Source organism: Dysidea avara, chromosome 10, assembly GCF_963678975.1.
Source record: "Dysidea avara chromosome 10, odDysAvar1.4, whole genome shotgun sequence".
NCBI lineage: Eukaryota > Metazoa > Porifera > Demospongiae > Dictyoceratida > Dysideidae > Dysidea > Dysidea avara.
This window is the reverse complement of record NC_089281.1, coordinates 3,419,025-3,563,203: the sequence shown is the minus strand read 5'-3', so window position 1 is coordinate 3,563,203 and position 144,179 is coordinate 3,419,025. Positions and strand designations below refer to the sequence as shown.

General features: G+C 37.5%; 7 protein-coding genes, 1 long non-coding RNA gene, 1 other non-coding gene and 1 pseudogene across 13 annotated transcripts in view; 5 read left to right on the top strand and 5 right to left on the bottom strand.

Moving 5' to 3' along the window:
* Positions 1 to 7,010: 7,010 nt before the first annotated feature.
* On the top strand, positions 7,011 to 9,614 carry LOC136269320 (probable serine/threonine-protein kinase roco4). The gene is made up of 3 exons (XM_066064871.1): positions 7,011 to 8,114; positions 8,167 to 8,238; positions 8,353 to 9,614. The coding sequence occupies exons 1-3, from the start codon at positions 7,017 to 7,019 to the stop codon at positions 9,340 to 9,342; spliced, it is 2,160 nt and encodes a 719-aa protein (XP_065920943.1). The 5' UTR covers positions 7,011 to 7,016; the 3' UTR covers positions 9,343 to 9,614.
* A 17,997-nt stretch (positions 9,615 to 27,611) lies between these two features.
* Positions 27,612 to 36,462, bottom strand: LOC136269331 (DDB1- and CUL4-associated factor 17-like). 2 transcript variants are annotated; one of them, XM_066064883.1, is made up of 14 exons: positions 36,313 to 36,462; positions 34,751 to 34,818; positions 34,346 to 34,384; positions 34,196 to 34,292; positions 33,280 to 33,416; positions 32,645 to 32,810; positions 31,807 to 31,914; positions 31,649 to 31,754; positions 31,334 to 31,476; positions 31,172 to 31,275; positions 30,413 to 30,506; positions 28,931 to 28,993; positions 28,397 to 28,555; positions 27,612 to 27,806 (listed from the first exon to the last, which is right to left on the bottom strand). In XM_066064883.1, exons 1-14 carry the CDS (start codon positions 36,439 to 36,441, stop codon positions 27,690 to 27,692), a joined length of 1,530 nt encoding a protein of 509 aa, XP_065920955.1. In that variant the 5' UTR covers positions 36,442 to 36,462; the 3' UTR covers positions 27,612 to 27,689. The 2 variants fall into 2 exon arrangements, with proteins under 2 accessions (XP_065920955.1, XP_065920956.1); XM_066064884.1 differs by having other exon boundaries at positions 34,751 to 34,814; positions 36,313 to 36,454.
* LOC136269317 (NACHT, LRR and PYD domains-containing protein 3-like) lies at positions 36,453 to 44,814 on the top strand. Its single transcript, XM_066064863.1, has 2 exons — positions 36,453 to 36,534; positions 41,357 to 44,814. Exon 2 carries the CDS (start codon positions 41,372 to 41,374, stop codon positions 44,723 to 44,725), a length of 3,354 nt encoding a protein of 1,117 aa, XP_065920935.1. The 5' UTR covers positions 36,453 to 36,534; positions 41,357 to 41,371; the 3' UTR covers positions 44,726 to 44,814.
* Positions 44,815 to 46,639: 1,825 nt separating this feature from the next.
* LOC136269329 (uncharacterized) lies at positions 46,640 to 61,622 on the top strand. 2 transcript variants are annotated; one of them, XM_066064880.1, is made up of 8 exons: positions 46,640 to 47,466; positions 47,520 to 47,618; positions 51,138 to 51,314; positions 54,704 to 54,826; positions 55,156 to 55,266; positions 56,249 to 56,395; positions 57,258 to 57,401; positions 61,197 to 61,620. In XM_066064880.1, the coding sequence occupies exons 1-8, from the start codon at positions 46,783 to 46,785 to the stop codon at positions 61,293 to 61,295; spliced, it is 1,584 nt and encodes a 527-aa protein (XP_065920952.1). In that variant the 5' UTR covers positions 46,640 to 46,782; the 3' UTR covers positions 61,296 to 61,620. The 2 variants fall into 2 exon arrangements, with proteins under 2 accessions (XP_065920952.1, XP_065920953.1); XM_066064881.1 differs by lacking the exon at positions 47,520 to 47,618 and having other exon boundaries at positions 61,197 to 61,622.
* A 3,987-nt stretch (positions 61,623 to 65,609) lies between these two features.
* Positions 65,610 to 70,032, top strand: LOC136269335 (ras-related protein Rab-12-like). Of its 2 annotated transcripts, none has more exons than XM_066064891.1 (7): positions 65,610 to 65,733; positions 66,439 to 66,603; positions 66,668 to 66,790; positions 67,977 to 68,087; positions 68,393 to 68,539; positions 69,317 to 69,460; positions 69,644 to 70,030. In XM_066064891.1, exons 1-7 carry the CDS (start codon positions 65,641 to 65,643, stop codon positions 69,749 to 69,751), a joined length of 891 nt encoding a protein of 296 aa, XP_065920963.1. In that variant the 5' UTR covers positions 65,610 to 65,640; the 3' UTR covers positions 69,752 to 70,030. The 2 variants fall into 2 exon arrangements, with proteins under 2 accessions (XP_065920963.1, XP_065920962.1); XM_066064890.1 differs by having other exon boundaries at positions 65,613 to 65,745; positions 69,644 to 70,032.
* An 11,901-nt stretch (positions 70,033 to 81,933) lies between these two features.
* Positions 81,934 to 102,386, bottom strand: LOC136269318 (uncharacterized). 2 transcript variants are annotated; one of them, XM_066064865.1, is made up of 4 exons: positions 101,898 to 102,386; positions 93,807 to 94,525; positions 83,536 to 83,669; positions 82,178 to 82,279 (listed from the first exon to the last, which is right to left on the bottom strand). In XM_066064865.1, exons 1-4 carry the CDS (start codon positions 102,232 to 102,234, stop codon positions 82,210 to 82,212), a joined length of 1,260 nt encoding a protein of 419 aa, XP_065920937.1. In that variant the 5' UTR covers positions 102,235 to 102,386; the 3' UTR covers positions 82,178 to 82,209. The 2 variants fall into 2 exon arrangements, with proteins under 2 accessions (XP_065920936.1, XP_065920937.1); XM_066064864.1 differs by having other exon boundaries at positions 81,934 to 83,669.
* Positions 102,387 to 102,721: 335 nt separating this feature from the next.
* Positions 102,722 to 104,828, top strand: LOC136269345 (uncharacterized). The gene is made up of 3 exons (XR_010707292.1): positions 102,722 to 102,943; positions 103,594 to 103,672; positions 104,458 to 104,828. It is a non-coding gene; the product is annotated as an uncharacterized lncRNA (long non-coding RNA).
* A 3,671-nt stretch (positions 104,829 to 108,499) lies between these two features.
* Positions 108,500 to 111,185, bottom strand: LOC136268789 (CTP synthase 2-like; annotated as a pseudogene).
* Positions 111,186 to 119,467: 8,282 nt separating this feature from the next.
* On the bottom strand, positions 119,468 to 119,540 carry Trnai-gau (transfer RNA isoleucine (anticodon GAU)). Its single transcript has one exon. It is a non-coding gene; the product is annotated as a tRNA-Ile (tRNA).
* A 23,137-nt stretch (positions 119,541 to 142,677) lies between these two features.
* LOC136268934 (uncharacterized) overlaps positions 142,678 to 144,179 on the bottom strand; it is a 4,454-nt gene continuing 2,952 nt past the window's right edge. The window contains exon 2 of the mRNA XM_066064409.1: positions 142,678 to 144,179. This exon is cut by the window's right edge and continues 2,240 nt beyond it. Within this exon, the coding sequence (XP_065920481.1) occupies positions 142,842 to 144,179 (1,338 nt within the window). The 3' untranslated portion in view covers positions 142,678 to 142,841.

Sequence of the window (144,179 nt, the reverse complement as noted above, 5' to 3'; positions counted from 1 at the left end):
GTGTAGTTAATGATTCTTAGATAATTCCTGAATGTTAACCACCTCATATGATTCTTGCCCCTTCCCCAACTTAGCTAGAGTACTGTTCTATTAAATCATAAAATAATATTAAATGCTAGTGAGCATCAGTAGATCAGAAACTCTGAGGTTTTAAACAGTAAGTTTCATTAAATTGTAAAATTAAAACCTTGTCAGCGTCTGGGTGCACCCCCAGACCCCTGGCCCACATCTGAGTCCTGCTACTATTAGGAACCTCCTTCTAAAAACCCTAGGTCCACCCCTGACAATATTCAATCATGTTTTGATTTCTAGCAGATTGGATGTGTTTTCCGAGTCTTAAGGACATTTTAGTTTGTGTAAAACAACAGAACATATCTGGTTATATACAACACTGAATATGATATCCAGAATAGTACATAGCTTGAATGAATTGCTTCACTAGCCCGTAAACCCTGAAGGGGTCAGTCAGCAAAAAACATGGACAGATGGATCACATTAACCATTTCTTTTGTCTTATATAGAGGCCAGAAGATATAATAAAGTAATTGCCGGGTCATGATGGTAGCTGGCTATATGTGTTGTACAAAAGCTGCATGAATAATTAGCATTCCTAGCCATTGTAGCTAAGCTACCCTATTAAAACAACCTCACACAGTACTGAACATTTTTTCTAATGAAAATTTTGTAGCTACAACCTGTGAAATGTTAAATATTAGCTCAGCTGATCATGACATAGATAATATATACTATGTACCTAGCATATTATCTATGATCATGATCATGCATGATAGCTAAGATCATCCAAACAAGTGCCGGTTTTACTGACTGAAGCTACATTGCAGACAAGCTTATAATTTAAAGTATGGCACCATATATTAGGGTTTCCAACTCAAAATAAGAAGGTGCTTCCTTTTGTGGTTTCAGGTGATTTTCACACAGACTGATCTTTAAGATAAAGCAAACAAGTGCTACTTTATTATTGGATTGCTTGTAGCATTGGGTATCAGCATAAGCTTAACACACAAAAACATACACGTGACCAAAAATATTATAATAGTTGAATTGGGCAGCTTATTAGAAAATCATTGTATTTTAGGATGACCGAAGTCACAATTAGTATAATATTTTTCTTGCCTTATAATGAATACTTCTACTTCTTGTAGTGCTTTTAACATCCTGTATAGCTGTGATGGGATTGTTGGCCATGTGACCACTTTTTGGGTATTTGCAGTTAAAACTGCACTGATATTGAAAGTAATAGATAGTTTACTAATATTTAGCACTTGTTTGTTTTATCTTAAGGTCATGATCAGCCTGCATGCATGAAAATCATCAGAAATAATGCAAAAGGCTGAGGCATCATCTTACTTTGCAGTGGAAATCCTATATGAAGGGATTTTTGGTCACATGACCACTTTTTGGATATTTACATATGTTAAAATTGAATGCTGCAAACATTCCAATAACAAACTAGCGCTTGTTTTGCTTTATCTTAAAGGTAAATCTGTGTGAATTCTCCAGAAACAAGAAAATGAAGCACCTTCCAATTTTAAGTGGAAACCCTACATATATTATGCATTTTTTTACACACTGTTAATAATGTATGGTTTATAGTCCGAGATTTTCCCATGATCAAGACACACGGTAGTGTGTCGTGCGGCCCAAGAAGCCGGCGCGTAACACCCGTGAGTATATTGACAGGAAGAAAGAAAACGCAATTTTCGCACCTCCGTAGCTCTGTGCTTCCTTGATGAAACAAGACGAGTTTTGCTGTGGACATGCCCCCCAACTGCAGCACTCTACATTCCAAATTGGAGCGAAATCGCTTCGCGCGTTCCCGAGATATGCGACTTCAAAAATTGGCTGAGTTTCTTCGTTTTCTTTTTCTTCTTCTTCTTCTTCTTCTTCTTATTTTTCTTTTTCTTGTCGCACACTTACAAAAACTGCTATAAAACTCGAACGCGTTATCCGATTGCCTTGAAATTTGGCACACAGAAGGGGGATATAAAGGCGCATCTCGGTACCAACTTTGGCTGGAATACCATAAACAGACAAAGAGTTATGAGCAATTACGCACGAAAAATAACACCAATATGTTGTCACGCCTACAGGGTAAACCGCGTATGGGAAGAAGCTGAAAATCGGTGGGTGAATAGGTTAACTATTGAACCTCGAACCTTTTGTGGTTTGAAAGAAATCGAGCTAAAAACCAGGAAGATACAGCGAAAAAATCAACAGTGTGTAACAATTACGCAATCGAGATTAGCTAATTTTTAATTTTTTTTTATTTTATTATTATTATTATTATTATGCTTGCCACGCCTACCAGGTAAACCGCTTGGGGTAATGCTTTCAAAATCGCTGTACAGATGGAGTTATCATCTTAGAAAGGCTCTTCAATGGTGTAGAAGAATCAGACTTAAAGCCACGGAGTTATAACACGAAATCCAACTTGGTGTAGCAAGTGCGAGATCGAGATACTCTAATAGAGCAGTCATCCTAATAGAGCAGTCACCCTGAACAGAATTCAAGAGATCAGTTAGAAATAAGTAACCTGTATAGAGATCAGCTACAAACAAATCACCCTGTAGAGAGTTCAGCTACAAACAATTCACCCTGTTAAAACATCAGTTAGAAGAAGATTTCTTGTAGAGAGTTCAGATACAAACAAATCACCCTGTTGAAAGATCAGCTAGAAGATGTCACCTTGTAGATACTTCAGTTACAAAGAAACCACCATGTAGAGAATTCAGCTACAAACTAGTGACCCTGTAGATACATCAGCTAGAAGAAGTTACCTTGTAGAGAGTTCAGCTACAAAGAAACCATTCTGTAAGAGCTCAGCTGCAAACAAATCACCTATACAGAATTCAGCTACAAACAAATCACCCTGTAGAGAGATCAGCTAGAAGAAGTTACCTTGTAGATAGTTCAGCTACAAACAAATCATCCTGTAGAGAGATCAGCTAGAAGAAGTTACCTTGTAGATAGTTCAGCTACAAACAATTCACCCTGTACAGAGCTCAGTTAAAAGAGGTTTCCTTGTAAAAAGTTCAGCTACAAACAAATCACCCTGTAGAGAGATAAGTAAGAAGAAGTTACCTTGTAGATCGTTCTGCTACAAACAATTCACCCTGTTAAGAGATCAGCTAGAAGAAGTTACCTTGTAGAGAGTTCAGCTACAAAGAAACCATCATGTAGAGAATTCAGCCGCAAACAAATCATGTATAGAGAGTTCAGCTACAAACAAATCTCCCTGTAGAGAGATCAGCTAGAAGAAGTTTCCTTGTAGAGAGTTCTGCTACAAACAAATCACCCTGTAGAAAGATCAGCTAGAAGAAATCCCCTCGTAGAGAGTTCAGCTTCAAAGAAACAATCATGTGAGAGTTCAGGTACAAACAAATTGTCCTGTAGAGAGATCAGCTAGAAGAAGTTACCTTGTAGAGAGTTCAGCTACAAAGAAACCATCATGTAGATAGTTCAGGTACAAACAAATCACCCTGTAGAAAGATCAGCTATAGAAGAAATCACCTTGTAGAGAGTTCAGCTACAAAGAATCTATCGTGTAGAGAGTTTAACTACAAACAAATCACCCTGTAGAAAGATCAGCTATAGAAGAAATCACCTTGTAGAGAGTTCAGCTACAAAGAAACCATCATGTAGAGAGTTCAGCTACAAACAAATCGGCCTGTAGAGAGATCAGCTAGAAGAAATTACCTTGTAGAGAGTTCAGCTACAAAGAAACAATCATGTAGAGAGTTCAGCTGCAAACAAATCACCTGTAGAGAGTTCAGCTAGAAACAAGTCACCTTGTAGAGAGTTCAGCTAGAAGAAGTAACATTGTAGAGCTACAAAGAAGCTACCATGTAGAGTTCAGCTGCAAACAAATCACCCTGTAGAGAACTCAGCTACAAACAAATCGCCCTGTAGAAAGATTAGCTAGAAGAAGTTACCTTATAGGGAGTTCAGCTATGAACAGATCACCCTGTAGAGAGTTCAGCTACAAACAAATCACCCTGTAGAGAGTTAAGTTACAAAGAAACCACCATGTAGAGAGTTCAGCTGCAAAAAAAATCAATCACTCTGTAGAGAGTTCAGCTAGAAGAAGTCACCTTGTAGAGAGTTAAGCTGCAAATAAATCACCCTGTAGAGAATTCAGCTACAAACAAATCACCCTGTAGAAAGATCAGCTAGAAGAAGTTACCTTGTAGAGAGTTCAGCTACAAAGAAACCACCATGTAGAGAGTTCAGCTGCAAACAAATCACCTGTAGAGAGTTCAGCTAGAAACAAGTCACCCTGTAGAGAGATCAGCTAAAAACAAGTCACCCTGTAGAGAGTTCAGCTAGAAGAAGTCACATTGTGGAGAGTTCAGCTACAAAGAAACTACCACGTAGAGAATCCAGCTGCAAACAAATCATCCTGTAGAGAGTTCAGCTAGAAGAAGTCACATTGTAGAGAGTTCAGCTACAAAGAAACTACCACGTAGAGAATCCAGCTGCAAACAAATCATCCTGTAGAGAGTTCAGCTAGAAGAAGTCACCTTTTAGAGAGTTCAGCTACAAAGCAACCACCATGTAAAGAGTTCAGCTGCAAAAAACTCAATTACCTTGTAGAAAGATCGGCTAGAAGAAGTTACCTTGTAGAGAGTTCAGCTACAAAGAAACCACCATGTAGAGAGTTCAGCTGCAAACAAATCACCTGTAGAGAGTTCAGCTAGAAACAAGTCACCCTGTAGAGAGTTCAGCTAGAAGAAGTCACATTGTAGAGAGTTCAGCTACAATGAAACTCCCATGTAGAGAGTTCAGCTGCAAACAAATCACCCTGTAGAGAACTCAGCTACAAACAAATATGCAGTGAAAAAGATCAGCTAGAAGAAGTTACCTTGTAGAGAGTTCAGCTACAATGAAACCACCATGTAGAGAGTTCAGCTACAAACAAATCACCTGTAGAGAGTTCAGCTAGAAACAAGTCACCCTGTAGAGAGATCAGCTAGAAACAAGTCACCTTGTAGAGAGTTCAGCTAGAAGAAGTCACATTGTAGAGAGTTCAGCTACAAAGAAACCACCATTTAGAGAGTTCAGCTGCAAACAAATCACCCAGTAGAAAGTTCAGCTATGAACAGATCACCCTGTTGAGAGTTCAGTTAGAAACAAGGAATCCTGTAGAGAGATCACCTAGAAGTATCGCCTTGTAGAGTTCAGCTACAAATAAATCACCTGTAGAGAGTTCAGCTACAAACAAATCACCCTGTAGAGAGATCAGCTAGAAGAAGTTACCTTGTAGGGATTTCAGCTACAAACAAATCACCCTGTAGAGAGTTCAGCTACAAAGAAACTATTCTGTAAAGAGCTCAGCTGCAAACAAATCACTTGTACAGAATTCAGCTACAAACAAATCGCCCTGTAGAGAGATCAGCTAGAAGAAATTACCTTGTAGATAGTTCAGCTACAAACAAATCACCCTGTAGAAAGATCAGTTAGAAGAAGTTACCTTGGAGAAAGTTCAGCTACAAAGAAACCATTTTGTAAAGAGCTCAGCTGCAAACAAATCACCTGTACAGAATTCAACTACGAACAAATCACCCTGTAGAGATCAGCTATAAGAAGTTACCTTGTAGATAGTTCAGCTACAAACAAACCTCCCTGTAGAGAGATCAGCTAGAAGAAATTACCTTGTAGAGAGTTCAGCTACAAAGAAACCACCATGTAGAGAGTTCAGCTGCAAAGAAATCACCCTGTAGAAAATTCTGCCAGAAACAAATTGCCCTGTAGAAAGATCAGTTAGAAGAAGTTACCTTTTAGAGAGTTCAGCTACAAAGAAACCATTCTGTAAAGAGCTCAGCTGCAAACAAATCACCTATACAAAATTCAGCTACAAACACATCACCCTGTAGAGAGATCAGCTAGAAGAAGTTACCTTGTAGATCGTTCAGCTACAAACAATTCACCCTGTAGAGAGAGCAATTAGAAGAAGTCACCTTGTAGAGTGTTCAGTTACAAAGAAACCACCATGGAGATTTCTGTAATCAATATATGTGACCGGATTTGCGAAAAGGGGTCTTCCACACACATCCAATTCCGTAAATGTTGGAGACCATAACTCAGTGTTCAAGTAACATATTAACCTGAACATTTCACCATGTATTCAGCTATAGTGGTGCTCACCACTGCCCAAATATCAAGGCAATAGCTCTTTCCAATCTGAAGTTATCAATTGTCAAAGTTGGCAAATTGGACCCCTTTTCGCAAATCCGGTCACATATGTCATACAGTATATATAATTTGTACATTTACTGATAAAATATTTAAAGTACATCTACTTCATCTTTTCTTCTTCCTGTAGTAAAGAAAAAAACATAGGTTAAAAAAGTCCCAAAGCTGGCCATAGGCCGGCTTTGGGGTATACAAATACAAAAAGAAATGAAATCTAATCCAAAACAGCCAAGCTGTAAAAAAAGTGTGCGGCCCTCAGAAAGGCTATGGTGAAAAAAGATGTGAAATCCAAGGTGGCGGCCAAGAAATGGCTGTGATGGTAGGTTAGTGGTAAAAATTTTAATAACGACAATTCAGGTGAATTTTTGTGAAGCGGCACAAAAATTCACCTGAATTGTCATTATTAAAATTTTTACCACTAACCTACCATCACAGCCATTTCTTGGCCGCCACCTTGGATTTCACATCTTTTTTCACCATAGCCTTTCTGAGGGCCGCACACTTTTTTTACAGCTTGGCTGTTTTGGATTAGATTGGTTTTGCCCGTGCAATGAAACCGTCTATGCCAGACTGAACAAAATTCATTGGGGGCCGCTCCATGAGAATGTAATATTTTACAGGTTGTGTAACTTTCATGGACAAAATGTTCAATATCTAGAATAGCTGAGCTCAAATGAAACCTCGAACGAATCTAGATCTTGTGCTGAAGTGATTATAGTACGCTCGTACACGTGCGTACACTTAACTCCGAGTACATGTACTTGTGCGTTAAAACAGCCACGCCTTTCACAGTTTCAGTAATAATGGATTCCTGTGACGCTTTTCAAAGCTTAGTTCTAGACAGAGTTACCAGAGCAGGTTGCAGGGAATTAGGGCGTGGGACTTTCGGAATGGTTCATACAGTCAAATATTGTCAAATGATGTGTGCTGCCAAAGAGTTTCACGCCATTCCGGTTAAAGGGGTGAAAATGCGAGGAGCAGTAAAATCGTTTGCTACGATGTGTCACCAGTGGAGTGAATTGCGCCATCCAAGCATTGTGCAGTTTCTAGGTGTTTATTATCCCTCTGCAGCAGCAGGCAGTCAACTGCAACTACCAGCAGTTGTCATGGAGATGATGGTGGATAGCTTGACCTTACTGGTGAAAAGATATGATAAAATTCCTATCTGTATAAAGTTTTCAATTGTCCATGGTGTTTCCCTCGGTTTGTGCTACCTTCACAATCATGACCCTCCCATTGTCCATCACAACCTCACCCCCAATAACATCCTATTGACAGCACATTATGTAGCAAAGATTACTGATCTTGGGGTATACAAGATGATAAAGGCTGAAGGTAGAGAGATTACTGAAGTTCCAGGAATGGCTGATTTTATGCCTCCTGAAATTTTAGCCAATAGTTTAGAGTGCTCTCCTTCTGTGGATGTATTTTCATTTGCTGGAATTATTCTTCACACATTCAACCAACAGTGGCCTCGTCCTTGTGAACAAGTTCAGTTTGACAGTGCAAAGAAGGAAAAAGTAATCTTATCTGAAGTAGAGCGTCGCCAACACTACCTGGATGAGATGCAACAAGATGGTGAAGTATTGAAGACACTGGTGGAGGAGTGCTTGGATGATGAGCCTGCTGTGAGGCCAACAATTACAGCAGTTTGTGAGAGAATCCAAGTGAGCAAGAATGTTTATGTGAAGGAGTTCTCTCAAAACAATGTCATCACTCTACACCAACAAAAAGAAGAAATGAAAAAGAACAATATACAAAAAGAACAACAAGTATCCAAGGATGATGAACGAAATGACCAACTAAAGCATGAAGTAGATCAGTTGAAATTTGAAAACGATACACTAAAAGCTGATATTGATCTTTTAAAGTCTGAAAATCAACACTTGAAGCAACAAATGGTGAGTATATGTACTTGCACTTAGTTAGTTATATGTTGTGTCTGCACCTTAGTCCTCCACTGCAAGTAAACAAACACAAGGAACTAGCAGAGTAACATTAACTATTGCATCAAAATTGAGAACTGTGAGTGACTGTGTTAGTACTGTAAAACACATGTACGTACTGTACTGTATTGTAAGGTGGAAATACCTACATAAATTGCCTTCATATAGTATACATCATTATCCACTTATATAGGAGGCACCTCCATTAATTCCAGCACTTGCCAGTGGCCGATATCGCATAAAATGGACTCAGCTTGCCAATCTTCCTGCTCCAATGTTTGATGCCTATGTCACAACTCATGACAAGAAAATGTTTGTTGCTGGTGGAACAAGCCCTGTTGCTGATACTCAGCATGAAGTATATGTCTATGATATAACCACAAACCAATGGGATCAGTTACCTTCCTCAGGTCACTGCTTTGGTGTTCCACACATCATTGATGGAAAATTGGCTATTATTGGAGGACGCCTGTCTGCTACCAAGCAAAGAACCAATAAAGTATCTACATTCAATGAAACTAGTCAAACTTGGATATCTTATTATCCTGACCTACTGTCAGTTAGGAATAGACCAGGAGTGGTCACTCATCTAGAGCATGTTATTGTTGCTGGGGGAGTAAAAGGGAATGACACTCCAGAAGCACAAGATGATATTGAAATTCTTAACTGGGTAGAAAATTCTCATTGGAGAAAGATCTCTGTTAATCTTCCTGAACCAATGTGGGCCTTCTCACCCATCATTGCTGATAATCATTTAGTTATAGTTGGCTATGATGCTAATATGCGACGTTATAGAAATGCACACAGAATGCCAATTAATGTTATTACAAGATCAGGTGACCATCAAAAAGCCAGTGACACACCCACAAAGTGGATTACAATGACTACTGCCACACACTGGCATACAGCCTTAGTCCCTGGCTCATCTCCACCAGTGATGGTTGGTGGACGTAATCAGAATGGTGCAATGCTAACAGCTGACATTAAGATGTATGATTATTCTAGCAAATCATGGAAAAATGTTGCCTCATTGTCATCTGCTAGATCTTCAGTAGCAGTAGCAGCAGTCAATAACAATGCCATTGTAGTTATTGGAGGATGTATTGCAGGAGGAAATGTGGCCAATGCTAAGTCATCTAGTCTGACTGCAGTTGAACTGGGACAAGCTCAATTAATGCATTAGCAGCTAAATGTATACAATGATGGCAGCTTTCTGTGTGACTCCACCATCAAACCTACACTAACGTTTACCATAAATAAAGTAACCATTGTTTTATAACATTCTATATAGCCCCTGCCTTATAACATACCCAACATCATTTAAATAAACACTGCCAGCGGATTCTTTTCTCAGTTTATTAGCATGATAAGTAAACCATAATTGACAATTGTATTACTTGTAGTTTGTGTTTTGCTTGCCTTTTGCTGTGAGTTGCATGACATACGAAGCAGACAATGCACATATACATAAGACCAACAGTCAAGGGCTGCTCCAGGTGACAGGTTTCCAATTTTTCTGTTGCATTGAATGTAAGGGGTCTGGGGGCATGTTCTGAGATTGCACCTGGTAACATTTATATAGCACATACAGAATCATGAGCAGGCTAAAGAGTTAAGAGGTGGAGCTATGTGAAGTCTGAAGTATACAATATACATGGATGCCATTACCTTGGTACAGGTAAACTAAGTAGCTAACTTTTTTAAATAACTTTTTTTTAGCTCTAATAGAGTATTTCAATCTGAACCTTTGACACTATGTATATAAAATCAGACAAAACAATTTCATAATTATTTTCAACAATGTTTTAGATAAGCTTAACTGGTAAGTATATTTGATTCTTGTAAAATAATCATCCATTACATATGCTTTACAATATTACTACAGTTAACCATGCAATATATCTATAAGATTAAGTAGGTAACTAGGTCTAGCAACCACAGGTATAACTTCAATAATTTGCAATGCCTGAGGATAAATTGTTCCAAAGCTCACATTGGGAAGAAACTATATATATATGTGACAGATCTGCGAAAAGGAGTCTTATAGCCTTTCCGAATTTCCAAGTTTGACAAGTCACAACTCATCATGTGTTTACCCCATTATCATAAAATTACATCCAAGAATAGTGCCATGTAAGGAGGGTAAGGTTACCAACTTTTAGGCTGGTACCATATTCACAAATCATATTATGGATTGCCAAGTACATGCAATTGGAAAGGATATAGATCCTTTTTACAGATCCGGTCACAAATACATATATAAAAGATATACAAAGTTAGAAAAGATGTTATAGTGCGAGGCAAATTAAGCCTCGCACTATGGCATCCTTTCCTAAATATTTTGGTATATATTTTGAATACCATGATATTTGTAGTATAATATATTAATACAACATCTCATTTCCACCTGGAAGCAGTAAGGGCAGTTTCTAATTTTATTAGTGCTGGTTAGTTATTCCTTGTGATTAGGAGTAAGCACATGTGTTGCAGCCTGCAATCTTCTTGAAAATTGTTCCAACAATCCATAGCAACCATTTCATTTCTCCTTTTCATGTCCACATGTTCAGACTCTTTCAATTGTTTCTGTGATTGTCACTTCAGGGATGGATCCAGGGGGCACCAGTGCCCCGCCCCCACCCCCCAGAATTTTTTATAGTGTTGCTCATTAAACATAGCTTCTAGGCACCTTGGACATAATTCAAACATTTTTGATGCAGTTTTTGACTATGCATAATATATAATAAATCTCTCTCTAGCAAATTGTTACCCATATAGGCATAGCACAAGGAGAACTAGGTGGGTTAGAGCACCCTCTACATTTAGAAATCGAGATACTCTAATAGAACAGTCATTTACTCTAATAAAACAGCCAAGAGGACATGAGTATGAAACACTGTTTGTCATTTTAAACAACTAAACCACCTGTTCTAAATTGAGTTATTGACTCTATCCACACCCTATATAGTGACTATTCTCTGAAGATGAAAAATCAGCTGTACACCACATTCCAGGATTATCTACATGTTTAAATATTTTGTGATGCTTGTGCAGGGACCTTATGCTCATTCTGTTTTGTAGCTTGGTAATATTTAAATATTCAATCAAACTTTTCATCAACTTAATTTCAGCCAAAATTAGCACCAAAATCATTCTCACTGCCAATTTTTTCAAAATATTACTATAGTAGCTTGATGAGGACTCATCAGAAGAACCTTGAGGGTTAAGGACTTGCAATATCCATGACAATCTCACCATGTGAATTATTTGCACATGCATTATTAGGGTATAGATCCTCTGCCAGCTCAGTAGCATTCATGCTTCCAGCATTGAATTTTCACATTTACAAATTTTAGGCCTATATACTACAATTCTGGTTTCAGTTTAACTCAGTAGCTATATTGTTAACATTCAGCCAATATTACCAATACTTCCAGTGTTGAACTATCAACTGCAAATTTCAGTCCTCGTTTCAGCCACCAAATTGAATCTCAGAACGTTAAAATTTCAAAATTTCCTTGGGAGGGGCATGCCTTCAGGCTCCTAATGATTTTACTCTACCAGATACAACATGTTACATTTCCATGAAAATTGCCATGAAATCCCCATTAAAAATCCCCATGATTTTTTCCCTATGAAATAAAATCTAACATTTCACCCCATGAAATCTCTGTAGTGCTATGAAATTCTGATGATAACACTTAATTAGGCAATCCACAGCCCATGAAAAATCCATGGTAGCTATACCTCCATGAACTGATTTTCATGGTAGCTGCATTCTATGGGTATATCATTTGGCATTTCATGGTCAAAGCATTCATGGTATACTCTTTCTGGTAGTGTTGAAAATGTAGCTATATGGAGCATATATATAGATATACTGCTATGTCCATGCATATGACATTGTATGGCTGTCTACACATATATGCACTAGTCTACATATGGCGCACTACACATACAGTAACAGTATAACTATTTGAGCTTCACACTGAGGATGTATGTAACAGATCTTATATTTTTTCCTTTACATATGCGTAGCTGATCAGCAGAGTTATCAATCAGGGAATCCTCATCAACAGGAAGGTTATTTCCCAGTAGCTCAGTATCCTCTGCAACCACAACATTCCACAACTGTGGTTGTACAGGAAGCTCCGTCACTGCAGCATACTACCATAATTGAACAACGAAGAAAGGAGGTCAGCCATTATCTTCACTGCATCATCTCTATCTTCTGTTTTCCGTGGATCCTAATTTGGTGTTGCTTATGCTGTATCTATGGATGTCAGCTAATCATTTCTAGAAGTTTATGCACTGTTCAGAATTACTATACATGGTATACAATGTCCTATGTACTTATATAATAAAGATGGTATATTTACTGAAGTTAGACTACGTATATGTGTAAAGTACATATGTATGAAGGCTAAATATACTATAGGTGCAAATTTTTAGGATGAAACTTTTGCACTTTTATTTCACAAAATTATAAACGACCAAAGGTGATACCAAAACACATATTATTGATACCAAACCTTGTGTCAGATGATTGTCATCAATATTATAGTATATAGTACAAGTCAAATTGGCACAGGAAACAGTCAGATTGTGGAAGGTATCACTCTATGTACCTATAAGCTATTAAATGACATCCGTACAGTGTAGAATATTGCAATACACTTTTCTATATGTTCTACTTTATCAGTTAGATACTGGAGAGCATAACTTATGAAGAATGTATCCAGTACAATTAGTATATACCATGTGCCTGAATTACTGTGCAGCAATCAATGCAAATTATAATGCACGGGTGTGTTACGTTATCCAAATTATTACAAAAGTGATCAAGGAATAGAGAGTTAATTACAAAAGTGCATAAGAAATCGAAATTTTGATCACAGAAGGAAAAATGAGAGTCATGCAATTATTTCCGGTGGGAAATTGAGTGAAGTGTCCTCTTCTTGATGAATGTTAACTGTGTATACAGTAGCAGGTGGGTATTTCAAAAAAGTTATTTACATCATAATACTATTACCATGAAAATTAATCTTTTTTCAATTTATTCAACATAGAAACATAAGAGAAAATCAATATTAAACAAATAGCTATCCTACTCCAGCATGCTGTAGATAACGTAGTGCATAAGTAGCTAGCTATACAACTGTGTACATTACCAGTTAGGCTTGTCATCCCAAATTTTTCACCTATTATGGCTCCTCAGCATTTCTATTATGATTGCATTATGCTTCTAGGTTAGCAACATTTCTTACAAATATCTTAATCAGTGAATGCTCTATTAGAGTATTTCACTACAAAGTGATTGTTCTATTAGAGAGTATTGATCTGAGGAGCTATGTACAATGTATTTGAGTGCTCTAATTCAGTTTGCAGCTTCCACTGACTGCTATATTGATCTATTTGATGGAATTAAGCTCCATAGTTTGAAACATCCATCTAATATGCTAGCATTATGCTGGCATAGCACTAAAGCCTATTATGTTTTTCATTATGCTGGCATATTTGACACAGGCCTATTACTAGTACCATACACAAGTACCATACACAAGTACTGAAACCTCCATAACTAAACACTTGCTTAGCTAGCTACTTGATAGATTTCATTCCAGTGTACCTCATAAACTTACCTTAACTACCTTTGTAAATTTATGAGTATTAAATTCCTCCTGGAATTCAGCTATTGTGTATATGGCTTTATGTTGTCATTATAGTATGGCTTATTACACACCAGCTCATTGATACAGTTACCTACCTCAATTCCTAGTTGATGTACACGGCTCTCTTACGTATTTGGACTCTGACACCATCATACTACTTCACTATTAAAGATTTTTATCTATATGTGTACATGCATGTTTACTCTATAAATATTTGCAATAGTTATTCTGCTCTATTCATAGCCTAATGGTGATGTTGCATGAGTCACAGTACAAGTGCTGAAGGTCTGTAGGACACCTGGTCCTACAGCCATGTTACATAAAGTGTGTTTAAAAAGGTAGAGAAAGGAGAAAAAATTCATGATTGAACCTGGGCAGCCTCGAACCTGCAGCCACCCGATTAACACTCGAACGTTTACAGTTCCACAAGATCTGGAACCCACCAAAAGTTAGTACACTCAAGAACATCAACTGCAACCCAACATCATTTTTACTTTAACAGAATCATAAGACTTTATAATCACTTGCCAGTTATAGACCTATCATTATCTACCAATACTATCAAGCATCGCATAATTAACTAGCTAGTTCTGGACTCACTTACTCACAACTTTAATTCTGACAGATATCACTTCTTATGCCCATGTTAGCTACTGCTGTTCTGGAGAACCAATATCCACCAACTTTAATAAACTGTGACTATTTGCAGTGGTATAGCTAAGCTAAGGCCACTCCAAATAATTTCTCTGTTTCTCTTCCACCGCCCTCATCTAGTTACTGTCAGCTCTAAATATTCCATTATTTTATATTCTTCCATTATTTTCCGGTTATTGTTGCATACTGGCAGGCTCACTTGAAACCACGTCAGCTCACATGTCAGCAGTGCTATCAAGTCGGCACAAACTTCTGCTACTTAAAAAGGAAGGAATAAGCTTAAGTATGCTTTTATGGTTGTGCCAGGCAAATAATGGCTTTAAAAGCTGCCAATCTTATAATGAATAATGGAAATGGACCGCCCGCCCGCATGCAAAAATGCTCGAGTCCAGGACGTGAAACAGAGAATTTATTTGGAGTGGCCTAATCATGGCAACCAATTATAAGTAAGGCCATACCTATTTGATTTTATGTTGCGCGGACAAAATTATTTTAAATTTGGGTAAGTAAATCAGTTTGAAAATGAAAATGATAAAAATTTTAAACACAAGCATACAAAATTCAAATAATGAATGTAGCTATAATAGTACATACACAGTTAAAAATCTAGGTTTCATACTCTTCTACTAGCATCAGATATCTCCAAAAGAGCTTTCCCATCATATTCTACAATTTTAGAACATTGGACGACCTTCAATGGTCCCTTTTGGACTATATCACGAGGGTGATGATGTGTTGTCTTTAATTAAGTACATGTGATCCGCACACGTGATTTTCAAAATAATTTCATTTGAAGAAAAATGCAGTCGGTCGAGCCCGTGCAACATAAGATCAAATAGGTATGGCCTAAGTATGCAATTGTAATAATAATAATTATTATTATTATTACTGTGTAAACCTCATGCAGAGTATACAACACAGATAATCATACAAATGAGTGCTATAACAGATAGTGTGCTAGTTTATCTTTAAATTCATCTAAATTGTTGATCATCACCAGTGAGTCAGGGAGATTATTCCACATCTTGGTAGTTGAGGGTAGGTAGGAGTGTGCAAAGGTTTCAGTTCTGATGGAAGGGATGGTATAGCGGCAGGAGTGACCTCGTGTGACTGAATCCAATGGTGTCAAGCTTATGGTGGTTTCAACAAGAGTCTTCTCAATTTTGTAAAACAATAATAGTTTTAGGTAAGCTTGCCTGTTTGCTAGTGTGGGCCAGGATAAATGGTTTAACATACTTGTAACACTACTGTATCGGGAGTAGTCATTCATCACAAATCGTGCCATATTGCGCTGTATCCTCTCTATTTGATATATCTGAGTTTGTTGAAATGGACACCAAACTGGGGCAGCATATTCAAGAATTGGTCTAATAAAAGATTTATATGTATGTACGTATGTCTTCTCTTGGCTGTGGGTACATGTTACCCACAGGCTGTTACAAGATTGATTAACCTGCATTAAAAAGGATTTTAAAATTAAAAATAATAAATAATCAAACGTAAGTAGGGATCGTGGTGAATATTTCGCGCGGCGCCCAAAATTCCGACTTTAAAAATCATCCTACAGACATTGTATGCAGCGAAAACCACCTTTACGGAATAGTACTAGTCCATATACAGAGTTGAGGTAGTTACTTCAGAAAAATAACTAGTTACTAGTTACACGTTGCTTTTATCCCATGTAACTTAGTTACAGTTACAGTTACTTTTCAAAAAGTAACTAAGTACTGTAGTTACTAGTTACTTTTGTAGTATAAATTATTACTTGTTTTTAGCTTTTGTAACATGAATTGTGCTCAGATATGCACCATTAAGGAATGCAATACATATGTGCACTTGAAATAACAGTTCTGTAGCTATTTCAGGTCAGTTTTAATTATAGCTATGTCTGTTACTCAAGCTGAATCATAGAGAACAGTACACAGAATCTGCCTACTTAATGTGTCTGTAGCATACATGGCACAAAAATTCAAGTGCTCTTGCTTTTAAAGCATAATTAGTTATATTTATAATGTAACTATTGTAATTAGTTACTATTGTAACTTAGTTACTTTTCAGACAATTACTCCTAGTTACAAGTTACTAGTTACAAAGCAAGTTACTAGTTATATTACTAGTTACTTTAAAAGTAATCCGTTACGTAACTTAGTTACAAAAGTAACTATTACCTCCAACTCTGTCCATATAATACATAAAACAGCATTAAATTTTAGTATCACTGCCTCACTGACTGACCACAGTCACAAGTCTAGAGCCCAAACGAAGCAGCGCACGGTCACCGTTTTACGCTACAACAACAAACTCACTGGTGGGATGTGCCTTTTGGGCTTCCGACGAGTGTACACCCTGTGCGCCTTGTCTTTTCTTTTATCTTCAATCAGGCTGCTTGTCTCCTTCGTCCAACGAAACCATATTGAGGCGTTAATTTTCCATATCAACACTTTCTTTAAGCAGCATAATAGACACCACAAAATTATTTAAGGTGCTTAGAGTACGCTACTGTACGGAGGTACCGGTACTCCACGATATAGCTCACAAGATCATGCCCATTCTTTATTCTACGTATATCGATCTATCTATCAATCGAGACCACGCCCCTTTTATGCTAGCTGTATTTGTGACCACACACCTTCAAGTTGATAGGCTGATTTGAGATACTCTAGTCTAATAATCGATCGAAACCATGATGAACACACCCTTTTGGGCAAGCACACATCTTTTGCAGGCTGACTCGAGATACTCTAATACAGCAGTCACCCTAATAGAACAGTCACACGTTTATAGCTAGCTGTATGCTTTAACAAAAGACTAAACAAACAAGTATATTAAAAATGATGAATTTAAAAATGAAGTAGGGATCTAAGCGATAAAAAGTAGTGAAACAAGAGATGAACAATGGTAGTTATTACAGCATAGCTCAGTGGGAAATCCCTACTTTGGCATGATATAACAATTATTTTGTGTTCAATGCCAAAGTAGGGATTTCCCACTGAGCTATAACTACCATTGTTCATCTCTTGTTTCACTACTTTTTATCGCTTGGATCCCTACTTCATTTTTAAATTCATATATACAATTTAGGCAGCTGCAAACTTATGTCGACTCTTATAAGTATTCATTTTATGCAAGTGTCATTAGGCTTTGGAACAACTCACCAGTGAGCCTTGAAATTAAGGCTGCACCGATTCCACTTTCTACCAATTCTTCAAATACCAATTACTCAGCTGGGAAGTATCTGCAAGTACAAGTACCGATACCAAGTACCTTAAAGTAGCTACCTCATAGTGCACACATTTATTATATAGTGCATTTCATGGTATTCTTGTACACATTTTCAGTATGGTTAATGTTTATAATGAAGTAGCCAATCAATGTTCACAAAGAAAAAAAGTCACTGAAATGCAAACTAGTGGATATTTCAGTATTATTCTGGAGAAGTGTAGATAATATCACAACGGTGCTTACAAAAACACTAATACTGAAACAGTCACTTCTACCTCATTGCTCTATTAGAGTTATTGACTGTTCTATTAGAGTATATCGATCTTTTTCTCAGTAAAGCGTTTTCACACGTAGGTTTCAGCATAGATCAGTAAGTTAGCTATTAGTGTTATACTTGATGCTTTTAGGCGTCCACTGTACATGTGCTAGTAAAATAAGCAAGTACAAACGAACATTATTTATTTTCGCACGTGATAAGAATCCCCTAAGAATCGGTATCTGCAACAATATAATGGCCGATTTCGATACTTCATGAAAACAGCAGTATCGGCCCTATACCGATACTAGCATCGGCGTAGCCCTACTTGAAGTAAATTGAACATTTAAACTACCTTAATTACTTTTTTTAAAGGCCCCTATTTGGTGATTATTAGTTTCTCATCCACCGCCCGCATCCTTCTTAGGCTACCGCATGGTAAACCATTATTTACTCTGTGCATCCTCAGAAGAACACGTGATACCAAGCCGTCACAATTTGTATTGAAACACGATGGCGTTTAAAAACTAACGCTGATACATCGCCAGGAGAACTGTTGTTTGATTCTATTTCCGACTGTTTTTCAGCAGTCAAGTGAAATCCTGCTATGATGAAGTTGCTAGAACACGATTGCAACTAAAAACCCTTGTAAAAACCAATGTTAATTTGTGGGAGGAAGAACGAAAATTTGGTCAAGGTCTGTACATTTGAGTGTAGCTATTAATATTATCAAGAGTTAATAATAGTAGGGAGGGAGAGTGTCTAACGCTCAATAGGCCTGTATAAAATGAGCGCGTAGAGCACCCCGTTTATTATCGTATACCTTTGTAATTTCCTATAGTGTTGATGACCGCAATAAACACGTTATGTTACATTTTGTATGGCCTTGCAAAATCGATAGTTGGTGAGAAAGCAGTGATGCGAAGATGGCTACTCCAGTGAGTGATGGAAGAACCAGAGAGAAATCGTTCATAACTTTCATCTGCATGGCGCTTTTTCTTAAGTTGGGATTCTTCAGGCTGTGTTTCATCAGTGCCGCTTCTTTTCCTTGCCATTGCTTTCGTCTGACACTTCTTCTTGGTTACTTCCGGCTCATCACTCCTCGACTGACGCTTCTTCTTGGGCCTTACCTCGGGACGTGGCTGAACGGAAGATTCATGATGCAATTCTACCTGTGCTTTCGAGCGTGCTTCATCTCCGCTTTTCCTCATTGATCTTCTCTGACGCTTCTTCTTGCTAGGCTGAACTGTTTCTGCTTCAATTTCGGCCTAGTACCGAGGGCTGTTCATCACAAATCGACATGTTTGATTACACACGTTGCTTCGCACGTTGTTCACGAGACAGATTCATGAACAGCTAGTAGTATCGATATCGTCCTTCTGCGGCGTGCCTCATTTCACATCTCCCTTCATGCAATCAACACGTCTGGCCAAGAAGCCAGATTGTCTTACGCGCTCATTTTATTCAGGCCTATTGAGCGTTAGACACTCTCCCTCCCTACTGTTATTAACTCTTGATATTATAATAGCCTAATGGTAATGCCCTCCCGCCCGCATCAGGGTAGGTACGGGACCCGGGGACCAAGGACCCGTGGACCCACGGAAATCCAACTCTGCTTGGAATTTTATACGCCTCACAGTATTCTATACTTGTACTAGGTACCTTTACGAGTAGTCTTGCATGGCCAATTCACTTTTCTCCCCTCGCGGCGTCTCGCATGACGTTTACAGCAATTAGAAATTATAAGCACCTCTAAAAAGTGTCTGAAGCTGACTGCATTTATAGGCCACTGCCTGCTACACAGTAAAAGCATACTAGTCTATTATGCCCATTGCTGCCTAGCTATACTAGAGTAGTTTAGGAACATTGTGCAAATGGCTTACGCATCATGACGTATGAAGAGCTGGTTTGATTATTATTATTACTGAGCAGTCAGCCCTGCTGGTGTGCTCAGATTTGCCCAAATACATGCAACACAATTACAATAATGATTGTAGTCCGGTTAGCTTGGCTTAGCTGGTAATTGTTCGCCTGTTGCACAATGAGCATGCTAGTCTATTATGTCACCTAGCTACTAAAGTTTAGAAACATTGTGCAAACAAATACTCTGGGAAAATAGCGAGTGGCCTGTAAGTAATGCAGTCAGCTTCAGACACTTTTTCAGAGGCGTTTATAATTTCTAATTGGTGTAAACATCGTGCGAGACACCGCGACGGAGAAAAAAGTGGATTGGCTATGCAAGGCTTGCAGAGGTACCTAGTACAAGTATAGAATACTGTGAAGTGTAAAAAGCTCCAAGAAGAGTTGGATCCGTGGGTCCCCGGGTCCACTGTTTTTACTTACCCCCCGCATCATAATATTCAGAAAGACTGAATGAGAAACTTAGTCTCGCGTAGCCAGGCCCTTTTTCTTTCTTTTGTGTGGGGGCGGGGAAAGAAAAGGGTATGGTGAACATAGTATAGCATCGTCGTTGGGCTATCCCGAGATTGTGGGGATTCTACTGCGCAGTTTCCGGATTGTTGATTGGCACGAATGACGTGTTTGCTAATATTTGCATCCTGTTACCATAGCTACTACTGAAATATCTATGGTAACAGGACGCAAATGCAGCAGATTACGTCATTTGCACCAAACAACAATCCGGAAGCTGCGCAGTAGAATCCCCACAATCTCGGGATAGCCCAACGACGATGCTATACTATGTTCACCAGACCCTTTTCTTTCCCGCCCCCACACAAAAGAAAGAAAAGGGTCTGGCTACGCAAGACTATGAGAAACTAGCTAATAATCACCAAATAGGGTAATATTAGGGAGATATTTACAAGCTATACAACCACAAAGATAATAATAAGTGTTTTATATTATTACCTTAATTACTTAATCAGCTATCTTTTTTTTATGTACATACTCAATATTGAGTTTGTACAGTAACAATTGACTAACAATTAATAATTGATAAGTAATTTTTATAGTAACAGTAATCAATGACTGGAATTCATTACCCCAATCTATTGTTGATTCTCTCTCTGTCAATGATTTTAAAACACTGCTGGTCAGACACTACAGTAATTGCTTATTTGATTTTGTATAGTAATTAGAATAGCTAAGTACATAATTTGTTTATGGATGTACAGGCATAAGCCTTTATCCTTAAAATACAAATAAGTCGATTTCGCATTAGTGGACTAGGAACAAATTCACAAAAATATATAAATAAATAAATAAAACTGATTCACGTGCTTGAAAGTAGCCAGTGAGATCAGTAGCCTTTAGTTTTAAACTAGTGCATCCGCCTCTGGGGCAGACAGCGTGAAGTTTCATTGGTTATTTCTAAGCAGGTGATAGTGCATTTGCCGGACTGATTTACGTGCCAACCGGAAATCGACTGTAAGCACCATCCCCACGAGATTACAAAAACACGTTGAAATCACGTGATTATATTAATTTACTACCAAAGCAGTGTGCACATGAGGTCGGTGCGTTGATAGCTTCGATGAATGACGGTGAGCAGCCAGACATGCCAACTCTCACGCATTAGGCGTGAGTCTCACTCTTTGGCTTGCGCACACCTTTGCCTTTCCAAATGATCCAGTAGTACCATGCCCCACCCTTAAATTAATACCATTAGCTTCCGTATATGTGCATGACCAAAGTTGGGTTTCCACATTATTTGAGTTTTATACATTTGAAGGTAGATTGTTACAAATAATCATTTTTTCATCAACGATTGTTATATCTACCAATATCAGTAGTTAGGTCAGAATTTTTAAACTAAAACCTTACCTATTATTAATTTGTACATATTGGATTCTGTCCCTTAACAATATGTGATAATAAGGGCCGGCTATAACTCAATGTAAGACTATAATCTTTCTAAGTTTTAAATGGATAGCACCAGTTATACTGCACATGAAATATGACGTATTACTATGCAGTAATATTGTGGCAAGCTTAAAAATGCCATATCTCTGTATTATCTCATGACCTGTATATGGTATCCTTTAAAGATTACTTTAGATATTCACACCTACAAATTTAGCCTGCTACCATAATATGAAATCTGTCTATTGCATACATGTGTGTAAAAGCGTAATACATGCATACACAGAATTATTATCATGCTTTCGTCGTTGCAGATAAGCAATCAGCAGGCTCACTCGTTGATGAAGCTCCTCCTGACTACCAGGAGCTTTATCCTAAAGATGTTATTACTTCAGCTCATTATGTGTCTGGTGGAGCTACACTGCTGTTGCACAATCAGTAAGTGAGCTATAGTTCTCTGCTTGCTATATTGACCATTGGACAACACTATGCATGGATAGACACCATAAATGATTAGCTAATGCATACTACAATGATTAAAGCAACAGGTGTCATTGCATGCCTCTTACTACAATAATGATGTCAGTATAATTTAAGGAGTCATATGGTAATTTTCAGCTTTTATGCTAATGTTAACTAACCAGTACAAGTGATAAAAGTGTACAGTATTAATGTTGATGTCAAACTAAAGGACACTTTTTGTTAATGACTGAATTGCAGTGCCACCTGTCACCAGCAATGAAAAATGAACCCCTTCGGTTTCTCCTCAAATTCTGGGTGAGCTGTAGCTTTGATTGCCCTATTAGAGTATCTCAATTGTTTTATGCAGCAGAAGGTGATTGAACCCAACATTGACCAAACCCAAATTTTAAACTGGACCATTAATAGGTTCTATCTAATCTATAGTCAGAGTGTTGATTTTTCATTGCTAACACTCTTAATATGATGCTGCTGCAGTTGGTAGCAGTTCACAGAAGCCTTGTGAACCATAATTTACTGGTCAACTCTCATTTATCTGATTTTAAACCTAACATGTGATTAATTAATAGTACACCCCCAGCCTTCTCTATGTATACTATAGTGCTATAGAGTACTTACTGATCAGTGATTTAGCACACAGTAGTTGGTGTTTCATAGCACAGTGTTCATATTTCATTAGCTATTCCCTTAGCTACTATTTACTCATTTCAGTATTGGTGGAAAACTTACAGTTTTTTGTACACGCAGACTGAAAATAACTGGCTATTGAACCTTACATTGAGACCAACAATATTTGACATTTGTATATGCGAATTGCAGCAATAACTTTGATACTCTCAAATTATATACTTTTCAAAAAGCAGTGGTTCCAACTTTCCTTGCCACATGTATTTGGATATAATGTGCAAGAACCCACATGCTCATTTGAATCAATAGAACACTTACCTGTACACTCTTGGTAAAACGTGTACCCTGAAGATGAGGTGCAAATAGTTGTTTGTCTAAGCAAGAGATCAGAATCTAGCTATAGTGTCATTGTGTTACTCGAAGTTCTTTTTAGGCTTGAACCAATTATGCTTTGAAAATTGCCTATTATGCTTTTGAGAAAAATCCAGCCTATTATGCTCTCAAAATCAAAATTATGCTCCAGAGTTGACTGTTTTATTAGAGTGTATCTGCATTTCCTGACTGTTGTATTAGAGTAAGTAACCGCTCTATTAGAGTATCTCAATTTTATTTCCATAAAATGTTAATAGTCAGTCAAAAAATAGATATTATGTACTCTTGTTCTTGTTAATATGCATCTTGTTCCATTGCAGAAATATCTAGGGCTCCCAGAGGCATGCTTGGAGCTTGCCATAATAAATTATACCTTTGTTAATTTTGAACCCTAGCTGATACCCATCCCACCACCCTTCACCCATATGTGAGCACCCAGCAATACTCATATCTAAATGGTAGGAAGTTTTAGAAGCTGCTTCTTGTACCCCAGATGCTCTGAAAAGCCGTAAAAGGTGCCAGCTTTAGTTATACTCACATATATAGTTATTGCAGTTACTCACAGTTATATATACCCACTTCTAAGGTTGATAAGCTATAATATATTTTCAATTACAGTGTACCACATATTATGTACAATTTTCAAAGGGCATAATTTTTGCGGATTTTGCAGTTGCTTAGCTGTCTGCAAAATTGCATCACACATCTCCCAATCTATGTATTTACAAGCATTAGGTCACAACTTTTAGCCAGCAAATTATTTAATTTGCTCATGTGATTGTTTCATCTGATTGTGTAGGCATACTCACAACGTAATGATCCACAAAAACCATTTGCAAGTTCCTTCAGATATGTAGCAATCAGTTTGAATATTATCAGTTCCACTGATGCCATAATTGTAATAATTAGTGTTGTACTAGAAGTTGTGGTTTAATTTGTTTTTATTATTACAATGGACAGTCTGGTACATAACACTGTCCGTATCTCAGAAATGTCTGTAACTAAGAATTGCATGCTAATATGCTAAAAGTAATTGACTTAAATACAAGTAATGTTGTTATTGCCATCAGTTATTACTATGCAGTTTAGTGGGTAGAGGGGGAAGTCACTACAGAGCATTCATGGGCTGTAAAAATGCATTATCACCTAGCAACCAAGTTGTAGTTATTATTAGTAGAATAAACAAGCCACCAAACAGGTAAACAGCAACCTTTAGGCTCCCTCCTTTGTGCTTTCATCTAAACCAAACTTCATTATGGTCAATAAACTACAAGCCACATTGCTAATTTGGGCTGTCTGGACAATGGAGGTACCTGGATAATAGAGGTCCAGATAAGGGAGGTTCCAGTGTATGTAATAGTAGACATGTGCATGTTCTTAATATTAGCTGAAGGATGCTGTGTAAGGGTATAAACTGTCACATAATTGTAATGTTAAACACCATATACCTACGCTTGATGCAGAATAATTACACTTATACATCTCCAGCAGTGTGAACTGCTATTATCACTCATTTCTGCCATCTACTATATAGCTATTAGGATTTGAAACTTTAGCTTACCTGCCCTACAAATATAAATGATTTCCAGACTAAATTACACATGCACTTGCACACACTCATAAATAAAAATCATGAAATTGCATGTACTCATGATAAATCTCTCTTACACACATGCGTACATAAAGAATATGCATAATAGTAATATTCAGCTACTGTAACTGACCATATCCATATGTTTGCATGCAGCCATGTAACCAATGAAGTTAACATTGCTGGTGTACTACAGGTATAGTATAGGGCTCTCTAGTATGCATCATCAAAACATTTCACTATTTGATGCTACTGGGCCTTAATGTAGGGTTTTACTGAACACAATTATTGTCCACGTATAGGCTACAGTTGTGCATAACAGCATGCATTCATCATTATTGTTATGCTACCTATACTGATTTAACAAAGGTTTTTTCAGAGTTGTTATACTTGAATCTGCATGTACACACAATTATAATGCTGATTTTCTGTGGAACCATGTCTCCTGACCCCCGAAGTTATGCTTTACGCAATACAAACTGTTAACATCATTCTTAAATTAGCACTCATGTCCACCTAAAAGATATGTCTCTTATAGTTATCACTCAGATGTAAATAAATTGAGTGTGCATGCATTAACACTATAGCTAAAGAGCATTCTCTCTAACCCATGCAGCAGTGGGTGTACTGTTTCTCTTCCCCTTAAAACTATCCCAAAGGTGGTGGCAGAATACAGTACATGTACATATGATACAGGTATGAAGCACACAGCTAGCATGAAGTATGTATAAGTATGTGAACTCTGGAGGGTTTGGGGTGTAGCCAGAGCACCTTTTTGAGTGATGGTCAGCAAAAAAGTGGTCTGGCCTCACGAAACTATTGGAGCCTAGCAATATCATAATTTTAGGTATAGCTGCCTTACATGTGTTGCTACTGGTGGCTTTCTTATAGTCACTATCCCACTACTGCAAATAAAGCCTGTGCGGCAGAGTCAGAAATTGATAGCTATTAAAACACTTTGTGTCTACGTATATTATACCTCTGTTTGGTTACCACCTAGCTATCTGTATAAAATGATTTCAAAGCTGTTTTAGAAATTCTCAGGAGTATTAATGTCCAGATTAACCCCAACATGTCATTGACTGGACAAAATCAACCTAGGCCAGGGCCCATCTTGCAGCGTACTATGGAAGTAAATACGATTTAGGAAACCTTACCTTCTCTTATTATTAAACCTGACATGTCACCACAGGAAAGAGCAATCGAGTCAGCCTCACTAAAAAACACTTGTTTAAGTCTGGTCACACAAATCAAGACTGGTCACTGGTTACACAAATCAAGGATGGTCACACAAATCAAGGCTGGTTACACAAATCAAACTTGGTAACAATCGTATTTATGTGAATACTTGGAGAAGTTATTAATTAAAATGATCTTTATTATCTTCAAACTCTTTGGTCCATTCAATGGACACCTCACATTCACAACAACCATGACATCAGGACCACCAGTCTTCTTGAATTCTTGATACTTACTTAAACCAACTTAATCAGCATCTTCTGTATCTGCAAGCTTAGTGGTCCAATCAATGGACACCTCACATCCAAAACAACTGCGACATCAATATCACCAGTCTTAAGCTGATGGCCACTTAAACCAACTCAATCAACATTCATAAAGTAATCGGGGTTACTAGCTAGCTATCTAGCTAGGTATAGTATTTGTAATTGCCTTTTATTCTAGCTTTTCTTTTTTACCTGAACCCACCAGCCACTGATTGCTGCTTGCTCAATAAATAAAGCTCCAATATTGTAAAAGTATTGGAGCTGTTTAAATAACGGCTTACAACAATCAGTCACATAACCCTATAATTACCTCGGGTATATTTACAACTGACCACACCTAGCACTAGTCTATGTAGTCTCGTGATCAACTCAAAGCTTTGATGAGCATTGGTGAGTATTATAGCTGGTCTACCGTATGATGATAACATAGCTATATATCATGTGTGAATATCTGTCTAGCATAAATAAACCATGTGTGAATTTTTGTTTGGGGCCGGAATATTGATGGTAAAACTTTTAGTCTGCTGATCAGAGATGCATACGAGTAGGAGGTGGATCGTTAGCGGCGAAACGTGTTTTTTTTGGTTCCATCTGGTAAATCTGGTGCTAATTTTGTGCTGGAATTAGCTAAACTATATCAAGCTTTCGGCGATGATCCATCCATTCATTCTATTGCATGCATTCAGTAGTACTGCTTGTTCTGTTCTTCAGGTCCTGCTACTTAGAAGCCACATGTTAAAAGTAAATCCAAGGAACACTCTGTTTGGAACGCCGCCTTACTCTCTTGCAGCAGGGTGACATAGCCAGCTCACTACAGGAAAGAAAATGTATTCAGGATCATCTTCCTATGCCAATGTGCCTATCCAGTGGCAGATCCAAGGGGGCACATGTCCCCCCCCTTTCAATACAATTGCATACAAGATCGGGATACTCTAATAGAGCAGTCACTTTATGTAGCTTAACTATGAAGCTATAAATAAGGATTTTATTTACTTTATAGTAAATACATTTGGTAAAGGGCAGCCATTATTGCTGTGACTTTTTTTTTTTGCTCTTCAACTTTTCAGCAAAGTGTACCCCCCCTCCCCATTTCCAAACTCTGGATCCGCCCCAGAAAACATACCTTGTTTTTTTGTTCTTGACTATACACTACCTTATTCAACATAGACATCTTCTATACAAGAATTCAAAAGTATAAAAACAACACAAAGTATTTGAACACACAAGTGTGTATGTAGGTGATTACTGATTGAATTTCATAGAAACACAAATGCATAAAATTTCATGTGAGAATTTAAAAACAGTGAAAAAAAATATGACAAAAAATACAGACTATGTTTCGTCTACTGATGGTCTACTCAATCTGTACAAGTAACAGTTACTAACATTATCCGTCTTGACTTCATGTACAATCACATCCAATTCATAGTATACAGTGTTGGCAGCATTCTGTAAGTGTGTGTGAATAGTGTACAAGTCATAGAGCTACAGTGCCCCCATAATTGTCTATGTATGTATCACACTTCTAGTAGGGAATTGTGACTACATATCAACAGAATAGTCGATTAGTGATTTTTCCAAAGCTGGCAGACAGTTTCCAAACAATGTTATCAAATATTACATACTTACGACATTTTTGTGAGCTCACAGCATTGAAGACTTATGTACATGGTTTGTTTTCAAGGCACACTTACTGTATGTCCCACATATGTAGGATGCTCAATAGTACAATGAACTCTGATAGAGAAGATGAAACTTTTCATATACAGTGTGATCTACTGAGAAAATCTACGTCCCTTGAAAGTGTGTGAATAGGGCTGTACTTTTATACCTGACTACTCATAGTCAAGAATGTATGCCATTTTAAACTAAACTAATCCTTAGTACACAAACTCTGATCTGGAAAAATAATACACCTTTATTTATAACCAAGTCACTTGGCCCATACAGTATAAAAGTGTACATACAGTAATTTGACTATGCAGTCACAATTCTATATTGTGATGGGTCTTATGGGGTTCACCAACTACAATACTCACTTCATTCCACTCGGGTAAGGGTATTATTTTAGTTGATGATCCTGTTTTGTCATCGATGAAGTGTAGCTGTGTCTCTACTGACTCGTTGTATCCAGGTTGTGTCACCACCGCATACAACAGTTCTAGCTCATTCTCATAATCTGTGTCCTGCACTATCACCTATTGTGTTGATAATAGAGATACAATTAATCCTAAACTCCAAGAGGAGGTTAATTACTATTAATTTATGCCCAATAGAGCAGTACCTTATATGCAAATATGCAAGACAATCATCTCACTATTTTTAGTTAGGAAAGTGGACATAAAGCCTGTAAAGACGCATGGGAACTATTAGAAATATAATTGTTCTTTTTAACCGCGCCTAATGTCATAATAAAATTATTAGACTTCTTTTTTAAGTTCGTGAAATTATGCTCCCTCCTCTAAACAAAATATAGAGTTGCTAGACCATAACCCCATTTAGATATAAGAAAAACATTTCAAATGAAGTGTATGAACTATTTAGCTATAAATATTTAATAATAGATGCCACACCTCCACATCAAAGTTGGCATATGAGGCTTTCTTGATTCTTCGTCCAGACGATGAGTATGTAATCTGGGAGACAAGTATACAAGAACATAATGTATGCACTGCACATCATACTGTGATAGCTACTGAAGTAACTAAAGTGAATACCTTTTTGATAAGCAGGTTTTCACTTACACATACCACTTTAGCGTGGGTGTTCAAAGGCACCGCTCGGTGTTTAACTCGCATATTGCCTGGGAAATATCATGGGAAAGCAGTTTGCCAATGACTTTGATACCCAGCCAGTTCAAAGAATTGATGCGCTTTGACTCATTATATTGAGCGACATAGAGCTTTGTATTGTGGGACTTGTTTTTGTAGAGGTTGCTAAGCTTAGTACATTTGCTAAGATAGAGTAGTTGGTTGTTACTAAAGGATAATGAAGGCACAAAATTATCGTTCAGGTGATTTTGGATGCGTATTTCTACCCACCACGTATCAGCCTTTGAACAGACCATGGAACAGCAAAGCTACTATTGCTACGTTGAAATAGGTTAGTAACTTACAGTCCTAAGTACTTAACTTATATAGTAACTTACTTACTGTCCCAATAGCGAAGTTAGTTGGCTTAACTTAGTATAAAAATGATAACAATATCAACTCCATCCCACAATCGCATGTTTTCTAACATTGCATGTTGAAGCATAGTAACGTATTAATGACGTTTTAACGTACGGACAACATTTTGATGGCTATTAGCCCACGCTATTAAAACTACGATCAATCTCAGATGCTACTGTATAAAACAAATGAGATGAGTTCTCGTTAGTTCTTTCACCTATTAGGTGAGTGCGCCCCAAGTGATATATATCACTTATACCATGGCTGCTTGGGATTTTGCTGATATATACACCCAAAGCCCGAGGGCCGCACAGCCATGGTATAACTATTACATGTCATATCATTGTATTGAATGCTTAGAAGACACACTTGACAATAGTGAGAAAATAAAGCATCAGAAAAAATGAATATAGAACAGAAGCAGACCCCTTCCTGCTCTCAGGCACCACAAAGCGTCACCCAAAAGGTGACAGGTTGACAAGAAACTAAGTGTTCAACAAATCAAGCAATATCACTTATGGTGGTGTACCAGGTTATCAGTAGTATTCTATATATTAGCTCACTCACAACATGATATTATCACCTATCATATGAAACATACACTGCGGCACTTTTATTTGTTCTACATTATTTCTTGCCTTTCATGGCTTTCTAAGCTGAGAGTTCATAAATCAAAAAAGCTGAACATTCATTTCTTATAAAGGTAATCATCAAAATGATTGTACAAGTAAACGAAGACAATCAACTCACACACACACACACGCACACACACACACACCACGCGCATACTCATGCATGCACACACACTACACATGCACACACACGCACACGTACACACACTACACATGCACACACACGCACACTAGAACATATAATACTACTCACTTGCTGTGAAGATATGGAGTGGGCAAAATTTCTTTCCCAAACTTTGATCATCTCCACAGTCCCTAACAAGCTGTCCCTAACTAACTGATAACAGCTACAAAGTACAATATGAATAGTATTTGAAAGACTCTAATAGAACAGTCAATAGTACATCAAACAGTAATGCAAAGTACGTTGGAACCTGTGTTAACGATCACCTAAATTTAAGTGGTCACCTGTCTAACCCATATAGTGACCAGCCAAGCCTTATTACAACAAACAGTTGGTAGCTTGTCAGTCAATAACCTGCTCCGTGATCAACAACTGCCTTTCAATGAATACACTATATAACATACCTGCAATCATTCACTAGACCAAATGGCATAAATGAAATACATCTGTGAAAAAATCTTGTTATCATATATCTTGGACTTCCATTGACTAGAAAGAGGTATGCGTACTCTACCTAGTCCAAAAAAACCCAGCTCATATAAGGAGAAAGTTTTATGCTCAGCAGTAGTAAATCAATAAAATAAAGAAAAGATTTGTATATACTATACACAGTGAAACCTGTAGAGACAAGTTACCCAGCTTTTACCTGGCTTTTTTATAAACCTTAAAAGACAAGTGGACAGCTATATTAGACAGCTTGATTACCATAGAATTTTTTTACTTGGGCAAATTAAAGTTCATGGTCAATGTGGAGGGGTGCCTTTTCTATACAGTTGGTAGTTGATAAGGCTAGTAGTTGAGGCAGGTTCCGCTGTGTTCTATTAATACCTGAGAGAGGGTCCTGAAATGTACAATATCTTCTGGTAGTCATCGTCATGAAAACCAACCGTGTCATCTTGAAGTGACACATAATCACTGGAAATTTCACCAATCTAAAAATAGCATCATAACATCATCACAGCTGTAGGGCATGTAGCCATGGAAACATACCAGGCGGCTAGTGGACAAGTCCTTGACATGGAATTGGTGTGGCTGCTGTGGTCTGGGGTTGTGGATGTAAACGAAAGGGACACCTCCAAAATTGATTCCAACATTAACACTGCTTCTGGATTGGAAGATTACTGGAGGCAATTCTAGATGTAAATATAGCACAGTATACTATTGTGTATTCTTGATACTACATACAAAGATAAATAAACTCTCCTACAGTATTCCAATACATTAACCAAAATAACACATAACAAACCTTTATGGGACCGGGATCCTACAACTATAACTTGCTTCATAATTATTCAATGTATGTACCTGTTAATTTTATAGTAATAGGTATACCAAATCCTGCTTGTCCAATGGTGCCCCAGTTACCGTTGACTTCTACTTGGTCTCCTATGTCACTGGACAACACTGAATACTACGGACGTCATACCCATCAAAATGCTCTACAAATATTATGTACAACTCACATTCTTTTTGATTTCTTCAAAGTTGTAGAAGCAGTACTTTTTTGAGGAGTGGATGATCATTAATATACCACCTTCGATGCTTCCATCAATTACATCTTTACCAAATATCTACAACAACAATTATAGTGATTAAACACCTGTCCAAAAGGCTCAACGTATGTGTTGGAATTACAAACTGGACCCATGGGCCACACTCATGGACTATAGGCTTGAAACAAACTCTAACAATAAACCATACAATATCTACCTCTAATGTAAGCTTCAAGAATTGTATTAACCCACATGTTTATTAGACAACTATCCCTCTATGGACTGCAAGGAGGCTAACAGTAAGCCTGTGAAGCAGGAGTCAGAAACCTGTAACTGAAACCTAACTACAACTAACTGTAACTGTAACATGTGTTTACTTTGTAACAGTTCAGTGGCAGTTCACATTGTGAGCTTATAATGCTAGCAAGTGTGGAGATGTTTGACATGGTGTGTTGCTACAGCAAGGTACATACAGTGAGAGTCTAAGCCAAACATGAAGAAATGTCTGCATTAATGAGTACCACCAAGATCTTATAAGCGCCCAAGTTTTTAAAAACATTTTTGAACTCTTGGTAAAAGGTAACACTTTAAGAACATCCCAGAGCTTTATAGTATTTATTCCTTATAATCAGCAATGGCAATTGATTTACAAGGAAACACAGTTTGTATGTACCAGCAACACAAACATTGTGCACTAACAAATAACTCTAATAGAGCAGTCTTTACAACAAAACATAAAAACTTTCTACTATAGATAATGAAATTAATACAGTAGAAAGTAAGCTTGTACAATATTGTTACAACAAACCTGTTTATCTATCACTAAACTTGCAGCGAGTCTTATTGGGTGAGTCTTGAATATGATGATGGCTAGTATAGGTTGGGAGTGGGTCAGAACACAAGGATTTTGCTGAGGCTGCAAATGAACTGATTTCACTTGTATAGAGTGAAGGTAATCCGCCCATGATAAATACCTGACCAGAAGGGAGACATAGAGTAACCAGAAAAAACACTAACAAGTGACTATAGACAAGAAAGAATGTTTGAAAATATATACCAAAATACTCTCATCTAAACCTGCAAGGAATGTATGCACAAATTCTGCGCTAAACAAAGCAATCCCCTCAAGAAAATATCATGTTTGTTGTTAAAACATATATCAGCTGTTAAGAAGCAGTACACAATCCCCTTCATTAGAGCAACGAACTTGTGGCTTGTCAAAATATCAACAGGAGCTACGACTAGCAGAATTTTGTTTGTCAAGAGTCAGTACATACCTAGAAATACCCTAGTACAAAATTCTTACAGAACACTTCAAGTAATCTGACACTGTTTATTGCACAAATTATGTTATTTTAACTACAATTGTAATACAAGTTTGGGGCATCAAATATACATATACGCTTCAGTGCACTGACATAAGGCTCACTGGCTGGTACATACCTATACTTTGTTATTGTGGAGAGAAATATCGACCTTAAGACATGGCCAGTGTCCGCTGACATCACTTTGAGGTAGCCATCATTAGTTAACGCTACAAGAATGTTTTCTTTCTCCTCAGGAGTAGGGTGTCTGCTTCGCTTTAGAGATAAAGAAACACACATACATGGGTATTTATCCATAGAAAACATAATAATGTGGAAAACTGAAAATTCAATATTTGGTTGGACCATCACCAAAGTTTGCAAAATATTGTAATACCAAGTCATAATATTATAGTAATATTACGAACTCTTGGTAGTATTATTGCACACTGGTCTCACTGTTCTGAAGGATGCAAATATCCATGTATGCATTCACCACAATATCATCACACACAACAGACACACACACACACACACACTACACACACACCAAAGCCTTTGGCTACCACTGGCGCGGTCACACCTACCCAGTGAACCAGCACTGGGACACCTGTATGCTACTCAGCGCAGGGGAAGGACTAGTAACCCCCACAGGAGGCTATACCATGTCCCACAGGTGAGGGTGTGAGCACCTGAAGTCCTACCTGGACCTTCACCTGCTATATGAGACATGGACAGTTGGCATTTGCTTCCCCAGTTAATACCAGGTACCCATTGATGTTACAGCTGGGTGGGCTGCTTCCCCAGTTGGCACCAAGCCACCAGGTCCCCATTTTAACAGCTGGGTAGACTGGAGCAATGTGAGTAAAGTAAAGTTTCTTGCTCAAGGAAACAACACCAAAGTGGCATAACCAGGAATTGAACCTGGAACCTTTTGATTCCAGGCCTACACTCCAGTCACTTGGCTATGCTGCCTCACCACACAACACAAACATGCACTACACACACACATACACACACACACACACACAACACACAGAAAGGTGATTTCTTACCACATGCATATGATACAACATGACTGCCACTATCTTATCAGCAGTAGTAGAAGGGCTAAGGGTGTACATGAGATGTGGAGCTCCATTGATACCATCTCTACAGTATTGAACCACTCAAACAACGACAATACAATGGAGCCATCTACCCACAGGTAATAACAGCTCTGATGATTATCAAAGTAGATTCTCCTGAAAATAAAAAAATATACTGTAACCTCCACTTAAAAACTTCACACTAAAATTCCCTCCGAATTAAACAAGTATTCTCTGAAGTAATAACAGAGAAATAGTTTCCAATAACCATGTCGCCAGCATTATTATCTTCAAAAAATGTTGGAAGATTGAAGTAGTTTTTTGTTGTGACAACCAATAAAGTACATGAAATCTGGGTACAAACTTATGTACTACTGAGTACATAACAGGCTGTACCTACATACCTGAATGAAAAATTCTATATACCATCTCAAACTTGAAATATGTAGCCCAAAAGTATATTGAATATCGCATGCGTCTCCAGCCACATATTGCAAAGTATCAATTCTTCCAAACACTGACCTGTCCATTCCAAAACAGGCTCCATGATTTGACAACTTCATCCATGTATACTCAAAGGTGCTGTCTGTCTATGGAAAGGTAAAAAAAAAACCAAGAATATATAATATGTCCCAATATGTGAACTCATTGGTTATGTACTATAATGTGGAAATTATATGTGACATTAGTATGTGTAGATAGCCCCACTGCCGTATAGGTGTAAGGACAAATATTTATGGATTTCGCTAGTGATGACTAACACCTTTGTGAAAATACAACCATGAAATGACGTGAATATGTGTGAGGTTACAGCATCGCTTTTGAGTAGTCAGTGACAAAATGTCTTGCAATTGCTCAAGTTGTTTTATACATTTTTGTAAACTTGCACACAGTATGCCTCTCCACAAATGGACCATCATAGATTTAGGGGAAGGGGAAAATGCTGGAAAGATTGACCTTATAATTAGGTACGTATACTTTCATGGGAGCTCAAACTATACAACCATAGCAATGCATAAAAAATTAACAGTCATATTATGCACCTATCAATATTATCCCCCACATACCCCTCCCAGGCACAGTGGGGGAAATGGTGGGGATTTGACTTTTCCTAAAAGTCCACCACAGCTAGTGGTCAAATCCCCACATAGCATGGCTACACTACACTTTAAGTAACAGGTTAGTTCTTGTGTAGCTTACAAGTTAAACAAACACCAAACTTTTGAATGTTTGATTGGTTTATTTAAGCGGAACTATTTACAGGACACATTGGACGCAACAAGCATCAATTGTTTGTCCCTCGGATCAACAGCTCTATTGGGAAAAGTAGTTTTTATATCGTGGAACAGTAATCTGGAACAATTTACCCCCTACATTAGTTGATGTTGATCATGCATCACTTTTAAAGCTGCTTTTAAGCAATTGTTTTGTTAATTTTTTTTTGTTTGTTCTGTTGCTCAACTTGTACTTGTGTAGTTTTATTGTTGCATGTTTTAGTAGGGCACTGCTGAAAAACAGTTCTTAAAGCTGATGCAGTTACCCACTACCATTAAATCGTTAAATGGTCAAATGTCCCACTAGTGGGGCAGAATTTCAGGCCAAAATCCCCCACTAATCCCAGGAGGGTGGTAGTGCGGCTCAATATTGATAGGTGTATTAATATTAAGAAGTACATGGCAGCCATAAACTAAAACAAAACATTATCATTGAATGTCAATCTCCAGCTTTTTTTACTTTCATGCCTAGTATAGACTATTTTCCCTTCTGAGAGAGAACTCTAAACAAAAAGGAAAAAAATGGTCTAGGCACAAGACCACAAATAAGGCACTTGTCAATGTCAAGCCCCACCCCCATATGCTGAATGGGGATTTAGTATGTCTTGAAGTTTTTGACGACAGCAGTTTGTTAATTGCGTTATAAGTTGAACAGATCCCCTATTCCCCTGCATTGCCCGTGACCCCGTGAGAAATGAGTCATGACAATAAGTATAACAACTCTACACAGTTACAGTACATTAACATACTACTACTAGCCGCCCGCCCAAATTTGGGACTGGCCCAAAGTTTTGGGTATCGTTCATTCACCTTAGTAATCAGGTTAGCTAGTATCGCAGAGGTTATTCTGTCCCGTTTATAACTGCTCGACTCGATTTCTCTTATTCGTAGCGCTGTTGTTAGCTTCACGTGTTTGAACGAAAATTCTTTAGAGATCATTATTTAGAATATCTACTTCCTCACGTGATCAATAGTAACTGGGGCGGATCATATCTCGGATCGCACTGCTAACCAGAAGTTAAAGACGTTTTGGTAAGGTGCTATCGGGTGTTATTGTATGTATGTTCTACCATTGGCACTAAAGAAATATTTGGTCCTGGTGCATAAATCTGCCAGCCCAGTGACATCGATAATACGGGGCCGACCAGGACTTATTAAACAATACAAACTACCTGACGTACTTTGTGCTACAAGCGAGCCCGTCCACGAGCCTGCAGCTGTTACGATTCGAGCTGTTCCCTTGGTCCCCCATTCATGATGTGACAGCCGGGCTCTCTCATGGTTATATTTCGTTTAATTCGTGCTGCTAGTGACTTGCTCGAACTCTGCAGTAAGTTCAGAAATAAGATGAGTAAGGAAAGGAGGACTAAGCCAAGTGCCATTATGCGCCGATCAATGTAATGCCCAACTACCACTGATATGGGCTGAGGGTGGGGAAATTGATTGCTAAATTTCCCCGACATAGTGGGACTTGTCTTCACTAAGGCCATTCCAAGTCATACCTTAGTTTCTGGTTACTACCTAGCCCAAAAAAGAGTGTGGGCGGGCGGATGATCAGGTACATGTACACCAGTAATGTATACTGCGATGACACACTGTTTGGTATTATTATTTACTCATTCATGCTGATTTTAGTTTATTAACCATTATTCTTACAGCATAAGTAATTATGCTTCTGCATAAATGCACTAAGAAAATTGTTGATGGCTAGCTACACTGCTTAAAAACAACTGAATACAGCAATGTATAGCTAAGCAGTCTCCTCATGTACAGTTACTTTTGCTATCCAAGTGAAACGTCTCATTAGCTATGTCAGCAAAGTAAGTTGGTTCAAATGATCCACAATGAAATATATGCACATCAGAAATTCTTCATTCATATCTGAAGTCTTAGCCCACTATGTGTTTCTAGCAATTCAGTAAACCTTAAGAAAAGTAATTATATATCTGTCAAAGTTTTGAGTCATTGATTGCTCCAGGCTAGTGTTTTTTAGTGATCACGTCCGAGTTGATGTTATAACTAAGGACTTGTCAATGTAGGACCATACAGTTATTTGTTTAGTCATAGTAATTTTGAAGTTTGATTTCAACAAAATTATATACATTACCAGCTTTCCAGTCAGTGTTCAGTGATAAGGAAGTTCCACTAGAAGAGTTACTAGACTAATCATTATAGATCGAGGACCACATTTGAATTCAGTTAGGAAAGTTAAAGCAGGCTGTGACCTGTTAGGCTAGTGGTTAATGCTAAGCTACTTTGGTTACTGGTAACAGAAATACCTATATAATCAAGTACAAAACTAGTCAGAAACATTTTAGTGGCTAGTGCGGTAGAGTTAAGGGTATAGTGTGAGCACCCTATTAGCTAGAATCCCTGACTGTTCTATTAGAGTATCTCGATCTTCTGCAGTGTTAAAAAATTAGTGTCCTTGGTTTCTACTGGGTCACGTGCACTTAAGCGCCTGTAACATTAATAATAGTCCTCATAAATTGGGTTCCAGGTTTACCATGTGGGCGGGTGACCAGAAACTAACGTTTGACTAGGTGTGGCCTAAAGAAATTCACTCGGATAGGAAAAGTGTGTGCTTTTAGTTTAGGAAGGAGTGTCTCTGGTGCTAGCTACTACGTTCATATAGAATCCACTTGAACTAACTCATCACTAGACCAATGCCACACGACCATACAAATCCCCTCCTAGCCCCAGTATTCCTGGGGTTTGCAGGTTGAGACTTGGTCGGGGTTTCCATCGCCAGTACTTCCCCAGTAGGTGGGGAATTGTAATTTTCAGTGATGCAAATCCCCACCTTCCCCTACCTCAGCCCGTATCAGTTGTAGTCAGAGATTACATTGATAGGTGCATTACTCCTAGCTAGTTATCTGTTTAGAATTCTTTTGAGCTGAGCAACACATTAACCACTCTAATAAAATATTTTCTTTTATTATTCTGCCTATTATGGTACTTAATGCTTCAGACATATATTATCATGCCAGCATGATTAGCATGATTAGCAGGGGCTTAGGTATAAGTCAAAGTAGAATGGTATTGTGACGGACTGTAGGTGGGCCATTTACGTATGTTCAGCCTGGCCCAATGGCATGGATGGTGCGGGAGGACTAGTTATGCAAGTGGTCTAGCCTGACCATTTCTAATGGCATAGATGTCTGCCATGCCGGACCATTTGTGCATCCAGGTGTGGTATGTACATGTGTGCATGAAAATGATTAGCATCTTTTTTATGCCAACACGTACAAATCCACAATTTTGTAAAAGTACAATATGATGGTAGTGTCATACAGTACAGTGCTACTGTATATTAGAAGGTTTGGGCTTTTCTGGCCAAAAATAAATCACTCAAACTCCAGCTTCACAATACCATCCTGGCACCTTGGCATTATTGGTTAGGTATAACCAAGCCCAAAGGTGCCTTCAGTATGGCTCTAAATGCTTCCAATAGATTGATACAAAATTTTATTCAACGGAATTTCCTACTGACTGACTAACTGTCTACCTGCCTGATGCCTTCAGACAAACATAACTTGACATGATACTGGCCAAGGCTACAGGTTTAACTTTTTTACTCATTGTTTGACATTTTGGCATACCTCAGTACGTACAATGTACACATCATGGACTTACCTTTGTCTTCCTATGTGTCCCATTTCCTTTTGCAAAGGTGTCGATTCACGGTATGCAATGGCTTCCCTTCATTTGTAAACGTGGGAGTTGTCCGTATTTTCTGTGGTGACTGGATTGATTGCAGAGGCGCTTCTCCTATTGCTCCTTGTGTGAAACGGTCTGAACCTAGCTGAAAGCGGAGCATAATGGCCACTTCACTTTCAAATGTATACCGGTTTCCATGAGTAACGTAACTTACTGTGAGGAGTACATGTATATGTTTGTCTTGTAAATGTTATAGTTAGCTCTATATCATGGTATGTGTTCGTATCGTGACATAGACCTTGGTGATATATGATATAGAGTTTTTCTATATTGTGGCAGCACTATAGCTATACTATTATCATGTGTGAGCTGCAAACAACACCATCAGTAGGCAAGAATGAGCTCTAACCCAGGTATCAGGAAAATCAAACTAACACCATCAGTGGATAGCTCTATTGGTTTCGACCCTAAAGCAACCTAAAATGCTCCTTATTCATTTAGAACAGTAAGCTCCCTCTGATGTCACGCGAAGCCATACAAGGGTCCCATTCACCATGACGATAGTGTTTTGGACACCATTTTGAGTTCTAAAACTGGGCGAGCATGATGGTTGCTATCATGTTACCCTAGTTATGGTACTGCAAATGGCGAATTTGGCAGAGAATTGTGATGTTACCATGGTTTAAGTACTGCAAATGGTGAACATTGGCGGAAAACTCCTTCACAACGGGTTATAAGTGCTACGAAATTAATTCAGTGAACAAGGTCTATAAGCTACTGCAAAAATATTATTTGTTTGAGCTAACTAACTTCCTGATGCCTTCATAGACAAGTTTAACTTAGTAACAACTAGCTTAATTTTTCACTGTAAGATATTGCTTTAACCCAATGGCTGTAAGTTGCCTCCTTACAACTTCCACTGTCCTGCATGTATTGCTGTGTTAGCATTTAGTATCTTATTACTGAGTAGCTTAACAGTAAAGCTGCCAGTCTTGTTGAAGACTGCCTCTTACATGACCCTCAGCTTTGGATACTGATGGATGCGGTTGTCTGGATTCCACATGCCTTTTGGCATACCACAGTACATATAATACGTACATGCATTGTGGACATACCTTTGTCCTCCTTTGTGTCCTATTTCTTTTCCCTTGCAATGCAAAGGAAGGGATTTCATGTGGAATGGCTATTTGCCTTTGAGTGAATGGCTTCATGTAGAATTGCTCTGTTGCCATGTCCTTATGGCTTCGAGTTTATGTGTAATTTCCTATCATGTAAGCATTAAATGGAAATTATCATTTCCTTATACCTCCAGCAGTCGGTTTGTTGTAGGCTAGCTTTATGTATGGTTCTCCATGTGTGGGGCTATGTAAGGGCAAAACATAGGCAAAACTACACTAATGATTAGCTTATTAAAATTAGTGTATGGGGTGCAGTTTGTCATGCAATTATGTATAGTCTCATACATCTGACACCATTCTTTTGTTTGATGTAGTGTTATGGAAGTTTACTACAGTGGTTTTGAGGTTGCTTGCACAATTGTATTACGTACGTGCAACAGATATAGTGAATGAAATTTACTCTTCGTGAAATTTAAATATGCTGCTTAAATTTCATTGGCTAGTTACTGTAGATGTGCGACATAGCCATGTATCAAGCAACTTCAAAACCTCTGTAATGGTGGATCATACTACAAAAAAAGAAGACTTAGCTGTCTAATGAAGCAGACAAAATACAGGAGACCAGCTGTGGTAGTGGGGGACCACCTGCAGTGCCACAAATGCATGGCCCAGGGGATCACTCATGACGCATCAAATGATTTAATGGTCTAGGAAAAGGGATAGGGGGCACTTGCAGCAACCATAACAAGTCAGGGGGGGGGGGGGGGGGGAGACAATCCACAATATTACATGTATCTGAATGCTTTGGTAAGGGTAGTTCTATATGGTTCTTGTGTCTGCTACTGTACAGCAGGAAACTGGGCGGTGGCAACCTGTATGTTTTGTCCTCATCAAAAAGGGTGGTTAGATTTCTGATTTTTATCAACATTTGATTCGTCAAAGCTTTATGATGTGTGGATTCATCACATTTTATCTTCTGTTAAAATTTCCTGTTGTACATCACTTGTGCACATTGTAAATATGTATGGTAGAAGATAATATGTGTGATGTATATTATGTGTGAAATGTTGTTTCAGTTTAGAGTGTGAACAATGGACATTTCACAAACAGAACAGGAAAGTGATGGAAATGGTGACAACCAGCCAACAATAACTCTTGATATTATACAGCGATGCTCGCCAGTTATCTGCCAGCACATGGACCCAGTTTCTCTTGCTCCATACATCCAGCAAGATTTTCTGTTAACTGCACATGAAATGCACCAGTTTGCCAGTCCAAACCAGAGCCCAGGATACAAAGCCATATACCTTATTCAACAATTGCAAACTAAACATCCCAGCAGTGCCCACAAATTCTACAATTGTTTATTGAAAGCAAAAGAGCACAGTGGTCATACACATATTGCAGAGGTTTTACGGGAAGCTGCTTTAAATAATGACCCTCACAGTATTCAACAGCTAGTAACAGAGTGTACTGGAATATCCCCATTTCAAATGCCAGCTACTAGTACACATGAACCAGTGGAACAACATACCCAGCCAGTGTCTCCTGTACAAATTCCTCCACCTAAAAAACCTTTTTTAGAAAAAGATTATGCCCACTACACTGGTATATCCACGTATCATGTGGCTGTCACTAGTAAACTTCACTCTGTAGAAGAATATCGTAAGTATTTGGTAATTCTTTATCAAAAAATATTTCCTGCTGCAGAAAAGCGCCCATACTTTTTACCAAACCATTTTGTAAATTTAGCTCTAGTAACTGAAGATGAGTGCCGTTTTGGAAAAGATACCTTTACTGACTATTCTATAAGGGGTTCTATTGATGATATATTACGCATGAAGCAAAGTATTCACTATCGTGAAATTTTCAAGTCTGAAGTGGATAAAGAAATAGATTTTGTAGTGATGGAAGGTAGGCCAGGTGTTGGGAAAACTACATTAGCACAGAAGCTCTGTCGTGAATGGGCAGAAGGCACAAATGAAATGTTTAAAAAGTACAAACTTGTAGTAATGGTTCAGTTAAGAGACTTTTCTACAAAAGATGTGCCCACATTAGATGACATTTTCTATCATGAGGGCCCAGAATTGAAAAGTGATGTTGTTAGTCAAATTGCAAAAACTAATGGTGAAAACGTGTTGTTGATTTTGGAAGGCTGGGATGAACTGCCTCTCCATTTACGTGAATTTGTTAAAGTAAAAAGAACTGGTGCATCAATATTCATCAAACTTGTTGAACGTATATCCTTAACACAAGCCACCATCCTTGTCACATCTCGTCATGTGGCCACTAAAGATTTTCATGGTAGATTACAGAATAGAGTTTCAAGATTTGTAGAGGTATTGGGTCTGACATCTTCTGATATTCGAGATTATGTGCGACAATACCTTCAAGATGAAGCCAAGTCAAGTGATTTGATAGGTCAGCTGCAAGATCGTCCCCATATAGAAAGCATGTGTTATATTCCGCTAAATTGCAGAATAGTTTGTGAATTGTTCGCTACACAAAAAGGGGAGCTCCCATCTACTATCACTGAAATTTATTCTCAGCTCATAAAATCCTTCTTGCAACGGTATTTTGATGTTGATGCTTTCATAAGCTATGACGATATCCCAAAGATGGCCAGGCCAACTTTTTATGCAGTTTGTAAACTAGCGTATGAAGGTATTGTTAATCACAAGCTAGTGTTTTCTCAGCACGAAATACAAGATATTGTTGGCACAGAGTTTTCTGAAACATTTGATGGTTTTGGTCTTTTCCAGGCAGTTTCATCTTTCCATGTTTATGGATCCACTAAATCATTTCATTTTAACCATCTAACTTTTCAGGAGTACCTTGCTGCTTATCATATCTCTGATATCATGGGCCAGAATGAACAGCTCAAATTAGTCACAGAACATGCAAATAGTGAGCACTTGAATAACGTTTGGAAGTTTTATGCTGGTGTAAGCAAACTTGACAACTTTCCCATAGCACAAGTATTGTGTAGTTTTGATATGAATGATCCTTTAGATAAAGCCAAGTTAGTTTGCCATTGTGCTTATGAGTCTCAAAATGCTGAAGTATGCAATTTAATAGCTGATAGAGTTGACAGTGCAACACCTCAGTTCTTCTCTGTAAGTGCTTATGACTGTTTAGCTTTAAGTTTTGTCATAGGCAATTCTACTGACAGGGAATGGTCGGTTGAATTGCGATCATGTGGAATGGAAAGCTCTCACTTACGAATGCTTGCTAAACATATTAAAGGACTACAGCAGGAGTCATTAGCTTTATGCCGCTTGGACTTATCAGGAAATCAAGTCGGCAGTAAAGGAATCAAATATTTCACTGAGTGCGTTCATGCAATTAGCTTTATACGAAGCTTATCGATCAGACAAGCATTTATTGATACTGAAGGCATTGAAGCATTGAGTAAGCTTGTTGAATCATGCCCTAATATTTTATCAATTAACCTTGATAACAACAAACTCACCAATGGTAGCTCAAGAAAGTTAATAGAAGTTTTGCAATCTACTGACACTACAGAATTTCTTTCAATTTCATCTAACAATCTTGGCATTGAGGATGCTAGTATTATTGGTAGTTTTCTAGAGAAGACCGAGTGTCTGAAAGAGTTAAAGTTGAATGATAACCACTTGGAAAGTAGCTGCATTCCTAACTTGTATCTAGGACTCTGTGACAACAAGTCTCTTCAGTGCTTGTACTTGGAGGAGAATGACATAAATGAATCTGGTTTTCTAATTTTACTTAAAACTTTGGCAACTTCAAATATCAAATCTCTGTACTTAAGAAAAAATCATATTTATCTACAGAATAAAAATATTCCACGTTTGAAGGAGGATTTATTAAAAATTCATTCACTTCACAAACTTGACTTGTCGTTCTGCAAAATGGGTGAGTCAGTGTGTTGTTTAATAGAAAGCTTGGGTGACAATAGATCATTAAAGATATTGAACTTTCAAGATAATGAACTGACTGACAACAACATTGTTCTTATCTGTAAATCGTTAGTCTCATCTACTGTCCAACGAATGATTGACATCAGACCCAACACAATCACTGACTTCTCTTGTGTTACTAAGCTAACAGACACAAGAAATGCTGATAACTGGATATGTTTTACCATCTCAAGTCACCGATTAATTGAACGTAACATCCTGCAGCTAAAAGAGGCAGTTAGTAAGAACCCTAATTTGGGTAAGGTTAAAGTTATTTATCTTAAACAATCCATTAGCACTGTGCCATATCCAGAAAATATTTTGGAAGATTTATCCCTGAATTACTGTTTTGTACGAATTACAAAGCTTAAAATGTTGAATTTGGAAAAAATAAAGCAAAGTGGACTTGATTTTGTGTCATGTAAAATTCAAGAGCTTCCTGACACTTTAAAGACTAGCAACATTGACTTTAAAGATGTTGTTGTTTTGATTGAATGCAAACTATAAACCCTAGCACATATTAGACGCACTAGCTGCCTATTCTGTTTATATGTTCTATTTTTTCACTGACCAACTACATTAATATTATACATGTACACATGTGTAACAATCTTAGCTCGGTAGCTATATGGACAGTTCAGTTGTGTATGTACTTTTGAATGTTTGAAATCCGTATAGACTAAATAAATTAGCACTGTTTACTGATATTTTTCGTGTCCCAATGATCCCATGCTAGGCCACCGGGGTGGATTGAAGTTGATCGCAGACCTGTCTATCTCAGCGGTATCTATTATAATAATGCAAGTACTAATATCATTATGCGGTATGAGTACGTATATTTTGCTATATACATTATGAGCAGCACAGTACCTTGAAAAATCACTACTAATTATGCTCACTGATCATGCCCAATGTCATTCTCATGATAATTGGCAATATAGCTATATATATAATAACCTGTTGGTGTCTGGAAACACAGTCATCATCTAAGGGAAACATCCCCAGACTCCAGCTGTTTATCAATTGGTTGTATGAGTAGCAACCTGCAGCTGATAACTTCTAGAATTTGTAACTGCGTGCCCTATTAGAAGTCCTTGATCTTTTACCCAAAAGTGTGTAGCAAGCCAATTTTATTGCTAATCATCATGATGAGCTAACTCTAGTTAGTGATTTGAATTTAGTTACTGGACTGGCAGTTTATGCATGAGGGCCAGCCCAAAAATTACCTACACACATGTACACATTAATTTTCAAGTTTGATACAAATGATTCCTGGGAATTTGATTCAATGATTCTGATAGGGAGACTATTCCAATCACAGATTGTACAGGAAAAGTAACTGAATTTATATGAATCTGTTGATGAGGAATGTGTCTGTGGGATGATTGCATTACAGTGGGCTAGGAGGCAGATCAAGGGGTTAGTAAGCATATGGAGCAGGGGGAAGCACACCAGAAGCTGATTATGAGGTGTTTTATATGTTTTAGGAGTAAACTTTTATGTAGAGTAGTTTTAATATCTTACTCCGACAAATGAATGTGTTACAATATGATACTCTCAATAGCACCTTGATGTATTATTTTGAAATACGTTAAGCAATAATTAACCAATAGATCAGAATTAGTATTAATCAGTAATACTAATCTGATTGGCTAAAATAGTGTGGTATGTTTCTATTGTAAGTAAATGTCTGATTTGACAAACAGTGTTACCATAGTGATAGATGCCCCTAGCAACAATATGGTTGCTAAGGTAAACATCACTTTGGGACCATAGCAATGGTTACTAAGTGCGATTGGTCTTTTGCAGTGGTTATTTTTAGAATTTCTGTTGCTTAGTAATAGCAAGAGTCCAAAATAAAGGATTCTTGGAATTCGAAGTCTTGGTAATAGTTGGTTTGGTTGTCGGATTAATTTGTAATATATAGGCCTAGGACAGATGGCTGTGGTATTCAGTTTGGGATTAATAGTTCTCGCATTGTAAACAGGAAGGAAATAGTGCTCGGCTTCACCTCTCACTATTTTACTTCTTCTTGTTTACAATGCTTACACTATTAATCCTGAATACCACAAGCATCCATCATATTACATATACAAATCTCTATTATGCTTTCTAAGTAGTCTGCAAAAGTTATAGGGACCAGTGCTTGGATCAGTGGCAGTCGTGAGTAGTTTAGTGACATAGTTCAGCTATATGCTTTAAAAGAATGGCATATACAAAGGGTCATGTGCATTTCATATTCCTAGCAGGCTAAATGCATGTGCTCATGGCCATGAGATGGTGCTGCAGGTGTAAGCTTTCATGCTCAACAACTGTAGAGGATTCTTCATGTTAATGGTGTTTATAAGCGGTGACTGTTCTATTAGAGTATTTGACTGACTTATAGTCGGGGAGAGGGGGATACCCCCATACCGTACCCACCCTTGGATCCGGACCCCATAGAACAAGATGTTTGTGCAGGCAGGAAGTTAGTATTTGTGTGGCTTCGATGACGCTCTGAGTTATCAGATCGGGAAGCACCTTCAAAAAGAAAGTCACGAATTTGAGGTTTGTTTACAAACAACATGAGCTCTATTGAAGATCGTGCCGCAAACCAAGTGTTTCGTGAATTACGTCAGGAAATCGTGAGTTTTATAGACTTGGGTACAATTATTCCACTGCTACATAAGAAGCGATGGTTGACTCTACAAAAACTTCAATACCTGGAGAATCCGCGAAATGGTCTCGAAGAAGCAGAAAGAAAGCAATATTTAGTGAATCATTCTATAATGGGCAAAGGTTTGTCTGCTCTACAGACGCTTTTAGATGTACTGGATGAAACATCAAAATTGTATGAACCACACGAAAAACTGTCAGTCAAACTCAAACAACATTATCAAATTGTCTTTGGTCAGATAAGCCATGAAACACTTAGTGTAGGATGTCCTAGCATATCAGACTCACCAACTGTGCTGACAGATCACATTACAGCAAGCGTGTCCAGCATGCCCGATATCGTACCTCAATTGTCCTCTTTTTTACCAAGTCAATCTGATATCACTGCTAATAGATCCCACACAGAAAGCACTTCTTCTGGTTGCCGTCACAGATCACATGGAACAACTCCTGTACCAGCTTATCACTACTATGTAAAAGTAATGGGCAAAAGTATATCTAGTGAATATCTCTCTTCTTCACTCAACAACACTACAACCGGCTTCAAGGGAGCAGATAGTTCTCTAGTAGAGACATTTGAACCAACTGAGGAAGTAAGCATTGTGCAAATACATAGCTTCCGATTATTTGTATATAAATGTTATAGAGTACTGGAGTGGGTCTACAATGTGGCTCCAAACCTGGTTATGTACCACAAAGAACCACTTATAAATTAAATAGCAGACAGAGCTTCAGCCACAATGAGGTATCCTGTGTATGTTAAGTTAATTTTTGTGAACCACAAATTTATTAGGGACTGTTACACACAATGCTTTTATAACAATGGCTGTGATACATGATTAACACTATAATTAAAACACTGTTATTTATTATCAGTGTCAAAACCTGATCATTACTACTGACCCACTGAGAAACAATACTAGTAGTGCCTGACCCTTTACATGAACATAAAAAGTTTGGGGACAAAGCCAGCATATATATACACGATTTGTGTTGTAGTAGAAGCCTTTCATCATTACCTCATTGATTGCATCATGCTTTAAAGAAGCCTTTAAGCATAATCCTTAGCCTTTGAAGAAGCCTTTTATTTTCAATATGAATGTGCTTGTACCGACCACATGATATAAATAAATGGAAAGTTTTCATTCCAGTTGGCCAGTTATTTTGCTATATGTTCCCCATAACCTTGCATTCATGTGAAGGGTCAGTACTAGAGCTAGCAGCAGTTGACCCTCGATTATAGCCCAGATTGTCTGCAAGACCAAAACGTAAATTGATACTTTAAGCCAAACACTAACCAACAATCATAAAAGGACATGGCTCCTCATAAGCCTACAACAAGCAATACATACACATCAGTAATGACAGTTTCTTGAGACAGCTTTTTAGCAGTCAATCGCTCCCACTGAATATGCTACAGCACCAAGGCAGTGACAAAGCAAGTGGGTAGGGATGCATTGCTCCATGGCATTTCAAGAAAAGTAGCAAAGAAAACTTTACTGGCAACAGTAGACGGTTAACCAATAAGTGGCAGTATTTGGATTAGATACATACAAGTACAAGGAATTATATTTGGGTAGGGATCACTGAAGTAAAAAGCAATGAAACAAGGGTGGTCATCTACGCCTGCCACTATACTAGTGGACATTTATTTCCTACTTCATTTGTGTGTAGAGTATAGCCATGAGTGAAGTAGGGATTAAATATCCACTGATATAGCTGCAGGTACCCTTGTTTCAGTGCTCTTTATTTCTGTAAATACAAAATAATTTTCCTTACACTTGTTTATTTTCTTTTTTGTAACAATTTATGACTGATGAACCAGCACATGCTGCATCAAAGGAAGGAATAGCGCTGACCAAACATATTATAAAAATCAATTGAGCAACTTAATGCATACCTCAACTATCAATTACTGGAAAGCAATAGTACTATTCCATTTCATTTTCAGCTTTGTGTTCATTACACACTACAAGAGCAGTATAAGAAGTGCCTCTGCAATCAATCCAGAAGAAGCGATTATAATTATGTGCACTCCAGCTATCGTCTATTCTGCTTTGTTTTCAGGTATGTCCTACCCATTATACAGCATTACAGACAGTACGAGAAGCACCTCTGCAATCAATCCAGGCATTACAGAAATTACAGGTGGTTCTTGTGATAGCCAGCTGTAGTGAAGTCACTACGCATTACTGCAAACCAACACCTACATGGTAGTGGAGAAAGAAATGGGACACAAATGAGGACAATGTGATACATACACTGTACCTGCTGTGGTTAGTGAAATGGCACATCTCAGGCTAAAGTGACATTGAATAGTGAAGAAATCAAGCCTGTAGTGTTAACCATAGTCAAGTTATGTTGGCTGAAGGCATCAGTCAGTCAGTCAGTAAGTAGAAAATTCAGTTACTTAAAATTCCATAGAAACTTGTTGAAGGGTTTGGAGTCACTCTGAAAGAATTTTGGGCTTGGTTGTGCTTAACCAATACTGTCAAGCTTGTTGTGAAGGAAAAGTAAGGCTCGATATTTTGGGGTAAGAAAGCCCAAACACAGTAAATTCAAAAGGATCAATTCAACCTCCATGGGTAAATTTATACAAACTTTTTTTGTTAAAATGACCATCTAAAAGTGGTTATAACTAGGGTTGGCTTTTGGACTAATTCAGTCAAAATAACTAGGGTAGGTCAATATAACTGTTCACTTAGGATGTTGAAATAACTTTTTTGGGTAATTTCAGTTTGTATAGTCAAGTCTACTATGGCACAGATTAGATGACCAGCTACATGGTTAAATTTACAGTACACTGGCCGTTGTAACATTTGTGTTACACCCCACAATCAAAAGTGAACATGGAGAACATAGGTTTTTATATACAATTTGAAAACTCTATAAGATCAGGTATGTTTAAAGTATTAAGATGCAACAACTATTGCAAATATGTGTCATAGATAGATTAATGTATGTTATTACTAATGATGACTGACTTGTTATTTTAATGTAAACAAACAAATAAACAAATAATTATTTTGTGACGTGAGTTAATTTTACCACAGATGGTTAAAATAACCATGATGGCAAGGTTATTTCAAACACTTGGCTAGAGGTTGAAGAGACTTTAGGACATCTGGGTAATATGACTATATCTTACAAAGTTAAAATAACCAAGTACATCCTTGGGTCATTACTACCAAAAAATCGGTCGTTTGAATTGCAGGTAAAACAACCCAAAAATTTGGGTCATTTGTACCCATTTGAATTTACAGTGTGCAAACCTCCATGATCCCTACTATACAGTACTACCATACTGTATGATGTCATAACAATCTCATCCAGTAATGTTTTATCTTCCTATGTGTGACATGTAGCTGTGCAAATGTCACCAATCCCTATCATTGAATGCTGTAGCTCCAATGGCAAGCCTACATCATAACACAATTAAATATATTTGAGTGTAGTACATAAGTACTTGCATAATGAATAACAAAATACTTATAATTATTAAAAACATACAGTAGCTTTTCTTTGATTGTTTGCTAAATAGCTAGTTACACACCAAAATTTAATCACTATTCAGCATTTTCATGGGAGCTGCATGGGATCCTGTCTGGCTACTACCATCATAATGCAGAAGTTTTGTACAGGCTGTATAGCATAGTTCAGCAGAGGCGTGGCCAGAACACAGAACCAGGTCAGGCATCAACAATTGTACAATATAACATAAAAATTGAAATACTCTAATAGAACAGTCACCCTATTATAGCTGTCAGAAAAATATTAATAAACTGTTGAAATCAGCCTCACATTCAGTTTGGGGACTAATGTTTAAGGTGACAGTTATTTAGTACTATATATAAATATCAAGACTGAAACACCGTAATAGAGCAGTCACCCTAATACAACAGTCAAATAAACTATTATTTGTACTGTGATAAATGGCTGAAATCACTCTCAGATTCAGTGTAGGTCTGATTTTCAAAAATTTCCAGGCATGCTCCTAGACCCTGCTATGTTGGCATGCTTTGCACACTGAGGTATACTACCTAAGTATACTGTTGTAAAAAGTCTGTCTACACCCCTGTATTTCAGTCTATTTTGAAAATAGGACATGCTCACTTTTGACCTCCTCCCTGCCCATTCTGGATCCACCCCTGATGCCCACATGGTAAATAAACTCACTGTAAATTTTAAAAGCATGTAATTGTGCATTAGGTATTCATAATTCACTGATACCATGCTATAATCAGTTATTGTGTTAAACTCTTAGCCACCAACCATGTATTCTACTAAGTCTCGTGTTGGAGTTACTGAAACTGAACAGCAGGTGGAAAGAAGAAGGGCAGCAGTCAATATCCTTTGTAGCGTAACTTCAGCTACTGACGATAGCAAATGTGCTAGCAATGTTTGCCTTAGTGAATATGATGTGGTATCAAGGTTACAGCTGGTATGTGCTTTATGTTATAGTATAGTTATGTATATCACTTTCACACCTCACTTCAAAGGGAAGAGAACATGTATAAATACCATATAGCACTGCTATCGGTGAAATGGAAGTAGTATATAAAAAATATAGCCCTCCTAGGGAGGGTATATATTTTTGATATACTACCACCATTTCTCGTTAATGCATTCCAGGAATTCTTAGAAATTAGCAGATTTCTTTGTTGAAACTATGTCTCTGCTTTAATATTGTGACACTGCACAGGATTTAGTTTTATAAAGTTTAGTACACTGAAAACATCATTATGAGCTCGGGTTTCCATTTTATATTGCTTTGATAATTGACACGTGGCAGATAGTACTGGGCTTGGTGCTTAAGCAATTTGGCCATTGGAATTGCATTCACTACATTAGTTTATTCATGGCTAGTAAAGTACGTACCTGCACTTCTGACATTATTATGAGGTTTTCTATGCTTAATTGCATACTCACAATTGAAGATTTTGCACTCTTGTGTTGATATGCTTTCGTTCAACCTTACATACGTTATCCACAATCAAAATCCACATGATCCCACAAACCTGCAGTTTCCCACACATGCAAGTGAGTCACTCAAGTGAACTACCCTGGTATATTAGTGGAAACATGAGCACTTGTGATTTGCCTGAAATATACACACGTGCACTCAGGCCTAGTGGTCCTTTTGCATGTGTATGTAATCACTTGTGCCAGTGTTTGAGACAGCCAAAAAGATACATACATGTTGTTATTTCCAAACATTTTCACATACAGTATATGCATGTATGCATATACAGAAAGTGAAACTGGAGCAGTTGAAAAAGGTAGGAAGCAGATGTAGACACAGGCGCAGACTTTACATAAAATACCCTAATACAGCAGTCAACTGTCTTGATCATTCTGCTTGTTTTAGTTTAGAATTCTACAAGCTGTAGATACTTCACACACAATTAACATGATATCCAGTGCAAAGTCTTATCGCTTACTCTGAATGTTAGATACCACAAATTAGCTGGACCAACTATGATACTTTACAATTTTGTTGCCACAATTTACTAAAGATGTTATTAGCATAAAAAAATCGTTTGTGCTCTTGATAGACTATCTAATAATAGAGCGGCCGGAATTTAGTAAAAAAGTTTCCACATGGCAGCCAAGTCTTTTGCGTAACCATATCCAGTGAAAGGCTACAAGAGTAATAGTTATGTGGTGAATGCTCCAATCATAATAACCGCAAAGTTTTGAAGTTAATCTAAATGGTCTTGGCTCACATAGACAGTACATGCTACCTATGCTGTTACATAGATCTAACTGGTGATATGCATTTTAACTACAACCACATATACTAACATTCAAGGTAAGTGTTTCATAATTGTGCATGAATTATGATAGATTGTAGCTGCTGTATTAGAATTCCAGAGTCCCAACATTCAGTGTGTCACAAGACAGCATATTATTATTTTGGGCCAAGTCTGTATCCATCCAAGGTGCCATCGGATGCAAAGTATTACTAAAACTTCATACAGAAGATATGGATGGATGCTAAGATTAGAGTTTACAAATTACAATAGAGAGTCAATTATCTGAACATCGATTTACCAAAAAGTCAATTATCCGGATGCCGCTTTAATAAGAGTATGTGAATGCTCTATTAGAGTAATTAAACAAAACTCTGTACTGCACTGAAATGAATGCTGCAGTCATATGAACACCACTCTCCAGTATCACTACTCCCCCATAATTATTATTTCAGATAATCGACTCTCCACTTAAAGGGACAGTGCGTCAGTATCAAAGCCGTTCAATTCCGCATTATTTCGCTGCCAGTGAAATCATTGCATAACCAGAATTATATGCACTTTTATGGCAAGTACACCAGGAATGGCAGGATCCATTCTTGTACAACACTATAGTTAGCCAGTTGTATATATTCCAATTCCAGCTGCACAGCACTGTAGCAGACAATAAACAGGCACCTCATGACAATCAGTCTGACCATTCACCTAGTTGTGATATATGAACATAGATTGTTGTGTAGCATTAATTTCATACAACTGTGTCTCGCTATGCCTTCACAGCAGTAGGAGTGGAAGATTTAAGCAACATTTACAAACTTTGCCCATTACTTTATTATTTACGAGAAGTAATGTTACACCATAAACTTAAACAGCTTCACCATGTAAACAATACCGACGTACTGTCCCTTTAACTTCATAGAAACAGTAAGTGTCTTATACAGAATGGTTGTACTGTATGGTAGTGTTAGTCAGTAGTAGAAAACTCCATAATATAAAAAATAATCTGTAGAAATTAATCAGAAGTGTTTTGGATTCACCCTGAATGCATTTTTGGGCCAGTAATGCCAAGACATCATGAAGGAAGGATGACATCATGAAGGAAGGATGAGGCTAGTTTTCTGGGTAATATTATTTGCAGAAACGCAAACATTCATGATCTCAACTTGACTAACTAACTACTAACTGATGGCTTTAGACAAGTTTAACTCAAATGATATGTGCTTGATTTTAATTACAGTTTAATGTGGCTTTGACCTGGTTGTGTATTTAGTATGCTACAGTAGGCTCTGGAGTTTCCCTTCTCCACCTTTGTGTCGCATTTGTTTTTGTTTGCAGTACAATGATGTCAATAACTTTCTGTGTTTTCCATACGTTTTGCATCACACCTTTAACAGCTGAAATAAGCAGAGTAATTTGGCAAGGTTCATGTATTGCAGAACTGACAGAACACAATCAAAACTATAAGGCTACCTAGTAATTGGTATGGGAATATCTTTTGTCATGCAATTATAACCTCATAGGCTCATATGTATGTCTGACACCATTGTTGTCAGTGTTACAGAAGTTCATTATAATGATGAATTGTGTGTGTTATGAAAATGTTAGCAAGAGTAAAGAAATAAACTAATCACAATAAAAAGTAAGTTAGATCATACAGTTTGCCCCCATACATTTACCAAAATGGCTAAAGTAGCAGAAATTAGATTTGCACTTTAGGTTATCATCTCCCTCGTTTAAGCACTATTTATGATCCTTATTAGCTTCCTAATTTTTCCTTACACTTGTGCATGTGCAATATTGAATCTGTAGTTCAATATTTACCTGTGGCTAACACTTCACCTGAACACACCTTGTAGCTGTATGAAAACAATTCTCATACATTTCATCAGCTTCTGTTTCTACCTGACCACATGATATCTTTAAATCTGATTATCTGATTCAACCAACATAAAAAGCATACAAGCAACTAAATCCCTCCCTAACCAATTCATTTGTGTACTCATAGAGTTGTTGATAGCCCCTCAATGTTTTATACTTACTAACTGCCTGGATTTTAAAACAAGGTTCTTTTCTGTAGTCATCGGAGCAACTTCCTAACATGATTCCCATGAAGTTGATACTGTTGGGTAGCAGTGGAGTAGGAAAGACATCTCTCATAATACGATTCCTGCACAAGTATTTCTGGCAAGCTGCAGTGACTGTATCCTACATAGTTGTAATTGTATTTTTTGCATTGCAATTGTTTAGAACGTATAGACATACTTTACATAAGGCAATCAATTTTTGTATTAGTGGTATTGTAGCTTGTAATCCATAACTGTAGTTAATGTATACTTTACATAATATAATAGCAAATTTGATTATGATATATGTATGTGTACATTGTTTTCATCTTATGTAATAATTGCATCTCAACTATAGCTAGTTACATTGTTACAATATAATTTTTGTGTATTAACAGTGTAATACTGTATGTATGTACCAATTACATTACATGTAGATATTATTTCCTTAGCAATATACATTCAGATTGCTGTTGATCACAATCGTTGCTATGTCCGTCATCTTTCAAAGCAAGTCAACATTTCACTGACCCTGTTTGATACTGCAGGACAAGAAAGATTTGACAGTGTATGCACAGTAAGTGGCTATCTACATATACCAAAGCAGACAATCTAGGAAAACAATTAAGGCACAACATTCGTTTAAAATGTTCATGATATCAAGGTGGCAGCCAGTATACATATCTGCAGTGATGTTAAAATCAAATCAGTAAACATCTAATAAATAATGACAATGTAGCTAGTCACTATTAATAGTAATAAAAATCTTCACTTATCTCATATTTCAGTTGGCCCAATCATATATCATATACGTATAACCCACTTCCTTGTTTTCTTTGTGATGAACAAATGGGTCTGGTAGGGTTCCATCAGTTGTGTAATCTTAATAGCTAAACAGACCTCACATACATATATGTAGCTGATTGCAGAGAAATGTGCTATGTACATAGTAAGAAATGTCTTGTTATCTTTGTTCTGCAACATAAGGCTAGCCAGTAAGCCTAACCTGTTAAAGTTTTGTGGAATGAAACCTTCTATGGAACTTTACCAGCTTTTATCTCACCAGCAAGAGGCATCATAAATAAAAGGTCTGGCCAATCACGAGAAGTGTATGTTATTTAGACTGTAAGATGAAAACAAATTGGTATAATAGGCCTAGCTGTTTGGTACTCAAATGTTTCATGAATTTACTCTGCTGTCAATCTTACAATATATCAGGGCAAAATCTGCTAACCTTATATTTAGTAGTACACTGTTAAAAATAATGAGTAACTACCACTCTGAGAGTTCCCAGTGTAGGTAGGATTTAACACCCCATGGAGAGTAACCAACACTCTGAAGAGAATAACCATTACTCTGAAGAGTAAGCGATACCACCTTCAGAGCATGTGTTACTCCCCAGTTACTCCTTTAGAGTAATGGTTACTCTCCAGGGGTGTTAAATCCTCCCTACACTGGGAACTCCTTGAGAGTTGTGGTTACTCTTCATTTTAACAGTGTAGTTATACTGTTAGTTTGTATGTACTTAGAGCCAGACTATAATATTAATTCCCACATAGAGTTACTACCGTGATGCTGATGCTGTGTTAATGGTGTTTGATATGACTGATCAAGACAGTTTGGATGATGTAGAAAGTCGTTGGGTGAAGAAGCTAAAGCAACACCTGCCCTCTACAGATATACCAGTTTTGCTAGTTGGTAACAAGGTATGTACATTCTGTATATAAGTGGTGGGTGTTGTTCCAGTAGCTAATGACTTGAGTTTAGTGTACTAAGCTGTTTGCTTTGAAAAATCTTTTAAGTGCTTGAAATAATGGTTAGGCGTCTGACATTTTCTGACTAAAATCGGTGTTTGTCTGAGCTTGTTACATTTTTTCAGACGTACTATTGGTAGAAAATTCACCCAGACAAAAGCATATCAAACTTGACAGTGTTTCAAGACAGCAAGCTTGTACAAGTGTCTGATCAAATATGCTTTTGTTCACACTCTATGTCCTAACGTTTCTGCCTGCAACGTTTCTGCCTGCTAATTTCAAGCATTGGAACCCAGTAGTATTGTACGTACGTAGAAAGTTCTAAGTTCTTTCTTACCATGACTCATATAATAACACATGTGACCGAGCTCTACTCCAACTTGTCCTCAACTTATTGACTCATTCAAAATAGCTGGATTTCTGTTGGTCTGTAGAAATGTTTATGGCTTTGTGAATACAATGGACAGGCCAAGGATGATTGCAATGCTTTGTACAGATATACTCACGTAGTTAGGGTGCTGAACATGGGGGAATGTTTCCAGTGCTTAGGCTGATATTAAGCCTATGTCAATCCTTGAGCCAAACTTACTACCAACCTGCAATAAAGCTATGTACATAAACTAGAAACTTGCTTAAATGGCACTATATCGAGACATTACCCTAATAGTTCACTGCACATTCTAAGAAGGTCTACCCTTATATGTAGTCACCAGGACTGGTGAACTACCACACTCTAGAAAACAAGGTTTTTGTATAATAAAATTTATTTTTCAATATACAATCACATATTTGTTTCTATTTTTTATGATCAAAGTCTGAAAATCATGCTAACATCAGTCGAGGGATAAGAACACAGGCTAAGGTGATGGTCAGACAATTTGACTTTATTGAGTTTATGGAAGCGTCAGCAAAAGATGGCTATGAGGTGGAAGCCATTTTTGAGAAGATAATTTCAGTGGTAAGCATGAAGTCTACATTATACTTATATGTGTACATACAATAATAGCCATATATGTAGAAAACATGCATGCATGCATTAAGTTTCAATTTTTTTTTCATATTTCCTAAATGGCCTATTTTCACACACTTTGCAAAAATCATTATGAAAAAGCAAATGCATATCAATTACCTTGAAATTTGGTACAGATAAAGAGCGTATAAAGGTGAATTCATGTACTAACTTTGCAAGGAATCTGATAAGTATATCCACGGTGCTATGAATGTTTGTTCTCATAAAATAATATTGAGCTTTTGTCATGGCTACAGGGTAAACCGTTAATGGGAATAACTTGAAATTTCGTGTGTACATAGGCTAGCCATTATAGTATTGCCTTTTAGTGGTTAGAAAAACAAAGAAGTAACAGCTACAGAGTTATAAAGCAAAAACCAAGCAACTGCAAACTGTGGGGTTAAGATACTCTAATAGAACAGTCACTGCACGGTAAAAAGTGCATGAAAAATGTTGAGAAAATAAACTTACCTGCATTTGAACAATGGCCACTGCTGCCATATGGCGGCATGGCATAACTCATTTATAGAATAAAGTTTAGACTCGCCATAACCTGTAAAAAGCATTTCATAGCAAGATGCGCTAGTACTGAAATGGACACTCCCATAGAGGTCCCGTTTCTGGGATAACTGGTTCCTTCCCGGACTAGTACACGTTTGTTACATAATAGCACAAAGTGTAACCTTTTACAATATATAGGCGAGTTAAATTGTTCTTCAAGTTGAAAACTATCAGCTGATAACAAAGGAAGTGTTATACATCGGAGACAGGTAAATTCAACAGTCGGCTGCTTTATCCCCAACGTGGCATAGCGGACACAAGTGTAGATATGCATGCGCAACAGCAAAAATGGGACAAATCACAAAGAAACCAGCTGTTTTGATGGATTGCACTGTAATGGGACAATATGGTGAACACCTCCACCCTTCTTAAGCAAAGTAGTTGAAGGGGTACCACACAACCATGGAGCTAAGCAGCAAGGGGCCTTGCCTGTCAAAAGATGGCTCATAAGACAAGTGAGTGAGAGCAGACATTCTCTGGAAACTGGTACAGTACTACAAGTAACTACATCAAGGAGGTGCTGAACTCAAAGTTTGGAAACTTCAGGATTAGTGCCATTTGGAAAAGCATACAAACAGGACCAGACCATTGATTCATCGACAGTAAGAGATGAGGTAGGATAGTTGGTTGGGATTCCATTGTTTGTTCAGACTGGTTTTTACCAAAGTTTAGACTTTGTAGTTTGATAACTTTGTTGTGGTTACTGTTATGTAAACAAAAACAACATAGCTAGTCAACCTCCTTAGTTTATAGTGAGTATTTAGATATACCGTAGATCGGGAAATTTCCGACAGTAAGAATATTTCGTGGTTGCCTCCACCAACGAAAATAAATTACGTGAAATATTTCACTCTTGAATATTTTCTATTTATGAAATATGTTTTGGAGGTCGAGTTGTCAAAACCAAAGTCGAAACACTTGAGGAATGAGTACGCTGTTGGAGAAGAAAGGCTAATAGCCAACCGTCATTCAGGGTTCCAATATCTGCCAGAATAAATTTGCATGCCACTGTAGCCGCAAGTCAGGTCGAGGCTAGTCTCGTGTGGCCAAACCCTTTACACGCAACCACTTATCGATTGGAAATTATAAGCGCTGCACTACAAGGCGCTTATAATTTCCAATTGATAAGCTAGTGGCTGCGCGGAAAGGGTCTGGCCATGTCGAGGCTAACCTCTGTCACAGCCGGGCATCCGGCATCACAATTACTCATTCAATGTCTTGCACGCGCTCATTTTTCTGCTTAGCGCACTAAATTATTTGTTGTACAGAAAAATTCGCTGGTAAAATTTTTTTTTTTAAACTAAATTATCTCGAACGAAAATTTCCCGATTTATGGTATGGTTACTAAGTAGTTCTGTGTATTGGAACGTTAGTATGATGCGATTCGGCAATTCGGCCAATGGTCCCTGAAAATTTTGCCATGAATGAGTTAACCACTGAGCCACTGCTATCACAGCTGTTCACTTCACCTAATTTCTACTTTTTAAATGAAAGTTCTAGCTAAAATCTACTCAATAAGGGGTAAGCTTAGCTATATACTAATGGAAATTCTAGAACATTATATGCGTTTTCTATTAGAGTATCACAATAGTGTTACTTTAGCTACTACAATACAATTATAACTTCTGTCTTCAATAATCATCATTGTGTCTGTATAGATCAGAAGAAATGTGGGAAAAATAAACCCCTAATCCCTGGCCATATAGAGGCTGCATGGCCTTATAAAGTACGAAAAGAAATGAAATCCACACAAAAACAGCCAAGCTGTGAAAAAAGGTGCAGCCTTGGTGAAAAAGTTGTAAAATCAAAGATGGCAACCAAGAAATGGCTGCAATAATGTTTATTGCACACCACCATTATTAAAATTTATTGGCATTAACACCATGCCTGGCCGCTGCCTTTGACTTCACATCCTTTTTTCACAGCTTAACTGTTATACGTGGATTAATTATCACTAATCTTTCATTAGAACATGGTGGTCTTTCCACTTTGCTGAATCATTTTTCTGATCTACAATAATGCTCTGCAGAAAGGCAATCCATATAAGGCTGTGAAGATAATTATTACCTCTGCCATCAAATAAAAATTTTGATCACCTATAGATTATGTGTTGTTATAGAGACTTTATTTGCTCATATAGGGCCTATCATGTGCAATAAAGTAGGCACCTGCTGATTAATGAAGATGTACGTACAAGTACAAGTGCCATAGTGAACCGCTGCCAGTGCAACACACACAGACACACACACACACAAATTCATAGCTTACCACAGGTGTTTCTACTTAGTTATAAACACTTCATATTGTAAAACTGCAACAGAAAGCTGCCCTTTGTTAAGCCACAGCCACACTTCTTGATATGCTAAAGTGTGTTGTTAATTATCATATATTTACCTGTGGCATTCCCTAGTTGCCACCATATGTTCACCTATGGTGTTGCCTATCAATTGTTAGGATCTGACTTTTGCTGTCAAATGTTACCTTGTGACTTTGCCTATCCAACTCATTCCCTATCTAATGTTAGAGTGTGTCAAATGTTAGCATGTGGCATTGCCTATTAAAATGTTAGTGTATGTTGTTACCGACCACATATTCGTTTACGACATTGCCTACCCATTAATAGACAATTTTCACACAAGCTAAAGTATTCACATTATAGTAATGAATACTAATTTATTATGTGTTGCACAACATCTGGTGTCCTTTGAGAGGCATTAGAACATATTGAAGCTTATGGGACTATCATTTTCATGCTTTGCGGGAGACCAGACCATTTCATTTATTCTTATTAGCAACCACTACACTACAATGGTGACGTGAAAATTAGAAAGATATACTAGCTGTGTTGTGATCAAATAATCAATGACTTTGTATTGATTGGTAATGACACCTCAGTTAAGTTTTAAAGTATGCATCTTTCATATTGTCACTGTCATGAGCATAGAAGGTTGCTAGGCAACAAAACGTGGTCACTAAACCTGCTCTAACGGGTGAAATAATCACCTAATATTGGTGGAGTAACAGCGATGAAAGATCACCTATTTCCAGAAAAGCCTGACAATTGATAGTAGTAAAAAAATTGGGATTAATTTTAATTTTGCATACAAAACTATGAAGAAAGCAAATGCAATTTAAGTTACACTGTGATCATATCTAAGTAGGTACATATTGATATTTATATAGGCTGTCACAAGGTTACTAAAGCTTCATGGAGATGATAATACCAATATTATCACTTTGGACTCCCCAATATTTGTTACAAGGCAAAGAAGATGTTGTTGAATACAATACGTATATGTTTTATCAGTTTTGTAATATTTTGTAAATATTCACATCAGATCAATCAAGCTAACCATGTAATCATCATTTTGATCTTGTAAATTGAAATTTATTTATATACCATATTTTATACACTATAACTGTATATCAAATGGCAGTATCTTTTATAATAGAGCTACGTACATGTATCTACTTTTCCAGTAATGATGTATAGCCATTGAAATTATAATTGTTGTGCTTTATGTAAATATGTGCTGTGCATATGTATTATGATCACTTGGTCAAGTAGACCAATACTGAGTGCATGTTACTGTACACTAGAATATTGTGATGCTGTATGGGGTTCTTTATTTATCCTTGACCAAAGAAAAATTGAAGAAGTTCAGTGAAGGACTACATGTTTGCAACCACCTCTTAAAGACAAGTCGTACAACAATTAATTAAGAGACTGTGTATGCACAGAAGTGACTTGATCTTATTGTGCAAAATACATAACAACTACTTTATAGTCTAGTCGGTTCGCGTTCACCTGAGCCCTCATTTTTATGAGCCAGCTATCCAAACATTTAGTAGCGCATGAAGCCCTTTACATGCTGCCGGAACTGTTTATCAAAAATCTTTGAGCAAGAACAAGTGAGTTGGCTTTTAAAATATCCCATGCATTTTTATAGACTACTTAGGCTCATAAATCTGTTTACATAGCCAGTAAATGTTTCATAAGGGTGAAATAGCCATGGCTTAAAATGTGAAAATTTGATTGAAAGTTAGCAAACTTATGTACCCACATCTCCTGTTTTTATAGGCTCAAATACATATATAGATTTTCAGAGACTTTTAACAATAGGCAAACCATTCTTGCTCATTGACAAAAATGGCTCGAAAACAGAAAAAGTGTCAAGCTGGGGAGTAACATTTATATCTGAAGCAGGAAATTGATTGCCCATTATGAGTCAAACATTAACCATATCATTTTCAATATGTACTTAGTTATAATTGTATGTTTTTACTTCTCTAGTTATTGCCTTTCTGAGATATAGTGAATGAGCTTCATTACTCTCCCCTTTACTTATGAGCTTATGACTGCTTGAATAATTGTACCTGTACAATCATTTTATGAGTAATAATTAGCACTTTTTAAAAGAGATCATAATTAATTTTCATATCCTTGGGTTTGCCAAAACATTGACCCACGAACCATAAAATTAATTTTGTTATAGCCTAATTACTGTAATATATAACTATTTAGCATATAGTTATTATAAGTGTACACGTCACTGCCTGTTTGGCTGAAATTATTGTACAAGTTAGATATCCACCATATCTCAAATAGGTCTTGCTATATAATGTCTTGAATAAGCTCCTATAAACATATATTCATAAAAATATTAGAAGGTTAGCACTCCTCTAGCATGTCTTTACAAACAGATTAGCTACAACGGTAAAGTGATCAGTTATCTTATCAGTAAAGTGGAAAATGTTGTAGTTAAGGATGACAATTCTAATTGCCCACTGTAGTGACTTATTAACACATAGTACATTAACACGTGAGCTGACTACCTTACAAGATCTGAACCTGTACAATATACGGAAAATAATGAAAGAACACGGAATAATGAAACTTAAAAACTGGCAATCAATAAATGTGGGTGGTGGAAGCTTTTTATTTGGAGTGGCCTAATGTTGCTTGACCTGGTTTATGCAGCTTCACACTTTTCATATATTTTCGATGCTATATCTATACACAACATGTCTATGCGCTATTAATAATCTGAACGAAAAATGATCACTATAACAAGATTTGCGGCGTGCCCAAGAATTTTTTGACGGTGAACGACTATCGTGAATCCCATACAAAGTATACGGGGCTTCTGTTTTTTATCAACGCTTGGCTCATCAACTTTCAAACAAGTGGGGCGATGATTACTCTGTTGTCATGGGGTGGTTAAGGTGCTGTCTATCTTTTTCTCTCTTGCGGTCCTCCATACAATGCATCCGCGGAGCCCGCTCATCCATCGGTCACTATGTTAAGACTCCCCCAATTGTGGAGCTGATTCGGGCAGAGTCTCAGTTTGCCGTGGACTAAGAAAGTCCCGGTTTGTCCAGCACAGGCCATTTTTGTGCTGGGGGTGGTAGGCAAGGGCAGTCCATCAAGCCCGGGAAAAAAAAAAAAATACAAAGTATAGCTACGGGTAGCAAATGCGGCTCGGACTATAACTCGCCACATGAACTACGGATGGGGCTCCTCCTTCCAGTTACTCTGTTGTACACGTAAAGGAACTATAGTTCTGGAGAAACTCGCCTAACTGGTCTAGTTTTGGTGATTCGCACTTTCTATGCATGGCTACAATACATTCGTTCACCGTCGTGACGTAAGAAAACATCACGTTTTCATTAGAATGTTTTCGGTCATAAAGTTAGCGCATATCCTCTGTTGGCCACTGCCGCGTGGCCAAATACCAGTTCACGTCATCCGAGTCAATCGTTTTACTTTATTTATTTGTTGTTTTTTTGTTTACTGACGTATATAATGCTATTTACAAATACAGCATTTCAAATAAATAGTTTTACTTGTAGTCTAGTTGTTTAGGCGTGCCCCACCCTTTACGTAGCAGTTAAGGAAATACCCTACACGTGATCAGCTTGAAAACATAGAAGGTCACGAGGTTTGAGGTTTGTTTACAAACAAGTTAGCTACAGCATCTGATCATGAGTTCTATTGAAGATAATTGCGCAAACAAGGTTTTTCAAGAGTTACGTCAGCAAATCGTGAGTTTTATAGACGTGGATGAGATCATTCCGCTGCTATATAAGAAGCGATGGCTGACACTTTATAGGCTTCAATGCCTGGAGAACCCGAGAAGTGGTCTAACAGACACAGAAAGAAAACAATATCTAGTGAACCATTCTTTGATGGACAAAGGTTTTTCAGCTTTGCAGATGTTTTTAGATGTACTGGATGAAACGTCCAAGTCGTATGAGCCACACGAGAAGCTGTCAGTCATACTCAGGCAGCAATATCAAAATGTCTTTGATCAGATGAGCCAAGAAGCACTTGGAAGCATTACAGACCATTCTACCATATCAGACTCCTTTCAGCAGTCAACCATGCCAGCAGACCATATCACAGCAAGCATGTCAAGTATGCCAGATATTGTTGAGGATATTGGGCAAATATTTTCCCGTATAACAAAAACCATTGCTGCTGCTACACCACCCACAGAAAGCACCAGTATTTCACATCATAGATCACATCGTGCAGCATCTGCTCCAGCTTTTAACTACATTGTAGCTATAACACACACAAGTGGTTCAAGCCAATATCACTCTACCTCACTCAACACTGATCCTGGTGATTATCGTGGTATTAACAGTAGTAAAGACAGTCCTCCTCTATTTGCTCCGATTGAAGAAGTAAGTTTTGTAAATTGCGTACAAAGTGTACCGTAGCTATATGCGCATATTTACAATTCAATCTAACCACCAAAAAGATTACATTACAACCATAAACTAGAATGGATTGGAAATACAATGTACATAGTCACATGATGACATATACTAGGGACAGATACTGCTTCAATAGGCACTTGTATGCTAAGATTTACACTAAGTGTAAAAACTTGTTTGTTCTAGCATAAATAATTAGCTACAAAGGAATCGTCCATAATTTTCAGCACTTGTGCAAGTATACAGAAAGTACTCTTTTACTTATCCCCTCCCCCTACAAACTGTGCTATAAAACATTGATGCTAATAGGTATTATACATTGTATAATCAGTAGTACTGTTTTTGATTTTCCTCCGTACTTCATCCTCTGATTTAGCCTAAATGTATAGGCATTAACAGAATGTTGATTGGAACCTTAGCTATTTGGCTACATTCATGCAGACTCCAAAGTGCTGAAAATAGATGATAACTAAATTAAAGCACACTGTATGAAATATTTGGCATGCTTAATGTTATTGAAATTCCAGCCCCACATTAGTTCTTATACTGTACTTTTATACATAGCTCTAGGAGTAGGTATGAAGTGACTGACCATTATTCCTTTATTCACAAACTAGTAGATAGCCAAATTGTTTACAGTAATCTGACACTTTAGTAGTTAACACTTCACTAAATCATGTGTCCGAGTTCAACACCATGACAAATCTTTATATTGCTCTGTTCTGTATTCTAATACATACAGTATACCTATAAACTTACCATAATAATGTCATGCAATATACTGCCAATACATTTTTTAGAACTATACATTGCTAATTATTATATAATCTGCCATATGTCTCCATTAGTACAGCAATGTTGTTTACCACTCATAATGTCTTAGACTACAGGCGGTAATTGTAAAATGGAGGAAACTCTACACTGTGACAACAAGGGCAAACCTAAGGAATGCTCCATACTGCAACATTCTGTTTCACAAAGTGAAAGCTATTATGAGGTGAGATTTCAGGTAGGTTTAGATCAGCAAAAGTTTGACCAGCAAGACTAGTTATAAAGGTTTCGTGAATTATTAGCGTGTCATGATGACAAGCAATTTACTGATGGAGTTGGTGAATTACCATGTAATATTAAACATTTTGACAACTTCATCCAATTCACCAAATTAAATCTATGTAGCCATACTGAACTTTGCATAGTATTTGGCAAAAAAACTTTTGTGAGACTAGTATTGCCAAACATGGTTATGGTTACTTTCATGTACAGTTTTAGTATCATAACAAATATGGTGTGTTGTAATAATAGATATGCTAGCCTAACAAAACTTGTATAGCCACAAATATGTGTTTGGGTTTATTCTGAAACTATAAGTTAAACTGTCTTATGCACTCAAATGTTTATGTAGTGTATATGCATAGTATAGTAGCATTTCTGTACCATGACTCCCTGCACAGTTAAACAGTAAGTTCCAGTGATGTAATACATATCATATTACAAGCAAACTGCAACTTTTAAACTTCATACATATGTCACACCCATGCATGGTACATGTATACAGAATATACAGCAGAAATATGTGCATTTGTTTGAATGATGCATTATGCATCTTCATAGTAAATGCAGCCAATCAATTTTAACCATAAAGTTAGTGTAAAATGATGACCAATGCATGCCATTGTTAGAATCAGATATTGTATTCAACTAGCCACCGACCATGTTTGCTACTGAGTCTCATAACGAAACAGCTAGTGTTGAACATGAAGAAAGAAGAGAGGCAGCCCACTGCAGTGTATCTACCACTACTGAAGATAATGATATACATACCAACACTTGTCTTAGTGAATATGATGTGATATCAAGTTTACAGCTGGTGTGTATGCATGTATTGCAATTCCTGTAATGGAGGAAATGAAATTTGTATTCCTTTTGTGTAGTCAACAGATCCACTTCCTAATATGTTACCAATGAAACTAATCTTGTTGGGTAGCAGTGGAGTTGGAAAGACGTCTCTCATAATGCGATTCCTGCAAAAGTGCTTCTGGCAAGCACAAACAACAGTATCCTCTATTCCTCTCATGCATGCATGCATCATTTATCTTTGCACCTGTGTATAGTAGTATCTGTGGAGTAAAACTTGTGTGATTCAATGTTTATTTTGAATTTCAACTTTATCATGAACCACAGTAGTGGTTCATATTGAGGTTTGGGTTTTTCTGGCTAAAAATATCACCCAAAAACCAGCTTCATAATACCATCCTGGCGCCTTTGCAGTATTGGTTAGGTACAACCAAGCCCAAAAGCGCCTCCAGTACGACCCTAAATGCTTCCAATACATTGTTACAAAAAATTTTTTTTATTTATTCAATGGAATTTTCTACTGACTGATTGATACCTTCAGGCAAGCAAAGCTAGATAATGGTTAAGGCTACCGGCTTGATTTTTTCACTGTTCGACATCGCTTCATTCCATGACATGCCTTTTGGCATACTGCAGTATGTACAATGCACACATCATGGGCTTACCTTTGTCCTTTGTGTCCCATTTCTCTCAGCCCAAGGTGTCGATTTGCAGTACTGCAATGCATGGTTTCCCTACGTTTGTAAACAGAAATCGTCTATATTTTACGTAGTGATTGGATTGATTGCAGAGGCAATTCTAATACTGTTCTTCATTTGTAACACTGTGTAACAGGCTGAAAATAGGTGAAACCGAAGCATAATGGCCACTTCACTTTCGAGTCAGTAATTGATTGTTGGGGTGTACAAGTCATCCATATTGGATTGACTGCAGAGGTGCTTCTCCTGTTGTTCTTTGTGTACAATACGCTAAACATAGCTGAAAGCAAAGCATAATGGCCACTTCAGTAATTGATAGCTGGGTCACACGTTCAGATGAAAATGTTAACTCTGGCACCATCCTTTCTTTTGATGCAGTATGCATGGGTTCACCAGTCATAATAGTGTTACGAAACAAGTAAACAAAGAATAATTATTTCGATTAGGGATCATAGAAAAAAAAATAGGGAAGCAAGGGAGCTACACCTGAAGATATACTAGTGAACATTTAATCCCTAATTCAGTCATAACCATAACCATGACTTTAAATGTTCACTAGTATCTGCAAGTATAGGCAACCTCCCTTGTTTCCCTACTTTTTACAATTCCTAATTTTCCTTGTACTTGTAATTTAAGCACTTCTGATGTATCATCATTGTGTTTGTATCTCCTTAACTGTATGCTTCAGATTGCTGTTGATCACAATCATTGCTTTGTCAGCCATCTCTCTAAACATGTCAATATTTCACTGACCCTGTTTGACACTGCAGGACAAGAAAGATTTGACAGCATATGTGCAGTAAGTAACTACATATACACAGGCTATTACACTATAAAACAAAGATTGTGTTCTGCTTTTATAGCATATTAGTGATAGACCTCAAGAGAGCTCCATGAAACTTCTGCCAATTTATCAATATTTATTACCCAGTTTATAATAGTTATCTTCTTTCTGGTTAACTGCATATTATAAAGACACTAAAGTTTATTTTTCATGTTTTAGGAGAAATAAATACTACTAGTGCTTTTTCAAATTGTGATCAACCACCTCAGCCCACTATGTAAATGTATAGTTTTATACTTTTTAAAAATGATTACATGTAGAGTTACTACCGTGATGCTGATGCTGTGTTAATGGTGTTTGATATGACTGATCAAGACAGTTTGGATGATGTGGGAAATCGATGGGTGAAGCAGATGAAGGATCATATGTCCTCTACAGATATACCAGTTTTACTGGTTGGTAACAAGGTATGTAATAACCAGAGCTAGTCTTGCTAGTCGGCTATATGTATATATAAAGTGTTCATTTGAACATAAACGCCGAAAAGTCTAACATGTCAGGGTTCATTCATTTCTACTGTGAATCTTAAGCTCCTTTTACACAAATATGCTTTGTTGTTGATTTATATTCCCCATCATTCATTGTAACCACTACTTTAAAATTTGAACTTAATGCATAAAGCACTACTTCATGTGTGTATGATGGTGGAGAGTCAAGAGACTGATGCAGCACAAGGTGAAGCTGAGTTAGTCTCAAGACTCCCCAATTTAATACACGCAGGTATAGGTGGTGCTGTAAGTGTTTTATAGTACTTTCTGAGTCATCTTCTTTGGAGAGTTCACCTCGAGTGCTCGAACTGCGTCAGTTTCAGACCATTAGTAGAGGTGTCCCTGCAGTAGTTGTACCCATATTAATGTGATATGCCGCATATATATATATATATATTGGACCCTAAGTAACTGACTGCATTTTACAGTAGCAGCAATGATACTCACACTATAATTTAGTACGCATGTAAATTCTCCTGACAAGCAGGACACTAAAAAAATACACCACTTGAACTGATTGATTGCTGTTATCTTAATGAGTATATATACTATTCCAATGTCGTTTACTTGCAAATATCAAAATTCTTAATACAAGTGTGCATTTGTAGCTGTTCCAGCCCAACAATTAGGATCATTACAGTATGTGAAATCATTTCATTCAGTATTTGACTCAGTGTTGTTCATATTTACTCACAGTGTGAATGCCACTTACACATCAGTCGAGGGATAAGAACACAGGCTAAAGAAATGGTCAGACAGTTTGACTTTGCAGAGTTTATGGAAGCATCAGCAAAAGACGGCCAAAAAGTGGAGGTTATTTTTGAAAAGATACTATCACTGGTAAGGCAAGAAGATGAAGACAGTGTATAGACTATGGGTTAATCCTTATTTCATTCCTAACCAATTAACTTAACATCATTTACAATTTTAAATTTTGCTAAAGATCCAGGCTTATCTAATTACATTAATTAATTACACAAAGTAGCTGTAAAGCCATCACAGTATGTTACTTTTTATTTGCAGGCTGTCACAAGGTTATTAAAGCTTCGTGGATTTACTGAAAGTGAAAATGACAATGTTATCACATTGGACCCCCCAACATTTATTACACCAAGAAGAAAGTGTTGTTGAATAATATGTGTGCTAAGTTATGCTTTGTCATTTTAAAAAATATTTTCAAATTCAGTATTGTATTAAACATTTAAGGTTGTGTAAGAATAATTACATATTTTGTCGGTTTTATACGTAACTACATTAATATAGATTATTTTATCGGTTTAATAATTTAATATTAACCTACTCTACTCTATTTTGTCAGTTTTATAATATATTTTGCATTAAATGAATTACAGTGTTATTTAAGGGCAGAACTATTTTTGCACATAATTTGTTGTACTGTGACTGTATTCTTAGTTACACATAGATTTTAAACATATTGCAGTACACAAAATACAAATCAGTATATAGCATTTACGATATAGTGGAGCTACCATGCTAGTTATTACTTGGGAACATGTGTTTTTCATATTTTACTTTGCAATACTGTAGCTAACCAATAAAATAACTTGTCATGTTGAAACTTCACCATTAAAGTGCTTCAAAAAAGCAAACTCTACTTTCATACATATTGTTTGCAAAGGAAATTTGTTTCAACTGGATGCTTGAATTTATGGTTGTATGTATCTATATACTTTAGCATTAGTTTTCAACTCCTTTAAATCTTGATATCCCTGGATAATTTATCAAAGCATTTGTCAGCAAAGTAATTTGTGAAATTAGTCTGTACTTTAACATGCTTGTTTTAGATAATTTCTCAAACATACCTCCTCCCACAAATAATTTACAATATATGAAAATACTATTGACACCAATGTGTACAACACGTGGGTGTCACAAAATGTCCTGCTATATAAACAATCCTATAGCTTTTTAGTTAAAACATGAAAATATACACCCAAATTAGTCACCTTTAACACATTCCAACCTAGAGAAACTTTCAACTAGGAAGGATAATTATGCCTGGTATTTACCCACTCTAACCATGCAGGGGTGGTAAAGTTTATAAAAACAACAGCTGTTCTAAATAGCTATGTGCATACACAAGCTGGATTTCCAAAGACCATGCATGCATGCCTGTACCAGGGTTAGTAGCTTACCTCAAACTAACCAAAACCTTGTGTGCTTGATACTGGAGGTTGTTCCACCCGTATCAATAGTTTTTAGTAGCTCTTATTGACACTGACAGTCAGTGTAAATAGGTCAATAGCCACTGCATAAAAAAAGATGTTGTGCAGCATTTTATTACAATTGCATTTGTGAATTTATTTCTGATTGTTCTGTTAGAATAGCTGGTGTGCATGCTAGAGGTGTAGCCAGAGTTATCATATGTGAGAGTCTGGGGGTGAAGTCTCCTGCTGCTAAGAATCTTGAACATTTAATGGTTAAAACTCAAAAAACAGATTGCTATATGTCATGCGTACGCACATGTGATAGTGAATCAGTGTGGCCCCTGGGAAACAAGTAGCTTATATGGGACTACAGTATCACATACAAACAATAAATCCACTGACAAAATTATATTAGTTATAAACAATCAAAACAATATTTGGACTTCTAACAACAATTACATATATACATCTCACCTAAACATTTATGAGTAATATTACAATAATAGTATTCTTACCTTGTAAACCCAAAAATTCAACACACTCCACATCATTTTCAACAATGAAGTTCTCACACATTAATAAAATCCCTCCATACATGAACATTAGTATGAATGCTCTATTAGAGTATACCTGACTGCTCTATTAGAGTATCCCATTTTCTTAATAAGAAAAAACTTTCAAGAGGGTTCTGTAGATTCTTTTCTGAGAGATAAAAGTAATTTTAATGAGATGCACTACTATATGCTGCTACTCACTCACTTATGTGCTGCTAAACTAAATGGTGTTAGATACTTGAAAGTATCCAAATTCAAAGAGAGCTTCCTGAAACCCTTGGAAACTCCATTCCCTATGCCCCAGCAGTGGAGGAATGATGTCACCTAGCTAACTCCTTGATCAACATATTTTTTTGAAAATTGTGCTAGTTTAACCCAATCAAAACAATTTGCTGTAATGCCATGGCATTGCACTCATTTTTCTATCCACATGTAGCTTCACGATCTCACTCCCTTTCCTAGCTTGTATTGTAAATCTTCCTCACTCGACAGTTTTAGATACTTGTTCTTTGTGAACAGTGTTTTCCCAGTGGTAGAATGAAGATCATGAGACCATTCCATCCCTCTCAGATCACAACTCATTTAAGCATCACTTGTCCTAACCACCTAGCTGATAATTATTTTTGTAATTAATTGTTCTCTATTGCTATAGTTAAATTTCATACATCACATCAACATATATTTCAATGCCATAGTACAGAGTCTAACATATCTATTAAGTAGACAATCTGGTTTAGGGAGTTTTATTGAATAACACATTACGCAAGGTACATTTATGTCTGTAACTTCATACCGACGTATTTAAAACATATAACATTTACAGGCTTTAAAGCCATTGATGCTTGAAACTAGTTATAAGCTTGTACGTCGTGACTGACAAGTTTACAGCCTAGGGTTTCAACAGGTTTAATGGTTATGACTATATATACTGCAGTACATACAATAATATCATATGCTTGGTGAGGGACCTCTAGAATTGTAGACTATTGTGTACTACTTACAGGTATACGTACATATAAATAGTTTGTGCTAAGATCTGGGCACATGTACACATGTGTGAGACACATGTGTGAGTACAAATGGAATAGTTATGTAAAGTAACCATCTAGAGTTTCATTTATACTCAGGGGAGAAAAACCATATCTATGTAAGTTGCTACAGTAGTATATTGTTAATATACACTTTATTTACTAGCAGTCACTATCAAATCTTGTCATGAAGATGTGCTAACGTATAACTAACTTATGGTTGTACTGGTATAGCTTTCTATCCATATAGACATCATGGACAGATGGGGGAAGATGCAAGTAGAAGACTGAGCTGTGTGTAACTTAATAATCCACATGATATGCGTGTAGCCATACAGCTTACATATTTTAGGGAATTCCATCAACTCTATCTAGTTAGTGTAAGGTCTCTAACTGTCATGTACTACTACAATTATATTTCCCCAACCTATGCATCACAAGAACAATGCAATCATTAGAAATTGCAATTGCTCACGCTTACAATTTCAAATAATGATGAAAAGGTTAAACATAGCTATAACCATATACATACAACCACATATCTGTGCAACTATTATAACCACTTCCTATACTCCTACAGGATGTCACCATTCAGCGTCATGAGATGTAATCAAACTGTCAATATATTTTATATATGTACACCAGTTTCTTTCTTGCCTTGTCAGAGTTCCAGTGTTCTTTGTTAAATTTGTTGCCAATGAGTCAAGGAGACTATGAGCCCCCATCTCTTTACATAATTTATGTAGTTATGCTGTCTGAAATGTATGTCCTATGTACATTATCTATCACCAAGCATCAGACCACTTTTAAAAATCCACCAATGACTTAAATATTCAATAAAATGAATTCAGTTGGTAGGACTAGTACCAGGAACAAATAATTGTCTTGTCCCTATATATGTGTGTGTGTGTACTACACTTCTTAGTAGCTAACTGTCTATTCTGAACTAAATTGTGTACATATCCCCCATACTAATAGCTATATATCTAGTTGACTGTTTAACATTATAATTATAGGCAACAACTAACAAGTATCATTACATGCATTGCATGAAGCATGGACATAGTCATGGAAATGATTCTATACAGGCATTCATTGGCTGGAATGTTTAGCTCAATATATGCCTTTTTAATGCCAGTAGTTTTAATACTGATAATATGTATAATAATATTCCCCATTTTGTGTAGCTACATCAGCAAAACTTGCATAGGTTTTGTCACCAATCCTATCCTAGGTTTCAACAACTCTGCAAACTTTGCTAAACAGGTTTAGTTCTGAAACCAATGAGGAGACAACAAGTTTTGTCAACAAAGTTAACTAGTCAGTAAAGATTGACGTGTTGTGCCAGTAACATAGTGACTCTCTATGATGCATTATGTATATATAAATGATGAAGATAATTACAGACTTTAAACGAATACTTTTTCACAAAGCTACAAAGTAGAAAGAGAATATAAAATATTTGATTAATAAAAAATCTTTGTAGCAAACAAGTTATTGTTTTATAACATCAGCTTATTACATGTGTCCATAAAGCAGTGTGTGTGTTCAGAGAATTTGTAGCTATTTATTTATATGTGAGAAGTTTCTATTCCATGTACTTTTTCTCCCTGTAAAATGAAGAAAAGGTTCACTTGTGTACCAACAATAAAATGCAGTACTTCATACATACCATGTGTAATCCTAAAGGCTGAGCATGTCACTGACTGTGTGACCACCACAGTCACACCAGTGACAATGACATATGATTGTTTTGCACCAGTGTGATGGACCAAACACAACTGTGATGGTTTGCATAACACAGTTTCTTGCTGAGGCCTTGTAGGGTAACTATCTTCCATTTTGCTAGTAACAACTGTCAATACGATAGCATCACATGCATCACATCACAAATGTTATGAACTATTTCCATATAATATCATGCGCTGTACAATACAGTGCATTAATCTGTATGAGAGGTGCACTACTATACCTACTCCTCAGCTTGGAGTTAGTCACTGATGCAATACAAGCTAATGTACATAACAATGACACTCATTTTGCCAATTGTGTCCACTCCACTTATTCATTGTTAGTCGCAAATTTAGTGCACTGAAACTTCATGTAACTACTGAACGTTTATGGTCTACTATGAAAGTGAAAGCATTTTATTGGTGCACTTCAAAGGCTGTTTGAAATTTGATATGTCTGTTTACTTCAGCTCAGTGTGCACAAATCGACTACCTGACAGCACAATTTTAAACATCAATGAATATGTAGAATTGTAGAATTGTTTATAGATTTCTTTCCTATACATATCCATATCACACAGTATGGTAATAGGGATGATCTGATCATGAAGGTTTGAGCTTTCCTGCCCAAAAATGTCACCCAAAACCGGCCACACTTTCGAATATAGAGTCTAAATAATTGTATTTAAGAGAGAGAGAGACTTTTCAATTCAAACACTGTCTGTGTTGTTGTATTTATAAGTACAACCTAGACATTTTTTGTAAATTGCTTTAGTACCAGCACAAATACGTATACAAATGTCTTAAAACAGCTAATGCTTCAAACACTGAAGCACTTCAAAACGTGTTATGATTACACAAAAGCACACTCAAGCACTTCAAAACGTGTTATGATTACACAAAAGCAAGTAAATGTTTGCCTCATTCCTGTGGAATGCATAGTAAGCTTACATTGGCCAAACATATAACTGGCCATTGGCGGTGGAAAAGGCCAAAGAGTAAGGGAGGGCCAATCTCAACAATGCATGCTGCTTGCAATACATGTGCTTTAATAGTTGAGTTTCTGGGCTTCTATTGCCATACTTAATAAACTATGCATGGGTGTAGGCAAATTCAAAAAATTCCATAGCAGAACCAGCTTATGTAGATGCTTCCAAGGAATGTTCTATTAGAGTAGCTTTGTGACTGCTCTATTAGAGTATCTTGATCTTGAAAAACCTCCAATTATGATTAGGCTCCTTTTTGCATAGTCTTTAGCATAAATCCACTGATAATGCCTTATAAGGTGAGTTTGTCAGGCCCATGACCAGGATTTTCGGTGGGGGTTCTTTTCAGAGGTTTGGTGTTGGTGTTTGAAACTTGTCTTAGCATGCAAAACTAGGGGGTATGGGGACATGCCCCTGGAAAGGTTTAGAAATACATGCCAATATATGTAATTTAGTTCAGGATATTTAGCACAGTATTGTTGAATTATTATGGTGTTTAGAGTTACTGACTGCTATATTAGAGTAGTTGAATGTTGTATTAGAGTACTTGACTGTTCTATTAGAGTATATAGATCTTTTTGAGTGAAGTTCATGCACCACTGAATCGTAAACCTTTAAAAAGAAGGTGGTTTGTCCAAACCTATTGAACCCTACTTAGATAGGGATGAACATTATATTATTAGTGATTATATGCTAAGACTACAATCCTCAGTATATTGATCAATTAAGCCCTAATGCAGTGCCTGTAACGTGACTAAATTCTACAGAATTCAGTGCAGGTGACTACTGTGTATTAGAGTATAGAGCAGTTTCAGCACGTGATTAAAATTACGTAAACCTTACCGAGACGCCATTTTGGTGCACCACCTGATTGATACGGACTGCGAATGTAGAGGTTGTCAAGCTAGACTGAAGGCGTCCCAATGAAGCAAAGGAACGATACAAGGATAAACTATGAATTATAGGTGGGGTCGACCCGTTCTCAGCGATTTTCGAATTTAGCAGACGGTTTTTCCGAGTTTTGCCTGCCTGTTCTGTGGAATCCATGACACCGGCCGTTTGTTACTTTGTTCTGAGGACTAGTTTTGTCACAGCTGAGCAGCTTAAAGCGTGGAAAGGCCTTGAAGCCTATAACCAGTTTGTATGCTAGTGATTGGTTATATTAATTATACTGAACTTGAAAGTCACTGGCAGGGTAAGGTATATTTCTTTATTGAACCATAGCCTCTGATTGAATGACTATCTTCTTACATGTATGGTCATTCTATACACAAAGTTATTATGTGTTGTATAGGTTTGCCATTCACAGATGATGAGTGAGACGCCACTGCATGTGGAAAATTCTTGAGGAGACAGGTCATGTCTGCTGTTCAAGTTGCAATTGCAAGGCTGGCCTTGGAGAAGTCTGTACACATATACTGTAGCAGCAGTGCTTTTTTATCTGGTTCACACAGACAATTTCGAGGAAACAGGAAAAACTTGTGCTTTTGCCAAGGTCCAGAGAAAGGAAAGGATCCACAGTTGGTTGTCACAACAGTAACTGTAAATGGTTTTACTTAAACTCATGACTGTTCCAAGGGGAAAGTGGTACTGCATGCCCTGAATGTAGAATTTGCCACAATTTCTAAAGAAAAAGGCAGGCAACAGTAAAAAACCACTTAAGAAGTACGTGAGGCATGCCATATTATTTGTTGTACAACCATTCATGTAAAATAAAATATTTACTGTACAATTGTCCATTAATTTTAGTTTGAGTCACATACATTGATTAAAGTACAGCAAACACGGATTATTCAATCAATCAAAGGTACCTTTTCACCTTTATTTTGTCTGATCAAATGAGTCTGCAATTATAAGTGCTTTGAAGAATTGGAAACCTTTGCTGGACAGCTAACAACTGACACATTCCACATGCGGACATTAGCAATAGTTAGTTAGCTTAACCTCTGCTACTGACAGTTGACTCTTTGTGAATGCAGGAAGGTGCAATGTAGCTTGCATGGCTCCCAAAGAAATAGTAACATCAAATCCACGGTCTGCCAACATCATATTCCCTGGCAAGAGTTTCTTCAAAATCCCAGTGTTCTGTTAACTATTTGTCAGTGACACAGTGACATCCTAAACCTTTACAATCTGGTAGCTTTGTCAGCTGGCAAGGTCCTGCTCACACAATCAAATGTAGCCTTCAGTACTCCGAAGTTAGGTAACCGGCGTGTGCTCCAGTGAAATCGTCACTCACAAAACTTCCCTCACAGAATGGTGGTAGAGGTGAGGGTATAGAGGTTCAGTTGCTTGCTCAATTAGTTCATGAATAGCTGTCTGGCAATCAGTAAGGTGATCCTGCACAGTTCCAGAACCATCACATTCTGACTTCTTATCAACATTCACTTAGCTGCATTCTTAGCTACCCAGCCAGATACAAACATCCTTCCCCAACCACTAACATACAAACTGGCTGTAGGCTTCAAGGCTTTCTACGCTATAAGCTGCTCAGCTGTACGTGACAAAACTAGTCCTTAAAACAAAGTAACAAACAATGGATTCCACAGGACAGGCAGGAGGAAAGTTCGGAAAAACCGTCAGTTAAATTCGTAAATCATCGAGAAACTGGTCGATCCTACCTGTAGTTCATAGTTTACCCTTGTATCACTCTTTGTTTCGTCAGGAAAGCCTTCAGTCTAGCTTGACAATCTTAACATTCGCAGTTCATATCAATCAGGTGGTGCACCAAAATGGCGTATCGGTAAGGTTTACGTAATGTTGATCATGTGCTGAAACTGCTCTATATCGATCGTTGAGAGTGTTCTAGCCAGTGCCAGACGAGCAGGGTTGTGGCAAATTTAATTATAATAATTATCTTAGATTGCTGACTGCCCTATTAGAGTGGTTCGTGTTGATCGATCATTAATACCGAAAAGACCGTCCATACAATTATCTTGTGAACAGAACAGCTAAAGAGTAAAGGCATAGGTACTATCATACAAGTGAAACTGTCCATTTATGTTGTATCTATGATTATTTCAAATTGTTTTTTTAAATTTCGTAGCGCATCAACGAAAACGCTTTGGGTCGCTCTGAAGATTCAGCACCACCCCCGCATCTTCGCCGTCCCTACCATACACTACTATCGTACTGTATGATACACTACTATCTTATGTTTTACTGTATGATAATCTGGCTGTCTGCAATGACGAACAACTCACCCTGCTTATGCCCCTCCCCTTGTCACTGCTGGTCTGTTCTTGCTGTAGAGAGTTAAGACAGTTTACAGATTACTCTGTAGAAAGTTCAGCTAGCTTTCAAGTCACTCTGTACTATGGTTACAAGTCACTTCTGTAGAGAGTTTAGTTAAGTTACAGGTCACCCTGTAGAAAGTTTAGCTAGATTACAAGCATACTATGGTTACAGGTCACTCTATATTATTGAGCTAGATTACAACTCACCCTGTAGAATCAGTTAGGTTGCAAGGCACTCTGTTGAGATTTCAGCTTGGTTGTCAGTCATTCTGTAGACTTTTTCAGCTAAACTGCAACTCACCCTGTGGAGATTTCAGGTAGGTTATGGGTCAACCTGTAGAAAGTTCAGCTAGGTTATGTATGGGCCACCCTGAAGAGCATTTAGCTAGCTTACATGTTACTCTGTACAGAATTCAGCTAGCTTATGTTTCATCCTGTATAGAGTTTGGCTAGGTTGTGGGCCACCCTATAGAGAGTTTAGCCAGGTTAAGGGTCACTCTGTAGTGAATTAGGCTAGGTTGTAGGGAATTCTACAAGCTTGAAGTTAAAATGCTAGGTGAAGCAGAGTTCTAGTGTAGAAACACCAAAAAATGTCTTGTTTTTTATGTTTTAATTGAAGAAAACACAAAAAAGTAATGTGTCAGGATGACCTGGATAGAGCCTAATAAACATTATATGTACGTGCTTCCAGCTGATTTTAGCATTGGTCTTACGTGCGAACAATGAAATAATCTATTACAAAGCTATCAATTGCCTATTAATTCTGAGTGGTTTTAAAGTAGAAACTCATGAATATTAGCCATGAATTCGGAAAAGGTTGTTTCATAAAATTTTCAACTTTATGGCTCCATAACTCATTCAGTGTTTATCCTATAAACAGCAAACCAATCTGGATTCCATCTATGCTCAAAATCTTGGAGCATACTGTATACATTGTAAGTAACGGAGGTTTTGTTGTCAGTTTCCCAATGGCTTCAATACATTTTTATGTGCATTCCTTATACATACTAAAACTCCCTTATGGTGAGTACTTAGCTATACGTCGACATTGTTTTAACTCTATTGACTAACTGCTTCCTCCAGCCGTTGAGACACCATGAAAACAAAAATGGCTGCAGCTCTGCCCTCAGATCCATTGCTGCAAGAGGTTCTATACTACTCCCTCAATTCAACTACTCCCTCCGCCCATTATGAACTCTTGGTTCTACTATTCTCAGGTTTATTATAGCCTGCAGCATGCTCATAAACAGATCTTTTCACTAGCCAGTCCAGAGGCGTAGCTAAGGGGGGCATTTGCCCCCCCATCACTAAATGATTTTTTTTTTTTAAACCTTCGTCACAAGTTTACCAGTATTAAACTGACACGCAAATGACTGTAAATTATGTACACTACTACGCGATATCACCAGGGGCTGCTAGTGAATGCGCACACACAACATTCAACTCGCTCGCGAATCCATCGAACGAAAATATTAGACACATAGAGTAAAGTATCAATTATCGGACAATATGATGTTCGGACAGCTGCCATTCACTTCCTGGGAATCCAGCAGCTTTGGTTATTGTACCAAAAGGTAGGCTACAATAAGCAATAATTATCCTCCAATAATCAGCTTTGCATGATTAAAAGTTTAAGAGTTACAGCCAATAGTATGCTTAGTCCGATAAAATCTATGCTCGGATAAAACTATCAGTTGTCGGACTTTGATTTTTACTACCAGTAAACAATGTCCAATTTATTTCAAATTTGTATGCAATATACCTGTACTCATTAGCTATTAATGACCAAAAAATGGTTTCGTTATCTTTAGCATAGAGGGAGTACGAGCCCCCCAATTTTTAGCGGTATTGTCGGACGCCCTCCGCTTTAATTTAGCCATGCCCACCAACAGAGTTCATGCTTTTTGCAACAAATGCACCAGTGCTAAACCACAGAAGAAGGTAAATAAATATCTTTCAAGAGTAGAGGTGTGTTTTAAAGTTGATATTCAGGATATTTCTATTGGAACGCAGTATTTTTGGCTCCTAAATTAAGGAGATGCACGCTAGGTGGAAAAATGAAATTACGAGGCACAACTTTCTGACCAACCACATTTGTTAGTCTTGGTGTCTCAGTCGCGAATACCACCTAGAAATGAAAAGATATTCCATTTTCTACCTTTTATGGATGCACAAAGCAACATTTTCGTCCTTTTTGTTTCACCCATATAAGATAGAGAAAGAAAAGCCTTTCAATTTTCGTGACAGTATTTGTGATAGGACACCAAGACTAGCATATGTAGGTGGTCAGAAGGTGGTTTTGCATAACTTCATTTTTCCACCTTGCGCGCATCTCCTTCATTTAGGAGTCAAAAATACTGCGTTCCAATGGAAATATCTTGAATATCAACTTTAAAGCACACCTCTACTCTTGAGAGATATTTATTTACCTTTTTCTGTGGTTTAGCAATGGTGCATTTGTTACAAAATCATACAAACTCTGTTGGTGGGCATGATTAAATTAAAGCGGAGGGAGTCCGACAATACCGCTAAAAATTGGGGGGCTCGTACTCCCTCTATGCTAAAGATAACGAAACCATTTTTTGGCCATTAATAGCTAATGAGTACAGGTATATTGCATACAAATTTGAAATAAATTGGACATTGTTTACTGGTAGTAAAAATCAAAGTCCGACAACTGATAGTTTTATCCGAGCATAGATTTTATCGGACTAAGCATACTATTGGCTGTAACTCTTAAGCTTTTATTCACACAAAGCTGATTGTTGGAGGATAATTATTGCTTATTGTAGCCTACCTTTTGGTACAATAACCTAAGCTGCAGGATTTCCAGGAAGTGGGTGGCAGCTGTCCGAACATCATATTGTCCGATAATTGATACTTTACTCTACTTCTATATTTAGCCTAGATTACTCGCGTGATAGAACATTTTTGAATCTAAAAAGAGTGACCCGCTTCTCCACGGCAGGAGTCACAACTCACAAGTGACAAAGGAGACCAGATGACGCTATGAACCTACTGTCTACGAGGTGATAAAGTGTTAGCTAAATAAATGTACCAAGTTTATTTTATCGAGTCGATCACACTGGACCTTTGTACGTACGGCAGTGCAGTCTGTTTTTACTTAGTCAGTCAGTCAGGTGGATCAGTCAAGCTTACAAGTTCTGCTAGCAAGACAGGTGGGATTTCGTGCAATACATGGCATTTGAATTTCGCTGAGTGAAGTGAGTGAATACGTCATCCTGTCAGCAGTGTGCTAGGACTGCAGCACAGGCTGTGGCTAACGTAAAGTAACCCGTATTTGCACTAAAGTATTAGCTCTACTGGACTGTGGATGAATTTGTTGGAGTACAGTTGTGGCACGTGCGATGATGCTCGACAAATATAGCTACCTCGATTGAAACAGTCTGTACTGAAATGGTTACGTAGCTAGTTATTTAAGCTGTAATAATACAACACCGTATGTTGGCTAGCCCACCATTGGGTCATTAGCCTTTTTTGCAATTATGAATGATTTTGAGTGTTTCGTGGGGGCATGCCTGCCCCTCCATCACCTTCTGGCTAGCTACGCCCCTGAGCCAGTCACTTGTGGTAACAATCACTTGGTTCTAGCAGGCATATTATAAATTTACTACATATAACAAAACAATATTATGATAGCAATACACATTTACGTAATTATATACTACAAATCTTTAACAAAATTAATGTGCATTATAAAAAATTCCGTCTGTATACAACAGTAATAATTCCAAGGATGTTATAGTAGTAGCAGCTAGGGATGTGAACAGTAACACATTGCACTGAATGCAGTTCCAAATATTAAACCTGCCATCACAGACATTAACAGTGTACTTCTTCTCTCCCACGGATTAAATCTTACAAAATCAGCAGTACATATAGACATAGTCCCTGAATGGCAAAAAAATAACCAAACCAATCCATCTAATGTAGTACCTAGTTGAAAGATCCATAAAATTATTAAATAGAATATGTATGCACTATAAACCAGAGCAATATTATTGGTGACTACTTCTAAAACTACCACAACAATGCCTACTATCAAACCATGTATGCACGACTTTCCACAGACAGCATAATATAAATAAAGCAGGGTTTTAAACCATAGCAAGAGTTTGTGATATCCTGTTATAAATAAACTAGCTATCCCATTGGCATCTTCATAAGCAATCCTAAAGTACAGGGTATTATCAACAAGGTACTCGTTGAGGCGGAAAAGAGTTTGGTGTGATATAAATTGTGGATATTCCATAATTTCAATGTCACTGGCTAATTTTGTGTTCTCAGTGTAATGGCCAGTGTCACTATTTTGGTTAAGCAGTGCTATTGTTATTGTCCCCCAATCTTTGAATTGTTGTATATCATTGTTACTAGGCATAAAATGCAGATAGACTGACACATGTGTACCTTCACCATCACCCTTGCCATTAGCGTACACACTTAAGCACATCTCAATTCCACCATTAGTTGCAAAGAAAGAGTTACTCTCCCATGGAACATTTTCTTTAATCTTTTCCATTAGGTCAGTTATTCTGAAGATGACTGGCAATATTTGTTCCTGTTGTTCATCAATGGCATGGAGTAAATTTTTGTGAGGCATACCAGTATTATAGCTCAGAACAGCAATGCAAAATAGGGAAAAGTATAGGATGACGAGAAAGCGAGCAACACTATTAGCAATGGGTGAATCGAACACATAGAATCTTTTTGGTTGGATCTGCTGAAACACAAAGACAAAAAACCACTTAAATAAGTAAGAATTTCGAAGACAGTTTTTCTTGTGATATTTGTTGATCATTTCTACTGCTGCTGTAGTGCCACAGTATTGGCAATGACAAGGACACTCGTCATTTATGTGAATGCTAAATGCAGTTGGTTTCACTAGATCATTGCAGTACTGACATGTTATGTCACAGCATTTGCCATCCTTGATATGTGTGCTCAGATCATGAAATTCTCCTATCCAACCACACCCATCTTCATTAGGGCAACTAATTCTGAAACACTTTATTTCACGGTCTACAGCTGTATCAGGAAATGTGATAAATGGCTTAGCACAACACATGGGACATTTATAATCTATTGAAGTAATGGACTTCATATGGTCAAGGTCAACCTTGCAATAAATATGGCCACATTTTGCACACTTCTGTGCCTCACGGCATGGCAGCTGACAAATTTTACATACCAACCTGTCAGGAACTGTATTTATGAACTTGTAACCATATCCACTGGAGAGTGTTTTATTACGTCCGCTACCAGGCATCTTATCAAACTGCGTGTCATCGTCACTGTCATCATCATTACCATGAAAAACGGAATCTTTCTGCAATTGCAATAAAAGTGGCACACTTTGAAAAAGATTGTATACTACAATATACAATTGCTACTATATACTTCAGAATGAGGAATAAAAGAAGTTCTAAAGTGTACATGTAATGACAAGTGAGAGAAAATAATAGGAATTTACTATCTATGTAGATGAGACCATTACAAAACAACATGAGAGAATCAAAGTGTTGAATAGTCCTACATTAGTGTTAGGATAGCAAAGGGTCTTTATGACTAATAAAGAACAAGTATGTGTTAGATACAGTACAGTTATGAATATATGCTAACTTACGTGCAAACAACACATTTGTATAAATTGCTAAAACCAGTTACCTACCAGTTCTACAGAAAATATGGTCACTTATTATTCATCTGATGGCTGATAATTGAAGCTAGTTTATCTTGCATCCATTATATAATATTATATAATCCAGAGACACACTATCATGATTCATACACACATGCAGTGGTGTATGCTTAATAACAAGTGGCTAAGGAATGTTCAAATTTTAACAGCAAATTTAATCCCTACTATGCTAGCTAAATTTAAACTGGAACTATTATTTTCTGCTTCTACACAGCACATAACTATTTACATGTAATAGCTGTAACGCGAACAAACAAGACCGTTGGATGTGTACATCTGAAGCTGCAGGACCAGAGGGCTAAAGGCATATATTTTAGGTACATCTTGAGTGCCCATGAATTATAAAACACTTTAAAATAGTATAATGCTGAAAATATCAGTATATTTTATCAGTTTTTGATTAGACCCAGCAAAGACATCTTTTATAAAGACAATGTAGGTGCATTTGTTACCAAATCCTAGAGAAGCATGGAGGAGGAGGCAAACCGAATTCACTGGAATTGTTGCTATAAAATATTGACCATTATTCTAATATCACAGCCAATTCTTGACTGCCACCTTGGATTTCACTTTTTTTTTTTCACCATGACATTTTTGGGGGCCACACCCTTTTTACAGCTTGATTGCATACCAATTATTGCAAATTATTCACAGATGAAAGTGTTTGTTTATATTTTTTAAGTAGCTACACTATTAAAATGTTTAATGCTCAGCTTCTAGTTTCCTACTTGCACAGAATCTGTATCCCTCTTCCCACAATCTCTTAGCTTTAGTACAGAAGTAAAAGTAATTATACTGAGGCTTGCAGTAGTATGTTGAATTTTGCAACAATCACATGGGGTATGAGCTATAGCATTGCACAAGTCACATCATGCTACTGCTATACTCATGACGCTACTTCAATGCACAATGACACACATTTCTAATGGAGATGTTTTTGTTGAGGTACAACAGATTTTGCTTGACTATTCTATTTAAGGAAGACCTCACACCAGAAGAACAACCATCAACAAGTAATAGTGATGTCAAAATCAAGCAATTTGAACTTAAACATGGTAGCGTGTGCCATTTTGTCAATTTTTGTGCATGCGTGTGTTCAGAGTTGTGTATTAATAAAAAGACAGTCATGGCTAAGTTGAACCCGTTGCCACATGGCACCCAACATGGGCCCAAAGTCTATGAAACGTGTATGCCTTGGTGCCAAGTGTTTTAAATAGGCACCCAAAGAATCATGTCTACCAAGCTTGAGAGATTAAAGAGCAAAAGAAAGGGACATCAGGGAGTCGTTTCTAGACTGATCAACGAAGCAACGCCAACTCTAAAAGGAGAGAGCACTGAAAACTGTCAGTTCAAAGCTGGTGGAGAAATTAGTTATTACAAACATTTGATGAAAGCTTGATGTTGTTAATTAACGTGAAGGATATCGAAGAAGATAATGGACTTGGATTTATTAAGTGACACGATTGAACAGGTACGGAAGGAGATAGAAATCTTTTTGAGTAAATTAGTTGATAAATGTTGAGAGTCGCTACACTGCTTGCAGTGCAGCCTCCTGAGCACGTGCCTACTGAGCACGCGAGCCTCTCGACCACGCCTATGATTGATACAGAAGCAGTAGGTCATAGCACACCCATGAAGAATAGTGAAACACTTACCTCTTCAGTCTTAAGTAAAGACTCAAGTGTTAGAGTTACTGGAGCTAAGCCAAAACTACCCAAGCTACATTAAGCTACATTTACCGAAGTTCGCAGGCGATATTACAAAGTTTAAGACATTTTGGGGTAGTTTTAATAGTGCTATTCATACTAGTACAGAGCTGTCACCAATCGACAAATTCAATTATTTAAAGGCATTATTGGATGGCCCAGCAGCCAATGTCATGCAAGGATTGAGTTTGACTGAAGATAATTACCTATCAGCTGTAGAATTGGTGAAGGATTGTTATGGCAAGCCTGATCAAATTATCACTGCACACATGGACAATTTGTTGAAGTTACCAAATTGTATTGGTGATAAATTGTCACAACTCCGTATGGTGTCTACAAAAGATAAACGCGAATATAAGATGTCTGGATGCGTTGGGCATTAAGGCTGAGCAGTATGGATGTTGTTTTTTTTATACCTATCATCATGTCAAAGCTGCCTTATGATGTTATATTGCAGATAGCAAGAGTGACCACAAGAGATGTGTGGGATGTGAGCAAATTAATGAAGGTAATGAAGAAGGAAGTTGAGGATTGAGAAATCAGCAGTACAGTAAAAGTGAGTGGTGGGCATGTCCATAAAATGCCTAAGAGATGTACCTGTCACAGCATCAGTTTTGGTGTTGAAAGATTCGGGGCACAAAATACATTGTGTCTATTTTAGAGGTGCTCATTATTCAGCTGCTTGTGACAAAGTGATTAATTGCCAGGCTCACGGAGATTTGTTGTTAGAAGGACGGTGCTTTCTGTGTTTATTGGTTGGTCACCGAGCCAGTCAGTGCATGAACACAAGAAGATACCGCAAATGTGGGCGGTGTCATCACCAATCAATTGTGAGCCTCCTAGTACTGCAGATAATAGGAATTTAAATGGTGCAACAGCGAGTGCTGCAGATACTACCTCATCGGTCTCGTGAACAAAGTCCAAGGTACATTTGCAGACAGCTAGGACTAGGGCCTTTATATCAGATGGGGAGCTGCTTCTTTTCTTGTTAGGCTGTTATTAGACAGTGGTAGCCAGCACTCATATCTTACGAGCAATTTGATGTAGCAATTACGACTGCAACCAATGCGTACAGAGCACCAGTTTAATGGTGGAAAGTCCAGATGTGATCGAGGTTGAGCGTAGTTAGAATCTGACCTCTCAGACATTTCTGGGAGGTGGAATCCTTGGGCATTACGGTAGAACCAGCTGTGATAGACAGTCTTGAATTCCCTAAGGATACAAAATTCCATTGGATACTTGGACGATACATTGTTAATCTATCGTGGCATCCTGGATGTTGACCTCAATCCAATGGATTCTCACAATGTTTGGCCCGGCTTAAGAGATTGAAGGCAAGGCTACCGAATGAACCTCACTTACTGAAGGAGTATGATGACATATTTAAGAGGACAGTATCATGGAGAGAGGGAATATCATGAGAATAATGAATGCTGCCATTTTTTACCACATCATGGTGTGGTCAGGGAAGACAAACTGACAAAAAAGTTGAGGATTGTTTGTGACGGGTCGGAAAAGGAACCAAACCAGTTCTTGTTAAATGACTGTTTGGAGATGGGCCCTAATTTGACACTGAACATGCTTGACATTCTTATCAAGTTTAGAAGTCACCCTTAGGCTTGGTAGCAGACATAGAGAAGGCTTTCCACCAAATTGTTCAGTTCAGGTGATAGAGATATGTTGAGATTCCTATGGTTTGATGATGTCAGGAGTGAGAAACCTAGAATAGTGGCATTCAGATTCTGTCGTCTAGTGTTTGGACTAACACTTAGTCCAGCTATAATGAATGGAGTGATTCAACAACATTTAACCAGATATTTCCTCACAGAGACTGCAGTGACATCTCAGTTATCTAAATCACTATATGTTGACGACTTTACTGTTGGGACACTCTCTGCTGAAGAAGAACTTCACTTGTACTGTACATCTAAGAAGCTGATGCAGAAGGATGGATTTAACTTTCATAAATGGAGGATGAGTTCAGCAGAATTACGTGAATTGATTGATAGTGAAGAAGGCAGAATGCCATCTAGTGACAATGAGGAGGTGAAGATACTAGGACTAAAAAGGGATTTAAAGGTATATGAGTTCCAGTTTGATTTTCAAACTCTTATTGGCTATGCGCAATCGTTGTTGCCAAGTAAACATTCAGTTCTTAGATTGTCAGCTAAATTGTTTGATCTGCTTGGTATGCTGAGCCCATTCACTGTTGGCATGAAGATTCTATTTCAGAAGATTTGTAAGGAAAGGACAGGTTGGGCAGAGATACTGGATGGGGAAGCACTTTCTAGATGGAATGTTTTGATGAAAGAGCTTAAGGCCCTAGCCAAGGTACCTCGGTGTTATTATGTTGGGTCCAGTACACCTGCCAACCACCAGCTACATGGATTCAGTGATGCATCTGAACATGTGTTTGCAGCAGTCATTAACCTTCAAACCATTTACAGTGATTGTAGTATCAGCGTCCGGCTTGTAGCATCAAAAACTCGTGTAGCTCCGATGAAGAAACAGACTATACCAAGGTTAGAACTGTTGGGTGCCAACACATTAGCTCGTTTGTTCAACACTGTGCAGAATATTTTGAAGTCTCTTCCGTAGATGTCCATGCTTTGTTGGACTGATTCATATACAGTGCTTTGTTGGATCAAGAATTCTGGACCTTGAAAACAGTATGTCCAACATTGGGTCACAGATGTGCATAGTTTGGCAGACAGGAATAGTTGGAGATTCTATCTAGGTGATCAAAACCCCACTTCTCATTCCTGTAAAGGACAAGACCTGGTGGACAATGTGATGTGGTGGAATCATAGATAATGTATGTCACATGGATTGGAAACGCCCGTATTATTTACATAGTGACGTAATGGGCTATCCTCGTTTCGCTGCGCGTAAATTTTATGGCCTCGACAGGTGGAAGATTTCGCTGTACTTGTAACCAGCAAATTAGTGTTTGTTGTTTACAGCTGGGTTAGTTACCACCTACACTAATTGGAGGCTGGACTGGGTAGGGATGCTGGAGAGCAGTAAACAATAGCGTAAGAAAATTCAGGTTCAAAGGTGAAATATGGTGTTTCAAAACGGTTGTGCAAATTTCCTGAAGAAACAGAAAGTGTAGCATTGTTTCTTAGCTGCTGTTTACATTACTTGTAGCAGGTAGAGTGTAATAGGCTAGCTATATATTCACTGCTTCGCTGTACATTTCCACTGCTTCAATAAAACTTCAGAAAACAGGCACTACTTTGTGCTATTGTTTAGCTCAAGCTGAGCAGTACTGTAGCTTAAAATTTATTTCAATGTATCACACATTTCTTTGGTTGTGTAAATGCGGTGACGAGAAGTTGGCTAATAGTACTGCTGTTGAATTATTAGCTGGTGTGTGCCTGCCATTGTCACCTGTCGCAAACAATATTTCTCCCAGTACCCACAGACACGCTGTGTTCTTGTTCAGTACACAACGCAACACAATAAACAATATAAAAGGAATGTCCAAGCCTTCGAACCGGCCTTCAAACAAGCAAGAGAAAGCCAAACAGCCACTCAACAAATTTCCCAATGTATTGGCGCACCGTAACTAGGATAGGAAAATAATTTAACGGGCGTTTCCAATCCATTAGGAACGCATACATTATCTATGGTGGAATGGACCAGAAATTTTAACCAAGTCATCAGAACAGTGGCAGGATATGCCTACTAAACTTGATGCATCAGTGGCGGAGGTAGAAAGAATACAGAATCCTCCAGTGATTATTTGTTCCCTAGTGAATGTGCTTAAGAATCAACAGTATCGTTTGAACCTGGAGGCCATTATTAACTTAAGAAGGCATGGATCAATGCTTAAACTGATTAGAGTGATTGGACTGGTGTTGAGATTCGTTGACCTATTGAAGGCCAAAGGGTCAAGTGGTCTAAATGTATTGGAAGTAAGACGAGCAGAAGATGTGTGGGTCAGGTCCATACAGTTAAATTCATTTCCTGATGAACTTGGAGAGGCAGTGAATTACAGGAGTCAACTTGCACTCTTTCTAGTAGAAGATGAGCACATCCATTGAAGAGGACGCTTAAATGAAACTAATCAGCCATTTTAGATGAAGAATCCAGCATCTCTTCCAACTCATCACCATTTTACTGATCTCTTATCAATCAGTGCAACATGACGGAATTCAAGAGACGTTGGCTTTAATCAGAGAGAATTACTGGATTGTGAAGGGGAGGGAAGAAGTGAAGAAAGGTTAAAAGTCACCCAGTACAGAGTTCAGCTATAGCTTACAAGTAACTCTGTAAAGACATCAGTTAGGTTTAAAAGTTACACAGTGGAGAGTTTCGCTAGGTTATATATAGAGAGTTCTATACTACAGTTGAAACTTCAGCTAAATTACAACTCACCCTGTAGAGAGTTCAGCCAGGTTACAGGTCACTATAGAGAACTCAGTTAGCTCTGTTGAGAGGTTACATGCCACCCTTTAGAGAGTTCAGCTAGCTTCCAAGACCCTTCTAGAGAGTTCAGTTAGGTTTATAAGTTACACAGTGAAGAGTTCATCTAGTTTACGGTGTCAAGTATCCCTAAGCCTTTAGAGTTCAGCTAAGTCACTTAGTGGAGGTTACAAGTCACCCTGTAGAGGAATTCAGCTAGGTTACAAGCCACCATTTAGAGAGTTCGGTTATCTTGAAAAGCCACACAGTGGAGAATTCGACTAGGTTACATGTCACCCTGTACAGAGTTAGTCACCCAGTGGAAAGTTTAGCTAAGGTTACTGTAACGAGTTTGGCTACGTTATAAATAACCATGAAGAGAGTACAAGTACATAGATTACTAGTCACCCTATGGTACCGTGGATACAAGTCACTACAGTTCCATAGAATCATCACATGCTCAAGACTATGATGAGAAGTTATTGCTTTGATAATATGACATTCAGCTACAGTAGGTCACAAGCCAGTTTAGCTACATACATGCAAGCAACCAGAGGTAGATTACAAGCCACTCCATAGAAAGTGTAGCTAAGTTAATAGTCACCTTTAGAGATTTCAGGTTGACAATATCTCATCCTGTGGAGAGGATACAACTTACTCCATAGACACTTCAGCCATGGCATAAGTCACCCTGTAGGGCTGGTTACAAGTCACCCTACAGAGAGGTTAAAAATTACCCTGCAGACAGCTAGGTGAAAAGTTATACTGAATGTGGAGAGTTCAGCTAGACAACAAGTCACACAATAAAACTTCAACTAGAGGAATGAAGAGAGTTCAGCCAGGTTACATGTCACCCAGTAGAAATTTCAGGTACTACATAAGTTACCCTGTAGCAATGTCAATAGATACCTGGTAGAGAGTTTAGAGTGTTTGTGACCCACTGAGCGAAATTGAAATACATTGGGTAAAAAATGCGTACTACAAAAATAATTTTACGCAAGTTATAATCACTTCAGTAAACAGTGAAAGAAAGCCTGAATCAAGCAAACTAAGTGACCAACGGATTCGCCTGTTAATGGTGAGTAAGAATATCTTGTTTCATTTTAGTGGCATGAAGCAAAGCGGGATTATGGCTGTATGTTTGCATTGCAGTAAAATGTCACATAAACATCACCGTTTCTAAGCCAAAACAGCCTTCTTTTTTAAATTCATGGGTGGACTGAGGCGAAAAAATACACCTTACTAAATGCCCCAATTCATCGTGAATACAATACGCAAAGTCCCATCTTTCTAGCTTGCTTCCTTCGTGAGTTATGATTGATTATTCGAGCGTCTGTAATTTTTTTCTCCATGCTCACCATACAAATCGATTTTTTGCTCTTCCTAGTGTCTATCGCTACAACTCCACAACTATCCACCAGATAAGGCTAAAACTTTGACAGCCCATGCTTTTTCACTGTGGATAACAAAAAAGTTATAAAGAGAAGTTTGACAAAAATGCAAACTAGTTGGGTTTTCGCTCAGCAGGTCACATTTGGTTAGATGAAAAGTCACCTGGTAAAAGGTTCAGGTACTATAAATTATAGGTAGCCCTATATAAATTTCAGCTTGGTTATAAGATATAGTATTTTTTGAGAGTCACAAGTCACCTGGTAAGAATTTGGTTTAATGATGTCATCCAATAGAGGGTTCACTTAGGCTACCATAGGGACCAAAAAAGGAAATATCACTTTATCATTCAGCTACTAACTAAACGTTATGCTGTATTAATAATGCAATTAAATTTTAAAAAATAAGTAGGGCAAGACATTAGCTAAGACTTTTCTATGTGCTGCCTTTGGTCGTCTACGGGCCCTTGAAGGCACACTTGTAAAGCAAAACTTGCTTAAATTCTTTCTGTAAACTGTATGCAAACAACAAGTAAATACATACGTATGTCAGTCAACTTAAATGTTGTGAATATTTGAATACAGTAAGAGTATTTGTGGCTACTAAACATACCACAATCTACACATTGAAGGTGCTAAATGCAGCAACAGTATCACCATGTGTAATAGCATCCCTTCTACACCTCTATGTAGCCGGAAAAACTTATGTATATATCTGTATTATGTTCTATACCGTGGTACCTATAGAACATAGTGCCTTCCCTATGTGCAGGATTATCTACAAAGTCCATTTCTATTTACAAATCTAAGCATGTGTATGACTAAGCTAGTACATGTGGTGGCCTGCAGCGTAATGTTGTACTACAGTCTACGTTAGGGATTGTAACAGTAACGGGAGTGAACCAAGTGTTTGATTTGTGGCTACTTAAAATACACAGAAGTGTTTATTAAAATCCCTACAATTTGCAATAAAATGTAGCACTGGTTTGTACCTTAGGACTTGCATGCCCTATTATGTAATCCCTTCTACACAATAACTGACATTATGCCTAGCTATCATGATTGTACTTAATTAACCCTTTCTGCACAACAATGATTGACATTATGCATGACTAAGCAGGGATAAAAAAAAGCTATAGATCGACCCATAACTAGTTTTTTCCTCCTCTGCCAAGACTGATGTAATGTACCCACTCTCAATGCATGCCCTATTCACAGTGGTCTATAAGAGTCCATGGAATGCCAAAGCTCAAGCAAACAAAACGGTGTTCCAAAACTCAGGAATGAAAAAAAGGTTTGGTCTAGGTGAGGATTGAGCCTGCAGCTGAGTTGGCTAGTATTGTTTGTCCATGTGGTTTTGACAGAGAATGTACAGTATTTTGCAAGTCGGTTAACAGTTGAAAAACTTTTGGTAGCGACATCACGTGAAAAGTAGCCAATCAGATAACTTGTATAATTTTCAAATTCGTAACAAAGAGGTATTTGATTGGCTACTTTTCACATGATGTCGCTACCAAAATTTTTTTAAACTGTCAACTGACTTGTTGCAAAATACTGTATTACCACAGCACTTCCCTGTCCTTTCTACGCCAATGTCATCAAAGCGCTGTGAAGAACTAACAAAAGCAGATACCAATTTACAACAACAACAGCCATGTTGCCAGATCATAGGCACGAAATTTCGTGCCTTGATACATGCTTCAATTCGGTTGCTGAGAAACAATGACCTAAAGTTCAGTTTTAAAATAGTGTGCCAAAAAGGTGTGGCTATACAACAAAAACAGTGCCCTTAGCTGGATTCGAACCTATCACCTTGTGGATGCTATTCAGGTGCTCTGTCAGTCGAGCCTTTTGTGCTGTGGTTTTCAGTGGAATGTTGCTCAAGTTTTCTCTACATCTTCACCTTCAACCTGCGGCAGGGAGAAAACAAAAGTAAGCATGGTGAACTCGTGGTAACAGCCGAGCTGTAAAAAGGGTGCGGCCATTAAAAGCTAGAAAAGATGCAAAATCAAAATGTGGCGGCCAAGAAATGGCTGTGATGGTATTTCCTTTCATGGAATAATTTCAAGAAGTACAATTCAAGTGAAGTTGGGGCTGAATCTAACACAAATTCACCTGGATTGCCTTTAATAAAATATTACCCCAGATACATCACAGTGTACACTAGTGTACATTAGTTGTATCTACGGCCAATTTGTCCTCCAGGATTCCTATAATCTGAAGTGTAAAAGTATTGCAAGTACAGGTACACAAACACTTACTTTTGTTTGTGAATGATAGAAGTCAAATACAACCTCTTCACCAATTTTCATAAAAACAATGGAGTTTTTGATCAGTTTCTCCTTATTAAGGTTTGCCATTTCAATCATGTAAACGGCAGCCAGTGCTGGAATATACCATTCCAAGTGTAAGGACCGAAATAGAAAGTTGATGTACGGATGAAAAATATATTTCTTGACTTTCAGAAATCCACAAATAAACTCTTTGATTTCACTGTATTCTTGCACTGTTATTTTTGTATACGGCTGATCCAAAATAGCTTGAAATTTGACATAGTTAGGTGGTAAATCAACATTTGAAAATTGTTCTGGTATGATTTCAATTGCATGTTTGGATGCCAAAAATTGTTTATATTTATTTAATTCAACTTCTGCCTCTGGTGACTCTGATATATCAATTAATTGTTCTAAAATGGACCACTCATCCCATCCCCAGTGGTGGCGAAGTTGAAGAAAGAGATCTCTAAAACTTTTGCTTGCTTGGAGTTTTGGTAACTTATCATCACCAAAAATTATTTGGTCTGATTCATCACTAATACACAACTTTGTGCAGTAGCTTTTACATAATTCCAATTTATCACCACAATTTTTGTCCAACAACCATTCAATTTTAAATACAAGCTTGCTAAACTGAGCAGTGAAGGTTTTTTTCTCTTTTTTTGCTTTTCTGTGTTCAGCTTGATTATATTCTGTAATATGCACTGTGTACACAGATATATAAATAATATAAGAATTATTAATTGTGTGGAACGTTGAACAGTGCATAAACGCTATTAGACACAAGTGACATAGCATTTCATGGATTCACTATTTAATACAAGGGAGAATGTTAGGGTTGATGTAGATATGACTACAACATGCACTAGTAAAAAGGATTTTAAAAATCTGCAGTTCAACCATCTTAATATTCAGCCCTTTTGATACCACTTTTAAAACTGTTATAATAGGAAGCTTGATCATTCTAATTGAGAATGTCGCTCTTCACTCAATTTTACAAAGAATTATTGTACTTTGAGAGAAACAAGCAAAGCAACAGTACTTTTTATTACAGCACTCGATTTTCACTCCTATTGTAGTTTAAAATTTCTATACTTGTTTGTTTACTTTATTCAAATAATTATTATGACTGGTAAACCCATGCATACCACATCAGCCGAAATAGATGGCGTCACACACCCAGTTAATCAATTATTGTCTGACTCTTCCTTGTTAGCCATGTTCAACCAGTTACACAGCAGTACGAATCAACCACTACAGTACATCTGCAATGTAAGTAGCCAACATAAAAATACCATTCATGTCCAGTACTGCCACAAAAAATCCCTTGTCATCCACGACATTCATAGTTAAATTTAGCACATTGTATAACACTCAAAAATGCGCATGATTCCGTTTATAGAAATGGAAGCCATCACGTGCAACCGCCAATCAACACTTTTCGCTGTCAGCAAAGATGAATGGAACACAAAGGAGGACACTAGTAATTCCATGAAGAATGCATTGTACGTACTGCGGCATGTCAAAAGGCACCTCTTGGGCCGAAGCGACGTCAAATGGTGAAAAAATCAAGCCCATAGTCTTAACTGTTATTGAATTATGCTAGTCTGAAAGCATCAGTCAGGCAGTCAGTCAGTCGTCAGAAAACTCCGTTATATAAAAAATTTTTTGTAGCAACTTGTTGAGAGCATTTTAGATTAATTTGAAGGCATTTTTGAGCTTTATTTAGCCTAACCAATAGTGCCAAGTGGCTGTGAAGGATTTCTGAGGATGGTTTATGGCTGATATTATTCCAAGGGCTAGGGCTCCAGCCAATTATGCTTGAAATTTTACCTATTATGCTTTTGAGCATTGCTCAAAAATCAAGCCCGTTATGCTCAATATTATGCTTTTAGTACCAAGACTATGCTCAACAAAGGTCTGTTTTACTACAGTACATCTACTTTCTGTTAGAGTAAATGACTGCTCTATTAGAGTATCTCGATCTTCTTTGTGCAAAGCGTGTGTAACCACCAAAGAAACAACTCGTTTAGTTATTATAAGGGGTTTTCAGCTGTAATAATAAGAAATTGGGTGTATTCTTTCCATTTACGACGAATGCGTTTAAAATTTTAGTTTAAATTTCGAAAATCGTCCCTATTATGCTAGCATTATGCTTGATGCTTTCCGTCACCTATTATGCTTTTTATTATGCCGGCATAATTAGCCAGGGCCTTCCAAGGGCCATGCCCACATCTTCAAGACCCTACTATACAGCTCTACCATACTGTATGATACTAGTCCAAGCAAAGGGTTGCCTGTACTGCATATTATAGATAAGCTGCAGTACGTATGCTTTGATCTGAATCTTCGAAAACATTTAATAACTTGGGAATTACATTAGACAAGTACTTGAAATTTGGCACATTTGTAGTACTACTTAACCCGCTAAAAATGTTTTTGTTCGAATATCTAGTGCCTTATTTATAAGCTATCAAAGTTTTCTCTATACATTTTCTATGGGGAAGCCACAAAAGTACAGGATCTATTATGGCTTTCCCAAACTTGTTAAGGATCCAAACTGCACATGTCTTTTCTTCATCTATTTACTTGGTTGTATGAAACAGTCTTTTCTTTGAGAAAAATCTACTATTTTGTTTTTAGCTGATTAATTCTCAGGATTCAGCTCAACGCATGCATACCATAACTTACATAGTTGCCATACTGATAATCTGTGAATATCCAGTTGTACGAAAGGTGCCCCAAAAAGATTATTAGGCTTAGGTGGGACTGAACTCTGGGTGTTAATAACTTGAGGTTAATGGGCTGGTGCACAAACACCAAAGTCGACTATCTGTGGTTTTCACAGGAATGTAGCTCAATTCTTTCTTACACCAGTACTTAAAACGTGCTGTAAAGAACGAAAAAAGTAGATACCGATTTGCGACAACAATAATTGAGTTGCCAGATCATGGGTGTGTCATTTCTTTCAAGCACCGCCTTAATACGTGCTTTGGATGCCAAGTTACGATTAAAAATAAGTGGATTTTTAAATGTGTGTCAAAAAGGTATGGATTTGAAGACCAAAATAGTGCCGACAGCTGGATTCAAACCTACAACCCCTGGCACACAAGTAAGGTGCTCTAATGATTGAAACACTTGTGCTGTGGTTTGACAGGAATTGACCTCAAGTTTTTAGCTACACCCGTGCATTCAAAGCAACAGAGACGACAAAATATAGGCGTTAGAGTCTTCATTTAAAAGTGATTTAATTCTAAGATAATGAACACTTCAAAAATCGCTTTCATATGTGCATCAGGTGGCGAGAAATTTGTTGGTCGTCAAGAAATTGAAGACAGAAAGATAAACAGACAGATGGCTTTTTAGCTTTATATATACAGACACCCCACAAACTTGTGTCAGGCCTCCTATAATAACTGTGTCTCTCAGTGGCTCAATGCTAACCAGATTTTCCATATTCAAGATTGTGGATCCTATAAAATTTGAAAGATTCCATTATTGCAAAACTAAATAATCGATAAAACAAGGGTACTGTAGCTAAGCAAAAAGAATGATTAAAGAAAATTCTATTACAATTAGTGTTGCATCGATTATCAGTTCAGTAATCGGTATCAATCGATATTGGTTACTAGCCAATTATTGGCTTTGATTACATGAGAGCCGACATTATTGTTCACTAGTATTGGTACCTGCCCTACGTGCAGGAATATATTCGAAATTACAGCAATAACGCAAATCAAATGGTACATATCATTATGACTCTACATACACTATAGCATGCATTATGATATCAATGTCAAAGCTGATGTGAACATGCAGGAAAGTTAAATAGCAAAGCTGCACGTGGCTATAGTTATGAACTGATACATTACAGGCGAAGAACAATACCCTGTACATCATTGGAAGCCCAAGTATTTTTGCTTGATATAGCACCTGTACTTACTATGCAGGCTCATCTTTAAAGTGCTTAAAGTTTCTACACAAAATTTTACATCAACACCATTATATGTGACCCTATATTGGATAATCGGTCCTTTTCAAATACATAGAAATCCACACTTACATATGCCACCAGTAAAGCAGCTATCCACCAAGTAAAGTATTTCACTAAATTTCCTGTAAGTCAGATTACTGACTGGTGATTTAATTACTGTAATGCTGAGTAGATGTTTGTAATACCTTACTTTAATCATAATATCCCAGTTGTAAAGTGACATTAGGGTTGATTTTCCACAATCCAGTCACATATATGGCAAGCGGCTTGGCTACATTGTTCATACCAAGATCGTGGTATGTTTAGTAGACACAAATACTCTTACTGTATTCACAACATTACCTGTCCTACACTACAACTTAGCAAAACATAGAGGTACAGTTCTACTGTTTTATGTACTTGTTACAACACATTAAAGGTGCTGAATGTAGTAACAGTGTCAACATGTGTTATAGTGCTCCTTGTACATGTCTATGTAGCTGGAAAGCTTAATTATATACTGTGGTACCTATAGAACATTAGTACCTGCCCTATGTGCAGGACCATCTCTAAAGTCCATTTCTAGCTACAAACATAAGCAGTTGTACACTGTATGGTACTAAGTTGGTACATGTGGAGGTCTGCAGTGTAAATGTTGTACTGCCATCTATGCTAGGACAGTAAACAATTACCAAAATGGGAGTGAACCAAGTGAGTATAATTTGTGAATACACAAAAGTGTTTAAAAATCCCTACAATTTGCAATAAAATGTAGTGCTGGTTTGTACCTTAGGACTATCATATAATCCTTTCTACACAATGACTGACACTATGCCTAGCTATCACCTATCATGATTGTACTTAACCCCTTCTACACAACTTGACAATGACTGGCATCATGCATGGCTAAGTGGGGATAAAAGAAGCTATAGACCCATACTCCTCTGCCAAAACTGGTGTAATGCACTCACTCTCAGTGTATGCCCAATTTACAGTTGTCTATAAGAGTTCATAGAATGCCAAAGCTCAAGCAAACAAAAAGTTGTTCCAAAAGATTCAGAAATGAAAAAAAAAAAATTTAGTCTAGGTGGGGATTGAACCTGCAGAGTATTGTTTGTCCATATGGTTTAGACAGGAATGTATTACCACAACACTCTCCTGTCTTCTCTACACCAATGTCATTAACGTGCTATAAAGAACTAACAAAAGCAGATATCGATTTACAACAACAGTCACGTAGCCAGATCATGGGTGTGTAATTTCGCTCAAGTCCTGCCTCGATACGTGCTTCAGCTGCCGAGAAACAATGAACTAAAAGTTCAGGTTTTAAAAAGTGTGTCCAAAAAGCAATACGAAAAAAACAAACAGTTCCTTTAGCTGAATTCGAACCCATGACCTCGTTCATGCTAGTCAGGCGTTCTAACGGTTGAACTGTTTGTGCTGTGGTTTTCAGTGGAACGCTCTGTACATCTTCGCCTTCAACCCACTGCAGAGAGCTAACAAAAGCACGAGTCAACTCGCAGTAACAAACTTGAAGTAGGTGGATGATGAGCACTTCATGCTGGGCACCTGATAAGTCGATATGGGCAGTCCTAGGCAAGTTACTGGCATGACAGATGGACAGACACACACACAGACGAACGGCTTTTCAGCTTTATATGTACAAGTAAAAGATAAAATTAGGAATTTTCAGTATAAGTAGGGACTGCAACAATAAAAAGTACTGAAACAAGCTGCTGAGATGAAACACAACTGAGTGCATGCATTTTAATCCCTACCTTAGCCATACATCATCAGGCTAAGTTAGGGATTAAAATGCATGCACTCAGTTGTATTTCATTTCAGCGGCTTGTTTCAGAACTTTTTATCATTGCAGTCCCTACTCATAATACTGAAAATTTTCTTACACTTGTTTGTGTACTTTTTTTTCATAAACATACACATTGCTGTTATTATATTACAGGATAGCAAATGGTGGTGGGACATATCCTATGAGCCCAACCCAAGAAAACTTGAAGCCTTGTTCCCAGACCATTTATATATCAATTTTAATGTGCTGCTACAAACTAGCACATTGGAATACAGGATAGCAGCTCATATCCTATGAGTGAAACCAGGCAAACTTGAGGCTCATGCCCAGACCACTTAGAAAGAAACTCTAAAATATACTCAGTAACAAGGTGTATGCTGATTGAGCTGCAAAATGGACTTGTATTCTATTATTTTAAGGCATGCTTGTTTAGTGTATTGCTAGAAACAAACACTAACACTTATGCGTAGTTTCTTGGACACTGGACATAACAAGTACAGTAGCTTTTTCCAGGCGAGTATTCTGTGGTAAGGTCTTAAAATCTATTGTAACATGTATATTCCAATAATTATTTTGGGGGCGCAATGATTGGGTGGTCTGATGGAAGCCGTATCGATGAGCGATGGCCACGATAAAGAAGGATCAAAGGTAAAACAGTAAGCAATAGCGCATGCATTGTAGAATATTTAAAATATTAAAGGTTTCATCTCCATGAAATCTGAAGCATTTCCACCAAAGAAGTAAGGCTGTAGCTAATTTACATTTTGACTCAATATAGCTGAAGGCTGGGGCTTGATCAAAGTTTGTTTGTTTGTAACAAGTTGTCTAATGAAAATACCACTGTCACTGCATCAGCAGTGCATGTGGTCAATTATCTGACCACAATGTCTGGACCAATAGAAGCAGAAACAGCTGCCCAACCCATTCATTGCATCATGTAAAACAGATGCACACACATAATAGAAACTTCAATACCGTATAGCTGGTTTTTGTCGCGAGCTTTAAATGTTGCGAGTATAAAAAGTGTGTAACTAATTTTCGAGAACATCGTGTTGTCGCTAAAATAAAATCTCGCGTCTATTTACTTACTATCACATGAGGTATGCGCGAAAGGGGACTGCATTATAATTACTGTAAATAAATGCACACACCATGGATAATAGCGGCGAGATTTTATAAATGTTGCGGATGAATTCTTCACGAATTTGTACTTTACACGAAAATAAATTCCGCGTGACAAAAACCAGCTATACGGTACTTCCCAAGATTAGTTAGTTGCCTCACACTAAGGATACTTGGAAATCAATAAGATCATGCAGTCAATGAGCAGATTATAAATGAACACTTGATAATCACTATAGTAGTTAAGTGGATACGATACTAAAAGCAATGGTATTATCGAGTATAGTAAACTAACATTTCTGTGGCTTGAAATCATTTTATTACTTACGTTACTTTACAGACATGGGGCCAAGTACATGAGTACTTATACTTAAGTATAAATTTGAAAGTACTTGTACTTTACTTAAATACTTTCTTAATTTCCCCAATGTACTTGTACTTATACTCAAGTACTTCACTAAGTACTTGTATGTACTTGAGTACTTAAAGTACTTTTAAGTACTGCAAACATTGTATGTAGTTTGTACACAGTGGGTGTACAATGAGAATAACAAAATTGTATGAAGGTGCAATTTACAACTACTTGTGATTCTTCTACTGCCTTCCCCAACCATACTATGTATCATGTTGCCACGATTAATGATGTCATAGCTTTCTAGCAAACAAAAACAATGCTGCTGTTCAAGGCAGTGCATTTTAAGAGTATAAGAGAGAGAATGGTTGACAAAAACCTGAAAGTATCAACCCCTCTAGGCACACTTACATACTACAATACACTGAATACAGTGTATATTTTACTACAGCAAAATGTACTTGTACTTTACTTAAGTACTATCTTGAGTGCTGCAGGAGTACTTGTACTTGGAAAATTCAAAAGTACTTGTACTTTTAAATGTACTTGGCCCCATGTCTGCTTACGTAGCCACAGGTACCTGTAGAATTGTTTTGCATTAAGAGACAGACTAGCTACCCGCAGACCCTCTGTCAGTTGTTGGAGTGAGACTAGTCATAAGGGTAAGGTATATATTATCTATGTCATAGGTAATAGGTATGCTTCACTTTATTTGATATGCTTTGCTTTTTGGTTGTAGATATGCTTTTGCCTTGTACCTAAACCATTTCCCATTTGTATGAAATTTGGGTACGAGACAAGATATACCTCTGGTCTCACCTGCTTCTGGGGGCAAGTCCTTGTGGATGTTTTCTGCGAGCTTCATTACAGCTTGATCGTTTTTGGTTCTTCCAAATTCCTCCATAACTTCCAACAACTGCAAAAAGGAATGGTTAACCCCAACAATCAGTCCTGGCCTCATCCACTCCAACAGCAAGCGCGTCTTACCCCAGTCAGTTTTTTCAGCGAACATGCTTTGTCGCAAAGTGGTGTCACTTAATAATCCTTTGCTTACAAGCATATCCCACATTGCATTGGTTGGAAGGGACTCCACCAGTTTGGCATAGTGTCCTTCAAATGCAACAATACAAGGATGGCCACTAGAAACATTTGACATATCCAAATATCTGCATGAAAATCGTCGAGGAAATCGTACAGACCCGTACTGTGTTTGAGAACTACTCGGAGTAAATACAGTGAACTCTAGACTGCGTTCAGGTCTTCTCTAAGTTGTCCTCGATGCCTCGATACAAGAAAAAAACGCTCATAATGAAAACTCTCAATGAAATAACAATACAAAAAACGAAACCGGGCCACGCCCCCAAAATACAAAAATAAATTCGGAAATGTATTACGAGTATTGGGAAGACAATGAAAATTTCGTTTACTACTGCTCTTCACACTTCGTGCAAGTACCTTTCTTTAAAAAAACGGTCGGCTTTTACATCAGAAGCTAACATACTACACGTGTACAAATTTATAGCGCCATACCTATAGGGCAAGTCTCCGCTATTTTTCGATTTGCGATAGTCACTATCGATTCTCCCAATAGTTTTTGTATGGGAATTGTATTGTGGTTTTGGGTTATCGTGCGAAAAATGTTCCTGCGAATATTTGCTGTACTGTAGAACAATTTTACGGTCACAATTGTGTTCTCCAGTGTTTGGGGTATATTTTGATGCCAAAGTCTTTGAATTTATCTTGGCGGGATGCTCCGCTATTTGACGTTGAAGTGAAGCGATGAACGTAAACAATAACATTTCACGACGCGTACCAAGTTTCTCGCCTCACCAGGACCTCTATCTGTACATTTCAGCCAGGATTCGGTGAGTTTAGCACTTCACCATGACAATTGTGTGTGAATGTGAGGTGGGGACATCTGTAAAGGTTCCCTAAGCAGATATAATAGGCCGGCTGTTTTGCATAAATGATTATCAATCCCGGTGAATCGAGTATAAACGGCTATTAAGGCCATACCTACTGGATCTTATGTTGCGCGGGCAAAACCTCAGAAAATTTGGGTAGGTAGGTCGATTTGATAATGATAATAATAATTAGTACATAATAGAAAATTAAAGTATTATGAACCATACAAAAAGAGCAACAACTACAAAAAACGTTAATGAAACATATAGGGTGTTCTGCAGCACCATATTGCTGTACAATGAATCAAACCTCTTGAATATAAGAACTATTTCGTTTGGAGTATCTTCACCATTAAAGCTCAACCTTTTGAAGAGTTTAATCCCTAGAAGAGCCTGGTTATCCCAATAGCTGATTTTCACTAGCACATACGAGATTGACCATCTTGGCACACGTGATCCTATATCACATGATTATCATTATCATTTCAGGTCATGAAAAAAGACAGTCGGTCGGGCCCGTGCAACATAAAATCCAATAGGTATGGCCTAATGTGTGAAAAACGTTCTATCCTTCTAGATAAAGGTTTTACAGTTGTGTTCTTTTAATTTAGAAACTAAGGTATTCTTTTATACCAAAAATTGCAGAGGATTTAGTACAGCAGATCCTATGTGTGATGGTGATTTCAGGAAGTATGTCTTAATTTGAATGATATTTGGGCATTTTGTATACGTGTAATTCACTTGAAAGTCAGGATAATATTTGATGTATTTATGCTGAAGACATGTACACTGCTTTATTGAGTTGGTGCATCTTTAAAAAGTACACAAGGTGCTTTAATGTTACCATACCGTACGTAGGTAGGGAAATTTTCATGGTAAAAATATTTTCGTGGTTGGTCTGAGACCACGAAAATATTTTTAACAAAAAAACTTTTACCACAACAAATTTGTTACCTCAATTATACAGCTACGATCCAGCTACAAAGGTTATTAAAGTAAGCATAGTATTAGAATAGTTCTTGTACTTATAATGCATTATTTAAAGGTGTCGTATCGCCACACGCAAATATAATTCGCTGGTGCCTATAAACAGCTGGCATTATTTACAGTCCAGTGCTTCATTTCAGTTTTGGTTGCTGTAATTCCCGAGCTTTGCCACTTTGCGTCTAAGTCAGCTTGAGTCCCTTGGTCAGCAAGTAATTAATTCTGGTGCCACACCCTGTTCCCACAATCTGATTGGAGGCCATCAATTTCCAGTAATACGGCCAGGTACATCACCAACAATGCATCTACAAATAAACCAAAGAAAGATAACTTTGTGATACAGTACTAAAAAAAATTCGAGTAAAAACATTTTCGTGGGTTGTCTGCACCCATGAAAATATTTTAACTCGAAAAATTCTCTGCCTACAGTATAAAGTTTTATGCTGCACATAACATAGTTACTGGTTATTCACAAACACATCTTTTTGCAGGTGTTCAGGTGACCAGTAGTTATGCTGGATAGATTCAATGTAAGGAGGACTGGTATTTGAATGTGCTGAGAAGTTGAAGTAACTATTCCACTGGTAGCTTGACACCAACAGTATAATACATTACTAATCATTGTTTGTATAGGAGTATGACATTGCGGTAACTTCCAAAATTTTTATTTTGTAATTTAAAGTGTGATATCTTACTGAAATAGAAAATAAATACAACACATTGTCTGTAGTAGTGTCGAATAATCTTTTAGTGGTTCTACATGTGTTGATCGTTGACATACGCAAATACCATTGCTGAATGATCAATTATAAATTACTTACACCTCTACATTTTGAAGTATGAAAGGCTTCATGATAATGTTGGTAAACTAGTAGTACTTTATATCGGTTATTTCACGACTTCACACTCAAGTAAGAATTGAATTGTTTTTGCTATGTCAGACTTCTGGTAAATACCCTGTGCACCATACATCCCAGTAGGATGGGTTCGGGATGGTTTCGACTGGGCTGTAACTGCAACAAATGTGAAATCTCGAAGCACACTACTTGTACATCTGCCATTGCTACCTGTCATCAAAGTGTGAAATGAGGAAGCATCATTTCTGGAGCAACAGTATTCAGCACTGAAGAAGGGATTTCCTGCTGAGTGGGGTTGGCTACAGCTTTCACCTCAGAAAAAGAAATTATGTACTTCAACAAAACTAGGTTTAAAAATATCCTGAAGTGTCAATTATGACAGCATGAGTACAGAGAAACCTGTCTTAGTGGTCATCTGTATAGGTACAGAAAGGCCACCTGTCAACATAAAATTTATTTTGAGTTTTTACCTTAAGTGAGAAGTTTGTCCACCTGTCTATTGAGGCCAAGAAATGTTGGCTCAAACATGACCATGCAGCTTAAACAGGTTTCACTGTATGGGATTACTCTCAACAGTACAATGCAATGTGTCAGATGGGCTACTGTAAGGAAATACAAACAGCATACTCTTTTAGTATACCCTGATGGGTTATAGTTAGTAGACAGAATGTGACTTCATTGATTACAACTAGTTTGTCCACCTGTCTATTGAGGCAGGCTATTCTACTCTGGACGTTCCTCGTTTCACCTCCTACGATAACAAACAGTACAAACGGAGTCCACATAAATTACGGTAACACGCATTTTACGGAAAAAATTAATTGTTTCAAAAACACGCAAAAGTTTTCAATATGTGAAGAAATACGTTTTAGAGGCGTTCCCAAGTCACGTGTAGTCGTAGTCTACGCATACAAATAGGGATATCGTATTTCTTCGTATAAACGGAAGTATACAGAAAAATACAGAACTTTCCAGCTTCGAAGATTTAGTATTAGTATTAAATTATGGACAAACAAAACAATAAGTCAGAGGCCTTTTAGTGCGTCCATATCTAGTTGCTGACCAAATATATTGTCTAAATTATTTTTTAAATAATAAGGTTGCTTTACAGATTGATTGACTCTATAACATTTTCAGGTAGGGAGTTCCACTGATTAATTACACTGATGGTGAAAAAGTTGAGCCTGGATGTGAGTCTACATTGCTGTTTAAAAATTCGTTGATTATGACCTCTAGCTAGTTGTGTTATTTGTAAAAACAAACACTCCTTCCCCATACATGCAGAACCCACAGTACCCACAATAACCTGGAGAGGTGTAGCTGCCAATCGCGGCTACCAGTTCATACTATGAAACACACACACACTTACAATACCAGAGCACATACAGCAGATAAAATTGTACAAGTTAGCATGATACCTATGAGGGTGGGGGCCTGCACAGTGCAGTTAATTTAGGAATCACTGTGCCCAAGTGAGACCAAGGGAAAAAACCGGACAGGCACTTTTTTTTTTGCCTGCCCAGAAAAAAACCATGAGCATACCACCCTCGCAAACTGCATGAAAAAACCAATGTGTGCAAAACAAAGTCCATATCTTGATCACTGCTTCCGCCCTTGGTCATGGTCTGCCAATTGTGTCAGGAAAATCACACTGGGAGGGTGGGTGGGAAGGTAGCCTACACTTAAATGACAGCGTAGAATTGAAGACATGTGTTCACACATTATGATTTATATACCCCCCTTGCACGTGCCTGGCACGTGCACACGCATTACGTATTCCGGAAAGAGGTTATTTTCCGTCTAATTCACAATGCTCAACCAACAGAAAATACACATTGTTCCAGTGTGACTCTGCTAATATTGATTCACCAGCTTGTAAACATCAATTAGCGCTCCTCTCTGTCTACGACAATACAATGAATATAAGTTTAGATGGTGTAATCACAACTCGTAAGGTAAGTGAGCTATTTCTGGGACTAGTTTGGTTGCTCTTTGTTGAATTTTTTCTAATTTATCAATGTCTCTGGCCAGATACGGACTCCAAATTGACACACAGTACTCTAAATGTAGGCGGATATAAGTTTTGTATAATAACAGAAAGAACTCACTGGTCAAATTATTAAAGGATCTCTTAATTAGACCAAGGGACTGCATTGCTTTTGCAGCAGCTTTATCACATTGTAGACTAAAATCAGGTTTTGATGTTATCCACACACCTAGATCCTTTTCAGATGATACAATAGTAAGCTTAGATCTTGATCCTTCTTCATCCATATAGTATTCATAATTTGAAGTAGTTCCATATTGTGAATGTTTACACTTGCTGGCATTAAAGTGCAGCAGCCATTCTTTCGACCAGCTACAAAGTTCATCAGTCTATCACATCTCCCCCTCTTTAGCTTAAGTGTCACCAGACTCTTAATTGTCCATATCTCTTAGGAGGTCGATGAAGACGGGTTGATCTTAGTCCTAGCGAAAGTTCACCAGATTCACCAGTACGTAGCTAAATCCATTGAAGCGGGAGCTGAGGATACCAGGCTAATGCTAATGCACAATTCTTTGCTGACAAAGCAGACATTATTAAAAAGCTAGAGCAGATTCCAGCAAACCAGTTTTTGTGCTAAAGTGGTGAGCAGCAAAAGTCAGTCCTTCAGAATCTCCAACTTCTGGATGATGACATGAAAGTGATACTAAAACTACTGCCCTCCACTTCTTATCCAATGTTGAAAGGCACAGATTACATTGTGTTTAGCAGTGCTAAATTTCTTGGCCTTCCTGTCCATGTAAAGCCACTGCTGGAATATCGACATGATAACAATCCAGTATTTCCTATTTACACTGATTATGCATTAAAAGGCTTCTCTGCTGGCTACGTTGCAACAACAAATTCTGAGCATTATGGTTGTCGATTTGGGCAATGTGTCCTCACAATGTTTGGTGAAAATGCTTGTCAATACAACCCTGATGATATAACATGGTGTGAACCACCTCAGTACAACCAGCCAGCTGGAGCTATAACTTACTATGGAAATGAAGAGACTATGTTCTCGTCATACAAGGCTGGAGCCATTTTGATTGGAATTCCAAAGTGGAACGAATCTCGTAGGCAGATTATGTCAGTGGGTACTTTGGAGCAAGGAGACTATGTAGTTCATGACAATGTGGAAAGCTGTTTCGAATAGGTGGATTATCATGGTGGTGGAGCTGGGATATTTGGATGAGGACTTCATGCTTGCTAAAATTCTGACTTTTATCATACCATGTAATACCTTGGTTTAGTTTGTCTTTGCACAATAATATCATTACTGGTTATTAAACTCTTTCAATTTTAACATTCCTTTTAGATAAGGCTTAAAATGGTTATACCAAGGTATTTGTGAAACAATCTGTCATTCAGTTACAAACTGCTATAATTTGCTATGCAAAATTGTTGATTTTTTTTTAATTGTTGGGATTACATGTACAAAAATCAGTGTAAAGTGATGTAAAATAAGTGGCAGGGGGCAAGAACCCTCCCATTTTGGAAGAGCACTAAGGAATCACTCTAATAGAGCAGTCACTACAATACAGCAGCAGCAGTAGGGGTATGTGCACTTGAGACCATGAAGCAATATATTAAACCTTAGCAAAATATAGCCTGGGAAGGCTGAAAGCTGCATTTCTACCACAAAAGCAACTATAACTGTATAACTCTGAATACAGCTGGTGGTAAGGGAACTTGGCAGTTGATCACTGTATCAACAGAAAATGGCCACATGGTTGAATAGGGTAATGATTTATAAGCAAATTAGTTTTTACCTAACATCATGCATGTCATACAAAAGTTTAATTTGAGTCTTTAGTGGCCACTATTAATAATAATAAAGTGAAGGATGTAATCAAGTTACCTTCTCGATCTAACTATTAGGCTGCTATACTATCTCTCCATACATGTGAGATTATGAAGATATGACCATTTCTATCATTGACTATAGCTTATATCTTTGCTTGCAATCAAGAAACCTTATATATGGCAATAATATCCACTAAAATATATTATCTCTACTGATGAGGCTTACACATTGAAAGTTACATACATGCATAGCCAGCTATATACATGAGCATATCATATTTATGTACGTAATGTATTTTACAATTTAACTAGCAAATGTCCCAAAACCATTTGATTACACAAAGGCAAGACTATGAAGAACAAGAGATCCCTTGAAATTACCAGCTCATTGACCACCAGTGAGCTGTGCCAAAATAACATTCTGTGCAAATATCTGGCTATAGAATAGCAGTGAGTATTACAATGCAAAAGTTTATGGTACAAATTACACGTATGATATTGATGAATGGAAATGCCCTCATAAAAATTGCAAACTTCAATACCCCTAAAGTAACAAGAGTAAATACCACCTTATTAAAATTATGAAATCTTGGTAACAAGGTGTTACAAGGTATACAGGATGCTATAGCAACAACGTATATAACAATTGTGACTGTCATGTAGTGTGCAAAGACCCACATGACTCAATTACATTATAAGGAGCCATAGAAGTAAATGCACATGTACAGTACATTATTGAACAAGATTCATTCACCACCAAACCCATGGTATTTCAAAAATCTTCATAACTTAACAAGATTTGAATTCGATCTTTAGAGCATCAACCCAAACCAATTGTAGCTGGATTTCTGAATAACTGATACTTCCTATTCTTCATACAAGTCACCAACCTTGAACTGTCTTTCCTAAGTAGTCTCCTTTCCTTTCTTTCTCTATGACATGTTGGTAGATCTTGTCAGTTGTGATGTTGTTGTCACAATGGAGTGTGCTGTCACAATGGAGTGTGATGTCAAGAAACCTTTCGTAGTTACCAAGATCAAGATCAACCTCACCTCCATCATCAAGGACAAACACCTCCCCTAGCAGGACACAAGATATACGTCAATGATGTAACCAAGAGTTAGTACTTCTTGCACCAGTCTAAATTGGCGATCAAAAACTTCCCATATTACAGATGGTGTAAAAATACTAAAGTAGCAGTCATTATATGTGTATGGTACTTCACATTTATGATTTGTTGAAAACACATAAGTAACAGCTAAAAACCTGTCCTTTCCTCCACTTTGCAAAAAGGACCACCATGTAATAGTCAACTCATGTGTCTATAGTTTCACTGTATAATGATATCATACAAAGGTAGTCGTGAATATTACAATGGTGGTGTATCAATTACAATGTGGTTAATAATTGAAATATGTTGCACAACATACATTACATACATATCCTACCCTTAGTATTTTTGTGCAACATATTTGTGCAGATGGCAGTCAAACATAGTTGGGCCAGACCACTATGTAGCATTCAAAATACACAAATACAGGAAATCTTTATACTAAAATTTAAGCATTTTAGGTAATCGACACAGTTAATCCCAACTAAAGCAGATGAAATAAACTATCACCTTTCTCAGTGTTATAAAAATTTTAAAGCAAAAATTATGCGGCATGAAATTTATGATCAATAAACAAACCACAATGTAGTTAGCTGAGAACACATTTCACACACATAACCTACCATGCTCATATGGTGAGAATGTGCCAGCATCAATGTTCAAGTATGGGTCTATCTTGATAGCAGTGACACGAAGACCATAAGACTTCAACAAGGTTCCTATGCTGCTTGTATATCACTCCTTTACCCACGCCACTTATCACTCCACCACTGACTAACACATATTTCATAGGTGGTGACTCAGACTCTTCTAAATCTGCCATTACTAAAGCTGTAGAGTAGAAATATAACGAGTTAAAGACTATAAAATTCAAATTGCAAAATAATCGTTTGCGACTATAAAGCCAGTTGGGCCTTATGCACCTATCAATTTCAAGCCCCACCCCACCCAGTACGGGCTATGTGGGGCGTTAGGAGGGGATTAAATTTTGCCCCCAGGGGTGGGGAATTTGAACAAGCGCTCTATAGTAGCATAGATCCTTTACAGTAGTTTTATACGTGAAGCGCGAGAGCACACGTGATAAAACCGCAGCACCTCGTGTACCTTTGCCACTGTGGCTTCTGTTTTTACAACACGTTGCTTGTCAAATCCCCTTCCTATCCCCACCTCATAGGGTGGGGATTTGACCTGATAATTCACCCCCAGGTAGGGGAATTTGACTTTCCACTTGATCAAATCCCCACCCTCCCCGTACTTGGGGGTGGGGCTTAACATTGATAGGTGCATTATTGAAGGCAAACCGATATGAAAATAGCCTTAACACTTACATCGGAGATAATGTTTTGTGTCAGAGATTGGTTTAGCGCTGTCCTCTTGGTCCTAGAGGTATCTTCGCTTTACGCGTGTTCTCAACCTGGCGGCATTTGGAGTAACACTCTCACGTGAATTAGTTTGGCACCCATAATTTAATTTAATTTTTTTTTGTAGGTAGATATAAAGAAAATAAGATTAGAACATACAAATAAACAGTTAAACAATTCAATCAAAAACTGAGTCTCTGATTGCACCAAGGCCACAGGAGCACTTTTGATGTAATGATCTTGTGAAGATCGTGCTCCTCTAATGCATTGGATTGCTGAACACAGTAAACAAAATGACAATCTACATCTAATCCATCCTAGTACTGTGGCATAAGGGTCATTCCATTTGTCAGACAATAAACTCGCCAATCGCTTGTAAAAACACTGGCTTCATGGCCCATTCCCCCGGAAGCAGAGAACACTAGAGGGGTAAAAGAACTGTGTTCCACTTCACGGATTCGCAACTCATAAGCTCTCTTCTTTGTTATTTCGTGTTTCCTGTAACATGACTGAAGGGTGGTTCCACTGTTGGATGGTGCAAGTGGGTTAAAAACTCTGAAGTCCGTATAACATTTTTCATAACGACCACCCCAAAATCCATTCATGGCAATGTCCAAGCGTGCGCCATCCTGAGTGTTGGCTGTCTTCTGTTGAAACCTTTCATCACTTAGAGGCTGCAGATGAGGCTCAACCTCCACATCATGGCACACTTCAGATAATAATTCAGCTGTGATATCCCTCACTTCGTTGTGGCGTATTGAAGGGAATCCACCCTTTGGACAAGATAGGGCATGATCAACAGAAAAGTTGGTACCACACGCACAGTGGGAAGGTGTACGAGAGGGCATCCAGCCATACCTCAAAGCAAGGGCATCTTGAAGGCAGTCTTGTGTAGGGAGAAACCATGTTCCTGCACAGGTAGGGCAGTAAGCCATTTAAATTGCTACCGCCCAGTCGTTCACAGAAGTAAGTCTTATATATTCACTCACACTGGGATATATTATCTGTGTGTGTGCCTACGCACGCCCCTACGGGTAGTTATAAAAACCGGAATCGAAACGGGAAACGAAACGAAACGAAACGAAATCAGCCTGATTATGATTATGATTACTGAAAACACAGTTACAAACTGATATTACAAATCACATAGATAAGAGTCAGTTATAATTTATCTAAAAATAGTCTACTTGTAGAGATTGGGATTCTATTGTGTCAGTTGGTAAATTGTTCCAAACGCGGATAGATTTGGGGCCTACACTCTAGTAGAGGACAATCACTATATTATGCACAGTTACACTATAATACATGTACGCAGTACCTGTTTATGCATCAAGCAAGACTCCAGGTGGCAGATTTCTCTGCACGGTGCTTATCGATTAGAGATATTAAACGCCTGCTCCTATCCGAGGGTCTGGGGACTATACAATAGAAAAGTTCTGTGCTTGGGTAGGTGAGCCGTTGATTGTCCCTTAACCACTTTCATAAGAAGCGTGCCATAATAGCCACAGATGGATCCCTATGGCTTCAGATTCGTCAACCCACTGCAGCCAATCATTACCGTAAACGGTTTGTAATGATCAAGTAGTTATTCCTAGTCACTCCTCTTATAAAAGTGGTCAAGGGACAATCAACGCTCACCTACCCAAGCACAGAACTTTTCTATTGTAGAGTCGGATAGGAGCAGGCGTTTAATATCTCTATCTAATCGATAAGCGCCGTGCAGAGAAATCTGCCACCTGGATGCATAAACAGGTACTGCGTGCATATATTGTGATTTTCCTCCACTATACTGCAGGCTGATTTCGTTTCGTTTCGTTTCGTTTCCCATTTCGATTCCGGTTTTTATAACTATCCCGCACCTACAGTACGTCTAGCTAAACTGGAGACTAAATGAGTCAAGAAAGAAGTGCCAGCGCTAGAGGGAGAAGAGGCTGGGGGCGCAGTCGCTGGAGAGGTAGACGTGGTCACTATGGAGGTGGTGGTGGTGTAAGCTCTTCTTATAGCTGTGAGTACCATACATATGTTGTAATAAGGTCTTGGTAGACTGACAGCTTGTATACCCCCCACCCCATACATGCAGCATACACATTGAGGCACACTATGTAAGTGTTTGTCAATGAAACTGATTGGCTTTCTGCATTTTAACGGCCTGTATGAAGTGAAATGTTGCATCAAAATTGCAATAAATGGTTATTAGAATGCTGTCTTATAAATCACATCTGCATTTGACATCCTTGTATACTGGCATGTACTGTACGATGCTTTGATAATGCCAGGAACACATGAAATCCTATGGACAAGGGAGCATATAACTTCGTAAAGGGCAAAATTCAAACATGGCTGCCATGTACTATAATAGTTAACTTAAAATTTCCTAATTTGGTTATTATGCGGAGGCACATGCTCGAATACATCATGGTTCCGCTGTGAAAGGTCATTCCTGGACGAAGCGAAGCTATGAAAATGCAGTCTTTCTACCTCGCTTTCTACAGTTGATAATCACCCAAAATTACTCCGCTTGACTATTCCAAACTTTACTTTTGACTCAACGATCTTCCTATCAATGCAGTTTTACATCCTTCACACTAGATGATGGAGTCGCGGATGGAGTCACGGATGGAGTAGCATCCCATTTGGTGTATCCCTGTTGCACGTAAGAATGATGTAACCAATATATACATAGTAACACTAGACGCCATGTTTGAGTAGTATTGGTAGTGTACGGAGTTACATGCTCCTTTGTCTGTAGGATTTGATGCACTCCTGATAACGCATTGGACGTAATGGACATGTAACATCAATCCTAACTTGGGAATACTGTACAATTATTACTGTTAACTCACTGTGTTTGTTCTAGCACAATGGATTGCTCCTATCCATCCAACTTTGGATGCTTGTCCATATCCATCATGGAATCTTTATCTCCCCAATGAGGGTATGTGCTTAAGTACTGTATTTCCTCATTTGATATGTAGCCTCAAGATTTTTATGTTGGCCCAGCCTATGACTGATTGAAGCCGTATTTGAGACCATGCAGAAGTGCAAGTGACACTTTGTGTTTGCTGAATTTAAATTGCAGTAGTATACTATTATTGTGAAAGACCTATAGTTTTATGTTACAGGCTGTAATAATTGCATTGAAGGTCTTACCCAATTGTCATACCCACTTGTGTGACTAATTGTAGTATTAAAATAAGTTTATGGAACCATACGTAGCTTAGACTCCCATATATGTTTTACATCTAGAACACCCATTACAATTGTGGAACTTGTATGTTCAGGCTGTACTCTAACATTTTGATGCATGTACAGTAGTAGGCAGAGACAGGAATCAATTTTAGAGGATCCGTATTTGATGAGCTACTTGTATTGACGCAATACGGTTCTGTTCATGTATGTATATCTAATCCAAAACAGCCAAGCTGTAAAAAAAGTGTGCGGCCCTCAGAAAGGCTATGGTGAAAAAAGATGTGAAATCCAAGGTGGCGGCCAAGAAATGGCTGTGATGGTAGGTTAATGGTAAAAATTTTAATAACGACGATTCAGGTGAATTTTTGTGCCGCTTCACAAAATTTACCTAAATTGTCATTATTAAAATTTTTACCATTAACCTACCATCACAGCCATTTCTTGGCCGCCACCTTGGATTTCACATCTTTTTTCACCATAGCCTTTCAGAGGGCCGCACACTTTTTTTACAGCTTGGCTGTTTTGGATTAGATTTCATTTCTTTTTGTATTTGTATACCCCAAAGCCGGCCTATGGCCAGCTTTGGGACTTTTTTAACTTATGTTTTTTTCTTTACTACAGGAAGAAGAAAAGATGAAGTAGATGTACTTTAAATATTTTTCAGTAAATGTACAAATTATATATATAATACATATGTGACCGGATTTGCGAAAAGGGGTCTTCCACACACATCCAATTTGCCAACTTTGACAATTGATAACTTCAGATTGGAAAGCGCTGTTGCCTTGAACTTTTGGCAGTGGTGAGCACCACTATAGCTGAATACATGGTGAAATTTTCAGGTTAATATGTTACTTGAACACTGAGTTATGGTCTCCAACGTTTACGGAATTGGATGTGTGTGGAAGACTCCTTTTCGCAAATCCGGTCACATATATTGATTACAGAAATCTCCATGGTGGTTTCTTTGTAACTGAACACTCTACAAGGTGACTTCTTCTAATTGCTCTCTCTACAGGGTGAATTGTTTGTAGCTGAACGATCTACAAGGTAACTTCTTCTAGCTGATCTCTCTACAGAGTGATGTGTTTGTAGCTGAATTCTGTATAGGTGATTTGTTTGCAGCTGAGCTCTTTACAGAATGGTTTCTTTGTAGCTAAACTCTCTAAAATGTAACTTCTTCTAACTGATCTTTCTACAGGGCAATTTGTTTCTGGCAGAATTTTCTACAGGGTGATTTGTTTGCAGCTAAACTCTCTACATGGTGGTTTCTTTGTAGCTGAACTCTCTACAAGGTAATTTCTTCTAGCTGATCTCTCTACAGGGAGATTTGCTTGTAGCTGAACTATCTACAAGGTAACTTCTTATAGCTGATCTCTCTACAGGGTGATTTGTTTGTAGTTGAATTCTGTACAGGTGATTTGTTTGCAGCTGAGCTCTTTACAAAATGGTTTCTTTGTAGCTGAACTTTCTCCAAGGTAACTTCTTCTAACTGATCTTTCTACAGGGTGATTTGTTTGTAGCTGAACTATCTACAAGGTAATTTCTTCTAGCTGATCTCTCTACATGGTGATTTGTTTGTAGCTGAATTCTGTATAGGTGATTTGTTTGCAGCTGAGATCTTTACAGAATGGTTTCTTTGTAGCTGAACTCTCTACAGGGTGATTTGTTTGTAGCTGAAATCCCTACAAGGTAATTTCTTCTAGCTGATCTTTCTACAGGGCGATTTGTTTGTAGCTGAGTTCTCTACAGGGTGTTTGTTTGCAGCTGAATTCTCTACATGGTGGTTTCTTTATAGCTGAACTCTCTACAAGGTGACTTCTTCTAGCTGATCTCTCTACAGGGTGATTTGTTTGTAGCTGAACACTCTACAGGTGATTTGTTTGTAGCTGAACTCTCTACAAGGCGATACTTCTAGGTGATCTCTCTACAGGATTCCTTGTTTCTAACTGAACTCTCAACAGGGTGATCTGTTCATAGCTGAACTTTCTACTGGGTGATTTGTTTGCAGCTGAACTCTCTAAATGGTGGTTTCTTTGTAGCTGAACTCTCTACAATGTGACTTCTTCTAGCTGAACTCTCTACAAGGTGACTTATTTCTAGCTGATCTCTCTATAGGGTGACTTGTTTCTAGCTGAACTCTCTACAGGTGATTTGTTTGTAGCTGAACTCTCTACATGGTGGTTTCGTTGTAGCTGAACTCTCTACAAGGTAACTTCTTCTAGCTGATCTTTTTACACTGCATATTTGTTTGTAGCTGAGTTCTCTACAGGGTGATTTGTTTGCAGCTGAACTCTCTACATGGGAGTTTCATTGTAGCTGAACTCTCTACAATGTGACTTCTTCTAGCTGAACTCTCTACAGGGTGACTTGTTTCTAGCTGAACTCTCTACAGGTGATTTGTTTGCAGCTGAACTCTCTACATGGTGGTTTCTTTGTAGCTGAACTCTCTACAAGGTAACTTCTTCTAGCCGATCTTTCTACAAGGTGATAGAGTTTTTGCAGCTGAACTCTTTACATGGTGGTTGCTTTGTAGCTGAACTCTCTAAAAGGTGACTTCTTCTAGCTGAACTCTCTACAGGATGATTTGTTTGCAGCTGAACTCTCTACGTGGTAGTTTTTTTGTAGCTGAACTCTCTACAATGTGACTTCTTCTAGCTGATCTTTCTACAGGGTGATTTGTTTGTAGCTGAATTCTCTACAGGGTGATTTATTTGCAGCTTAACTCTCTACAAGGTGACTTCTTCTAGCTGAACTCTCAACAGAGTGATTGATTTTTTTTGCAGCTGAACTCTCTACATGGTGGTTTCTTTGTAACTGAACTCTCTACAGGGTGATTTGTTTGTAGCTGAACTCTCTACAGGGTGATTTGTTTGTAGCTGAACTCTCTACAGGGTGATCTGTTCATAGCTGAACTCCCTATAAGGTAACTTCTTCTAGCTAATCTTTCTACAGGGCGATTTGTTTGTAGCTGAGTTCTCTACAGGGTGATTTGTTTGCAGCTGAACTCTACATGGTAGTTTCTTTGTAGCTCTACAATGTGACTTCTTCTAGCTCTCTTTACAGGGTGAATTGTTTGTAGCTGAACGATCTACAAGGTAACTTCTTCTAACTGATCTCTCTACAGGGTGATTTGTCTGTAGCTGAACTCTCTACAAGGAAACCTCTTTTAACTGAGCTCTGTACAGGGTGAATTGTTTGTAACTGAACTATCTATAAGGTGACATCTTCTAGCTGATCTTTCAACAGGGTGATTTGTTTGTAACTGAACTCTCTACAAGAAAACTTCTTCTAACTGATGTCTGAACAGGGTGAATTGTTTGTAGCTGAACTCTCTACAGGGTGATTTGTTTGTAGCTGATCTCTATACAGGTTACTTATTTCTAACTGATCTCTTGAATTCTGTTCAGGGTGACTGCTCTATTAGGATGACTGCTCTATTAGAGTATCTCGATCTCGCACTTGCTACACCAAGTTGGATTTCGTGTTATAACTCCGTGGCTTTAAGTCTGATTCTTCTACACCATTGAAGAGCCTTTCTAAGATGATAACTCCATCTGTACAGCGATTTTCAAAGCATTACCCCAAGTGGTTTATCTGGTAGGCGTGGCAAGCATAATAATAATAATAATAATTATAAAAAATTTGCTAATCTCGATTGCGTAATTGTTACACACTGTTGATTTTTTCGCTGTATCTTCCTGGTTTTTAGCTCAATTTCTTTCAAACCACAAAAGGTTTGAGGTTCAATAGTTAACCTATTCACCCACCGATTTTCAGCTTCTTCCCATACGCGGTTTACCCTGTAGGCGTGACAACATATTGGTGTTATTTTTCGTGCATAATCGCTCATAACTCTTTGCCTGTTTATGGTATTTCAGCCAAAGTTGGTACAGAGATGCGCCTTTATACCCCCCTTCTGTGTGCCAAATTTCAAGGTAATCGGATAACGCGTTCGCGTTTTATAGCAGTTTTTGTAAGTGTGCGAAAAGAGGAAGAAAAATAAGAAGAAAAAAAAACGAAGAAACTAAGCCAATTTTTGAAGTCGCATATCTCAGGAATGCCTGAAGCGATTTCGCTCAAATTTGGAATGTGGAGTACTGAAGTTGGAGGGAATGTACACAGCAAAATTTGTCTTGTTTCATCAAGGCAGCACAGAGCTACGGAGGTGCGAAAATTGCGTTTTCTTTCTTCCTGTCAATGTACTCACGGGGTTGCGCGCCGGCTTCTTGGGCCGCACGACACACTACCGTGTGTCTTGATTTGTAGCGTATGAGTTATATCTGTGCTGTTTATTTTGCTCTCTATACACTGTATGTGTAGTATATTCAGCCACATCATCAGCAGGAAGGACTGCTCAAGCATTCAAGCACTATTTAGACAATCACAAGTCTTCATATGATGACGTAAGTGGTAGCGAACAGAGAAGGGGAGAGGTGGGCTACACGATATTATAACAGAATAAATGCAACTTAATGAAGTTAATCCAGTATTGGTTGAACCTTTATTAGTTCTAACTGCTCCTAAAATGATATCACTCTGCATCGATGGGCATTATAGAGCTTACATGTCCATTGGACTCAATACATCATTTGGAGTCTGCACACAACCGCAAACTTTATAAACCTGAGTATGTACAGCTTTTGGCTGAATTGGATCGTTTGAAGATTCCTCACTGCTACAGAACTGTGGAAGTCAGTGTTTTGGGCCATTTTCAACCTAGTTCTATTGCTGCAATTAAGGATGTGATAAATTTTACCCAGCAAGTATCCCTATTTTCCAAGGGAAGTGCTAGAAATCTTTTGTTCAAGATGGCCAGTGCCTCAATTTCTGCTTCACAGAGAATATTTTATGGTAGGAACTCTAAAGAATGGACAATCAACCCGGACTGTTTTTAATCTGTATATAATTTAAGCTGTAACTTTAGTTTTGTACTTAAATATAATTTTTTTTTTCCTTGCCATGCCCACTGCTGTCCACTGTTGGTCAGACATGTGGTCGCATGTTGTCCGAGGACACATAACACATAATATATAATTTGTTTGTAATCATGCATGTTTTCTCATCAATTATTAGTGATGGTTCTCTCTCATCTGTATTAATGTGATTAAAAAACATGTACCAAAAAGGTAGCAAAAAACGAAAAAAATATGGTCTGTGTGAGGCTCGAACTCACGACCTTGGCGTTATCAGCACCACGCTCTACCGACTGAGCTAACAGACCGTGTTGTTGTAAGGTGTGGTTTCATGCTGTAGTAAAACCAAGAGTAAATAATGGAAGAGAGAGTATCCAACTGCCATATACTGCATCAAAAATGAGCACTGTCAAGTAGAGAAGCCATCCTGTAGTGCTTTCAAAGGCAGTGTTGAATGAAGTAATAAACACCTCCTAGCTCAGACTGTTTGACTTCAAATCATGCCTGGACACTTCAAACAGTCTGAGCTAGCAGGTGTTTATTACTCCATTCAACACTGCCTTTGAAAGCACTACAGGATGGCTTCTCTACTTGACATGCTCATTTTTGATGCAGTATATGGCAGTTGGATACTCTCTCTTCCATTATTTACTCTTGGTAAAACCAAGAGACCAATTTCTCCGTTGTTACATCTGTGTATTTCCGTACTTATGATTTTTTACTGTGTCTTGTACTGTAGTTGTGTATTGTTCACTATTGCTTGATACCTGGACTTAGTAGTAGACTGTACTATACAGCAGCATTACATTAGGCCATCTTCACAGAACTTTCTGTCTTTTTATCGGATAAAGGCTGTTGTAATATTTGTTTTTTTTGTACAGAGTAATTGGTTTATTGTGCAATAAGATCGTCTATGTATACATAAATTGTCTGTTATCAAAAAGTACATAACATTCATTTTGAGCTCTTGTTAGTGATTATGTCAGTACAGGTTTAGTTTTTTCTCTATGATCTATGATCAGTCCTTCCAATGCTTACGGATGTTCTGCTATAGTTTCACTGCACGTTATTACATTATCATGTTCAAACAATTGTTTATTAAGGGGGCACAGCAACAGTTTTGTATGCGAGTATTTTTCTGTGCAGTCAAGTAATGAAGACCTGTGCACAAAGTGTCTGCCATACCTCATTCATTTTGTGCTCCTAGTGACATTGCATTTGAGCAGTACCACATATACAAAGTGGTTTATTAGCTGTCTGGCTAACATTTGAAGATGCAACATGTAAATCTTAACACTATGCTTTCCAAAACTACCACATATAAATTGTAATATAGCAATAGCATAGTTCTGTTGGCATATTATCATAGGATACTCCCCACAATACTAGCAATCAAAGCATACATGTGTGACAAGTCAGGAAGCAATTAACATATAGGCTACATGTGTATAGTATGTATAATATAGTTGTCCTTTTGTTGCCGGGATATACGTACTTAATGGGGCAAATATACAGGTGCCAACATTGATTCTATTATATCTAGCTGCACACGTACCACACACCAGGGAATTTTGATGTAAGAAAAAATTAGACAAATCATGACGAAGGGTTATTTGTCTAATGTCGATAAGCACACCAAAAATCCTACTGTATGAATTCTTAAAATATAATTGTGGGATGTCAGTTTGATAGAAACCAACATTATAAAATTATAAGATAAAAATCAATGAATCTAAAACGGCAGCTTTATTGGTCTGTGTGACGACCTTGGTGTTATCAGCACCACGCTCTACCGACTGAGCTAACAGACCACATTGGTAAGACATATTTTTGTGTGGTAATAGTTTAAGTGTACCTTAATGGCAGTTGTTTTTGCAGTTTGTATCTGACTTTATGTTTAGAGTGATACTGTAGCACCCAGGTCATGAGTGACAATTGTTAGCGTTTTAACTTTTAAAGTACATAGATGTGTCACAGACTTATTATCCTGGGATGTTGTCTTTGCTTTATCACAATTATTATGATCTTGCATAGATTTGAGTATTCTTTATGTGTGCCTGACTAGGAGTGTGGAATACGTAGTATTATAGGGCCCCTAAATTGATGTATGTATTCTGATGTACATGTACACACTCATAGGATTTTTCCATGATATTCAGTGACAGTATGCTGAGTATGCTGGCATGCACATATTATGGCAGCATGCTTAGTGACATGGAACACTCTAGATAAAAAACAGTGTATCAGTACTAGAACAGTGTGCAGTGTGGGATTGGTCTTGATGGCCTTACCATTATAAGTTTTATCATCACCTAGTGACCCCTATAACAAGTATACTGCACAAGAAGTGATCATTTTAATTACACGGCAATTGTGTTGTGTACCAACTACTGTTTATATTGTATGGTTTCACTTAACAAACACACTTCACCCACTCTTAAGCATGTACATACTATATTTTTGTATCAATGTTTGTTGTACAGTATGGTACCATTCAAATGCAACACATTGCTACAGGGTATGCATGAGTGTAGGAAATTTAGAAAAATGGGGTGACAGCTACATGAGTCTGTGTCTTTGGTGATGATCAATCAAGACTTGACTTTTTAAATCTCTTGCATTCACATGAAGCGACGTTGCATTTTAGTGGTGCAGTATGCATATATTTACATGCATATGACTGCATGGGCCTACAAAAAAATAGGACATTTGTTTGGCATCTACTATTCAATACTGTATACTGGGCTCTACACATGCTATGGTTGGATTTATTCGAAGCTGAGGAACTAATGCTGAATACAAGTGAAGTAAAAAATAATAATTCTAAAGACTATTGTAATGCTTAGAACAGCTAAATAAATGCTGTAATAGTGATGATTATCCAGCGGTTTGCATGTACGTAAATGTCTAGTTTGCCTTATATGCTGTATTGTACATGACAGTTGGCCAGCTAGTACAGGCAAGTATAGGTTGTACAGTAGCTAGGCACACAGAACTTCTGGGTTGTGTAAGATTTTGTGTATTACGTACTTTAATTAGAAAACAGATGAGGTAATATCTTAGTTTGTGCAGCGATCCTGAAGGATAGTTGATTGCTGTCACTGTTGCAGCATTACTGCACATTAGGTTGATTTTTAGCTACTTTTGATGTTGCTGAAGATATTAGTTTAAAAGATAGTTTTTGTTATGTCCACTGCTTGTATTTGTTCCTTAAAGGCTCCTTGAATAATGATGGACACTACCATTATATTCAAATTATTATGACACATCTTTTAATGTCGTCATACGCCATAATCACACAATTTTCAACCCTCATTTTTACTTTGCTTTATTAGTGCAAGTTATGGTGTACTACCAATAGAGATGTTGTATTGTATTATTGTATTAATGCTTTACAGTGACCAGCACTGAAGGTCTGCAGCAACATGTGCTGCAGCCTTAGGATTACCTAACCTAATTTCAAGGACTTAGACTTAGTGACTTATAGCTGAAAAGGTGTAACAGAAAAGGGGCCAAAGTAAGGAAAAAAATCCCTCCAACCCCAGGAATCGAACTGCAGGTCACCCAATGTCTAGTCGGGGCCACACTCAGTCTCCTCCAGGAGGGATGGATTTTCTTCCTTAATCCTAAAGTATTTATTGTATTAATGCTTTACAGTGACCAGCACTGAAGGTCTGCAGCAACATGTGCTGCAGCCTTAGGATTACCTAACCTAATTTCAAGGACTTAGACTTAGTGACTTATAGCTGAAAAGGTGTAACAGAAAAGGGGCCAAAGTGTTCATTCCCATTGAACGATAATGATACATTACTTGTGTAGGATGAAGTGAGAGTGAAGGGAGCTTGTCATTTGGATTACGAGATTTTGATATCTGATGAAGGTGATTATGTTGTGTGTGTCACATGCTAAATGTGTTAGTGTTTGTACTTACGTTTGTACCTTACTATGTACTGTGCTCACACCATTACACACACACGACGACATTAACCACAAATACCTTCCACACCTTCAATTGTAGCTACACTTGAGTAGTGTTTGATTTATGAGGTTGGTTTTTCAGTGGTGAAGAGTCACTTCATTAGTTTGATCTACAAGGTAATAAATGCTGTAGCATTTAACCAAGCAAACTATTTTATGTGTAGCCACTTACTTTATATTATGTACGTAGAAAGTTGTTGACAATGAGTGACAAACATGAAGCTGTTAGTGGCCAGATGTAGTGAACATGTTTGGTTGTTCGTTGTGTAGTTCTCCTGGACAATTTACCTGATGTTGCTACTAGGATACAAGAACAACCAGAGCTGACACTAAACTGTGCTGCACTCTCTCTACACGCTGTAAGTTATTGTAACCTATTAAAGGTTTGCTCAGTTATTGTAATAGACAGTTCAGTGTGTGTAGTGTTGCGTGTGCGTAGTGTGTTGTGCATGTGTACTGTGGTAGGTCACAGTATGTGTGTCTGCAGCTAAGATACCCCGTGTTCCATTTTGGTCACAAAAGTACCTGTACGTAATCCCAAAGCATATGTATAAGTGCAGTAGTCATTATTTTCATTGTTACTGTATATGTGTTACAGTTTCATTGTGCCTTGTTTGCTGACGATGTTTTTATAGCTGCAGTCCGTGCTGTTTAAAGTATATGTGTTTGTCTTGAAGGTACTTGCTGAAGATGAAGATGTTGAGTCATCATTATCATCTCAAGCTCCTTTGCCATTTGATGTGTCCAGACTATATGTTAGGTGAGGATGAACACCTGTATGCTGTAGTGAGTACACTGTGCAGTACGTGTATAGCATACCTGTCAGGTTATACAGTACAGGGGAATATAGTAACTGCATGTACTATTAAGTAGTAAGCTACCGAAGAACTTGAGGAGTGAAATGTGTGTGTAGTGTGTGTACGTATGTGTAGTGTGTGTATGTGTGTAGTGTGTATGTATGTGTAGTGTGTATGTGTGTGTAGTGTGTGTGTGTGTGTGTGTGTGTGTGTGTGTGTGTGCGTGTGTGTGTGTGTGTAGTGTGTGTGTGTGTGTGTGTGTGTGTGTGTGTGTGTAGTGTGTGTGTAGCGTGTGTGTGTGTGTGTGTGTGTGTGTGTGTGTGTGTGTGTGTGTGTGTGTGTGTGTGTGTGTGTGTGTGTGTGTGTGTGTGTGTGTGTGTGTGTATGAATTGGTGTGCACATGCATGTGCTTCACTGCATATATGCTGTGCCTAGTATTAGAAAAAAAGTAACCATAGTACCTTGAAGCTCTGTATATGTACATGACCATGTTCTTGTTACTGCATTATGTAACTATACTCAAGCCATTTTACTGGTGACAATTCATCAGTGAAACCTTTACCACAGGACATTTGTGTCAGTGTAGCACTTGGTGCTTTTATGTGAAGTGCTTGTTACTGTAGGGTATTTTACATCAATAGGCCACACATATTTGTCAAATGTAGAATTCCATCAAATAATCAGATCCGTATCGAATCGGAGCCAATATTGCAATTTTGGCATGTATTAGTATTGGCTATAACTATTCCGATACCAATTAATTATCACTCACACCATTTTTCATCACCATAATAAATGCTATGCCACCATAATTTAGGACTTTACTCGATGAAAATGAAAATGAGCAGTATTCTAGCACTGAAGGTACAAGATTTGCTGAGTTGAACATGATAGAAGATCAAGATATTCTAATAGAACAGTCACTGCAAATATCATTCTCTAGTAGAACAATCATACATGTCTATCTTCTGAAGTATTTACTGCATCATTATCAGAATATAGCTGGTATCAGTATCTGTATTAGTAAAGCTTAATGCTGGGTATCAGCATCAGATTGGTAGGCATTTTCTGCATCAGTGGATCTGTAGTCAAATGCAACATAATTAAGCTTTTGTGACCTAATATTGTAAAATCACTCATATGGGCGCATTGTTGATTCAGAGAAAACGTATTTTAATATTTCAAAGCGTTGTAACTCACCAACACTGGCAACTACGCAAATGGAATTCCGATCTAAGATGGAGCTATTCACTATTTTTAAGACTACTTGGTGGCCAAGATAATCCTTGTAGAGGTTTGTAGAGTTTCCCGCCATTCTAAATAGGTTTTTTCACAGGTATTGCTGTATCAAGAGTCCTCAAAAAGGGGTGGAAGGTGGGGGGTGGCAGGGTGGGCAAGAGATAGACTTGAAAATGGAGTAGGATCCTAGTTGAAGGCACCAGGCCACAAAATAGCCTGTCAGAGGTAGCTGATAGACCAAAACAAACCCATATCACATATTCAGCTGCCTGTTTGTCTGTCCAGAGTGTTTGTACCCCATCGACCACATCACTGGTCTTCACAGAGCTCTAGACACGTTTGGCATGGTTATACAGGTTGCGAGTGTTTCAACTTTCAACAAATGAATGGGCCTACAAATTCACTTATCTGAACCCTTACATATAAACTGAAACACACATGTTTAGATAACAGAGGTCCTACTGGACTTGTTACAGTGATATGGAAAATGTACGTTACAGTAGTAAATATGACTGTTCAGTGTGAGTGTTTTGTCATCTGGTGTGCATTCTACACGTTTAAAAAAGCAATTATGTAATAATTGAAACTGTGATATGTGCACAATAAAGTTGTGTCGACCAACAAGTGTAGAGAGTGCATCGTATTAGTGCTGCTGTGTGTACTGTTACTGTAGGTTGACTAATTATCAGCCAGCACTTCCACTAAAAGTGTTGAAGGCTTCACAATTTGGTTAGTAGCATCAACTTGTAGTGTATGTGTACCACTAGTGACATTACCATGTGCAAAAGAACTAATTGATGTGCCTTCTATTATGATACGTACTTATGTATGTGTGTAGTGTGCTTTGTATTAGAGTGATTGAGCAAAGTGTAATATGTAAAGCAGTAAAATAACAACATTGCAAAATATGCAGGAATATCAACTACCGTATTTCCTCGTATAAAAGCCCTGGAATTTATTTCTTATAATCCATTTGGGAACCAGCTGAAAAATCTTGCTCCTCCTTGTAGCAGCTGCTGTTGACATACTTTTGATAAATCACAGGGTTCAGTATTTGCAGTAAGGCTTGTTCTACAAATTGCACTATCATTATATCATACCACCCCTTGTATTAAGGTAGTGCTCCCCGGGCCCCGACCAGACATTTATTTGAATGCGGCTTTTATACGAGAAAATACGGTACATACAGTATTTACAATATACGTACTAGCAGTAAAGGAGTCCGTACTTTTATCCTACTTGTTTCATGGCACTTTTTAGACTGCGTTGAGTAAAATACTTTGTCTTGAATCCCAAAAGGATTTGGATCACACAAAAATGGCCTTATAAAGTGACAGCTGGTTGACCAATGTTGGATGGCATGCTAACAGTGATGCTGCTTGTACAGACAATACAACCCATATCAACTTGTCAAATAAATATTCCACACAATTAAAAACTCTCTTTAAAATTATTTGAGTTATATAAACTACCATAGCCCACATAAGGTGCATTGCATTGGCTGAGGTGGTTTCTGGAGTTTCAAAAGTGGTCAAGTCCAAAATTTTCTAATAGAGCGGTCACCTCAATAAGGAAGTCACCACTCACCACTGTCAAGCTACATGTATCATGCAATTACAGTTGATAAGCTTCTGATATAAGAATCAGTTATAAATTACATATTAAGCTGAACATTATGCTTGGAACTCCGAAAAAATGAAACCCTTAGGGAACCAGGGACCCCCAAAATCCTTGAACTGCCTATAAACTGGGTGTCTATTTAATTGTGCTAAACACTCTTAAATGAAATGTCCATGTGACCTTCTGACTGATAAATAAATATCAGTAGCTCAGAAATGATCCATGCATTTTGTTTAGAGCCCTAAGGGTTGATTTCACTGCTGAAATTGTTTTCTAAGCAACTGGTTTTTGATTGTCATACGTGCACAGCAGTATGATTAAAACTCACCTGAATGACCTGGGCTGAACCCTGAAAGCTATAGGTGGTTGTTTTATTAGAATATTTTGTGATTTGAACTACAGTACAGTACCTATATATAATCTAGGCAAAGGTTTTCATGCAAAAATATTTAGATAATAGTGCATACTTTATATACAGAAACTGAATTTACTTAATGTAGGACAAGTTCAATAATTTTGAAGCATGCATACAGTACATGTATGTGACTTTCACATGTTATCAAACCAACAATGCTCATCCTATTAGCCCAACCTCCTTATTATGACATTTCACCGCCTATGTGTATATATATGTGACAGGAAACTTATCTATTTTGTATTTTAAGTAGTCTGTAGTGTCAGATAATAAAGTATTTTATTCTATCATGTACAGGCAAGTGTATAGCAGTGGCTGGTACAGTAGTGAGGACCAGTAATGTTAAGCCACTAGTCACCAGAATGGCATTCAAGTGTACCACCTGCTCTAACACACAAGTATGTACCTGTTAGTGTGTGTGTGTGTGTATTTGTCATGGATCAGATTTCGCTGCTACATAATATGTGCTGCTCAAGATGCAAAGGATTGTAAAACTGATGGAGGAAGATCTCCAAAAAAAATATCTGTTTTTATCGCATTGAAGTTGTGCAAATTTATTTACATACAGTAGGAGAAGACAGATCAGTTGGTATGACCAATGTCAACTTGCCTTGGTGGCTAAAATCTTCAGGCACAGATACCACTTTGTGTTTTGTAGAATTTGATCTTACCTTTTTGACTACAAAAACAGGCTTTGACTACTCTTTTACAGTTTTTTTTTTTGCTCCATTGACGTGTCTGAACTGCCCATGGTGTTTTTTTACCCATTTATGTGCAGATGAACTTTGGTCATCTGAACCCTCCAACCCTCCTCCCAGTGTTCAGATAACTGAAACAGATTGATTTTAGAAACAGTTGTGTTTAGAAACAGATTGTTTGATAGGAAATACCATAGACTCTGGTTGTTAAGCACATATTATTTGTTAAGCACACACTACTTAATCATGGCTGATAAGTGCTTATGGATGATCACCATTAGTGCAGCTGTACTAGGGAATAAATGCTAGTGGTTTGCTAACAATATGAGGAGTAAAGTTTCACACGGTATATGAGGGTGTGGCCATTGATATGACCTAATAGTGTGCCTTTGACAAGTAAAATGCTGTCATCTACAGTATAAATTCATGCTCTCCAGGAGTGATTTGCACTTGGTACACGAGGCAAATGCAGACCATACCGTGCGAAGAGAGTAAATCAGTATGTGCTTAACAAGTATTTACTAATTCAATTGTTTTCTTCGCAGTTTATTATTGTAGGCGCATAATAACCATACTCTACGGTAGCTCATTCCACCCTCAAGTTATGATCATTTTTGTCACTGTATATAGTCACAGACTTTTTTGCTCTTGATGTCAATTGCCAACTAACTTTTTAGAATTTCATGGCTAATAACATTGTTAGTCTTCAAATAAAACCAAGGTGTTTCTATTTGCAAGACCATTAATTTTAAACCACGTTTAGCTCAGTTCAATGATGCCTCGGGGATATGAAGACAAATACGCTCGCTGTATGACACATTTTCAAAGTAAATTGTCTGTAGAAGCCAACAAAGGTACATCAGAAATGGCACTATATCACATATCAATGTCAGTTTGTGTGCAAAATTTTATACTTACAGTAGATGACACATTGCTCCTCTACTAATAGTCATCCATCAAATAAAGTCCCAAACAAAGTATACGTAGTTCAAAACAGACACAGAGGGAAGTACAGGTGTAGTTGATGTGAGGGGGCTAACCTGATTGTGGAATTTCTGGGCATACAAAGACTGTTAAGATCCATGTAGTAGAGCTAGCAGTAAAGTTATTGTTTCACAGGTTGCCTTATTAATGAAGTGTACTTGTACAATTTTTGAATCTACTGCCTGCTTGACCTAACAACTCTACGTAGTACGTATGTACTATAAATTTTGTATTTGTGATAGCTACATACAATGTCTAGCTATAATTTTGTTACAAAGCAATTATTGGGTTTGAGTATGAGTGATTGCATGTGAGAATCGTTATACGAAACATGTATAGTGTATATGGTATATGTGTATGTACTGTGTACTGTGTGGATATTGACCGTTCTAATTGTCACATCCAATGAGAGATTCTTGGAGCAATTTATAATCATATGCAATTTGTGGAACAGGATTGACTAGTTCCTGTGTTTGACATTGTTCTGTATCTACTTTGGGACTCAGTGTATTTAATAATTTGCCCAGTATATGCCATGAAAAATGTGTGTTGATAAACACAGTACTGTGTAATAGTTCCTTCACATGTAAAACTACAATGCAGGCTGGTTGTAGCATGGCTAATGATACTGAAATAAGAACTGCAACATTGTTTGAAGTTGTATACGTGTAAAGTGAAGCCACAAATATTACAAGAAGGTTCAGGAGAGACAGTGCCTCCACAATGTTATTGAATTTACAGTTATAAGGAGAGCACTTTTCATGTAACCAAGTGACCACTCCCAGTAATATGCTGCTGATCATCGAGTTGACATTTCTGTTCAATGCTGAAAGTCCAAAGAAAATTGTTCTCATCAGAAGCTGCAATCCAGTCCAGTAATGGAACTTGATCTTGTGTGGACCTTGATAGGCATCCAGTAGAGGCTTGAAGTAAGTGACTACCTTGAAGTATGATAATTTCTTAGTAAAGATCAGTACAACATTAAATGGTACCAATATTAAGAAGAGGATGAGACAAGCTATAAACAGTATGGTAAACTTCACTCCAAACAGTGGTACACTAGTATCCACAGCAGAGTACAATATAACGGTCGGCCCTCGGCCATTCTCCGACCAAGTGATGCTGTTGACCGATCAATGTAGCCGTTGACCGATCAATGTAGCTGTTGACCGATCAATGCTGTAGATGTTTTGTGGATGTGCGGGTGTTCAACCCTCTGGCTGCTTCTAATGCGTCCTCATCACTGGCCTCCTGTTATCGGAGGCACGAGAACATTAAGAAACGTGCGTATGCTCAGAGAATTCGTGAGGAGGAGCATGCCTCTTTTACCCCCCTGGTAATGTCTGCCTCTGGTGGTCTGGCTCATGAGGCTTCTGTTTTTTATCAACGCTTGGCTCATCAACTTTCAAACAAGTGGGGCGATGATTACTCTGTTGTCATGGGGTGGTTAAGGTGCTGTCTATCTTTTTCTCTCTTGCGGTCCTCCATACAATGCATCCGCGGAGCCCGCTCATCCATCGGTCACTATGTTAAGACTCCCCCAATTGTGGAGCTGATTCGGGCAGAGTCTCAGTTTGCCGTGGACTAAGAAAGTCCCGGTTTGTCCAGCACAGGCCATTTATGTGCTGGGGGTGGTAGGCAAGGGCAGTCCATCAAGCCCGGGTAAAAAAAAAAAAAAAAAAAAATCAATGTAGCCGTTGGTCGGCCATTTGTGCCGATCAAATTTTTTACAACTGCAATTCTTTATTATTAGTCTTTATAACATGTAATATTATAGTTATTATTATTATCGTATCGTTGCCTTTCCTTAGCGAAGCTATGTAATCACTACGTGAAGTCTCGATCCCGTCGAAGCATCGACTCAATGTGCATGCGTAAGCTAGAGCACTGCACCTCGTATTTACCCAAATTATCGATTGTGGGTTACTGTCGATGTTGTGAAGAAGCGATCACTACACTGACTACACGAGTGGTGCCTTCCAAGAGAAGAAAAGAAAGTAATGTTTGCGAAGTGGAGGTACGATATTAAGTATAAGATGGCCATTTCGTGGTTATAATCTGTAGAGATGCAGTGGCTGGAGAAAGTGGAATGAAAGTCACGTGATAAAAGTGTTCAGCACACGGAAAGCTCGAGAGTGAGTTTTGATCTATTGCTATGCACAAGAGAAATTTTAGCAATAGCTGGTTGATAATCCAATCTGTGCTGATAGTCCAGTCATTTTATGATTTAACCTTTAACTAATTGCAACACAAGCTTTCTTAACAGTTTCTAGCACAGAAAATTGTACTCTATAACATATCAAAAGTCCTAAGGAATCCCATGACGGGAAAGTGACCTTTTAGTGACCTTTTACAGCCAATTTTTGGCAAAAATTGAGAATTTTGCCTCTATTTCATCCAAATATCAACCAAATTGGTCAAATGTGGTATCAAATGAATGGTCTCACTGAAAGGAACAATGTGATACTTATTTGAAGTCAATAGCTCATTTCGTTCAGAAGTTAGAGCCATTTAACTGATCAAAAAATTGGCCGCCCACGCACTTAATTAATTTTGTCTGGCTACTGTGTTTTGATGTAGCATTGGAAATGCATGATTTGATTATGGTAATAAACATGATTGATAGCAAGGGGTAACTAAGAAGCCTTTAGCGTTGGTCTGTTGTCATGGAAACCAAATTTGTGTTTGAATTGATGCTAACATGATTGTGACATATAAACTGGTAATTTTTCAGCAAATAATAATATTATAGCAATTTCTTAGATTGTACGTAATAAGCTCTGATATAAATGTAAACTTATGACTTATATAAAACAGCATAAATTCCTAAGAAATTCTGTAAGGATAATCCAAAGTCTACATCAATTATCATCATCTTCAAGAATCACACCATCAACATTGGTACAAGCTGTTCCTTTGCAATTGCCACATGCAGGAGAACATTTTACATTATATTTCTTGCATGTGCACAATGTTCATGATAGTACAGAAAGCTGTAGAATCAGCCACAGTAACAGACACTGTGCGTAAGCTTTAAGTTTACCAATACGTATTTATTCACACCTTGGTTACTTTATTGTTGTGCATATTGTCATAACTTCATTGCTATCAATAAGTGTCATTACTTCACTTTTAGTGTTTAGTAGTTTAATAACACCCTCAGTTGCAGATGCATAGATTATTGCTGCCATTTGATAATTGTTGATGGTTATGATCATTAGGACCCATGGGGTGTGTGTAGGCCATTTGTTTGTGGTTAAATTTTATAGAGCTAAGGCCATGTCCAATTCATCACCACTATCTAGTAGGTATAGTTTGTTACTGTTTGTTTACCATCCTAACTTGCTTTTTGGAAGCTACTTTAGCTGCAATGGCTAGATATAGCCAGAGGCATTTTCCAGTACTACAAGTGTAATCTAAGCATTTTTGGGACTCAATCGGGAGTACGTATATTATTGATAAAGCATTATAATTCACTAAACCACAATTTTTGAGCACTAAAATCAAGTTTTTTCTATACATCAAAGCAAACAAAAATGAAATCTTACTGGCCTCAGTAAGCAACGAGAATTATCATAATTATTGTACTACTAACTGATGCATTTGTGAAGCCTTGGTTGTTAAAGCAGAGAACTTTGATATTAAGTGTGGTTCTTGTGCTGCTGCTGTTTCTGTTGCAATGTAGCAGTCAATGCAATTTCTCATAATACATGTACTATCATGAACAGTGTGCACATTGTGCATGAACAGTGTCTGTTACTGTGGCTGATTCTACAGCTTTCTGTACTATCATTACATCAGCATCTCCTGGACTATGATACACTTTGCAATTTCTTCTTTCTAAGTACTTCCCAAGCATAATAATGAACTTCTGCTTGTTTGTACAGTTTGCTAAAAAGGTTTCTTTTCTCATGTTGAGTTTAGTACTATCTGTAAATGAAACAGGTACTCCTGATCGTCCTTTAGCTCTCCTTTTGTGTGCCATATCTTTTGTTGATGACTTCTGATATCCATCAAAAACAACTATAGCTTCTCCATATTTCTTTGCTACATAATCTGTGTATATTGTACAAATATCCCCATAAGCTGATCCTTGTGTCCATGGAACACGTTGTAGGAGGGCTCCTCCATCCAGCACAAATTGGACCTCTCCAGGTATTTCCTGACTATCTAGTGACACAACACTCCAAATAGCGTTACTTAGTGCAGCTTTCTGTGGCTGTCTAAGCATTAGTGAAGAATCAAACAATGCTGGTGGATAGCTGCAAAGCTCATACTTGAACACATCTTCAATTCTATTAGTTGCATTTGCTGCTACAGTTAACCGTTGGAAGAGAAGTTGGGGATCAATCTGAACTGTAACACCTTCAATTTTCAGTGCAGACGTGTAACCTAGTGTAACAACTTGATGGCTTTTCTTGAAAGTGTACTCATTTTGAGCATTTTGAGCATTTTGCTGACAGCTGAATGTGATTTGTTGACATAAATGTGCTATATAAATTTTATTTGAACTTCCCATATACTAGCCACCTTTGCATAGCAAATTCAAAATTGTACAGTTTGCAATATAATTGGTGGATCTGTGTGTTAGGCCTATATACAGTGTGTATCTGCTTCAAGCTAACAATAGTACAGACTGGTTTCCATGGTAACAGTCAAGTCCTGAAGTGCCACAAATCTCCTTTGTCATTTTTTGTCTTTTACCACAGCTTAAAGTGTGCTTCCAGTCAAGAAAAGAACACTACTATAGTGAAAACCTTAAATTTAATTAAGTGCGTGGGCGGCCAATTTTTTGATCAGTTAAATGGCTCTAACTTCTGAACAAAATGAGCTATTGACTTCAAATAAGTATCACATTGTTCTTTTCAGTGAGACCATTCATTTGATACCACATTTGACCAATTTGGTTGATATTTGGATGAAATATAGGCAAAATTCTCAATTTTTGCCAAAAATTGGCTGTAAAAGGTCACTAAAAGGTCACTTTCCCGTCATGGGATTCCTTAGGACTTTTGATATGTTATAGAGTACAATTTTCTGTGCTAGGAACTGTTAAGAAAGCTTGTGTTGCAATTAGTTAAAGGTTGACCCCTTATTTTCCATAAAATGACTGGACTATGACTCAACACCACTGGTAACAAAGCATTTAGCCTAGCTAAGTCTACAAACTGGCTGTACAATACATTGATTCTTAGTAAAATATGTATGCAGCAACACAAATTTTGTACATGTATTACTAATAAACACAATTAATTCTCTGTAAAATGCATGTGCATAAAGTTCAGTGATAAGTAGCTGAAAGTAGTCTCAGATTCAATCTCTGAGTGATCCTTTTTCAAACATTTCCTGGGGGGCATGCCCCTAGACCCCCCTAGAAGGCTTGTGCTTTGCACTGTGGGGTGTGCTTCGCACACTAGGATAGTACACCTCTATCTTATGGCCATGCAATTTCAGAAATGGCCAATCAAATTTACTTTTGATTGGTCATTCTGTCCGGGCAATAATTTTCCCTTATATTGTACACTGCACAGACCACACTAGTGTAGTGTGATTACTGGGTAGATGAGTGATTGAGGTGTAGGAAAACAAGGCATTTGATACAGTCAGTAATACTTTAGTATAGGACAATAGGAATAGTGTAGCAAGTACTGGTAGAGCTCTACGTGCTGTGAGTCTCTGTATTGTAGTGGAGTATCGACTTGCTATGATGAGTAATGTAGCAATGAAGATGAGGTAAATTGGGAACACTAACTGTAGCCACATTTTAGTGTAATCATCCATTCCATTGTAGAAACATGTTTCAATCCCCAAGTCAAGGTTAGCAAGTGAGACAAATGCATACATTACCGATTCTCCGGTTGGAAAGAAGATAGGGCTGTTGATCGTAACAATATTGATATACAGTAGGAAAGAATTTATATCTCCATTAGTCACCGTTAAGTTCAGAGTAAACAATAGTACTACAAAGATCAGCCCCACTATCCCAATAGGTATAATGATCAACAAATAGACACTTGAGCAATGTTTACATTGAGATGAACCAAACACAGTACTGAGACCATGTTGACATTGTCCACACAACACACCAGATCTGTTGAACTGACACTGTGAGTCAGGAGTGGACAGGTTGAGTTGTGATGAGTGAGGTAGACAGTAGTCAAATGGACAATGTAGGGAGACATGGTAGGAGTGTGAGTTGTTGATAGTATGAGCAGATATCCAAGAGTTAGCAGGACGTGGTATAGTTTGATGATCAATATCACAAGTAGTTAGTGAAGGTATATGTGATGAGAGGATAGGATCACATTGACAATATCCTTGTGGATGAAGTGTGAAACCTTTAGGACAAGGTTGTAATAATATGGTGTATCTCTCTGTCCATGGTTTTCCAAAGCCAGGAAAAATCTGTGGGATAGTTGCCGTCAATATAAGTTCACACCATTTTCCAGTGTGTTTGATGGTATACTGTACTGCACTACATTTACTAAATTGTATTTGAAATAGGGTAAACTTGTTGTCATCACATATGAAATCTGATTGACCTCTTCTTATTTCAATGTTTGCAACATTAATTCTCATATCATCTAAAGTAAAATTAAATGATACAGTTTGACCTGGGTAGTATGGACCAACTTTTTCTTCATTGCAATGACGTGTACCTGTTTTATCACATAAACAAATTCGGTTTTTAGCCTTGTTAGCCATGAAATCATCAGTAGCTATAAATCTTTGATTTACTTGTAGAGGAATGGAACTTATAAATGCTGATGAAGAATCCCAGGCACAATGCATAGAATAATAAATTAGTATCTCATTACTGTTTACAGTGTTCTTGACAAATACTATGGAATAGTTCAGTTTTTGTCCTTGTTGAAATTCCTTATCTAAATTACCTGCTTTACTGGTATACTGAAAAACACACGTGTGAATAACATCTGTTACTTGCTGATCAGTGGAAATGACGGTGTAAAATGTGTTTAGTGTGAAGTTCAGTACGGTGTTCTCTTGAACGTGTATTATTGAACCGGATATTGCCGTAAATGCATTGTTGCAGGAAAATTCATTGTAGCCACTGAACTGCACATAACTGTTTGTTGCAGTAATGATACTACCTAGATTGCTACTGAGACCAGTAAGGTTGTTTAATGTAAATTTAACATTTTCTATATACAAACTTACCAGGTTAGCACTTATTACATCTGTGTAGCTATTCACGTTGGATGAGACTGTAACATTCTTAATGAGAACTGATACATAATAAACTCGAAATTGATTGCTATAACTTTTAATTGACATTGGCTGCACATAGTAGTTGTTGTAAAATACACAGTTTGACAATGAAATTACCAAATATTTAACATCACCATCAAAATAGCTCTGAGAGAAGTGCAACAGCTTACTTGTATCTGAGTTATTTATATTTGCAAAACTGCTATTTACAAATTGAATTTTGTTAGTCATAGTATGCATATAGTTGTTAAAATAGCTATATACAATACTGTCATAATGAACAACAACATTGTCAATGTACTCATTGCACCCATATCCTGTAGTATAGGAATTATTACTGTCATCATTGTATATTAAACTTTCATCATAATTTTGTTGGCTTGAGTAGAAAAGTTCATCATCTGGATTTGTATTAAAGCTGCAGTTAGCAACAGTTACTATTGTTTGAGCAAGAGAGTTGATATGTCTTATGTAGAGTGCTAATTTGGTTGTGAAGTTTGTGTTTATTAGTGTCACCACTATGTTAGTGTTGCTCTGATGTTGCTGAATATCTATTGCATATGTATAGCCAATTTTATTATATGCTTTGAAGTTTTCTATGTGTATTGTATGCATTATCATTGAATTATTAGGCATGGAATTGCTGTTTGCACCATACTGTAAGATTAAATAAGTTGAAACAACATTTAGCAATGTTGTATTCCCTAACGCATTCACTAATTTAACACCAGATGGTTTGTGTTGCCATGTAGATCGAAAGTTTGTGCATGATACTGTCCAACAATTGAAGAGAAGCAAACTTGATCTGCATGGGTAGTTGTTTGTAAATAACTGATCGTGTATAACAGAATGGTTGAAGTAATTTCCACACTCGTTCATCACAATATTAGCAATAGCAATGTTACTACTACCAACCACTACAATACCAGCAGGTGAAGTACACTTGATAACACTATTGATTACCTCATTGGTTCTGTTTCCAATAAGTGATAAATTACTAACATGTTGTATGATCAAGTCAGTATTAAGATAATATTGTCCTGGTAGGAAGTGTAGTTGAGTGTGAGAGGTGAAGTATTTGTTGACATTGTTGAGGTAGTGTTGTAGGGTATAAGTGTTGTTATTGGTAGTGTAGTGATCATCAGGTATCACATGATAGACACTAGAAAATGCTGTGATCAGCAGTAGTAGCATTATAGTAACCTACAGGAATACATATTTAGATAATTAGCACAATATGTACTTTGAGATAAGCATGCGTTATGTATCGTAATTAACCGGTTAGTACCCGCGCCTCGTGTAGTAGCCACATCCAGATTATAGCACCAACGCCAACCTTGAATTACTGTCATAAGAGCTGCAGCTTGCATTTGAATATGTGGACACAAGTGTTGAAACTGATGTTTGACAGAGAAACTAAGCAAAGGAGTGGTTTTAAGCCAGGAAATAGCATAGTAGCCGCATCGTTTTTCCTTGAAAAGTAGTAGCCTCAGCTATTATCCAGTCAAATACGGTATGTACTTCACTCAGTGTGAACGTATATAATATAGACACACATGGTACCACTCTTACCTTAGTACCTTGTTGCCAAGTTCTGATTAGTATAGTAGTAGTTTCTAATTTGTTGAAAGTTTTATGTACCTACAACTGTATTGAGTAGTTGTATATACGTATGTTTATTTGAAACCAATTGCAATAGCACTTATTGTTACAATAGCTGTTTGTGGCTCATTGTGCTATTGTTTAGTTACCATTTCTCTGTCATTCAGTTTTACTTTTGTTTTCCTGTGCACTTCTATCCCACTAAAGTTCAACGAAGTAGGTTAAATGCTGGGAGGATATGGTAGTAACCCTCAGCAGTTAGATCAAGGGCTACAAGAAGCCATATTATATTTTAAACTGCCAGGACAGCAAATCTGAAGCCATAAAACTATTGTTAATCTAACCAGCAATCAACTCAATATCCTTCAAGTATTCTTAGTGTGACCTCAAGGAGCAAGCTAGTCTTGTGTGGCCAAACCTCTATTAATGGAGAAGGGCTTATTGATTTTATCAGAAAGTGCTTACAGTCTGTGTATCCCTACACTAAATACAAGTGTGACCACGAGAAGCTATTTACAGTAGCTCAATTCGCTAACAATATCTTGAAGACTGTCATCAACTGGCAAGTTAATTGCTGGTTTACTATTGCTGATATATTCCCTCCAGCATTACTATAAGTGTTATAGAACATAATAAATCATAACAAAAATTATTTTAAAAAATGATTATCACATATTCCACTAATCAACATTTAGTAGTGGGTTGCAGGTTCTCTTACAGCCCTAGACATGTAAGACTCAAGAAATTTAGCTAAAGAATGTGCCAAAACCAAAAATATGCCAGTCCATTATTCCAGTCCAGTGAATAGTGATGCCCATTCTACTCGAGTTTAACCATAACTAAATATGCTACCAACCTAGTTAAAAACTGTTTATACCGGATTGCATATCTTTTACCCATGCAGATTTTGGAAGTGCCTGTATGCCTTGCTTTTATAGTGATGTGCAACCGATATAGCCTTTTATGTATGTATTGCATAATGTGATTAGTGCATGCAAAATATTGTTGTCTCCATTACAATAATTGACATGTAACATTTGATCCCAGTCTAAAGATTAAAACTTATACAAGTAACAAATTCCTGATCATAACTATCTGTAATGATGTTGTGGCATAAAATTTTAATCAGAGAATTCGTAATTACCGTGTATGCTGTTGGAATTTCTATGGCATGATGTATGTACATGTAGTTTTGCCACGATAATATGATTATCACAAGATGTTACGCAGTGCACAAGTGTGTGGATACGTGTGGTTGTGTATTGTGTGTACAACTATGATTTGGCTACAATTTAGCTCTTAGAAGTGTTTACTGATTATTGGTGTGAATGATATTAACTGCTTTCAGTTCTGTTTACAACACAATTGCCAACTATTTAATCTACTTAGATTAGTGTAAATGAATATTGAAATTATCACATATCCTCTATGCATACACTGTATACACATGTATGTAGCATAACAAACAATATGATTTGTTGTGCGTATGCTACTAATATCTAGTGATAGTTTCTACCCAATTGACCTAAAGGAATACTGCATACTTTTCATTTCAGAAGTACATAAGCAGCTACATACCAATGTTAATGTTACTATCTGTTCGTGAGCGCGTGAATGGTACCTTGCAATATCTGTGTGCCTCGTGGTCCTTGTAGCAAGATTCATACTGTACGTATAAGTGTGGTTGACAACCATATATAGAACAAGAAATATCATGTAGTTAGGAATTCCATGGTAAATTGGGTGGCTGAAAATTCAAAGTTGCCAAAGCTCAATCATGGTTTTCTCTCTTTCTGCACCTTTTCAACCTCTAATGTAGCATCTGTATAGGACCAAATGACCTTCAATACTTGTCCTGTGTGATTAATTGCCTTCATTTGTCTCTGTTAGCAAGTCATAACAGTGCAACCAATCCTAACATTCCTCAACCAGTATAGATAGAAATTACGTAGGTCAGATTTGCAATGTCTGAATTGGTGCCAGTACACACAGTGTAAAGCAATTATGACAGTACGTTGTCAAGTTCCTAACTAAGGAAATGCTGCCTGCTCCTAATAACAAGAATTTGAGATTTTATTGAAATTAACAGTTACGTTGGTGATGGGATCAAAGGAACTTTCAGACTTGGACGTGTCCTTGCAGGCCCTACCAAGCGTCAACATGCCACCAACATTCTAGGTTGATCACAGAGTATCTGGTATTGGTGTACTGTGACAATAAATCGCTTTTACTCCATTTAAAGTTATGCAGAAAAGCACTAAAGGAAATATAGGGTGATTGTCAGTTTGTTTTCTGCCTGTACTGAGTAAGTGTGAATGATTGAGTCAGTCTCCTAGTGTGTATATGTAGGTGGAAGATCCATTCGTGGGATGGCAACCATAAGTATAGGCTCTTCCGTTCTTGTATGGAAGAACAGCAATGCCAACTATTTGAGTTTAAATTGAATCAAATCAATGATTATCTGTTGAATTGTTTGCTTCTGTGTGTGAAATGACATTCAGTTCTACACCATGAGTTCATGATATATAGTAGTATAGCTCTACTAGCTACTATATATTGTGAACTTTTGGTCCTAATTACCATGTACAACACAATCGCCATAACCTCTTGGTTTTTGTAAAGTGCAAAATCAGGTCATACGATACTGTATGTACATGGTACAGGTGCTGTATCAGTTTAATAGATATTTTAACAAATAACAATGCTGTAGTATATGAATACTGCCTATACACTGTATGTAGGTTACAACTGATAATGTTCTCATCTAACAACTAGTCTGGACCTTAGTATACTAAAAGTTTACTTGTGAACTGTTTCTAGACTATAATCACTTAATTTATAGACAATATAATTATGTGAAATTAGACAATGGTATGTGGAGAATGCTTTGATGTTTGCAAAGTATGCACTCCAGGTTGTTTATTTTAATTCTAATAAAATTAATCTGCACCACTAGCAACAAAACTTTGACAAATTGCATACTTTGTGGGTTCATAACAACATTCCAGCTACACAGGCCATTGTCTAAACAACTAAGACATGCATTGCTAGGATCCACCCTTGTGATTACTACATAATTCCTTCAGGGTTGTTTTATCCACTAAAATTGATGTACCGTATTCACAGGTGGTGTGTTTGCCTGATGGAAAGTATACTCTACCATCAAAGGTCAGTGTGCTATTCAATATTTGATGTCATGTATATCAAATGTTGTCTGTGTGTCTAGTGTATTAGCAGAAATTACAATGCTAAATTTTTTTATTCCTTTACGGAGCTCTCCATTGACTGAAACCATCGACCACCAATCAATTAGGCAAGCTATTGTTCATAAATTAAGTGTGATGTGAAAGGTACAATAAAGCCTGTCTTAGCAGCTACCTGTATATAAAGGCCACCTCTCTAAAATGACCAACTTTAGGTTCCCCAAGTGAGACATTTATACACCCAACCAAACGCCAGCTAAATCACGTTCTACTGTATTGGTGTTAACCACCTCAATCACATGATGGTATTGTGTGCTACACTTGATGTGATCCATCCCATTGTACAGGATACAGGAAGTGATCAACGAAGACTTAAGAGAAGCTGGTAGAATACCTCGTACTATGGAAGTTGAACTAACTGGTCAGTCAATCACATGGTTATTTTATCCCTACTACATCTACTCTTGTAAATTGTCCATACCAAGTGTAAGATAGGAATTGAACTAGCCAGTGGGGATCACAAATCCATAACCTGAAGTCACTACCTCAGCCATATTAAGTGTATAAGATTATAGTCATATATCATTACATAGTTGATTGTTGTTGTGCTGGAGACATGGTCACCATAACGGCTATAGTCAAGATGCTACTAGCTACTACAAGGTATAAGCTGCAAGCTACTATAAGATGTTAGCTTCTACAAGGTACTAGCCACAGCAAGCTGATACTTGCTTTGCACTGCAACTGCTTCAAGGTGATAGCTGCTGTTAGCGCTGCTAAGTGCTGTAAGTTGTAAACAGTTGAAAGCTGCTGCTGTAAGCCGCTGCAAACTTCCAACTGCTGCAAGTTACTAATTGCTAGCTGCTCAATGCTGATATAATTATTAGTATAATGTACTAGGACCAAAATGCTGAAATTTACTGTATTTTCCATACTGCAGAACTGTATCTAACCAAGTGTTCTGTATGAGCCTCATACAGAACATTTATGTGGGTATTTGGGTAGATACAGTACTCTTGGGAAATTAAAGTACAGCTTTGCAGACAGTTATGTCAGCAATGTTATGAAAACAATCTCAGATAGCAGGATTGATCAGGTGCACATAATTTTAAGTTGCTAAAACCAGTAAAAGTACTTCGACCAGCTTTCTCCACAATTAGAAATAGATTAAACCAAGAGTACACAATGATGGAGAGCATCTAACTGAAACAAAGTTGCTGTGGAGAATTAATTTCTCTTTTCTTTGTGTAGCTGTAAATGAACACATTGTAGCTTTAGCAATATTAACTATTTGTACGAAAAGAACTAATTTAAAAAATAAAATAGCTGCAGATAATACCCTAAATAATCATGTGAAGGTCAAATATAAAATTAATGGACTTGCAGACTATTTACCAAGTAATTGAAATGGCAGATTTGGGGGTTCAGAGGGAGAGCAATTATATAGCAAAATCAAAATACCCTAATAGAGCAGTCAATATAATATAACAGTCAAACACAATCTAATGACAGTACAAGTAACTGATTGTTGTTGGTAAGAACTTAAGAAAAGAACTGGGAGTACACTCTCAAAATTTTTAAAACCTTTATTTGGTTCAGTATTAAAAATGTGAATTTCAAACTGTCATCAGAGTGGAACACAAGACTGGACTGTATCCGTCAATTATAAATACCATGTATAAAATACTTTATTATCAAAAACGCAGATACTATTATCTATACTGTACTTTGTGATTACAAGCAGCTGCATAAGTTTGTGCAAGATTAACAGTGAATGAGTATGTGATCGTTAATCATTCTATTTGTCATGTCATATTCCATTCAAAGGGTTTTATGGTTCTGGTTAGGTTTGAAAATTTTCTGGTACTTCATTAGGTAGGTCTATTTCATGAATTCTTTTAAAGTAAATATTGCTCAAACAATTAGTAAATCTTTTTGCTGGAAAAAACCATGCTGCACAATTGTTCCACATCAACTTTTTGATGTGCCATAGTATAATACAAAGCTCCTGGATCATGGCAATTGAGATGAATGCATTGATAACAATGTAATTTGAAGCTGTATAAAGTGGAATAACAAATATGACAAAGAGGTTGAATAAGTACAAGATTTCCAGATAATTATTCAATTTACTCTTGAATGGGGCAATCCTTTCTTGTAACCATATCAATACGACTATCAGTATAGTACCTACTGTCAAGTTCGTGTTTCTATCTAGAGCAGCTAGTCCAGAGAATGCAGCTCTCATAATCAACTGTAATCCAATCCAACAACGGAACTTGATCTTGTATGGAAAGTGATAGGCATCCAGTAGAGGCTTTATGTAGAACACTACCTTAAAGTAGGATAATTTCTTAGTAAAGATCAGTACAACATTAAATGGTACCAATGTTAAGAAGAGGATGAGACAAACTATAAACAGTATAGTAAACTTCACTCCAAACAGTGGTACACTGGTATCCACAGACCACACTAGTGTAGTGTGATTACTGGGTAGGTGAGTGATTGAGGTGTAGGAAAACAAGACATTTGATACAGTCAGTAATACTTTAGTGTAGGACAATAGGAATAGTGTAGCAAGTACTGGTAGAGCCCTACGTGTAGTGAGTCTCTGTATTGTAGTGGAGTATTGACTTGTTATGATGAGTAATGTAGCAATGAAGATGAGGTAAATTGGGAACACTAACTGTAGCCACATTTTAGCATAGTCATCCATTCCATTGTAGAAACATGTTTCAATTCCTATGTCAAGATTTGTTAAGGCAATGAAGGTATGTAATATTGATTTGTCTTTTTGGAAAAATATGGAAGTGTTGATATTAACTATGTTTGCATAAAGTATAAATGAGTTTATATCTCCATTGGCTACAGTTAAGTTGAACACAAACAGCAATAGTATTAATAGTAGCCCAGCTATCCCAACAGGTATAATGATCAACAAATAGAAAATGGAGCAATGTTTACACTGAGATGAACCAAACACAGTACTGAGACCATGTTGACATTGTCCACACAACACACCAGATCTGTTGAACTGACACTGTGAGTCAGGAGTGGACAGGTTGAGTTGTGATGAGTGAGGTAGACAGTAGTCAAATGGGCAATGTAGGGAGACATGGTAGGAGTGTGAGTTGTTAATAGTATGAGCAGATATCCAAGTGTTAACAGGACGTGGTATAGT

Excerpts from the sequence above, each read along its gene's own strand:
- LOC136269320 (XM_066064871.1), top strand. The coding sequence starts at position 7,017 with ATGGATTCCTGTGACGCTTTTCAAAGCTTAGTTCTAGACAGAGTTACC. Across the intron at positions 8,115-8,166 it reads AACACTTGAAGCAACAAATG|TCCTCCACTGCAAGTAAACA; the intron begins GTGAGTATATGT and ends TCTGCACCTTAG. Across the intron at positions 8,239-8,352 it reads TTGCATCAAAATTGAGAACT|GAGGCACCTCCATTAATTCC; the intron begins GTGAGTGACTGT and ends CCACTTATATAG.
- LOC136269331 (XM_066064883.1), bottom strand. The coding sequence starts at position 36,441 with ATGATCTCTAAAGAATTTTCGTTCAAACACGTGAAGCTAACAACAGCG. Across the intron at positions 31,477-31,648 it reads TATTACTATAAAATTAACAG|AATTGCCTCCAGTAATCTTC; the intron begins GTACATACATTG and ends ATTTACATCTAG. Across the intron at positions 28,556-28,930 it reads ATGCCAACTTTGATGTGGAG|GTGATAGTGCAGGACACAGA; the intron begins GTGTGGCATCTA and ends TCAACACAATAG.
- LOC136269317 (XM_066064863.1), top strand. The coding sequence starts at position 41,372 with ATGGACATTTCACAAACAGAACAGGAAAGTGATGGAAATGGTGACAAC.
- LOC136269329 (XM_066064880.1), top strand. The coding sequence starts at position 46,783 with ATGAGCTCTATTGAAGATCGTGCCGCAAACCAAGTGTTTCGTGAATTA. Across the intron at positions 47,467-47,519 it reads CATTTGAACCAACTGAGGAA|AGTACTGGAGTGGGTCTACA; the intron begins GTAAGCATTGTG and ends TAAATGTTATAG. Across the intron at positions 54,827-55,155 it reads TCTGGCAAGCTGCAGTGACT|ATTGCTGTTGATCACAATCG; the intron begins GTATCCTACATA and ends ATATACATTCAG.
- LOC136269335 (XM_066064890.1), top strand. The coding sequence starts at position 65,641 with ATGGAGGAAACTCTACACTGTGACAACAAGGGCAAACCTAAGGAATGC. Across the intron at positions 68,540-69,316 it reads TTTTACTGGTTGGTAACAAG|TGTGAATGCCACTTACACAT; the intron begins GTATGTAATAAC and ends ATTTACTCACAG. Across the intron at positions 69,461-69,643 it reads TTGAAAAGATACTATCACTG|GCTGTCACAAGGTTATTAAA; the intron begins GTAAGGCAAGAA and ends TTTTATTTGCAG.
- LOC136269318 (XM_066064864.1), bottom strand. The coding sequence starts at position 102,234 with ATGTCAAATGTTTCTAGTGGCCATCCTTGTATTGTTGCATTTGAAGGA. Across the intron at positions 94,526-101,897 it reads GGACTTGCCCCCAGAAGCAG|TGCATATTACAGAATATAAT; the intron begins GTGAGACCAGAG and ends CTGTGTACACAG. Across the intron at positions 83,670-93,806 it reads TCTATCATTCACAAACAAAA|AAAGATTCCGTTTTTCATGG; the intron begins GTAAGTGTTTGT and ends TTGCAATTGCAG.